Source organism: Cnephaeus nilssonii (genome assembly GCF_951640355.1).
Source record: "Cnephaeus nilssonii genome assembly, chromosome: 13".
NCBI classification, from domain to species: Eukaryota; Metazoa; Chordata; class Mammalia; order Chiroptera; family Vespertilionidae; genus Cnephaeus; species Cnephaeus nilssonii.
The window spans coordinates 37,073,608-37,217,786 of record NC_137084.1 but is presented as its reverse complement, the minus strand read 5'-3'; the positions used below and the strand labels follow the sequence as shown (position 1 = coordinate 37,217,786).

At 39.6% G+C, this 144,179-nt stretch overlaps 2 protein-coding genes and 1 pseudogene across 8 annotated transcripts; 2 read left to right on the top strand and 1 right to left on the bottom strand.

Annotated features, from left to right (window-relative positions):
• The first annotated feature begins 38,533 nt into the window (after positions 1 to 38,533).
• On the top strand, positions 38,534 to 100,142 carry IPO7 (importin 7). The gene is made up of 25 exons (XM_079787109.1): positions 38,534 to 38,781; positions 56,839 to 56,920; positions 63,200 to 63,353; positions 63,792 to 63,950; positions 67,101 to 67,257; positions 68,677 to 68,766; positions 70,646 to 70,740; positions 70,846 to 70,930; positions 73,160 to 73,294; positions 73,891 to 73,990; positions 75,790 to 75,866; positions 76,254 to 76,370; positions 80,063 to 80,152; positions 81,207 to 81,372; positions 81,552 to 81,712; positions 85,362 to 85,490; positions 88,424 to 88,490; positions 88,574 to 88,699; positions 89,181 to 89,278; positions 90,618 to 90,713; positions 91,401 to 91,621; positions 91,715 to 91,920; positions 92,616 to 92,822; positions 95,127 to 95,243; positions 95,938 to 100,142. Exons 1-25 carry the CDS (start codon positions 38,698 to 38,700, stop codon positions 96,033 to 96,035), a joined length of 3,117 nt encoding a protein of 1,038 aa, XP_079643235.1. The 5' UTR covers positions 38,534 to 38,697; the 3' UTR covers positions 96,036 to 100,142.
• On the bottom strand, positions 80,164 to 81,186 carry LOC307108861 (large ribosomal subunit protein uL22-like; annotated as a pseudogene). The gene has a single exon. The product of its transcript is annotated as a large ribosomal subunit protein uL22-like (transcript).
• Positions 100,143 to 111,972: 11,830 nt separating the features above from the next.
• ZNF143 (zinc finger protein 143) lies at positions 111,973 to 143,968 on the top strand (the record flags this gene model as incomplete). 6 transcript variants are annotated; one of them, XM_079789129.1, is made up of 17 exons in its annotated part: positions 115,162 to 115,809; positions 116,430 to 116,520; positions 119,410 to 119,528; positions 119,854 to 119,946; positions 120,876 to 120,959; positions 121,484 to 121,567; positions 123,432 to 123,628; positions 124,173 to 124,247; positions 125,525 to 125,644; positions 126,843 to 126,918; positions 127,772 to 127,897; positions 130,695 to 130,874; positions 132,833 to 133,060; positions 135,158 to 135,306; positions 137,173 to 137,334; positions 141,553 to 141,699; positions 142,980 to 143,968. In XM_079789129.1, the coding sequence occupies 15 exons, from the start codon at positions 119,417 to 119,419 to the stop codon at positions 143,061 to 143,063; spliced, it is 1,917 nt and encodes a 638-aa protein (XP_079645255.1). In that variant the 3' UTR covers positions 143,064 to 143,968. The 6 variants fall into 6 exon arrangements, with proteins under 6 accessions (XP_079645257.1, XP_079645256.1, XP_079645252.1 ...); XM_079789127.1 differs by adding an exon at positions 116,996 to 117,063 and having other exon boundaries at positions 115,162 to 116,520; XM_079789131.1 differs by lacking the exons at positions 115,162 to 115,809; positions 116,430 to 116,520 and adding an exon at positions 111,973 to 112,099 and having other exon boundaries at positions 119,427 to 119,528.
• Between the last annotated feature and the right edge of the window lie 211 nt (positions 143,969 to 144,179).

Here is a 144,179-nt window from a genome sequence, read left to right as displayed (position 1 = left end):
AGTAAATTTATACCAGTGTAGAGGTCTTCTAGATATATATTTACTACACACAAAAAATTAAGTATGAGGAAAAACACCAAAAAAAAAAAATCAGCACTCTACAAACTCTAAAACTAAGACTAGACTGAGAAAAAAATATTGGTTGCATAAATAGGAATTTCTACAAATCAATAAGAAAATCACAACTCAACAGAAAAGTGGTCAAAATATAAATCGTCAATTCCCAGGAGAAAAAACTAGCCAAAAACGGATGAACAATCTCATTTATACAGTGTGATAACACTAATAGGTGCATGGATTGCAATAGCAGAAAGAAGCATATTTAAATTAGAATGGGGCTGCAGTGAAGGTCTAGCAAGAATTATTAAATTGACTTACAGGATGAGTGGAAATTTTTTTTCAATATCTTTTTTAAAAATTGATTTTAGAGAGAAAGAGAGAGGGAGAGAAAGAGAAACATCAATTTGTTATTCCACTTACTTATGCATTCATTGGTTGATTCTTGTGTGAGCCCTGACAAGGGATTGAACCTGCAACCTTGGTGAGATTGTGTTCTAACTAACTGAGATTCCCAGCCTTGGCAGAATTGAGTAGGAATTAACAAAAGGAAGGAAGGAAAGAAGGAAGGAAGGAAGGAAGGAAGGAAGGAAGGAAGGAAGGAAGGAAGGAAGGAAGGAAGGGAGGAAGGAAGGAAGGGAGGGAGGGAGGAAAGGAGGAAGGAAGGAAGGGCAAGGGAAGGAGGGAGGGAGGGAAAAAAAGCAAGTTACTGCTTATTTTTTAAAAAGCTGCAAGTAAGGAGAAGAAGAATGGAAATAAATGAGATGAAAGAGATAAGACCAAGGACCTTATGACAAAGTGCTAGAAGTTTGAACTAAGCCCTCCCAACATCCAAAGCCACTGAAGAACTTTTTTTCTGAGTGCCTTCTCAGAGCTAATTTATTTATTTGTTTGTTTGTTTATTTTACTTTTCAATGACAGTTTACATTCAATATTTTTTGGTATTAGTTTCAGATGTATAGATAGTGGTTAGACAATTACATACTTTACAAAGTATTACCCCTGATATTTCCAGTACACACCAGATATCATACGTAATTATTACAATACTAGTGGCCTGGTGCATGAAATTCGTACTGGTGAAGGGGGGTTCCCTCAGCCCAGCCTGCACCCTCTCCAATCGGGACCCATTTGGGGATGTCTGACTGCCGGTTTAGGTATCGGGCCTAAACCGGCAGTCGGACATCCCTCTGGGACCTCTGCCTGAACTGAGAATGGAAACACTTTAGAAACAGAAAAGAAGTCCTAACCAGTTTGGCTCAGTGGATAGAGCATCAGCCTGAGGACTGAAGGGTCCTGGGTTTGATTCCAGCCAAGGGCACATGCCCAGGTTGCAGGCTTGATCCCCAATGGGGAGCATGCAGGAGGCAGCTGATCAATGATTCTCTCTCATAATTGATGTTTCTATCTCTCTCTCCCTTCCTCTCTGAAATCAATAAAAATATATTGAAAGGTAGGAAGGAAGGATAGAAGGAGGGAAGGAAAGAAGGAAGGAAAGATGAAAGGAGGAAAGGAAAGAAGGAAGGAAGGAAAGAAGGAGGAAGGAAGGAAGGAAGGAAGGAAGGAAGGAAGGAAGGAAGGAAGGGAGGGAGGGAGGGAGGGAGGGAGGGAGGGAGGGAGGAAAGAGAAAGAAAGAAAGAAAGAAAGAAAGAAAGAAAGAAAGAAAGAAAGAAAGAAAGAAAGAGAAAACAGAAAAAGAAGAGCAGGTTCTCAGGAAGCCAAAGAAGAAGGATGTCGTTCTAAAAATAGATTGGAATGTGATGACTGGACTCAGGCATTTCAGAACCAATTTTTAAGTCCCAGTGTTCAGGCAACTGTCAGACAAAGGCTGGCGGAAGCCAGTGTGACCAGGTCCCTGGAAACCAGCTGGTGAAGCTGGAAAGAAGAAGCTGGCTACGCATGTGGGATAGGCAGGGTCAGCACCTTCAAATACTGACAAGCAGTGAATTCCGTACCCATACTAAGAGGGGAAAGGCCTGGACTCTGGTCAAAAGCAACGAGCCAGGTCACTCTCTGGATTGACATCACTCTCGTGCCAAAAGAACACAGGCAGCTCAGACTGCCTTTTCATTTGTGCTGGGTGGAAAGAGTGCTGGACAAGAATCCAAATAGTTCAAAGCTTTGAGGCTTGGCCCTCTGGCCCATTTCTCTCTGTGCTGCTCTCTGCCCAGGCCAGTGAAGAACCCTGGTCTCTACAGAGTCAAGATGGTCTGGACAAATCAGAATATCCTAACTTTTTTAAATGAACACTTTGATTTTTTTATTATTTTCCCCCCCATAGAATATGTCATCAATCATCATTCTATTGTGTGGAATATTCGTTTGGATTTTGTGTTGCCTCCTCAATAGGAATGGAAGCTCCATGAGGACAGGGAGCTTTTTCTGCTCCATTCACTGCTGTTTTCTCAAAGCTCAGAAGACAGCCTGACACAAACAATTGCTCAGAAGGTGCTTGTTGAGTTACAAAAAAAAAAAAAAATATTGCCAAAAAATTGTTACAAAGTATTCAAATAGTAAAGATAAAAAGGGTATGAATTGAGTTTTCCCATATCTGCATCGAATTCTACTCCCCCAACATAACCATTATAACATTTTTATGTGTACAATATTAATCCTAAAACAACTTTCTGTCTTGTCTATTCCTGTATATCTTAAGCAGCCCACAGTGCCTGGCATAGAAATACTTGATAAGAACTAGTTGAAAATTTGATGAATTAGTTGTAAAAAGTCTCAGGGTAGGGGTGGGAGGGCTAAAAATAAAAAAATGGTTAGCAGTTATTTCCCAAAGAAGTTAGGGTAAGTTCCTTGAGTTAGGCATTCATCTATATATCACAAGTATCACGGAGAGTGCCTGAACACTGCCAATTATTTATTCAGCACTTCCTCAATGACCCAACCATATAATGAGGGGAGAAATTTGATTCTCCAGCCTGCTACACGACATCTGGCTTCCTTGCATAAGAACTCCCTGCCCTATTAAACTGGCCCAGTGCCTTCCTACCATACATAGCCTGCTGGCCAAGACAAAATTCCCATCCCAAGAGGCTCTCTATGCCTCTTTGCTGCTTGCAAGATAGAATGAGAGGACCCTCCCCTAGGCCACAAATACCCATGTTCGTGCCCAGCACGTCTGGATGGAACTCTGCCAAGTTAGAACCCCTGAGAGACAGAGATCTGTCAGCATCTCTTTGTGACGATGTCACAGGAGATTTGCCTGAGTGCCAGCTTTTCTGTGGAAAAGGTAGGTAAAGCCAGAAAAGGCAGTGATTCAGTCACACTGAAAATACAATATTGAAGCAGTAAGCTGGAATGTGGCAATTTACAGCTGTCACACCACACTCACTAAGTGAAATAACATTTTGTGCCAGACTTCCAAAGACATAATCACATGAAAACTATTTTTATTGCCTAGATGCATGGTTAAAAGTAGTTCACCACAAATGTAAGCAAGTCTACTACAGGATCTCCACTGCGAAGCATAAATTCAGAGAGCAAAGTGGTTGTTTCCAATTTTACTTCAGAAAGCATTTAGGTATAAATAAAGTGATGCACTAAGCATAGAAATATGACTCAGGGTAGAATCCTTGCTAGTTAATAACTTTATTGAGTCAACAAAACTAAACCAACTTTCCTAGAATTCACTTTTTTTAAAAAAAATATATTTTATTGATTTTTTACAGAGAAGAAGGGAGAGGGATATAGAGAGTTAGAAACATCCATCAGCTGCCCCCCTGCACGCCCCCTACTGGGGATGTGCCCGCAACCAAGGTACATGCCCTTGACCAGAATCGAACCCGGGACCCCTCAGACCGCAGGCCGACGCTCTATCCACTGAGCCAAACCGGCTAGGGCCTAGAATTCACTTTTATGATAGAAAAACTTAGTAGGCCTGGTACACTTTTAGGTTCCAATTCACTTTTATTTTCTTCTTGACTTCTGCTTATTGCCATACCAGGTCCTTTAACTTCCAGAAGTTAAGCAAAATCTTTCCATCTTGCACTGTACTTACTGCTGGGTTCTCTTAGTGAAGGTGGGGGCCATGAAGAGAGGACTATATTATCAGTGTCCAAAGCATTCAAGGTTGCCAAATAAGTCCTTGGGCCCTTGCAGCTGCTAGCCCCTTGGTTTGAGGACCTCTTTTTCCAAATCTTTGAGTGGCTGCTTCCTCATCATTCAGGTTTCAGCCAAAGGCCAGTCCTTCCTGACTATCCTATTTAATATTGCCCTCCTCCCATCCTTCAGTTTCATGACACTTAGTCTTATTTTTCTCACATCACATCATCTGAAATTATTTATTTTATTATTGTCTGTCTCATTAGATAAGACCTAAGCACCATGTTTGCCTTGGGGATTACAGTATCCCAGCACCTTGAACATTGCCTGGGGAAGAACTATTTGGCAAGGCTGGAAGGAGGATGAATATTGGGATAAGGCAGGATTTACAAAAAAAGAATGGGAGCAAGGCTAATGTAGGAATGAGGGCAAGGCTAATGTACCAATATAGGAGCCTAGGACGCAGGAGACGATTAGGAAAGGAAGGCTACAGAGTGGGTAACGACTACAGAGAGTATGGCTTGCAAGAGAGGTTCAATGTGGGAGGTATTGGTGGTTGAGGTTAGAAAATTTGAGACGATTAGGAATAAATTCCGTTTGGGACATTTTGCAGTGTTTGCAGACTATCTAGGCGGGTTAAACATCAGGAGAGTATAAATTAGGACCTAAAGCTCAGCAAACTTTATGGCTATGAATAATAAATAAGGAAGTCATCAGCCTACGTGTGAGAAAGAAAATTGTGGTAGCAGACAGACTTATTCAGCAAAGAGGGTAGAAGAAGATGAGGAGATGGCCAAGAACGGAATATTAGAGGTCACCTGTGTAGGGCAAATGGGGAAGGATACCGAGAAAGAACTGTCAGAGAAGTAAAAGGAGAACCCATGGAGGGGGGAATCACAGAGACTCAAGAAGGCAAGGTCAGTAACCATGGTTAAAAACAAATGAAAACTGAGTAAAAGTCGCTGGGTTTGGCTATTAGAAATCGGTGACCTTTGAGTGGGAAGTTTCAGTATAGGGGAGGTGTTTTCCTTATATTTTGCGGAAAGTACACAGCAAAGGTTATCACTAATTTTCTTAATTATCTCAGTCATTGTCTTAGCTCTGGTTGCTGTAACAAAATACCCACAGACAACGTGGCTTCAGTAACAGATATTTGTTTCTGACAATTTGGGAGGCTGGGAAGTTCAAGATCAAGATGCCTGCTGATTCAGTTCCTGGTGAGAAATCTCTTCCTGGCTTGCAGATAGCTACCTTCTTGCTGTGTCCTCATATAAGGGAAAGAGAGTTCTGGTATCTCTTCCTTTTCTTTGAAAGGCACTAATCCCATCCTGGGGCCTCTACCTTCATCATCTCATTTAAATACCTCACAGGTAGCCAGGATACAAAGGGAAAGGAAACAGGATCTGGAAAACCATCAGGAATCGTGATCCTGGTAGTCTTCCAATCTTCTCTCATCTCTATTTCTCTGGGCACTGTTTTGGTATCCTCTGTCTTGGAAGACTAACTTATAATGTTTTGACATGCATATGGCCAAACAGAGGCACTCCATAAGTTCTGAGCATGCATCTCCTCCAGTCAACCAGCATGCACATGGTAGAATTTCTCAAATCCAGTCACAGTTCCTGATGGATTTGTATCCCTGAAGCCAAGTCCACCATTGTCAGGCTTTAGAGGAGTGAAACTATAGCTTTTTCTTTTTCACCCAAGATTGTCTGAGTTGCATTTCTGTTATAGGCAATGGAAAGAGTTCAGAATTTCTGATTGTAGAAGCTTCTAAACCCAGAATGGTTTCCAAGAAAGGTTTTCTTTCTTTCTTTCTTTCTTTCTTTCTTTCTTTCTTTCTTTCTTTCTTTCTTTCTTCCTTCCTTCCTTCCTTCCTTCCTTCCTTCCTTCCTTCCTTCCTTTCTTTCTAGTTATATCTTGCCTTTTATTTATTTTTAAATTCTTTATTGTTGAAAGTATTAAATATGTCTTCTTTTTCCCCCATTGACCTCTCCCCGCCCACTCCCCCCCACCCCAGCACATGTCCCCACCCCTCTAATGTCTGTGTCCTTTGGTTATGCTTATATGCAGGCATACAAGTCCTTTGGTTGATCTCTTACATCCCCCCCTACCCCCACCCTCCCTGCCCCTGCTCAACGGTCTGTTCAATGCTTCTATGTCTCTCTTTCTAAAGAAACTCCTCAAGGCCTGGCCAGCATAGTTCAGTGGTTGAGCAGCAACCTATAAACCAGGAGGTCATGGTTCGATTCCTGGTCAGGCACATGCCTGGGTTGTGATCCCCAGTTGATATTTCTTTCTCTTCCTTCTTCTCTAATATATATATATATATATATATATATATATATATATATATATATATATATTTTTAGGAAGCTCTCCAAGAATTGCCAAGAAAAAACAATTCTTTCCTTTAAAATATCTTAAGTCTAGATTTTTTTTCTATGATTTCAAAAGCAAGCAATGGAAAAAAAATCACTCAATTGCTTCATCATCTCCCTGGGTAGGCAGGCAGGTATAATTATCACAATCTTATACCAGGTATGTACATGTGGGCACAAAACTACTGACTTATTTCTTGTTGTTTTCCACCATGTCATGAGGCCTGCTATGAATGGAAAACCTTTTCCAGCCTCAGGACAAATTATCTTTTCAAAAGAAAACAGCAAAATGCTAGGCTGGTGTGTCTCAGTGGTTGGGCATTGACCTATGAACCAGGAGTTCACTGTTCGATTTCAGGTCAGGACACATGCCTGGGTTGTGGGCTCAGATTCCCAGTGTGGGGAGTGCAGGAGGCAAGCTGATCAATAACTCTCGCTCATCTTTGAGGTTTCTATCTCTCTCTCCCTCTCCTTTCCCTCTGAAATTAATAAAAATATACTTTTTTAAAAAGAAAGGAAACAACAAAATATGAACAGTTAACCCAGAAGGAAGGTATTCCACTTAAGTAAAAACCAGTCATTGCCCTTCCACCATGTGAGGATGCAGGGAGAAAAAGAAGGCTATCTACGAACAGACTGTCACCATACACCAAATCTTCCAGGACCTTGAACTTCAACTTCCTAACCTCCAGAACTGAAAGAAATAAATTTCTGCTGTTTGGAAAAAAAAAAAAAATACCAGCCATCCACTTAGTCAAGCACCCTGGATAGTTTCAGGCAAATAAACCTCTGAGCAGAAAATATGATTGCGAATTAATCAGCTCCTTTAGCATTTAATCTTTTTCACCCAGTTATTTCTGTTTACCTGTCCTCCTCTGAATAATCTTTCATCATTTTACTCCTCAGGGAATCTGAGCATTGCATTATTTTATTTTTGAAATCGGGTCGTGAGGCATTTCAAGTCCTTCGGTAAGAGCAGATTTCCCACCTTGAGGAAGGTATCTTACTAAGTAACATCTGTTACCCTGGGGAGTAGGAGGTGGAATTGTGCAAGATTTGTACTTCATAAATTAACTATTTCTGAATTGTTAGACATTTTTACAATGAGTATGGCTTGCTTTTGTAATCAGAAAATATATATAAACACATACTTTTTAAAAAAAAAAGTTCAGCCAGGTATGGCTCAGTGGCTGAGCGTCGACATATGAACCAGGAGGAACTGGTTCAATTCACGGTCAGGACACATGCCCGGGTTGCAGGCTCGATCCCCAGTGTGGGATTCTCTCTCATCATTGATGTATCTCTCTCTCTCTCTCCCTCACCCTTCCTCTCTGAACTCAATAAGAATATATATTTAAAATGTCCAATGCTCCCCAAGGCAACCCCACAGGAAAGAAAGGTATTTTACCTATGGAGCTCTCTAAGGAGATGATGGCGTTTTCTCTATATTCTAGTGCATGTTGTCCTCTTTTGCTCTTTTTTCATGATGAAATTCTATGCTTTTCTATAATTTTATTTTTTTAAAATATATATTTTATTGATTTTTTACAGAGAGGAAGGGAGAGGGAGAGATAGTTAGAAACATCGATGGTAGAGAAACATCGATCAGCTGCCTCCTGCACACCCCCTACTGGAGATGTGCCCGCAACCAAGGTACATGCCCTTGACCGGAATTGAACCTGGGACCTTTCAGTCCGCAGGCTGACGCTCTATCCACTGAGCCAAACCTGTTAGGGCATGCTTTTCTATAATTTTAATGTCTTAACTAAACTATTATAATAACCTGAAGGCTCTGCCCCCAGTCTTTCCCTTTTTAAAACATTCCCCACACTGTTACTGGAGTGATCTTTTTAAATATATATATATATATATATATATATATATATATATATATATATATATATATTTCTTTATTGATTTCAGGGAGGAAGGGAGAAGGAGAGAGAGATAGAAACATCAATGATGAGAATCATTGATCGGCTGCCTCCTGCATGCCCCCTACTGGGGATCGAGCCCGCAACCTAGGCATGTGCCCTTGGCCGGAATTGAACCTGGGACCCTTCAGTCCACAGGCTGACACTGTATCCACTGAGCTAAGCCAGATAGAGCTGGAGTGATCTTTTTAAAACACAGATTTGAATTTGTCACATCCCTGCTGCAAATTATGTAAGGCTCCTCCTCCCCTGAACCATCTCCATCTCTGCCTAGATGAGGATGTACAAAGACTTCTCCAACATGCTTGATTTGCTGGGGCTGGATGCAGGTGTGCTCCTGTCAGTAGGATTGAGGTCATAGGGATTGAGACACAAGAGTTGGAGTGTCATCACCTTGCTGATTCACTGTGGACATCTCCTCATTCCTATCTGAAAAACAGCAGAATCACCAGCACATCTCCACATCCCCTTGACACTGGTTTTCTCTGTGACTTTATGGGTTTGACATAACTCTCTGGTGGCTTCTGTGATGTCTGCCAAATGGATTACCTGGCATTTCTAACCTGGAAGCAGCCTCAGAGTGGGTGTCATATAGATCAGAGGCTGCTGTGGCTTAGCTCTGCTGAGCCTCTTGAGTTCCTGTTGTTGCTGAAGGGTCAGGAAGTAAGAGTAGGGAGGGGAGAAGGAGAAAGAGAGGCCACACCAGAGAAGCTCTATGCCCCAAAAAGCTGTATTTTCAAAGGCCAGCAGTTCTTTGACTGCAATTATTGTGCAATAATTGGAAGCACCCCAAGATTTCAGTCCTCTTGGTCATGCACAGTTTATTGAACTGGTGTGCTGTGAGAACATAAAAAGTGTGTGCTAGTGATTGCAGCTGGGGCAAATACTCAGATGGGTGGTCAAGGTCTGGAAAGGAATATGGAAAAATATAAGTTGTGTCAGGTTAGTGGTATTATGGATGACTTTTTCCTTTAAAATTTTTTGATTAGTTCACCTTTTCAATACTTGTTAAGAGAAGAGGGGGTAGAGAAAGAGGATCATGCTGTACTCTTGGGACCTAAATTTCTAGGGCCTAGTATAATGGAATGTGTGTGTGTGTGTATATATATATATATATATACCATCATAGCCCATCATGAGTCACAGCTCATCTGAATACACCCATAGAATTAGAAAGTCATAGAAGTCCCTTCAAAGTACCTTAAAAACAGTATAGTCCAGTTCTTCATTTTATTCATTCACTAGAGGCCTGGTGCATGAATTCATGCACCAGTGGGGTCCCTTGGCCTGGCCTGTGGGATTAGGCCGAAACCAGCTCTCCAACATGCCCTGAGGGATCTCAGATTGCAAGAGGGTGCAAACCAGGCCGAGGAACCCCACTGGTGCACAATTGAGGCCGGGGAGGGACGTGGGAGATTGGCCAGCCAGGAAGGGACCACAGGAGGGCTGCAGGGTGTGTCCGGCCCGTCTTGCTCAGTCCCAATCGATCAGACCCCAGCAGCAAGTTAACCAGCCAGAGCATCTGCCCCCTGGTGGTCAGTGCACGCCACAGCAAGAGGTTGAGCGGCCTTAGCATATCATTAGCATATTACGCTTTGATTGGTTGAACGGCCAACTGGTCGACCAGACAGTTAGCGTATTGGGCTTTTATTATATAGGATTCATTCATTCATTCATTCATTCATTCAATTCTTCCTTTTATAGAAGTAAAAGTGGAGACCTGGAGAGATCCAGCAGTTTTCCACACTAGCACAGTTAATTTGTGGCAGAGTTGAAAGAAGAACTCAGCCTTCTACTGTTTATCCAAAGAAAGGAACAATTTTTATTCCTACTATTGTCTTTCAAGATCACTCTGTTCATTCTCCCTTCCTAACTGCTTAACTGCCTGCATTTGGTCCCTCTGCCAGCCTCTCACCTAGCTCTCAGGTGAGATAAGACATCAGTCTCTCTACCCCACTACTCAGGGAACTCAGGTCAGATTGTCCCAAGAACTCTCTCACCATACTCTGCTCTAGTTCCCAGCCACCTAACAGCATTTCTTCCATTCAGCACACACCCACCTGAAGGTGTCAGTTTGTCTTTCCGCCTGGCAGGTCCCCACTCCTTTACCTTACCTTGACCAAAGAGTGAGAAAACTACAGCACTCTGATAATTATCTTCAAAAAAGAAAAAAGTCCTCACTTTTCAAACCTCCTCTTTGATTCTCTTTTCTTAGGCCAAAAGTGGGTGACAGACTACAGGTTTCAGAATCAATTTGGGGGCCAACTCTTGAGCAAATCTTTCATAAACAAACTGACACATCTCCTTATAATGTGGGGTGCTTGCCTCCAATTATGCTAATCTCTGAAACAGAAAACAGGGATATCTCATTTAAAATCTTATCACAGCCCTGGCCCTGCTATGGCTCAGTTGGTTGGAGTGTAGTCCTGTGCAAATAAAGGTTGCCAGTTCGATTCTCTCTTCCTTCCCCTCTCTCTAAAATCAGTAAAACATATCCTTGGGTTAAGATTTTTTTAAAATCCTGTTACAATTACATCTATTTATTTCCTAGTTCTCTTTGCTTCTTATTATAGTCCAGCTGAAATATTTAGTTTGTTAGACCCTGTTGTGGGACCAACCTCTGTCTCCCATCTTCCTCTTATCTGAGACCATTCAGTAGTTCCTGTAGACTCAGTCATGACTTAGTCACTGGATGTAATCCTGTGCAGAGGCAGGAGGAATTTATGGCACTTTAGTCCCTCACTCTAGAATTTCCTATTAAGGCAGATGTTGGTCTGAAATTATGTTCCAATTTTATCAGATAGCTGACCTTCAGTCTCATTCTTGAGACTCAGTCCTGCCTTGGACTCTAGACTCCATCCATGGATTTCAGCCTAGTGCCTTAGATCCAATCTTGATACCCTGCCCAGTGTCCTGATCCCCTGCACTCTGCTGGGGTTAATAATTTGGTAGACTGTAACCTGGAGCTGCTGGTGGCCATCTTTGTCACCACATAGGGAGAGACTGCTTAGGGATGAAGTCAAATCAGAGGAAAGCAAAACTGAAAGAGAGAGGCAAATGTGTCACAATGTTGACCCATTACTAAAGCCAGCAATCCACCAATGGACTCTGTGGTTTATTAACCAACATATTTACTTTTATTGCGTAAGTCAGCATGAGTTGGATTTCTGTTACTTGAAACTATGCAGCTAGCAAAGAAAGACTGACTGATACTTTCTTCTACTTTACCAGCTGGGTAAACATGTAGGAAGGAAATAAACAACTTGCTTTTGCAAGTTGAAGAAAACGTGCTCAGAAATATAAATTAACATGCCCACTATATGCATACATCTAGAAAAGAGAAGACTAAGATTTTTTAAAAAATATATATATATTTCTTTATTGATTTAATAGAGGAAGGGAGAGAGAGCGAGAGATAGAAACATCAATGATGAGAGAGAATCATTGATCGGTTGCCTCCTGCACAGCCCCTACTGGGGATGGAGCCCTCAACCCAGGCATGTGCCCTTGGCCAGAATCGAACAAACCTGGGACCCTTCAGTCCGCAGGCCAACTCTCTATCCACTGAGCCAAACCACCTAGGGCAAGACTTAAGATTTGAACAGGGCTCTGATAGGCTATGAAGCTGGTGTTTTCATTGCTTTATGCTACTCTTCTTATGTAACAGTTGAATGACTCTGTTTCTCCTTTTGTAAAATGGAAATAACACTCCCTATGTCCTAGTGTTATTATAAGAAATAAATACAATGTAAATGGTACCTGGCACTAAAAGGCATTCAAAAAATGGTAGTTATTTTAATTATCAAACACCTTGACCTACAAGGACCTTGGGCTACTATATTCTAGAGGGATTAAAACAACAAAAATAGCCCTAGCTGGTTTGACTCAGTGGATTGAAGGGTCCAGGGTTCGATTCCAGTCAAGGCTTTGATCCCCAGTGGGGGTTGTGCAGGAGGCAGCCAATCCATGATTCTCTCTCATCAGTGATGTTTCTGTCTCTCTCTCTCTCCCTCTTCCTTCCTCTCTGAAATCAATACAAATATATATTATTTAAAAAACAAAAGCAAAAAATCTTGGTCACCACCTCCAGGGAGTGAAAATCTAAGTACAGGAAGAGACACAATGTTAAAGAGAATGAGGGGCAGTGTAAACTGTCATGTGTTTGTAAAAAACCTTGATAACAGAGGAAGGAGACCATTACTTCTCAGGTGATCCAAAATGACTTCATGAAAGAAGTGAAGCCCAACTGGTGTGGCTCAGTGGTTGAGTGTAGAACTATGAACCAGGAAGTCATGGTTCCATTCCTGGTTAGGGCACATGCTTGGGTTGCAGGCTCGATCCCCAGTAGGGGGCGTGCAGGAGGCAGCTGGTCAATGATTCTCATCATTGATATTTCTATCTCTCCCTTCCTCTCTGAAATCAATAAAAATATTTTTTAAACAAACAAACGAAAAAGAAGTGGAATCTGGGCCCTAGAATAAACACAATTTTTGATAAGCAGAGATTGGGAGGAAGAGCTTCCCAGAAAAAAATGGGTGGAGTGGGGGGCAAAAAAATGCATGGCTATGTCTATGGGATTACAGAACACATCCATGTGGCTGGAGTATAGAATCCATAAAGGAGGAGGAGCTAAAGCTGGAGAAGTTTCCTCCTGCCAGACCTGGGGTGGTGGGTGTGCTGAAGAATATGGCTTCTATTCTCTTTTCAGAGAACAGAATCTTTGAATAGAATCAGGCGATGAGAACCTTTGAAACATTTTTGGACAAGTGTTTGTACAGTATGAAAGTTATGATTGATCAGAAAATTACTTGGATCCTCTTTCAAAATGCACACTGACCAATTGTCCCTCGTACAGCAAAACTACTGTAACTAAGCAGGGCCTTCTCTAACCCTCAGCCTTACATAGAAACATAAAAATGATTGGAAAACATCAGCCCTGACGCAGAAACACTATTTCAGAGATTATTGTCTCTGAGTCAAAAGGGCCCCAGGATTTGTAAAGCTGTACACACACACACACACACACACACACACACACACACACACACTCGCATGGGGGAGGACCTGTATTCATCATCCCTCCTGTAGACTTCTACAATCATTTCCTTCTAGATGCTCTCTCTGCCTCCAGTCATCTCCATTCAAACTATTTTATGTTTTATGACCATATTAATCTTTCTGTTCTGATCCTTTCATCCCAACTCCAAAACCTTTAATGATAAGCCACTATCTACAGACCAGACTGAAATTCTTTGGTGTGTGTTTTTTTTATGAGATTGTAACTACCTTTCAGATCTTGCTTCCTGATATTTGTCATCAGGAATCTCCTGGTCCAGCTAAGTTGAACAACTCAAGAGTCCCTTGCTTTCCTGTCTCCATGCCTCCTTCATGCTGCACACTCTGCCTGGAAAACCACTCCACATTTCTCTTCTCATCTATCTTCATCTTCTCCATCCTTGAAGGCTCAGTTCAAATGCCTTTCCTGACCCCCTCTCTCTCCCACACTGCCTTTGAAAATGTCTCTCCATTCTGAACTCCCATAGAACTTTACCTATATCTTTATGTGTGCCTCATTGGCTTTACTCATCAGTTGTTTATTTCTTTAAAATCAAAATTTAAAATACAAAATCGTGTAATAAATGAAATAATAATCACACATGTTCCCATCACTCAGGACTACCAATTATTAAGTTTCATATTTGCTTCCATATTTTTAAAAGAAGTGAAACATTATAGGTAAAATTGAGTCTCCTTTAACCACACGCTCTCCCACTCAGTTCCATTTCCCCTCTCAATGTTCAGTGGCAACTGCCACCATGAGTTTGGTGTGTATCTTTCCATTCCATTCCATTCCTTATCATTTTATTTGTATACATATATGTATCTGTCACCAATATATTGTGATGTTCTGTGTGTTCTTAAATTTATATTCACGGTATAAATGGTATATGTATCATTTTGCTATTATTACTCCCAAATTTTTTGAGACCAATTCAGGTTGATATATGCATAAACTACATTTTATTTATCCACTCTTCTTGGATAAAAACTTAGGCTGCTTCCACCTTTTTGCTACTATAAATAACTAGTAGCCCGTTTGCACGAAGATTCGTGCAATAGACCTTCATTCACCTGGCTGCCTGCACCAGTTTTCTGCCGGCACCGGGGACCCAGGCCTTGGCTGTGGCCACCGCCTTCTGCCTTCTTTCAGGGTCGGAGCTTGGCCCGGGGCGGTGGCCTTGGGCTCTGCTGCACCCCAGCGTCCCTGCTACCGATCACAGGAGCCAACCCCCAGTGGTTGCCTGCGATCCGTGCAGGCTCCCCGCTGGTGCCCAAGGCCGGGAAAGCCTCGGGCGGCTTTCCCGGCCTTGGGCTCGGCCGCACCCAGCGTTCCTGCTACAGAACACAGGAGCCGACCCCCTGGTCGTTGCCTGCGATCCCTGCAGGCTCCCCGCTGGTGCCCAAAGCTGGAAAAGCCTCCGCCCGAGGCTTTCCCGGCCTTGGGCTCCGCCACACCCCAACGTCCCTGCAACGGTTTCCTGGTGGGCGTGGCTTGGTTGGTGGGCGTGGCTTGGGCATAGCAAAGGTGCGGTCAATTTGCATATTTGTCTATTATAAGGTAAGATGCTGCAGAGGACATTATCACACTTGTTTCTTTGTACACAGGAGTGGGAGTTCTTTGGGATACATACCCCCAACTGTAATTGCTAAGTTATAATATATGTACATTTAAAGATTTTTAAAGTTGTGGTAAAATACACATAACAAAATTTACCATCTTAACCATCTTAAAGTGTATAATTCAGTACTGTTAAATACATTCATTGTTGTGCAACCAATCTTCAGAACTCTTTTCATCTTTCAAAACTGAAACTCTAAGGGTATATACATTTTTAACATATTATTACATGCATGGCATTTCATCTGCTAAACTGTGAACTTTATAAATGTATGACCAACATCTCATTAATTTCTACATCTAGCCAAGTGCATTTCACCATAGTTTAACACATAGATGCAAACTAATGTTTGTTAAGTGAATGAAAGAATCAATGAATCAAGAGGAATAATATACTTTTCACAATTATAGTGAGATGAGATTTCCTCATTAAACAGATGAAGTATTGGAACTCAGCTCTGGCAACCTCATCTATTTGGAACATAGCCTGCAAGCCAAAAAAGGACAGCAATGACTTCTGAACAGATAAAATAGTAGACCCCTCTCCCCAAATAATTCATGCTCTAAAGTATATGTACTTTACCGTAGGAGATACCTTCTGGGCTTTTATTTGGAGTGTACTTATTATTTACTTGTTTGTTTATTGTTAATCCTTACCCGAGGATATTTTTCCATTGATTTTTAGAGAGCGTGGAAGAGAGAGGGAAAGACAGAGAGAAACATCGATGTGAGAGAAACACATCAATTGGTTGCCTCCTGCACGAGACTCAACCAGGGCCCCGAGCCGGGGAGGAGCCTGCAACTAAGGTACATGCCCTTGACCGGAATCTAACCTGGGACACTCTGGTCCGCAGGCTGATGCTCTGTCCACTGAGCTAAACCAGCTAGGGCTGAAGTGTACTTATTATTTAAAATTTTTATTATAAAACATGGCATATTTGGTGTAAAATTAGATTACAAAAAGATACAAAACATATATTTTAAAAATCACCTTTTGTTGTAGATAGAAATGCACTGGTCAGATTCCCCTTCAGGAAAGAACTTACTGTCCAGCTGCAGGGAGTATGGCCAGCTGACAACCTTCCACACTTAATCTCTCGGCCATCCTCAGCTTTTCAGCCAAAGTCACTCTCTTCTCAGAGTGGGCCCAAGGCAATAACTGTGGAAATTGGTACAAAGGCCTGGCTATTTCCATCCATATGATAGCCAATCTTTGCTCCAAAACTCCCTGTTGAGATAGCAGAAATTTTGTATCGTGTCTGACCATACCATCTGCCCGATCCAGCTTCCTCCCCTTTCTTTTCAAAGGTGTAACTTCCCAACAAACTTTTTTTTTTATTCCTAACTCCAATTCAGCATTTGCTTCCTAGAGAACCCAACAGGCACTCTTAACTCTATCATCCTAATTCCTAGAAGTAAACACCATAGCCATTCTGAAGTACTTCCTTCCAGTCTGTTTATTATGAATATATGTACTTTGGTACTGTTTTTATTTTCACTCATTTTAAAATTAGCATTGTAATATGAAATGAAATAATTCTTAAAAATATGATTTTAAAAAGCATCATGTGGATGCACCACAGTTTTTAAAAATTGTTGCATTATTAGACATTTACTTCGTTGCCTGCTTTTGCTTCTAAATAAATAATCCTGCAATTACTATTGTATATAAATCTTTGTCCACATCTGTAATTATCATCTTAGACTGTACACATAGAAATGAAATTACTAGGCAACGGGTTTGTATGTTTTTTACTTATTTATTTTAACTTTTGTGAGTTTATTTGAGCCAAAATGTCAACAATTATCAGGAAGCAAAATCTCAAGGGATTGAGATAATGCCCCTGTATGCTTTTATTTTTTGCCATATAAAAATGAATGAAGTTTTAAAATATTTCATTGAAAATATTTCTTAAAATATTGAAAAATACTTTAATACTTCAATATCACTACAAAATGTATAATGGAAAACAGTAGTCTTCTGCCTCGTTCCTCTGCATAGCCCAAAGACAACCATTTTCCGTTTTTCACTGTTGCTTTGGATATTTGCCTTCATATTTCAAAATAATGTGTTTGTTTTTATGTCCTCGTGTATCTGCGCTAAACATGCTCCATTGCCGCCGAAACCGGTTTGGCTCAGTGGATAGAGCGTCGGTCTGCGGACTGGAAGGTCCCAGGTTCGATTCCGGTCAAGGGCATGTACATTGGTTGCGGGCACATTCCCCGGTGGGGGGTGTGCAGGAGGCGGCTGGTCGATGTCTCTCTCTCATCGATGTTTCTGGCTCTCTATCCCTCTCCCTTCCTCTCTGTGAAAAATCAATAAAATATAAAAAAAATAAAAATTAAAAAAAAATAAACATGCTCCATTGCCTTCCTGCTGTGGTAGATGAATGTACCACATTCCCAACCCATTTCTCCTCGCCCATCCTCCCAAAGTAGTTAAGCCATAATTTTGGCTTATATCAATAACCAATATTTGTGAACAATATGAATAATTTTCACCGGTGAGTCGAAAAGTGTGATCTGACTCCTTTCTTGTAAAACTCTAGTGAATAAGAAGCCCATTTTACTTCATCTGCACTGACCCTGGGTAGTGGCTTTTAAAAAGTGTTTCCTTTTCTGATATTAAAAGTAAGACATGATCACAATGGAAAATCAATTTAATTCAGAAACATAAAAAGAAAGACATTGACAGGAACTGTAATCACAGTCCTTGTTTGAACTGCTGCTCTTGCCACTTCTCTGATCCCTTGTCCTCTCTTCAGATACCCATGCCAATGCTACCTGGGCCGTCTGCAGAGTGACCCTGAGAAGTCCTTGACCTCTTGGAGCATTTGCTCCCTGCTACTGCTACTTTGAATCTGTCCCTGCCAACTTGCAGACCTCCACTACCCGTCTCTCTCTAGTCAGTAGGCATGTTCCTTTCTCATGCACAATTCTTTTTAGTAGGGACCCTGCAGCAGTGTGTGCTGGGTTCATAATAATTCAGTTCTTTCAGCATACCACCCAGAAGAGTACCTGGGCCCCTGGTGAGTCAGTGTTTTCATTTTAGTACACAGCCTTCTCTTTTCCAGACTGGGCAGGTTCAAATGCAGCTTTATTGAATCCGCACAAACATTATTTTCTCTAACACTCAGATCCTGTGGCCGATGGAAATTTCTTCCTCAGTGAGGGACTTTCCCCTTTAGGAATCCATTATTCCTTCCTACAATCTGTGTTTCATCATGTTCATTTTTTAAAAGTATATATATATGTTTTTATTGATTTCAGAGAGGGAGAGAGATAGAAACATCAATGATGAGAGAGACTCATTGATTGGCTGCCTCGTGCACCCCCCCCCCCCACTGGGGATCGAGCCTGCAACCTGGGCATGTGCCCTTGACTGGAATTGAACCCGGGACCCTTCAGTCCGCAGGCCGAGGCTCTATCCACTGAGCCAAACCCATCAGGGCTCATGTTCATTTTTAAATCCGAATTTTATCTCCCATAGTACTTCTGGACCCAAAAAAAAAATCAAGGGAAAGGAAAGATGTTTCAGCAATAGTCCAGAGCCCACATGACCTCGGGGTTCTCCACTAACCAGAACACTGAACTATATACACCATCTATGAGAGTGCTGGTAAACTCCTACTCATCTATCAAGCCACGCACCCTCCTTTCCTCTTCCCCCTCTATTCACTTAATTGTTCCCTCTCCTGTTCATACTTAGATCAGAGCATGTATTACACAGTATTATAATTATGTGCTTATGAGTTAATCTCTTTGGCATCTCCCCACCCCGCCCCCAGCTCCCAGAGGGCAGAAAGCTATGTACCACAATGTAAGACGAAGAATAGGCCTAAAATACTTATGGGAGGGATGGTGGTGTGGATGAGCCGGACTGTGCTGAAGTGCTTTAAATGCCAGCAAAAGAACTCAAACCAAAAGACAAGAGGGAGGTGTTACATGTTCTTGAGCAGCACGAAGGCTTGAAGAACACAGTGTACAGTAAAAAACGTACCAGGTCATTGTGTGAGAGTTGGATGGGAATGCGGCTAAACCAGTTAGGAACTCACCGCGGTGACCTGCACTGGTGTTAGGAAGTGCACGCTGGTGGCAGTGGCATGGAGAGGAAGAACTGCCCCTAAACGGTCTTTCAAAGGAAGTAATAAAAACTGCGATTTGCTGTGTTCCTTGATTTCCCAGGCTGTGCCAACACCACCAAGGTGGGTATGGAATTACCCCCATTTCACCCATGGGCAGAGTGAGACTTGGCCAGATTAAGAGACTCGCTGGGAGTCTCAGACCTGGCAAGTGGCAGGTACTGAGTTTCCAACATAAATCTCTCAAGACCCCAGGCCGCCCCAGGCCTCAGCTGTCTATCCGCACTCTCGGCACTGCGATGAGGACTATTTCCCCCCCCCCCCCCCCCCCCCCCCCCAGCTCAGGCCTCAATCCAATTGAAGGTGAAGGGCCTCGCAGGGCCTTCGGGTTCGGGACTCTTTAGGAAGCTTTCAAGCCCTTCCAAGGACCTTCCGGAGGCGCGTCGCGGTGGCGGCGGTAGCTCCGCGGCCCCGAGCGAGCGGAAGCCGCAGAGTCACCGCGGGGCAGGAACACAGCCTATTAGGGAGCCGTGACGCTCGCCGTCCGCACCTTCCCGGCGGGCGGGAGCCACCGCCGCCGGTGACCGGAAGGCTGAGTCAGCGCCGGCGACGCTGCGAAGGCGGACGGGGAGGGCAGACGCATCCGGCCCCCTGCGCCGCGCCCCACCCGTCAGCGTGGAGGCTGCGCGCAGGCATCGGGCAGCTCAGCCGCGATTAGGCGCGCAGGTTTGCAGGGATCCCCGCTGGGGAACTGGAACCTGAGATTGCAATTTGAAAACTTGAAGTGGCCGCAAGCAACAGGTACTATCAAGCAGGTGTCAGTGGAAGCTGCTGCTCTTGTGAAAGGAGACATGCTATGTCCCAAAGACTGGGTAGATTTTGAAGATCAAAGGGACTTGCCCTAGAGACCAAACTTTATTTGCCTGACTCAGTTCCAAAATGCAGTAAATAATAATTAAAACACTCACACATAGCCCTGGCAGGTGTGTATAGTGGTTAGAGCACCATCCCACGCATGTGGGAGGCAATCAGTGGATGTGTCTCTCTCACATAGATGACTCTCTCTCTCTATCTCTCTCCCCCCCCCCTCTCTCTCCTTCCCTTGCTCCCTCCCATTCTCTCTGTAAAAGCAATCCTACCTTCGCTATGCCTGCGATTGGCCAGGAGGCGGGAGGTGGGGGGGTGGGGGGGTGGCCTGGGTGGCCGATTGGGCCTATGGGACGCTGACCTCGCATCGCCAGCGGCAACTGGAGCTCAGCGTCTGCACCATGGCTGTGCTGCGGCACAGAAGGGGCCTCTGGGGCAGCGAGCTCACGTCCCACCGCAGACCATCAAAAGCGGAGGAGCTGGGTGCCTGTCCACTCAGGCACCAGGCCTTTCAGAAGCGCGCTGGAGGCTTCTGAAAGGCGTGGTGCACCAGCGGACAGGCACCCAGCTCCCCCGTGATCAAAAGCAAAAGCGTGTAGGGGGCCTTACACCTGCATGATTCAATCATGCACTGGGCCTCTAGTGTAAAAATAATATGCTCAGGTGAGGATTAACAAAAACAAATAAACAAAACACTTATACATAACTAGAGGCCCAGTGCATGAAATTCGTGCACTGGGGTGGGGGGGGGTCCCCTCAGCCCAGGCTGCACCCTCTCCAATCCGGGACCCCTTGGGGGATGTCCGACTGCCAGTTTAGGCCCAGGGATTGGGCTTAAACCGGCAGGCGGACATCCCTCTCACAAACCTGGACTGCTGGCTCCTAACTCCTTACCTGCCTGCCTGCCTGATCATCCCTTACTGCCCCCCTACTGGCCTGATCGCCCCCAACTGCCCCACCCCCACTGGCCTGGTCGTCCCTAACTGTCCCCCTCCCCGCCAGCCTGGTCACCTCACGCAGCCTGCTGTTCAGTCGTTTGGTTGTCCCTCACTAACCCCCCTGCCGGCCTGGTCGTAGGCAGCCATCTTATGAGGGTGTGAGGGTCAATTTGCATACTACCTTTTTAGTATATAGGATTATTTTTTAACTAGAGGCCCGATGCACGAAATTAGTGCAAGAGTAGGCCTTCGGGCCTAACTGGTTTGGTTCAGTGGATAGAGCTTCGGCCTGCGGACTGAAGGGTCCCAGTCAAGGGCATGTACCTAGGTTCCGGGCACATCCCCAGTAGGGGGTGTTCAGGCGGCAGCTGATCAATGTTTCTCTCTCATCGATGTTTCTAACTCTCTATCCCTCTCCCTTCCTCTCTGTAAAAAAATCAATAAAATACTTTAAAAAAAAAAAAAAAAAAGAGGAGGCCTTCGCAGCCGCAGCGGCTGCTTGGATCTGTCCCTGGCAGCCCTGGCTTCCTCGGGAAGGACGTCCGGCCTAATTAGCATATTGCACTTTTATTATTATAGATGCAAGAGCATAACTTCCAGAATTCCAAAAGAAAATAAACCTCGGTTCTAAGATAAAGTTCTAACAAGATGGGAGCATTGCAGAGGGACTTTCTAGAGATTCTGGATTAACTTCATTCAAAGGTGTTCTCCGGTTCTCCCCACTCCTACACTATTGAGACCAGAACCCATTTTTATATAGTGATGCTTTGTTGGTTCTGCTCAAGTTTCTTTTTTAGTCAAAAGAAATTTAGGGGGAGGGAGAGGACTATCACCTAATTATAGTCCCTAAACCAGAAACCACGATTTCTTTTGCTTCTCTCATTACAGTTTTGTTCACAAGAACTTTTCATATAAATTTTTTATATTTCAGAGCTATAGTTTTCTATTTCACTGTTTTCAGGAATGTCATATAAGCATTTGCGCATGTGTCAGAGATCTACAGGATCATGATTTTAAATAACTGCATTATGCTCACCATATAAGCTACTAAAATATCCTACTGTTGCTGTGCTCATAGGTTGTTTATTGTTTGGAGTTGCTCTTTACTTGTTTCTAATTGCCAGCCTTTGCCCTCCATCGGGAGAGGTTCTCACTGGGCAAAATGGTGGAACCTTATGAGGAAAAGTGGCTGCCAACCGTGGTACTACAGGAAAGCTTCTTTTCTTTTTAAGAGTTGTCATCATTTCCCCAGATATTCTTTTTTTTAAAAAATATTTTTATTGATTTTAGAGAGGAAGGGAGAGGAAGAGAGATAGAAACATCAATGATCAGCTGCCTCCTGCACACCCACACTGGGAATGGAGCCTGCAACCCAGGCATGTGCCCTGACTGGGAATCGACCCATGACCTCCGAGTTCATAGGTCGACATTTAACCACTGAGCCACGCTAGCCAGGCTCCCCAGATATTCTTTTGATATTTTATCCCACTTGGATAACCACAGTCTTTTTTTTTTATGCTATAACTGATCGTGGTAGTACACATTGAAAAGGACTAGACCTCTGTCAGGAGTCTGACAGAAGTGGCATTCAGAGTTGTGTCTGAAACATTTTCAGATTTTCGTCAAGCAGTTTGTTTTCAAGTAACACTGTGTACTGTCTTCTATGTGACTCAGAATAAGTTACTTAAACTAGCTCAGTTTCAGTTTTCTCATATGAAAAATGGAAATGATAATAATAGGCCACATTTAATAAATTGTGGCAAATCGAGGTCATATTTGTAAAGTGAGTGCTTAGAATGATTGCACATAGTGCTCAGTAAATGTTTACTTATAAATAAACATTATGGTATTTTTGCTATTAAAGAGAACATTAGCTCTGTACAAAATAATGATACCCACATCTGCCATGGCCACCAGGGCTTAACCCTTTGCACTCGCTTGCTTTTTTCTCGATTCCTTTATTCTACTCGGGATTTAATTTTTTAAATACCCCAGATTTTACAAAGCGCGGCAGTAGAATAAAAAAATGGAGTTTCTTTTCATACAAACTTATTTATTTGGATTTTTTTATATTTCAAATTATTGATACATTCAAAGAGTAATTTTAATCTCGACATCTGAGTGCAAAAGGTTAAACAGTAGAAGTATTTCCTTATAAACTCTCCCCATTTGAAAATTAACTTAATGTGTAAGTCTGCTTACCCAGGTCAGTAATTTTATAGTTAGAGAAAAGGGATAAAGCTGAAAATAAATACAATGTCACAAGATCTTTTTTAAAAAGTATATTTTTTATTGATTTAGAGAAGCAAGGAGAGGGAGAGAGAGATAGAAACATCAATGATGAGAGAGAATCATTGATCAGCCGCCTTCTGCACGACCCTTATTGGGGATTGAGCCCATAATCTGGGTAGGTGCCCTGAGTGGGAATCAAACCCTGACTTTCTGGCTCATAGGGTGACACTCAACCTCTGAGCCACACCAGCCGGGCAAATGTCATAAGATCTTTTGGAAAAGGTTTTATATTTGGAAACTTGGACCTATCTGGGGCAATGGGAGTGAAGGTGGGGGGAGAAGAAGATCAAGAAATGGTTGCTTTTCAATTTAAGCTCTTTTGCACTACTTTGTAACTATGCACACATAGTCTTTACTTTTGTTTTGTTTGTTGTTGTTTGTTTGTTTGATTGTTATTTTGGATGTGTGGCCTGAGTAATTGCTTTTGAGTCAGCTTGCTTGACGATTCTTCAAATTGAAAGCAGTCCCAGATCTGGTTCTGGTGTAATACAAACTAGAAAATTGCTTTTTCATTTTTCTGTCTTAGGCACTGTTTTCGACTGCTACTATTCATCCAATTCAACACATATGTGTTAAGTGGTTATTGCGTGCTAGGCATTATGCTAGGTACTGAAGACATTCTTCAAACAGCCAACCCAAATTTGAAACATGGTGTGTACCAGCTACATAGAATGGACTTTTGTTATAGACTTCTGTGATTATGGGTCTGTGGGCATGTTAGCAAATCTTGAGATGATGTAATAGAATGCAGTTTTCTTTGCGACAGAGCTGGACCTAGAAGATTCTATTTCAAATTCCAGAGTCCAGCACATGTGAAAATAAAGATAGGGCTGACTTTGGGCCCTATGGTAAGGAAGTCTCTTTCACTAAATACTGCTTTTCTGGAGCTCTGCCTGAAGATAATGTTATACCAAAGGGCCCTGTGGGCACTTTGCTGCAGAAATTATTTGATTCAAATCAATTCAATTCAAAATTATATATTGAGTGTCTACTACTTATAAGCACTGAGGTAGGAGTGGGAGATGAGCCAAAGATGAAAACAATCCAGACCTTGAAACTCGTCATCTCTTAGGAGACTTAAAATTTGTTCTAATCCAGACACTTGTCTTTTTAAAATCTTTAATGGGTCTCTTTTGTTTTCAGATTTTTTTTTCATCTAAAAAAACCCCCCACTAAATTTAAATATGTACTATGCTAGGGATTGAGGATACCATTTCAAAGAATTACATTACTGATTGAAATGTCATTGATGGCATCTGAGTCATCAACACAACACGCTTGTATTAGTCTGCATTTGTGGCTGTAACATTTATAATTTTGCTATGTATAGTTGCAAGCATCTAACTGCTTTATAGCCTCTAGTATAGTTGTCCATGAGCAATTGCATATTGAAATACATATTATTATAAATAATTTCCTTTTATTTTTTCCTTGGGTTACATTTAAACACTATATTGATTTTTTAAAAAATATGTATATGTATTTAGACTATAGTGTCTATGGAACTCATCTAAGAATAGTAGAGAGGCCCTGGCTGATGTTTCTCAGTGGTTAGAGCATTGGCCTGCATACCTAAGGGTCGTGGGTTCGATTCCCATTCAAGGGCACGTATCTGGGTTGCAGGTTCCATCTCTAGCCCCAACCAGGGCCATATGCAGGAGGCGATCAACTGATGTGTCTCTTTCACATTGATGTTTCTCTCCCTCTCTCCCCATCCCTCCCTTCCACTGTCTCTAAAAATCAATGGGAAAATATCCTTTGGTGAGGATTAATTAAAAAAAAAAAAACAAACACAGTAGAGAGGCAAAAAGAAAAGGAAATAAAAAGAATAACAGAGAGGCCCTGGCTGGTATGGTTCAGTTAGTTGGAGTGTTGTCCCATACACCAAAGGTGGTGGGTTCAATTCCTGGTCAGGGCACATAGCCAGGTTTTGGGTTCAATCCCCAGTCGAGGTGTATATGGGAGGCAACTGATGATACTTGTCTCTCACATCGATGTTTCTCTCGTTTCTCCCTCTCTCTCTCTCTCTTCCTTCCTCTCTTTAAGAACAATTTAAAAAAGAAGAAGAGCCCTGCCCATGTGGCTCAGTGGTTGAGTGTTGATCAGTGAACCAGGTGGTCATGGTATGATTCCTGATCAGGGCACATGCTGGGGTTGCGTGAAGGAGGCAGCCGAGCAATGATTCTCTCTCATCATTGATGTTTCTATTTCTCTCTCCCTCTCCCTTCCTCTCTGAAATCAATAAAAACATATTTTAAAAAAAGGTATTTGGCTTAAAAAAAAAAAAAAAGAATAGTAGAGAGGGCATTACAAAAAGAGGTCTGATAGGGTTGAGAACAACTAGCCTAGTCAAAGAAACCAAAATGACTTATCCCGGCATTTATGGCCATCATTGTCTTGTCTCTGGTTTATTTCTCTTTGCTATACCTAAGGTTAGGCCAAGTTGTTTACTAGCTATTCCCAGTATTTGGAGCAGTGCTTTCCACTCCCACAACTCTGAGGTCACCTTGTTCTATACCATAGGACTCTGTCACCTGTGACACATCTAATTGACCCATCTATTCAGAGTCTGCCGAATTGCCCAAGAGAATTGTTCAATAGGAATGATAATAATTAACCAGGTCAATCAAATTTTCTCTTGCAAAGATTGAATTTGAGACCTAGACAGTAAAATTGTTAATAGCAGAGTCAGAAGCACACAGAGAAATGTAACTAGAAGTTATGACACAACAGAAGCCAGGAGTCTTGAGTATGCAGACACATACGAAGTGGTAGTAGCATGCGCAGTAAATGCAGAAAGAGCTTCCCTGTTTAGTGATAAACCATAGAAAAGGGTCCAGACAAAATACCTAATCCTTAAAAGCTGCCTCATATACAGTATCGCCTCCCAGTTCCCAAAATGAATTTAATCCCCCATGAGACTTCAGCTCTACATGATTGAGATTCTTTGTCTTCATTTTCCCACATAGCCTTGGAAGAAATCTTTATCACTTCAAGTAATGTGATCTTTGCAACCGAAGATCCTAACTACCACATTCTTCAAACCATGCTCTCTCATTTCTGTGCCTTTGGCATCTCCTCTACTTGCAGTGTTCTGCCTTCATAGTCTTGGAATTATCTAGAGTCGGGTTCAGACGCCACCTCCTCCATCCACCCACCCTGATATTTCAGCTGCAATTTATGACTCCCTATCTCCGCAAAGTTCATATTTCTATTTCTTTTTCTTTAAAATATATTTTATTGATTTTTTACAGAGAGGAAGAGAGAGAGGGATAGAGAGTTAGAAACATCGATGAGAGAGAAACATCGATCAGCTGCCTCTTGCACACCCCCAATGAGGATGTGCCCGCAACCAAGGTACATGCCCTTGACCGGAATCGAACCCGGGACCCTTCAGTCCACAGGCCAACGCTCTATCCACTGAGCCAAACCGGTTTCGGCATATTTCTATTTCTTTTAAGAATGTGTCTCACTTACAACTCTGTGTAATATAAAAAGATAATCACTACTAGAGTATTAGTATCTTAAAGTAAATACAATGACTGTTTCATGTTTCTTTTTTAAAAATCTTTATTGTTAAAAGTATTACATATGTCTCCCTTTCTTCCCCCTATCCTCTGCCCAGGCCCTCACCACCTCACTGTCTGCATCCATGTGTTATGCTTATATGCTGTACAACATCTTTGGTTGATTACCTCCCACCCACCTACCCTCCTCCCTCTTCCCTCTGAGATTCCGCACTGGGGCTATGAACAGAATAGGTGCTTAATTATTTACTGCTACTTCTATTGATATGTTGCCTATCTTCCCCCATTTCTCAGGTATTAATTTTTTCACGGTGCCAATTATCTTTAAGAGCATGGCATTGAGGCACTCCCCCTCCAGGGAGCACACCTGTGCCATTCCCTTTCCCTTCTCCTTTCCCCACAGGCACTAACCCCCCCTAACCTCTAAGGGACCCCATGAGACCTGCAACCATGGGAGCAATGGTCCTTGTTTCACTGTCCTAAGTATGTTTTTGCTGCAGTCAATAAATTTTTGCTTCTTTTTGTAGCCCCCCTTCAAAAAAAAGAACATGGCATCGAACCAAAACTGATTTGCACACAGAAGGATTTGTACTTTTTGTACTTTGTTAGTCCTTTTCTTGCAGGGATTACAGCCTTACACTATCATTTTCTTTTCCTTTACCTGAAAATGGATACTTCATATATTTTGTCCAGTTTTATAGTTGTTTACAGTGAGGGGGTTTTCTTGTAGTTACTCCATTATGGCCAGAAGTGGCATGTGTATGGGTTTGTAATTTACATCAATGTCATTATGCTATAAATTTAATTAAGGTGATTCCGTTTTCACACAACATTGTTTTCTAGATCTGTTCATATTGTTATAGGTATGTAAGGATTGTTGCTTTTAATTGCAGCACAATGTTCCAACGTTGGAATTTGCTACTTTTACATTTCCACTAGAGGCCTAGTGCACAAAATTCATGCAGTGGTAGGGTCCCTAGCAACTGCCAGCTGCCAGCTGCCAGCTGGAGACTCCCTCCCTTCCCCTAGCCGCCCACCCCCTGGTCAAACTCCTGGACAACTCCAGTAGAGGGGACAATTTGCAAACTACACTTTTATTATATAGGATTGCCCTAAAAATAGATATCTGGGTTGCTTCCTACTTTCCTCTACAAGGACTTCCATCTCAGTGGAGAGAGCATCGGCCCATGGACTAAAGGGTCCTGGGGTTGATACCAGTCAAGAGCATGTACCTCAGTTGCAGGCTTGATTCCTGACCCTGGTTGGGACACATGTGGGAGGCAATCAAATGATGTGTCTCTCTCACATCGATATTTCTCTCTCTGTCTCTCCCTCTCCCTTCCACTCTCTCTCTGAAAATCAATGGAAAAATATTCTCTGGTGAAGATTAACAACAACAACAAAAAAGCTATAAAGAATATACACTGAGCCCTAACCGGTTTGGCTCAGTAGATAGAGTGTCGGCCTGCGGACTGAAGGGTCCCAGGTTTGATTCCGGTCAAGGGCATGTACCTCCTAGTAGGGAGTGTGCAGGAGGCAGCTGATCGATGTTTCTCTCTCATTGATGTTTCTAGCTCTCTATCCCTCTCCCTTCCTCTCTGTAAAAAATCAATAAAATATATTAAAATTAAAAAAAAGAATATACACTGAGTGGCCAGATTATTATGATCTCTGAATGCATAATAATCTGGCCACTCAGTGTATATCCTATATAATAAAAGGCTAATATGCAAATTGTCCCCTCGACCAGGAGTTCGACCAGCAGGCAGGCTGGCCAACTGCCCCTGTCCCCTCCCCCTGGCCAGGCTGGCTGGACCCTACCCATGCATGAATTCATGCACCGGGCTGGGCCATACATATATATATATATATATATATATATATATATATATATATACTGAGTGGCCAGATTATTATGCGTTCAGAGATCATAATAATATGGCCACTCAGTGTACTCTGTAATACAGACCTAAAACTGGGAGTACTGTGTTACAGTGTGTAAGCATTATTTGGTTTTGCTAAGTACTTCAGATCATTTTTCAAAATACTTGAATCAGTTTATACTCTTGTGAACAGTGCACAAGGGTGCCAATATTTCCAAATACTTGTAAATACATGGTATTTTGCAACTTTATCTTTTTTGTTACTCTAATGAAATAAAAATGGTGTCTTATTATTTTATGCTTCATAAATTATTCATTTCATTATGTCCCATTTAGTAATTCAAGTTTTCCTTTCTATGGATGCAGTCTAATAACATATTTCCATTTTTATTTGGAATCTTATTTATACTGATTTGCAGAAATTCCATGTATATACTTGATAATAACCCTCTGTGGTTTTTAGGTGTGGTAAACATATTTACAGAGTCTGTGTCTGTTCATTAACTTCATCTGTGTTATCTTTTATTGAACAGAAACTTTTTTGGTTTTGAGCTTTAAAAGCCTTTCCCTTTCTCTAAGTAAAAACAAATAAAACCTCTCTTACACTTCTTCTATTTCACAACTATTTTATAGTTGATCTTTTTAAAATGATATATTTTAAAAAATATATATTTTATTGATTTGTTTACAGAGAGGAAGGGAGAGGGATAGAGAGTTAGAAACATCGATCAGCTGCCTCCTGCACACCACCCACTGGGGATGTGCCCTCAACTAAGCTACATGCCCTTGACCGGAATCGAACCTGGGACCCTTCAGTTCGCAGGCCGACACTCTGTCCACTGAGCCAAACTGGTTAGGGCTCAAAATTATATCTTTAATCTATCTGGAATCTACTTTTGTACATAGTGTGAAGTCGGATCCAGTCTTATTTTTCTAGTTATAAAGAGCCAGTTTTTCCAAAACTATCCACTAAATAACCTGCATTCTCCCCATTATTTTTGGGTGTCACCTTTGTCATATATGAAATTCCCATTTATATGAGGGTCCACTGTAGGGAGCGGCTATAGGGTTAAGCCTCAGACTGACCTATTGGCAAAGCCACAAACAAGTCCCAGCTTAGAGGGCACAGCCCTCTTAGCATAATTAAGCTTGACCTTATGACACTCCCTAGATCCTTCCTGGGTAGCTAATGGGCTGTGGGAGGTGCAGCAAGTGCTGCCAAAACAAGTGAAACTCACAAGAACATTGTAACTATGGTGACCACTACCTTGTTTACCTCTGGCTCTAAAATAAAGCATCAGCTTGCTGTCTGGATCTTTTCTCTATGGCCTCAGCCAGGCACAGGAAGATCCACCTAGACCCAGCTTATTCTCTTTGTCTGTTTTTTCTTTAATCTTTCGCTACTCCCCCCTCCCCCCCAGGCTCGCTGAACCCTTGGCTGAACTGGTCCGGCACATGTGGCGCCCAACTCGGGGCCTGAGTTCAGGGGATGCAGTTGTCAAATGAAAGGACACTCCAGTGAAGCACCTGCAGAAAGCAAAAAGGAAGGTAAGGAGCAAAGTTTAGTAATAGCTAGGTGTAAAACATGGGAAATTCAGGATCTCAGGAAAAGAATTTCTATGTATCCATGCTTAAGGCTCTACTCCAAGCATGGAGCTGTTGTGTGAGGTATCAACAGCTTTTTGATTTATTGGATTTTTAAAGTAAAACCTTCCCGGGGTTTCCTGAGGAAGGAAAGGTAAATGTAGAGGCATGGGAGAAGGTAGGAAAACAACTTAGAGATCGTTATATAGCTGAAGGTTCAGGGAGAATTCCTGTCTCTACTTTTAGTCTGTGGTCCCTGATTCGGGACCGCCTAGAGCCCACTCCTGAAAGGGAATGGATGAATGTGGCAGGGGAACTAAGATGCATAGTGGAAGGTTACCAGAGGCTTAATATTGTCGCAAAGGCTTGTTTCTCACCTGGAGACTACTTATTATGCAAGTATTTTATTCGTGTTTGTGCTGACATTGGACCAGCCTATGTTCGGGGAATAGTATTAGCTGCCACATTAAAGGAGATGTTACTCACTGGTCAGCAGAAAAAGAAAGGAGGCTGCTTTAAGGGCATTTTGATAAAAACTGTAATGCTAGAAATGGAAGTCAACAGGCTACAGGGTGTAGAAACAAGCAGCCTGGACTATGTTCAGGATGCAGGAGAGGAAAGCATTGGGTAAATGACTGCTGCTCCAAGACTGATGTTGATGATAATCCAATGCTCCCTAGGCAGGGAAACTTCAAGCGGGGCCAGCCCTGGTCCCACCAGACAGTAGGGTCCTTATCCTTGACCCCACTGCAGCCTTTCCAGCCAGCTCAGTAAACCTTTATCATGCCACCCTGGGAAGCGTAGGATTGGCAAGCTCTCCCTGGGGTGATAGATCAGGACTCAGGCAATAGCGGAAAGAGCCAATTCTACTCTTAAAAAGCAACTATAAAAACAAAAAATGGGGGAGAAGGATGTTATGTGTTACATTTTTTGAATTACAATGCAGAGAGTTGTACAGCGGCTGAAAGGCATCAGGCCTCTTGTACAATAGCCTCTGCTGGGTTAGCCCAGTGGAAGGATGCACAAACCAGACAAGAGTTTTACCAGATTCAGTAATGATGTGGGGAAGAGGTTGTGTTTTGTATCTTTCCAGAAGGAGCAGAGCAGCCAATTTGGGTGCCAGAGCGTTACGTGCATCACCACAATGGACCCAAAGAAGCTCCTTGTCCGTTTGTTCAAAAGACTGAGAGTTGCCCCAATGACAGCAAAGTGGAAAAAGAAGAAACGAAGTCTACGCAAGGGACTGAGGTGCCAACATGGGTTCAGCTGAAGAAGTTAACAACTGAGGCCCAGCAGATGGTAGGAAAGCAAGAAGTGGAAGCTCCTTCCTCAACAATGTTTCTGGCCATGCTAGCATTGGTTAGCTGCCAGTCTTCTGTAAAGTCTTGCACAGCCAAGTCCGAGGACTCTGAGTAAATCAGCAAAAGAAACTTTCATTTAGTAGAAAAATGTTACTGTCGTTTGATCTGTCTCTTATTGCTGTGTTGCATTGGCATTGTTTTGTTAATAGCCATGTTTGGATTTTGCATTGTCATTGTTTTGTCATTGTTTTAGTAGCCAGAGTTTTGTTCTTGATGTTTAAGTTTTAAAATGTTAACATTTCTGTAGTTTGGGTTTTGCATTGGCATTGTTTTGTTATTGTTTTAATAGTCAGAGCTTTGTCCTTGATGTTTAAGTTTTACTTGCATTATAGTAGCTTAAAAATAAAAGGGTGAGATGTAGGGAGCGGCTATAGGGTTAAGCCTCAGACTGACCTATTGGCAAAGCCACAAACAAGTCCCAGCTTAGAGGGCACAGCCCTCTTAGCATAATTAAGCTTGACCTTATGACATTCCCTAGATCCTTCCTGGGTAGCTAATGGGCTATGGGAGGTGCAGCAAGTGCTGCCAAAACAAGTGAAACTCACAAGAACATTGTAACTATGGTGACCACTACCTTGCTTACCTCTGACTATAAAATAAAGCATCAGCTTGCTGTCTGGATCTTTTCTCTGTGGCCTCAGCCAGGCACAAGAGATCCACTTAGACACAGCTTATTCTCTTTGTCTGTCTTTTCTTGAATCCTTCGCCGCCCCTCCCTCAGGCTCACCAAACCCTTGGCTGAGCTGGCCCAGCACATTCCACTCTATAACTTTTGGTTCTGTTCCATTTCCAGAATTGTCTGTTTCTGAGCGAGTGAAAAACATGCATGCTTTTAATTACTATGTCTTTTATGGTATGTCAACATGGTGTTCTTATGAATTGTATCTTATTTTCTGTTATCTTTTCTAGTTGTTTATGGTTGACATCGGTGCATTCTATAGGTTATGTTTTTCTTTAAAAAGTTTTTTATTGAAGTATAACACATATATTAGAGTGCACAGATCTTAAATGAAGAGCTAGCTAATTTTTGCATGTGTATATAACTATTGTAAATACTATCCAAGCCAATACATAGAACAGTTCCATCATCCCAGAAGGTACCCATTCTTTCTCCCTACCAGTATCCCCTCCAGGGGTAACTAGTATTCTGACTTCTACAACCATTGGTTAGTTTAGTCTGTTTTTAAATTTAATATAAGTGGAGTCAAACATTAATCAGTCATAATGTATAATGTTTTTATGTGTGACTTCTTTCTTTAACTATTGTCAGGGAGATTCATCCATGTTGTGTGTGAATCAATAGTTTGTCCTTTTTCATTGCAGTGTGGCATGCCAGTGTATGAATTTATCTATTCTATTAATGGATATTTGAGTCATTTCCAGTTTTGACCAATTACAAACAAAATTGCTACAAACATTTCTTGTGCATGTCTTTTGATGGACATAAGCATTAATTTCTTTAGGGTGTATATCCAGGGTCATATGTATGATTAGTTGTAGTTGGCACTGCCAGACATTTTTCCAAAGTGATTGTGCCAAGTTACACTCTATCTGCAATGCATGAGAGATCTACTTGATCTACATCTTAACCAACATTTTTTATTGTCAATTATTTAAATTTTAGACGTCTTTTGGATGATCATGCTACTTATGGTAGTTTTAGTTAGCATTTCTTGATAACAAATGATGTTGAGCACATTTTCATATGTTTATTGTCCATTTTGTTTTTATGTCTGGTGGAGATGTCTATTTAAGTCATTTTTTATATTTTTAAATTGAGTTGTCTGGTTGGTTTTATTTTTGTTTTACTGATTTGTAGGAATTCTTTATGTATTCTGGACATAAATCCTTACATATTTACTTGGATTAATTATCTTAATAGTTTGCCACTTTTTAAAAAAATATTTTTACTGATTTTTTTTTAAGAGGAAGAGAGAGAGGAGGAGAGAAAGGGAGAAAAAAAAATCAATGTGGGAGAGAAACATCTATTGGCTACCTCCTGCATGCCCCCTACCTGGGATTGAGCCCACAACCCAGGCATGAGACCTGACTGGGAATCAAACACCTTTTGATGCACAGGACAAGGCCCAATGAATTGAGAGCTACCAGGCTAGGGCTATTTATTTATTTTTAAACTAGAGGCCCAGTGCACGAATTTGTGCACTGGTGGGGGGCGTGGCCTGCAGGGATCAACAGCTGTGGGAGAATCACTCATCCTGGTCAACGGAGCTGCACTCCCACTGTGGGAGCGCACTGACCACCAGGGGGCAGCTCCTGTATTGAGCGTCTGCCCCTCGGTGGTCAGTGCGTATCATAGCAACTGTTCAACCGGTCGTTCTGGTCATTCTGCCATTCGGTCACTGGGCTTTTATATATATAAATAAACTTTTTTGTTTTAGAATAGCTTTAAATTTCAAATTTATTGCAAAGGTAATGCAGTGTTTCCTTATATCCCAAATCTAGTTGTCCCTATTTAACATCTTACATTAGTATGGTGCATTTGTCATAATTGAACCACTACATTATTATTAACTAAAGTCTACTTTATTCACATGTCCTGTTTTCCCCTAACATCCTTTTTCTCTTCTAGGACCTCACCCAGGATATGACAAGACATTAACATTTATATCTTAGATTCCTCTTGATTACAACATGTATTTTTTAAAAACTTCATTATTATGCAATTATAGATTCACAGGAAGTTGCAAACAGTACAGAGAAGTCATGTGTACTCTTCACTCAGTTTCCTTATTATATCTTATATTAGTACAATGTAAAAATAAAGAAATTGTCATTGGTATAACATGTGTGTATAGTTATATGTCTTATTATCAAATGTGTAGATTTGTGTAACTGCCACTGCATTTAAGATACAGAGCTATTCCATCCCCACATCTCTCTTTTGCTACCCTTTTATAATCACACCACTTCTTTACCCCCTTCTCCACTACCATCTCTAACCCTTGATAACTGCTAATTTGTTCTCCACTAAATAATATTATCATTTTGCCACTGTTGATTTTTTAATTGACTTTATTTTATTTATTTATTTTTATTTATTTATTTATTTATTTAAATATATTTTATTGATTTTTTACAGAGAGGAAGAGAGAGGGATAGAGAGTTAGAAACATCGATGAGAGAGAAACATCGATCAGCTGCCTCTTGCACACCCCCTACTGGGGATGTGCCTGCAACCAAGGTACATGCCCTTGACCGGAATCGAACCTGGGACCCTTGAGTCCGCAGGCCAACGCTCTATCCACTGAGCCAAACCGGTTTCGGCTATTTTATTTTTTTAATCCTCACCTGAGGATATGTTTTTTATTTATTTTTTAGAAAGAGAGGAAGGGGGAGACAGAGAAACATCAATGTGAGAGAGAAACATTAATCAGCTGGTTAGAGCATGGTCCTAATAGGCCAAGGTTGCGGGTTTGATCCCCAGTCAGGGCACAGACAAGAATCAATCAATGAATCCATAAATCCATCTTTATCCATCTTTCTCTCTCTCTGCCTTCCTGTTTCTAAAATCAATCAATCAATCAATAAAAATTTTAAGCTGAGCAGAAAGTATATAGAGTTTCCATATAGCCCTTCCCTCCCCACACAGTTTTCGCTATTATTAACATCTTGCATTAGTGTGGTAAATTTGTTATCATTGATGAGCCAATAATGATATATTATTATTTTTTTGTTAATCCTCACCCAAGAATATTTTTCCATTGATTTTTAGAGAGGGTGGAAGGGAAGGGGGGGGGGGAGAGAGAGAGAGAGAGAGAGAGAGAGAGAGAGAGAGAGAGAGAAACATCAATGTGAGAGAGACAAATTGATTGGTTGCCCCCTGCATGCGCCCCGATCAGGGCTGGGGATTGAGCCTGCAACTGAGGTATGTGCCTTTGACTGGAATTGAACCCAGGACCCTTTAGTTTGCAGGCTGATGCTCTATCACTGAGTCAAACCGGCTAGGTCAATAACGCTATATTATTAACTGAAGTCCATAGTCTACATTACAGATTACTCTTTGTGTTGTACATTATATGGGTTTTGATAAAAGTATAATGACATATAGCCCTTATTACAGTATCCTGTGGAATAGTTTCATGACCTAAAAATTCTGTGTTCCTTTCATAATGGCTTTTTTCACTTAGTAATATGCACTTAAGGTTCCCAGGTTTTTGTGGTTTGATAGCTCATTTCTTTTTTTGTTGTTGTTAATCCTCAATTGAGGATATTTTTCATTGATTTCTAGAGAGAGAGGAAAGGAGAGAGGGGAAGAGAGAGAGTGAGCAAACAAGAGAGAAACATCGATCTGAGAGAGACACATTGCTTGGTTGCCTCCTGCACTTGCTCTGACGGGGGCCAGGAGATCAGGTAAATGCCCTTGACCAGGAATCGAACCTGAGACCTTTCAGTGTGTGGGCTGACACTCTAACCACTTAGCAACACCAGCCAGGGCTCATTTATTTTTATTGCTGAGTAACATTCCATAGTGTGGATGTACCATGGTTTGTTTATACATTTAGCTACTGAAAGCATATTAGTTGCTTCCAAGTTTTGTCAATTATGAATAAAGCTGCAGTAACATCCATGTATAGATTTTAGTATGGACATTAGTTTTTAAATAATTTGGGTAAATAAATACCAAAGAGTGCAATTGCTGGATCATATGGTAAGAATTGTTTAGTTCTGTAAGAAATTGCCAAACTGACTTCCAAAATAGCTGTACCATTTTGCATTGTCACCAGCAGTGAGTGAGAGTTTCTGTTGCTCCACATTTTTGTGAACATTTGGTATCAGTGTTTTGGGTTTTAGCCATTCATAATGGTATCTCATTGATTTGTGTAAATTTGTAATCCCCTAAGGACACATGATGTGGAGCATTTTTTCATATGCTTATTTGCCATCTGTGCATCTTCTTTGGTGAAGTGTCTGTTCAAATGACCATTTATTGAGTTAACTGTACTCTGGGTACTATGTATGCAGGGCTTGCTTGATATATATGATTTTACATAAACTTCATCATAGAATTGCTGTTGTTCCTATTATATAGAAGAGAAAATGGAGGCCCTCAGTCATGTCAAGGCTAGGAAGTTATGGAGTCAAGATTCAGTCCACATCTGTTTGAATTTGAGGCTAATGCTCCTTCTACTAAACCATTATGGTATTGGGGATCTGTGTGTTTCTAAGTCAGCTCTCAATTAGATTGCCTTCCTAGAAAAATGAAGACTACCAAATATCCACAGACCTCCTTCCTGGGAAATGGGGTCATCAGACAGATCTCAGGTTAGAGTTTTGGGGGTATTGTGGCCTAAAGCTACCTCATATATATTCTGACTTTTTATTCCTTTCAGATTCTGTTGCACTGACTCTGCGTATTAAAAAAACTATTAAATATATCTGAAAGATTAAAGGACAAAGTAAGTAGCATATCTCCTCCACATTATGAGTGGGCAGATAAAAGGAAACTTTTCTGTTGTGAGTTAAAATAATAATTCTGATATGTGATTTCTTTTTTGATCCTCATGGCTACCCTGAATACTTTAGTTGATAAAAAGAGTATCCACCTGTGCATAGTACCTAAAAATTTCACAGAGTATCTTTTGCTTCCACCCATGGTAGAGTAACAGTGAACACCCATGTTGTAAACAAGTAGAACTTAATATGTGAAACAACTGTTTTCAGACTTCAAATAAGAAGCAGATTAGAATTGTGGTCCCTGAGAGAAAGAAAACAAGTAAAGTAAGCCAAATAGTTTCCTCAGTTTTGTGTCTGAAGGCACTATCTGGACCATACGGCAAGAAGGGGTTCCCATAAAAAGCTCTGTGGTCTCACTGCGTCAAGGAGACAGAGTTTAGAGAGTTTAGGGAGACCAAAATGGATGGAAATAGCAAAGTAGGGTTCCTGTATTGTCTGACATTTCTCTCTTTTTTAAAAAAAATTCAATGTATTTTATTTTTTATATTATTTTTTATTGATTTCAGGGAGGGAGGGAGAGGGAGAGAGATAGAAACATAAATGAGAGAGAATCATTGATCAGCTGCCTTCTGAACACCCCACACTGGGGATCGAGCCCACAACCTGGGCATGTGCCCTGACCTGGAATCCAACCATCCAACCGTGACCTCCTGGACATGACCTCCTGGTTCATAGGTCGACACTCAATCACTGAGCCACGCAGGCCAGGCCTACATTTATCTGGAGAGGCAGAGTAATTCAATGGAATGAAAACTTTGAAAACAGAAATGTCCTAGTTTTGAAATCCTAGGTGAACCTCTTAATATCTAAGTGAACTTGGGCAAGTTATTTAACCTTTCTGAAACCATTTAACTGTTTTAAAGAAGGTGGGTTTTAATAGGGATTATGCTTTTGTTCTGAATTTAGATGTGATTTATATAACGTTCCTGACAAAATTTGGATGCTCAATAAAAAGCCATAATTTTAGTATTTGGTAATTATAATAAATGTACAATGTGATAAATACCTCTCACACGTAAGGCTCATTTAATTTTTTTGTGTTATTTCTTAGGAAAGTCTCATAAATGGGATTACTTGGGTCAAATATTTTTTTTTAACTTGGGTATAAACATTTTTATGGCATATAGAGACACTGTCTCAAAACGCTTTTGAAAAGGTTTCCTTCAATTACACAGCTACTAACAATGGATTGCATCACTTATTGTATCAGATACATCTTATAGTCACCATAAGTATACCATAATGTGAAATATTTTTAATTGATTGTTTTAAATTTCTTTCTGTGCAGTCTGAACATTTTTCCTTTTTGATTTGTATGAGCGACAGCTCAGGACCACGTGGGTTGCGGACTGCACACGCGGACTACACATCCCAAGGTGCTCCGCGGTCTGCTGACAGGAAATCTCCGGAACATCTCCCGCCTCCACGCCGAGGCGAAGAGGTTCTATCCGGGGCTTTGGCGCTTCTCTTTCCTTTCGCGCCGGTTGCCGCTGCGGAGCGCGGCGGGTCCATGTGCGCAGTGAGCGGTGCTGTTCCTGGCTCAGAAGCACCCGAGCCTTGGGGTTTTAGCAAGTCCGCGCTGCGATGGACCCCAACACCATTATCGAGGCCCTGCGGGGCACCATGGATCCTGCCCTGCGTGAGGCCGCGGAGCGCCAGCTTAATGAAGTAAGGACGCCGGGCTGGCGGCAGCGGGCGGTCGGGCGGACGGTGGCAGGCCGATCCCTCCGGGCCTGGCTAGGGACGCGGACAGCGTCGCTTAGAGGCTCCACTGGGGAGGTGGGGCGGGGACCTGACGGCGAGTGCCACGCCGGGACGCCTCGGGCTGCTGCGGTGGTGGCGGCGGCCCAGACAGCCTTTGCGTCGGGTCCCGAGCTGGGCCTCTGGCTGCGGTCGAGGCACGAGGAACCGGCTGGGGCGAGGCGGGCGTGACGGGCTGGACACATGGCTGGGTCGGGTGGCCGGCCCGTCCTCTGCTCATTCCCCGGTCGTTCCTCACGCCCAGGAGGGGGCGAAACTCACTGGGAGGTTTTTCAGACGTTTCCGGGAGCCGTCTCGCCGGCGCCAGGTTTGGAGGGGCTCCTGGGAACGCAGAACTGTTCCTTTGGGAGCTGCGCCTGTCAACATGTCACTTCACTGGGCTGATCGGTGACCTGCCCAACTTTCTCCCTTAGGTTGACCGGCTACCGAAAGCTTTCCCCCGCCTCTTGAGCCGATTGAGGGTAGTGCGGGCGTCTGATTCACTCTACCTCCGGCGGCAGGGGAGGCAGGGCGATGTAGTGGAAAGTGTCAGGTGAAGTGCACCCTTCTAGGTAGAGCTGCAACACTTAACTTCTTGACTGACCTTGGACAAGGCGCGCCTTTTGATGCAGAGTTTTTTCCATTCATAAAATTAGGCCACAAGTGAGAGTGCTTGAAACTTGCCAAACTCCCTGTCAACTCGCAGCGGATGGTGTTCCTTTCCCCCATACTTTTTGGGGACCACTCCTTGGAAAACAGACTTAGATGGATATTTTATTGTTCTATCTTTAGTTTCATTCTTTGTTTTTAAATTTCATATATTTTATATATGTGTGTGTATGTATGTATATATTTATCCTCACTAGAGGATATATGTTTATTGATTTTAGAGAGGGAGGGAGGGAGAAAGAAACATGAGGGATTGATTGCCTTTCGTACTCACCGAACTAGGGATCAAATCCGTAACCTAGGTATGTGCCCTGATCGGAATGGAACTCTTAAAAAAATATGAACATTGACTTTAATAGAAGCTTCAGGAGTATTTCTAATTGAACATCTTCAGTGTACAATGCTGTTTTAGAGATCCTTGCCCTTAAGGGACTTCTATTTTAAGAAGAGCACCCACAGAGTTAGACAAATTAAGTCTAAAATTGTTTTTTTTTTAATTACATATATTTTTTTAATCCTCACCCGAGGACATGTTTTTTTATTGATTATTAGAAAGTGAAGAAGCGAGGATGCTGCAACCAATTGAGCCACCAGGCGAGGTCAAACTAAAATTATTTTACAAGTGAGACCAGCATTAGATCATACTGAGAGTGATACATACCCTAATTCTTAGGCTTAAAGTAACCTTGAATTACTTAGATTTCTTTTGGGTACAAAATAATGAGCTGAAACAAATTCCCAATTTGGACCACTAGTAAACCAAAGGTGGAGTTATGGATCACTTTATTTTATTAATATATTTTTACTGATTTCAGAGAGGAAGGGAGATGGAGAGAGATAGAAACATCAATGATACAAGTCATTGATTAGCTGCCTCCTGCACACTCCCTACTGGGGATGGAGCCTGCAACCTAGGCATGTGCCCTGACCAGGAATCAAACATGACCTCCTGGTTCATAGGCAACCACTGAGCCATACTGCAGGGGCTGGATCACTTTATTTTGATTTGTTTTGTGATAGGTTAAGATGAACATTTTGTTTATGATAATGTATTTATAAGCCTACACCAGTGATGGGCAACCTTTTGAGCTTGGTGTGTCAAACTTCGCCAAAAAACTGAGCATAATTCGGGTAGTGTGTCACTTTGAGGAAAAAACATTATTTCGCAAATGTTTCATCCTCAGGAGCAGCAAATGTTTCATCCTCGGCATGCGGCCGCTGAGCCGCGTGTCATCAGAAATGGCTATGCGTGTCAGTGCTGACACGCGTGTCACAGGTTCGCCATCACTGGCCTACACACACTAAAAGTTGTCATAGTTATATCTACCATGACCTTGCTCTAATAACATTATCTTAACATACTTGCATGTAATTTTTAATTTAATTTTTCTTTTTTTAAATATATTTTTATTGATTTCAGAGAGGAAGATAGAAACATCAGTGATAAGAGGGAATCATTGATTGGCTGCCTCCTGCATGCCCCCTTCTAGGGACTGAGCCCCCAACCCGGGCATGTGCCCTTGACCGGAATCAAACCCAGGACCCTTGAGTCCGCAGGCCGACACTACACTAAGCCAAACTGGCTAGGGCTAATTATTAATTTTAAAAAGTATTATTTGGAAGAAAAAGTTGGTTCCCTTGTAGAAAATTGGATAAATACTACTTCCTGCAAATTTGAAATTTATTTATACCTCAAACAGGTATTGAATGTCTAGTTCTATGTACTAATATCTTGTAATAGAGACCTGGGTTAAGTATTTTATAGCTAGTTTTTGGAAAATAAATAATCAAAGCTTTTTTTTTTTTTTTTTTTTTTAATTTAACTGCTAAGTTGCTGTTAGGGTTTTGGAATACTGTGGAACAGCCAATTCTGCTTATCTATTCTGTCAAAGAAAATTTGGTATCTGGCCTGCATTTCTGTGATAGTTAGCTATTTGTGTTTTGTACATTTCTTTCAGTTATTACGCCTAGATTTTCTAGAATTTTCCTAAGATAACTTCTCTCAGAATATTTATTCTCCTCTCCAATCTTCATTTTAATGAAGTGATTTCATTTGAATACTTTTTTGATTAATTTTCTGTGGCAGAACTTTGATTTAGGAAATAGATTCCAGATAAATCTTGAAGAAGCTTGACTAGTAAAAATGAGGAAGTCATATTTTATTTCTGGCAGGCTCTTCTTGCTGGGCTAAGATAGGATGAACCAATCATTCCATGATGTCTCAACTAAAGCTATATTTTGGTTCGTTTAGTTAAAAAAAAAAGATCATTGACATTTGAATGAATCTCTTCAGCTAAGTGAAGTAATCACTAACTAAAAATTATAAATGTTATCAAAGTATTATAGTGCAAATAGTTATTTTTAAAAAGTGCTCCTGCCTCAGAAAGATTGCACTTCATGATTCCATCTGCTTGGAGCCCCTATTACTCAGTTATCTCCTAGACTGGTTCTCTCAATTCTCTTTATCACTGTTCAACTGTCTCCATATCACTAAAGAGTTCCCAGACTACCATACTCCCTATCTTCCTTCGCCTGCTTATTTTCTCTATAGCACTGATTTATCATATATCATAAAATTTTTTTAGTTTCATGAGGTCTGAAATTTTTATTTTGTTACTGCAGTTCTTTGTTAATGTTAAGCTTTATTGACTTATTATAATAACAACATAGGCTTTAGTATGTTAACCACCTCTACAGAAAGGATTTTTGAGATATTTATTTATTTATTTTATATTACATATAGATTAAATTAAGAAAGCCATTAGACTGTTAGAGGCCACAGTAAGGATTGTTTGGTAGATATTTTTAAGATATTTAGTATTCCCCACTGACTTACTCTACAGTATGTTATGAAATTTTTTTGAGCTGCTATTATAATTATAACAAACTTGGCCTCAAAGATTGGAGAAAATCATTTGTACAAATAGTATTGTAAATATAATTAAAAACCACCTTATCTTTAAAAATAAAACCTGAAGAATTCTATACTAGTTGGGATTCTGGGAAAGCTATTTAATCTCAAAGTGTCGTTTTCCCAGTTTATGAAATGAAAGAAGTTATAGTATGTATGCCATTGTGTTATGTGAGTTGAGTGAGATGATGGCATGTAAAAAATTGCAGAAAGTGTTTGGCATTTACTAAGTTCTCCAGATTATTTGAACTGCCAGTTGATTAACCAATCCAACATATCATACATTTTATTTCCTATTTAACTCTTAACTAAGTAATACACCTCATTGGAAAATCATCAGCACTAATCTCAAAAGAACACAAGTACATGTTCTTTGGACACTGAGATCACTAAGTAGCTAGCATTACTGTAACATGAAAATTGGCACAATTATAAGCACAGTGTCCTGGCACATACATTATAGTCTCTCAGTAAATATTTCTCTTGCATTCAGCAAATAAGAACTTGAATAATAGTCAGAAATGTTAAGAGCACTCATCTTTGAATCTTTAAAGTAGATTTGTGTTACAGGAACCTGTCACTTCTCACTTAAATTCTATACTTTGAGGGCAACCTGCTTGGGTCCCCTCCCTGTAGGGAGCTTTTCTGTAATAAAATTTTGCTTTCGCTCAAAAAAAACACACAGAAAACCTACACTTTGAGATTAATTGATTTCTATATACCTAGAAGTGCAACATTATAAACTTGTTTTGTTTAGGTAATCTAAAATATGACATTTGATACTCATTCAGCATTGTTTATTATGTTCCAGAGACTATTTGCTCTGGGTGATAGAGAGACTCTTCTTTATGTACATACATACATACATACATACATACAGGCACTGAAAAACTTGGTTCTTCACTTATGAGACAGATGAAACATGTCTGAAGGTTTTTGACAGATTATTTTAATAGATAGCACTCTCTTTGCTCTCTTCCTCCCAGTGTTCTTTAGTGAAAGCCTTTCTAAGCCTTTACTCATGCTGCTCATCCCTCCTGTTAAGTTCTTATCACCCAAAACTGAAGTGTTTCCCATCCATAAGTCTGATGAATCTCATTTTAAATGCCATTTTCCCCCACTCTGATCTTTTGTGCTAGTGTAAACTAGAAATTTGTCTTTGTTTAAACATCTAATCTTATGTATTCTCCCTTATATTTTAATTTTACTTGAACTAATTTAATTTTATTTAAACTAGGCGATGGCTGTCGCTTCTACTATAAAGTTCATTGGTTTTTAAAAATTTATCTCCAGTAGGAATTAAATCTTTAGGTAAAAAAATAATTTTTTTAGACCCTGAAGTATTAGATGATAGTAGACATTCTACAAATAATTATTTCTGTTATTTAAAATATATTTGAGTGCCTGTCATGTGGCAAATACTGTCTTTGGTGTTGGTGATCCAATAATGTACATAAAGTCCTGGTTGTCATGTAGCTCACATTTGAACTGAAGTGTTTGTTTTTTTAAATATATTTTTATTGATTTCAGAGAGGAAGGAAGTGTGAGAGAGAGAAACATCAATGATGAGAGAGAATCATTGATTGGCTGCCTCCTGCATACCTCCCTCACCCCCAGGGATTGAGCCCGCAACCCAGGCATGTGCCCTTGACCGGAATAGGCTGACGCTCTATCCACTGAGCCAAACAGGCTAGGGCTGAACTGAAGTTTTTAAAAAATATATTTTTATTGATTTCAGAGAGGAAGGGAGAGGGAGAGATAGAAACATCAATGATGCTCTAGCTGGTTTGTCTCAGTGGTAGAGAGTCAGCCTGCAGACTGAAAGGTCCCAGGTTTGATTCCAGTCAAGGGCACATGCCCAGGTTTTGGGCTGATCCCCAGTAGGGGGCCTGCAGGAGGCAGCCAATCAGTGATTCTCTCTCATCATTGATGTTTCTATCTCTTTCATTTCCTCTCTGAAATTTTATATATATATATATATATATATATATATATATATATATATATATATATATATATATATATTAAAAAAAGAAAAGAAACATTAATGAGAGAATCATTGATTGGCTACCTCCTGCACACCCAACACTGGGGATCGAGCCCACAACCTGAGCATATTCCTTGACGGAATCAAACTGGACCTCCTGGTTCATAAGGCAACTCTCAATACTGAGCCACACCAGCTGGGCTGAACTGAAGTTTTAAATGTAATGTTAGGAAACAATTTTTTGAAATAATTATTTTGAATGACAATTTCCCGTCTGGTTCATTTAATAGCAATGTCTCTGTACTAAGTAAGCACTGAACTAAGTTGTAGATATAAAGAAATTCATGAGTCCTGCCTTTTTGGAGCTCCATAGTCAACACAGCCCTCATATGTGGTCAGGCTTATAATAGAGCTATGTATAAGTTTTAGATGAGGAAGATATTAAATTTGACTTTGGTTAGGCAGATATGATCTTAGCATCAATATTCTCTCATACTTGCAGCCAAGAAAAATGCCCTAAGTGGAATTAGAAGGCTTACCTAGGAGCCTTTTAAACCCTCTATTTCTAAGCTTAGTGTGCTAAAAAAAATGGTTATGTAGGCAGAAATGCTTCTTTTTTTTTTTCACATTCTTTATGTGAAAAAGTAAGTGGCTTAGCTTTGATTAGTTTCTTGGTATTTTATGTTTATTATTAAATTTATAAACTACCCTGAGTCACTTCTGGGATCTTCACAGATGGTGACTATTATTACTGTAAATTATATATTTTATTTATAAATGCTTAACTTGATTTTATTAAAGAATTTATGCATTGTTTAATGGGAATTTTAGGTCTGAAAAAGTGTATATAATTTTGAAGACAGTATGTAGTCTGAGCAGGTAACATTCTTTAATTAAGAATATTGCTAAGACACTAGCCAGGTGGCTCAGTGAGTTGGAGCATCCTCCTGTACACCAAAAGGTGGCAGGTTTGATTCCTGGTCAGGACACATATCCAGGTTGCGGGGTTTGATCCCTGGTTGGGAAGCAACCAATTGATGTTTCTCTCTCCCCTCCCTCTCTCTCTCTGTCTCTTTCTCTCTCAAAATCAATAAACATATCGTTGGGTGAAGATTTAAACAAGAAGAAGAAGAATGTTGCTAAGTAGATACTGTTTTGAATTTGGGAGAGAAAATGTCCCTGGATACTTTGGCTGTTGGCCTGGAAGTTATTCAATGACACAGCACATTAAAGTTCTAAAAGAAGAAAGCACTATATTAACATTTGTAAGAAAACAATTTTATTTTTCAGATATATTGTTGTATATATAATTTTACTTATTGTTTGTTCCTGTCAGAGGACATTAATGATAAGTTTGATTTAAAGTGGGATTTTCTTTTGGTCACTAAGTAATGTAAAAGTTTTTAAAAACTCTTTAGTTGGAAAGCATTTAAGTATCACTATTTAATGAAAGACAGGAGGACACAATAAAGAGCTTTAGTCTTGATTTACCACTATGATGATTTAACCTCACTGTCACATATTTCATCTAGGCAAGATAAAGTATTTGTCTTTATCAAATTCTTTAGTAAAACAGAAAGGTTAGAAATCCCCGCACTCTTGAAATTATCTGGTTGTATTTATTTTATGTAAATTCTGATGTCACAGTACCCTTAAAGCCCCTCTCTCTTCTACATTAAAGCCGCTCTCTCTCTTATACACGGGTGTTAAAGTATGTATAGTAGCTAATCGAAGGCCTGTTTGATTGCATTCCAATGGAGAGAAATAATTAAAAGTAATCGCTTCAAGAGTAAGCATTAAAAGAGGGACAGTCCTGGCCAGTGTGGCTCAGTCGGTTGGGCATTGTCCCGTGCACAGAGAGGTTGTTCTGCTGCCAGTTGAATTCTGGCCAGGGCACATGCCTGGGTTTTGGGCTCAATCCTCAGTAGGGGGCGTGCAGGAGGCAGCTGATCCATGTTTTAATATCACATTGATGTTTCTCTCCCTTCCTCTCTTTAAAATTCAATTAAAATATTTTTTTAAAAGATAGCGGCATTAGGTGTGCATTGGAAAATGTGGGTCTAGAAGGGAAACTGATATTGGAGAGAACACGATTTAATTTTTAAATCTGGTTTGATGTGCTGGTAATCATCCAGGAGAAAATGTCTGGTAGGTAGTTAGAAATGTGGGATTGAAGTTTAGGCGAGAAAGCATCAGTGGAAAATTAAATTTTTTTCTGCAGGTGAATTGAGAGAAAGGAAGTATGATCCAGAGATGTGGGGTGGACTAAAGGGCTACACTTTGGGCCATGCCCATTTTGGGGACTTTGAGAAACAAGAAAAAGGAGACTGGAGAATTGTGCATAAAAGTAGAAGAAAGCCAAAAAAGGAATTTTAAGTAAGAAGGTTGGTTGTGGGCAATTTAGTTTCCTTTTTCCTTAAATGAATTTCATAATTTTTCTGCCAGTAACCATGAATTACTTTAGTAATAAGTAAAAGGCTATTAGGGGGAGGAAAGGGTTGTTGATATTTCAAACTGAGAGAGGTTAAAGTAAAATGACTTTTGAGGGAGAAAGCTTTTAAAATATTGTAAACTTGGAAAAGCAAGTAACCCTGAATAGAATGCTTGCAAGGGAGTAGGGAAAAGATTGTAGGTTAAAAGGGTTGCAGGGTCAGGGGAGTGATTATGTGGATAGATGTGTTTTTCCATATGTTTTTTTCTTTTGTCAAGTGAGACTTTATTTGGGGAGGGGGAGCAGGAAAAGCTGTCTGGAGTAGTTTTTCAGGCCTATTATGGCCTGTTGTAACAATAGTTTCCTAACTGTAATGTTTTATAGTCACCTGGCCTAGAATTACATCCTTTATTCTGCTTCAAGACCTTCTCTTCCTATGGGCAACGGACCTAAATAGAATCTTTTCGAAAGAAGACAGAAGGAAGGCCAAGAGACACATGAAAACATGCTCAAAGTCACTAATTATCCGAGAGATGCAAATCAAAACGACAAGTGTTGGCGAGGATGTGGAGAAAAAGGAACACTGGTGCACTGCTGGTGGGAATGCAGACTGGTGCAGCCACTGTGGAGAACAGTATGGAGTTTCCTCAAAAAACTGAAAATGGAACTACCATTTAACCCAGTAATCCCACTCCTAGGAATATATCCTAAGAAACTAGAAACACCAATCTGAAAGGATATATGCACCCCTATGTTCATTGCAGCACAATTTACAATAGCTAAGATTTGGAAACAGCCTAGGTGCCCGTCAGCAAATGACTGGATCAGAAAACTATGGTACATCTACACAATGGAATACTATACTGCCATAAAAAAGAAGGAATTCTTACCATTTGCAGCAACCTGGATGTAATTAGAGAGCATTATGCTAAGTGAAAAAGCCAGTCAATGAAAGAAAAATACCACATGATCTCACTCATTTATGGATAATAAAGAACATTATAAACCGATGAACAAAAAGATAGATACAGAGACAGTAAAGCATCAAACAGACTGTCAAATTACAGCGGAAAGGTTAGGGAGAGGTGGGGGAGATAAGAGATCAACTGAAGGACTTGAATGCATGCATATAAGCATAACCAGTGGACGCAAAACGCTGGGGGGTGAGGGCATGTATGGGAGTGGGGGGGGGGGCAATGGTAAGATTGTACACATATAATACCTTAAATGGGAGGTTTAGTAGCTATAGCATGAGGGGAAAAAAAGACCTTCCTATAGCATAGATCTGATCATGTAAAAACTTTGCAAAAAAAGTTCACACTTATTAGATCTTGATGTGGGTATAATTTGCCTATTCATTTTTGCCTTTCACTATTCTCTTTCCTCCTCCTAATAACCTCTTTAACACAACCCATACTTCTTTTCCTTTTAAAAATCCTTCTGCCTGTTTCTGTGGGTTTAAGTCCTTTAGCGTCTAACTCAAAATTTTACCTGGTAGTCCAATTAGAATTTATTTCCCAACCTACCTTATAGTGAACTTTTATCTCTGTGGTGTCTTGCACTTAAGTACTAGTAAATGGAGTGGAGTTAAAAGAGATGGAGTTGGACCTAACTGGTTTGACTCAGTGGATAGAGTGTCGGCCTATGGACTGAAGGGTCCCAGGTTTGATTCCGGTCAAGGGCATGTACCTTGGTTGCGGGCACATCCCCAGGAGGGGGTGTGCAGGAGGCAGCTCATCCATGTTTCTCTCTCAGTTTCTCTCTCATTGATGTTTCTAACTCTCTATCTTTCTCCCTTCCTTTCCTCTGTAAAAAATCAATAAACCATATTAAAAATAAAATACTTAAAAAAAAAAGAGAGAGAGATGGAGTTGGAACCCTTGAAGAATTTTGATTAGATGAATTGAGGGTGAATGTTGAATTATCTGGGCTGATGATAAATAATGACAAGATGAGAAATTGTCTAGAAAGGTTTTTGTGTTATGATTAGTAGCTTTTAAGCTTGAGTATTGGTAGTTTTAGCTCTGTTTAATGATGTTTAATGGCCGATTTGTTTCTATAGTTCTGGGGTCTGTAATTAGTGCCAGCACTCAGAAGTTACATTTATACATTGACACAATATATTTATTGGAGCATTTTCTGAGGACTATATTAAAGTGTGCCAAGCAGTTGAGAATAATACCATAATTATTCAAATTTTAAAGAGTTTTGTGTGTGTGTGTGATATTGATGCAAGTGATATTTTGCTTATTTTTTTTAATTACCATAAAAATATAAAGATCTTTTAATATCCTATCTAATAAAGATGGAATATGCTAATTGACTGTCACTCCGTCACAAAGATGGCTGCACCCACAGCTGAGGCCAAGTTCCCATAAGGAGCCTTAACGAGCAATCAGCAGGGACCTGAGGCTACACCCTTCCCCGCCCCTGTGGGGCTTGACAGGGGACCTCAGGCCACGCCCCTCACCCTGGCGTCAGGCTAGGGGACCTCAGGCTGCACCCCCTACCCCAGTGCCAGGCCAGGGGACCTGAGGCCATGCCCCCACCTGGCGGGGCTTGACGGGGGACCTCAAGGTGTGCTTCCTGTCCTGGTGCTGGGCTAGGGGACCTCAGGCTACTCCCCCCCGCCCCAGCGCCAGGCTGGGGGACCTCAGACCGCACCCCCCGCCCGGCGGGGCTTGACAGGGGACTTCAGGCCGCGCCCCCCCCCCCCCCCCCCCCAACCCCGGCACCAGGCTGAGGGAACTCAGACCGCACCACCCGCCTGATGGGGCTTGACAGGGGACCTCAGGCCGGGCCCCTTACCCAGCGGGGCTTGATAGGGGACCTCAAGGTGCACCCCCAGTGCTGGGTCAGGGGAACTCAGGCCGTGCCCCCTGCCGATGGGGCTTGGTGGGGGACCTGAGGCTGCACACCCCCCCACCCCCCACACACACACACACACCTGGCAGGGCTTGACGGGGGACCTCAAGGCACGCCCCCCGCCCCAGTCTGAACTGGGGACCTCAGGCCACGCCCCCTGTCCAGGGGATCTGAGGCTACACCCCCTGCCCAGCAGGGCTTGACAAGGGTGGGACTGGTCGGGTCTGGATCTAGCCCAATGGTGGGGGGGGGGCGGCTGGGTCTGGGTCTCACGCAATTTTGAGGCGTATGTTGGTGGGCGGGGACTTGACTCTGGGTTCCGTGGTGTGCCCCAGACTCTGACAGGAGGAAGGATTTCATATACATTTTACTAATTTTCTTTCATCTCTGACACTTCTATTATAGAGAAAGGGCAAGTAGCAATATTAAATTATTTCCTCTAATTAATCACCTTTTAATGTGCACGCATTTCGTGCACTGGGCCATTAGTATGATAATAAATATAGTAGTTAATATGTGATAGAAATTCTTTTAAATATGTTATAGTTCGCTATACCCAATAATGCCAGAAAGTTGTTGATCATCCAGTGACTCGAAAAATGATTTTTCTAAATTTGAACATTTAATGTATGACTTATTTGATTTGTGTTTTATAATGGTCTTTTTATTTTTTAAGCTTTATTGAGGTATAATTTACATTCCATAATTTACCTGTTTTAAGTGTTGAAAATCAGTGATTTTAGTAGACTTACAACTATTAACCACAATCAAGTTTTGGAACATTTTCATTACCCCAATAATTACTTCTTCCAGTTTACACTTAATCTCTTATCCCAGCCCCAGTTACTATCTACTTTATGTCTCAATTTTCTTGGAAATCTGGTGTCTGATATTCAGTATTACATTAAGTACATTTGTTATCTTCTTGGGAGAATTACAAGACTTTCCTGCATTAGGGATTTCAACAGCATGGAAATGAGTATGTGACAGGTAAGTAGATGTCCCAGATTGAGTTTGCTAACTTGTGCCATTCTCGCTGACTGAAATAATCCTTTCTTTCTTAACCTTAGTCTATCTAAGCTCAGTTGTCTGAAAGAAATACTTTTTGTCAGTTTCACTTTTAAATTTATCCTGTATTTTGTTGTTGTTGTTGTTTTTAATATATTTTATTGATTTTTTTACAGAGAGGAAGGGAAAGGAATAGAGAGTTAGAAACATCGATGAGAGAGAAACATCGATCAGCTGCCTCCTGCACACCCCCTACTGGGGATGTGCCCGCAACCAAGGTACATGCCCTTGACTGGAATCGAACCTGGGACCCTTCAGTCTGCAGGCTGACGCTCTATTCACTGAGCCAAACCAGCTAGGGCTATTCTGTATTTTGAAGGCAAAGTGACAAAAACAAAATAATTAAATTATTAAATTATTTTCATAGTTTAGTTTTTAAAAAATAATTTTATTGAGTTCAGCCACATAAAATATCCAATTTAGTGGGTTTTAATATATTCAGAGTTATGCAGTCATCACCACAAACTTCAAAACTGTTTCCCCTATACCTCCTGTTTTGGGCTATTTTCTGTCTATATAGATTTGTCTTTTCTATACATTTCATATAAATGAAATCAGATGATATGTCTTGTGACTGGCTTCCTTCATATAGCATAATGGTTTTAAGGTTCATACATGTTGTTTCATGTATCAGTATCTCATTCTTCTTATTGCCAAATGATATTCCATTCTATACAAATGTATGCCATATTTTGCTTAATTATTCATCAGTTGATGAACATGTGGGTTGTTTCCATTTTGGGGCTATTATGAATAATACTGCTGTAAATGTTCAGGCAAAGGCAGTTCTGTTGAATTTTTTTTTTTAATGATGGGTAATTTACATGTAATACAAAGCTCAAAAATATATTCAGCTCTATCAATTTTTAGCTAGATAACCACCATCCAGATCAAGATACACACACACACACACACACACACACACACACACACACACACACACGAGGCCTGGTGCATGAAAATTCATGCACTGGAGGGGGAGTCCCTCAGGGGCAGGAGGCGACCCGGCAATCAGGGGAAGGCAGCACCCCCATCACACCTCTGCTGCTGCCACTGCCAGCAGTGCAAGCCTTGGCTGGCCCTGGGCGGCTAGGGGGCTGAGGGCAGTCCCACCTCACTGTGCACCTGCTGCCCCCCTCCCTGGCTGGTCTGAAAGGACTGGGGGACTCTGGCAGGGCTGAGGGGCCTGGGCACCACCATCTTGTGGCTATGGGCGCTGCCATCTTTGTCATGGCATATTCCCTCTTTATTAGATAGGATACACACACACACACATTCCGATATAATAAAAGGCTAATATGCAAATTGTCTCCTCCACCAGGAGTTTAACAGGGAGTTTGACCCGAAGTTCTACCAGGGGCTGGGGCGGCCCACGGCCCTTCTCCCCAGCTGGCCCCCACCCGTGCACGAATTCGTGCACCAGGCCTCTAGTATTAAAATAAAAAATAAAATGAAAAGAAAGACAAAGATGTGTGTGTGTGTGTGTGTGTGTGAGTGAGTGAGAGAGAGAGAGATATTTCTATTTCCTTTAGACTCTTACCAGTCAATACCTTTCCTCCTTCAGGTTACCATTATTCTGACTTCTGTTAGCTATAGATTAGATTTGTCTGTCACTGAACTTCATGTACATATAAGAGAATCCCATTGTACCCAGGGAGATTGGCTTCATAATATGTTTTTTGTTTTTGTTTTAGAACTGTATTGCTTGATTCTGTAGGTTGATTTTATTTTTTTAAGTTGTATAGTATTTTCTTCTATGGATTGTGCCACAGTTTGTTTATAAATTCACTTGTCAATGGACAGGTATTATTGTGGGCATAAGCACTTATTTCTCTTGGATACATAAAGTTGAAATTGCTTGGTTATAAAGTCCATGCTTGTTAGAAACTGCCAGTTTTGCAGTATGTTTGTACCATTTTATACATCTACCAACACTATGAGTTCCATTTTTTTTTTTACATCCTCATTAGCACTTTGGTGTATTGCATATATTGTTTTCAGGTAGGGCTTTCCTGTCCACTTGTATTAAATCTTTTGTAATTTGCTTGTATATATTTGCTTAATCTTTTTTTCTTTTTGGAGTGATTAACCCTTGCTCTGATGTTCCAGATGTTTTCATTTCCTTTTACATTGTTTACACTTATGGGGGAGGGGCATATGGCTCAGTTGGTGGCATGGTCCCTTACACCAAAGGCTTGTGGGTTCAATCCCTGGTCGGGGCATATATGGGAGGCAATGGATCGATGTTTCTCTCTCTCTCTCTCTCTCTCTCTCTCTCTCTCTCTCTCTCTCTCCCTCTCTCCCTCCCTCCCTCCCTCCCCTCCCCCACCCCGTCCTCTTAAAACAAAGTTTTACTTGATACTAAAACTCTTCTATGGCTTTCAGCTTTCATCATGATTAGGTTTTACCCACTAAGATGATAAAAATAGATACTATGGCCATGGCTGGGTAGCTCAATTGATTAGAGCATCGTCCCAATACACCAAGGTTGTGGGGTTTGATCTCCAGTTAGGGCACATACAAGAAGCAACCAATGAATGCATAAATAAGTAGAACAAGTCGATGTTTCTCTCTCTCTTCCTCTCTATCTAAAATCAATACATTTAAAAAAAGATAGATACCGTGGTTCCCTTTAATTACTCTTGCAGTTTTATTTTTTTATACTTAAACTTGACGTTAGAAATTGGTAGAGGTCCTTTGTTAATGTAGCACTTTGGAGTACCTGTTGTGCTGTAGGAAGATATGGTGAGTGGAATATGCTCACTTATGCGTAGCTATCCACCCAACAAAAACTGGTGGTTGTGGTCGTTTTGTTGTTTTAGCATGACTTCTAAGCATAAACCAATAACTTCATTGGAGGTTCCAATCATTGAAAGCAGTCTTTTTCAACTCAGAAGGAAAAATGCAAAATTGGGACCTCAAGAGAGTGTTGTATATACAAAACCATATATGTATGCTGTATTTTATGGGGATTTAAAGAGCTAAAGATTAATTTGGCAATATTTATGCTTTAGTACATACACTCTGAGAAAGATGAGATTCTACTGTATATGGATATAGAAACCACATTTGTTATGTTTTGATATTTGCTAAATGTTTTCCATATTTAAGACTTATATTTACTAGTCCAGCCGGCATGGTTCAGTGGTTGAGCGTCATCCTATGAACCAGGAGGTCATGGTTCGATTCTGGTCAGGGCACATGCCCAGGTTGCAGGCTTAGCCCCCAGTGGTGGCATGCAGGAGGCAACTGATTAATAATTCTCTCTCACCCTTGTTGTTTCTATCTCTCTCCCCCTCTCCATTCCTCTCTGCAATCAATAAAATATAATTTTTAAAAAATTAAAGAGGACTTAGATTTACTGAATTAACTTGCTCAAGAGTTAAAAATGTAGAAAGTGACATCACCTGTACAGGGTGGGATAAAAGTAGGCTTATAATTGTTTACATGGAAAATAATACAATAATTAATACATAATAATACAGGAATACACTGTTTCAGGTACTCACAAATGTAAATCTACTTTTGCCCCATCCTGTATTTATAGCGAAGACTATCTGATCTCAGCAGTCCATAATTTGATGCAACAGATAAGATATATTCTGTAATATAAGTGGCCTTAAAAGTGCCATAGTCATAATATGGATAGTAGTGTCCTTTGTGGGCTAATTGTCTACCCCTTAAATATAAATACCCTTTTTCACTCTACAATGCCCCTGGATGATCACAACTGCTTCCACGGCATTTTTTGTTTGTTTGTTAATTCATTCAATAATTTTAAAAAATATTTTAAATGCCAACCCTCATGAGGTACTGGGTAAACAAACAGAATAGTCCCTACTGTCACTGAAGCTTAAAGTCTAATTAATAGGAAAAGGGGGTATAAAGCCAGGACAAGGTTGGTGTTGATGGGAATGGAGAAAGTGGATATATTAATTATATAAGCATTTTGGGTATTGGGTTGATAGGGCCTGATGTATTGAAAAGGGAAGTATTAAAGATGACATTCAGGTTTCAGGCATGAATGACTGAGGATAGTGATGAGGTAGTGCAAGGAAAGAGTCACAGCTTTTAGGGGAAAAGATAGTTTGAACATAATAAATGTGAGCAACTTGGGAGAATGAAGATAGGGTATTATTAAATAGATCTGTTAGAATGATTTGGGCTGGATATAACATATTTGACATTTTGTTTAAAGATGGGTTGGATAAATCGCCTGGGAGTGGAAAAGACATCCAATGACTGAGTCCTGGCACCAGGTTCTAGCATTTATATATTAAACTAGAGGCCCGGTGCACGAAATTCGTACATGGGGGTCCCTCAGCCCAACCTGCACCCTCTACAATCCAGGAGCTCTCAGGGGATGTCTTACTGATGGCTTAGGCCCACTCCCCATGGTTCTCTGCTCTCTGCGGGGCCTGGGGGTTTCGCTGCAGCCATGGAGATGAAGCCCCCATGCCCTGCTGTCCGCTCTTTGCCTGCTGCTGCCATGCGCCATGCAAAGGAAGCCCCAATGCCCTGCAGTGTGCTCTGCCAGGCCTGGGGGCTTCGCCGACACAGACACACTAAGGAAGCCTCCATGCCCTGTTGTCCGGGCTCTGTCTGCGGGGCCTCAGGGTGTTACCGCCGCCACCTTGCTAAGGAAGCCCCCAAGCCCTGCTGTCTGGGCTCTGTCTGCCATGTCTGGGGACTTCCCTGCTGCCGCGCTAAGGAAGCTGCCATGCCCTGCTCTCCGGGCTCTGTTTGCTGGTCGGACAGGCCAGACGCTCCAGCAGCGCGGCTGAGGTGACTGGGCGCCGCCATCTTGTGGCTATGGGGCCGCCATTTTGTCGCGGAGTGATGGTTAATTTGCATATTACTCTTATTAGATAGGATAGAATGAGAAACTAGCAAAAGAGTCTGAGAAAGGGCCAGGAAAAGTGGTGTATGAATTGCATAGATTAAGGGTGTTTCAAGAAACTAATAGTCGTTTAACTGTGTTCAGATCTATTTATAGAGCACTGAAAGGGGCAAATACCTCCCCTTCATGCACTTAATTACTCCTGTTCAGATCTTGAATTTAAGCATTACTTCTCTGAATTAGGAGATTCTCCTTTTGATTCTTCCATTATGTCCTCGACTTCTTTATTGCAGTTACCTGTTTACCTTGTTTTTCTTCATTAAAGTCTTAAATTTCCATGAGGTCAGGGAGCCTCATTTGTTCTGTTCAAACCTATATTTACAGCTCCTGGCAATGGTGTCTTGCACCAAGAACACCTACATAAATAAATTTTGGCCCGACCAGCGTGGCTCAGTGGTTGAGTGTCGACCTATAAACCAGAAGGTCATGGTTTGATTCCTGGTCAGAGCACATGCCCAGATTGCCAGCTCAATCCCCAGTGTGGGGCATGCAGGAGGCAGCCAATCAGTGATGCTCTCTCATCATTGATGTTTCTATCTCCCAGTCTCTCTCTCTGAAATCAATAAAAACATGTGTTGTGTTTGTTTTTTTTAAAAAGAATAGCTCCTCTATAATCCCACTATCCCAGAGATAATTAGCATTTTCGATGTATTTTGTTTCTATATATGTTGCAATGCATATGCTTATAAAAGTATTTATTAAATTATTGTCATAGTTTGTATCCTACTTTTATTGAATGTTCAAAATATTGCTTTTTAATTTTTCTATTGAAATATAACATGCATATAGAAAAGTGATCAGTAGGATACAGTTGATTGATTTTTACAAACTGAACACACAACGTTTCTATGGAGAAATTATTACTGAATTGGGGAAATAGGTGTCACAGAATATTGATTTTGTGCTACTGATACCAGTGTAGGTTAAGAATGCTAACTGGGGTAAATGGGAAATGCAGTAGAATGCAGGCAAATGCAAACATCCCAAATGTTTTAGGAGTTAGGATATTAAATTTTTTTGAGTTATTATAGGTGAGTGACAGAAAATAAGGCTGGGACCAATTTACAGAGAGCCTTTTGTGACAGCCAAACCGTGAAATAGAATACTGAGAATATTTGTTTGCTGAAATTTAAAATGTATGTTTTTGTTTATAGGCACACAAGTCTCTGAATTTTGTTTCGACACTGCTTCAGATTACTATGTCAGAACAACTGGATTTACCTGTGAGACAAGCAGGCAAGTTTCCTGAATTATTTTCTTGAGTGTATGTAAATAACTTGTTTAAAAGGTTTACAGTTGAATAACAGAAATATCCTGGATGGCCCTTCAGTGATTTTCTTCCCTGAAAATCATTTTACCCATATGTGTTTACTACAAATGGCAGGTGCCTTGATATTTGGTGACAGAGTTTAATTTAAAGGAATGTAGTATTTCATTGGATTAGAAGAGAAGCGGGAAAGAGAAATTGATGGGGTTTATTAAGACTCTTTGCTGTCCTAGCTGGTTTGGCTCAGTGGGTAGAGCATCAGCCTGTGGACTAAATAAAGGGTTCCGGGTTTGATTCTGGTCAAGGACACCTTGGTTGCAGGCTCCATCCCCAACCAATTGATGTGTCTCTCTTACATTGTTATTTCTCTTTGTCTCTCCCCGTGCGTGCCCCCTCCCCCCGCTTCCAGTCTCTCTAAAAACACCAATGGAGAAAAAATCCTCAGGTGAGGATTAACAACAACACAAAAAGATTCTTTGTTTATGTGATTGTTCCTTATAGTTATTTGCTTTTACTGTTTAGTACAACATTTTAAAAAGTACTATTTCTTAGTTCAGATTTTAACGAGATATTGAGCAATTACTTCAGTATCAAAGTCTGAAAATGTGGCACACTACTTCTAATATCTGTTAGTCTGCAAAATAATGGACTTCATATGTTCATGTTTTATTTTTATTTACTTGAAGATATGTAAATTTCATAGGAAATATAAAATACTAATAATTTCATCATTCTAGAAAAACAATTTATAATTTATATTCTGGTGTTATTTTTTACCGTTACACCAATTTTGTTCTTTAAAAAAAACAAGGGTGCTCTTTTTCTTTCTTTAGTGCAGGGGTGGGAAACCTTTTTTCTGCCAAGGGCCATTTGGATATTTATAACATCATTCACACAGGCTATACAGAATTACCAACTTAAAAATTAGCCTGCTATATTTGGTCAAACATTTAATTAACTCACCGCAGGACCAGACCAAATGATTTCTCGGGCCTTATATGGCTCGATGGCCAGACATCCCACACCCCTGCTTAAGTGTATATTAAGCATTTGCCTTTTCTTTACATAATGTTAGTCTTTGCCCAGCCGGGCATGGCTCAGGGATTGAGCATCAACCTATGAACCAGGAGGTCACGGTTCGATTCCTGGTCAGGGCACATGCCCGGGTTGAGGGCTCGATCCCCAGTGTGGGGGTGTGGGAGGCAGCTGATCCATGATTCTCTCTCATCATGGATGTTTCCATATCTCTCTCTCCCTCTCCCTTCCTCTCTGAAATCATTAAAAATATAATTAAAAAATAAAAGTTATATTCACCATAAAGTGCCATATGCGGTAAACTATTTCTCAGTTGTTAGGATTTAATCTCAGGTCTGAACATTAACAGTATTTCCAGTGCCTAAAATATTGCCTGACACATTGAGGATACTCAGGAAATAAATGACTGAATATAATGTAATTGCTTTATGCTTTATGGTTTTTTAAAAAATAAATTGGTATATAAGTTACACAATAATGGAACCTTTTTAAAAATATATATATTTGTATTGATTTCAAAGAGGAAGGGGGAGAGAGAGAGAGAGAGAAACATCAATGATGAGAGATAATCATTGCTTGGCTGCCTCCTGCGTGCCCCCTACGGGAGATTGAGCCTGCAACCCAGGTATGTGCCCTTGACTAGAATCAAACCTGGGACCCTTCAGTCTGCAGGCCGACGCTCTAGCCACTGAGCCAAACCAGCTAGGGCAATGGAACCTTTTTTGTGCCTAGAAAATGTAGTAATTAACTGGGTCCTGATCAGCAGTGAATCTTTATTTTTTTTTTTAATGTTTTTTATTGATTTCAGAGAGGAAGAGAGTAATATAAATATCAATGATGACAGAGAATTATTGATTGGCTGCCTCCTGCACACCCCTCCACTGGGGATCCAACCTGCAACCTGGGCATGTGTCCTGATCAGGAATCAAACCAGAGACCTCCTGGTTCATAGGTCGATGCTCAACCATTGAGCCACACCAGCTGGGCCAGTGAATCTTTTTATAAATTTCTAATTAAATAGAAAAATGTTGCTTTGATTATTTTAACTGTCATTTCTTTGTTTTACTAACGAAGTTGACATTTTCCCATTTGGTTATTTTTTTATATAAAAATCTTTGCCTTCAAATCTCAGTTTTTACTAATATGTTGGAAGTGTTTGGCATTTAGAGGGACCTTAACACATTTTAGAGACTTCATTATGTTAGTGTGTGTTATGTGGCTCTGATTCCTGGTTACCCTATGAACAAGGGAGGTACACAATATTCCATCCTCAACAGCCCTTGCACAGTTCATATAGAATTGTGCCTATGTCTTCTTTAATGGAGTAAATCCATTTCATATTTATTCTTCCTGTTTTCTTGGTGCCTCATATTTTCCCCAGTATTATTGTCTTTTCCAAAGAACCATGCCTTCTTATGATGTGCCAAAAGTAGAACAGCTTCAGTTTTGTCATTTTTGTCTCCAGTGATGTTTCAGGCTTAATTTGCTCTAGGATTCACTTGTTCGTCTTTCTGGTAGTCCAGGGTATCCGTAGAATAAAATTAAATGTTACTAGGAAGGTTTTTGTTTAGTATTACAAAAAAACAGAAGCAACCAAACTATGGAATTGGTAAAATACTTTAAAAAATCATTCTTTTTTGTTTACAGTATTACATATGTCTCCTTTTCCCCATTGATACCCCCCAGCCACTCCCACCCATGAGGGCAAGCCCCTACTGCTCCAGTGTCTGTGTCCATTGGTTATGCTAATATGCATGCATACAAGTCCTTTGGTTGATCTCTAAACGGCCCCTTCCCCTGCCCCTTGTCTCTGGATCTATTTTTGTTCATCAGTTTATATTGTTCATTATATCTCACATATGAGTGAGATCACGTGATATTTATCTCTCTCCGACTGGCTTATTTCACTTAGCATAATGCTCTCCAGTTCCATCTATGCTGTCGCAGATGGTAAAAGTTCCTTCTTTTTTATAGCAGCGTAGTATTCCATTGTGGCGATGTACCACAGTTTTTTAATCCATTCATCTGCTGATGGGCACTTAGGCTGTTTCCAAATCTTAGCTATTGTAAATTGTGCTGCTATGAACATAGTGGTGCAAATATCTTTTCTGATTGGTGTTTCTGGTTTCTTGGGATGTAGTCCTAAAGTGGGATTACTGGGTCAAATGGGAGTTCCAGTAATCCCACTTTTTGAGGAAACGCCATACTGTTTTCCACAGTGGCTGCACCAGTCTGCATTCCCACCAGCAGTGCACGAGGGTTCCTTTTTTCTACATCCTGGCCAGCACTTGTCGTTTGTTGATCTGTTGATGATAGCCATTCTGACAGGTGTGAGATGGTACCTCATTGTTGTTTTGATTAGCATCTCTCGGATGATTAGTGACTTTGAGCATGTTTTCATATGTCTCGGCCTTCTGTATGTCCTCTTTCAAAAAGTGTCTATTTGAGTCCTTTGCCCATTTTTTTATTGGATTGTTCATAATCATTCTTTTAAAAGTTACATCCTTGTAATAATTGAATGATACTCTGTAGTGTGTGGTGCTCTGTAGTTTCATCTACTAGACTTTGAAAGATTCTGTCTTTATAGTTGTAGTGGAATTCCTACATTCTGGATGGAGTAGACTGAATCATGAGATTTCTTGCAGTGCAGTTCTCACTTGTTGGACCAGTCAACTTTTAAAATACCAAATCAACGTTTTACAAATAAGTATCTATACCCCATTTCTTTGTGCATAACAGTAGAAGGAAATATTGTATCAAGTCTTATTTTGGTTTATGTTCTGTTTTGGAGCTAAAGAATCAAAATTCTAGTAGTTTTAATCTGAAATATATCAGTCCCAAATACTGACTGAGTCAGTGTTTACTGTAGATGTATTTTACCTTAAAACTTTAGTTGAAGGGTATTTTAATATGTAGTCTTAATCTTTTTTTTTTTTTTTGAGATGTGGTAAAAGGCTTTATTTGCATGGAGTTACATTCCTCCGGTTGTAAAGTCCCATGCCCCTTAACCCAGTCCTGAAAGAAGGGCCACAGGGATCCAGCAGAGCCAAAAGGAGGGCCAGTGTCCAGAGCTTCTGTTCTATGTTGAAGCCAGATCTAGTTCAGCATCAGTTACAGGTCCATTAGTACATTGTGTGGAGCCCAAATGGCTGTGAGTTGCGTGGGTGTAGGGGAGTGTGTCCCCTGCAACAGGAGTCCTAAGAAAAACAATGGGCCAGAAATGGGTACATTCTATTAAACAAAATATCTGTAGGGCCAAAGGCTAAGAGAGTGTGCTCCTTTGTCCGGGATTTTAAATATTCGGGTTTTAAGCTCTTGCAGTGGCCACCCTATTCTTGCCCTGACTCGCTCCCAGGTGTGACTGAAAAACAGGTAGGCACTTTCCACATCATTCAGACCTTACTGGGCATGTGTCCAAACTGCTTTTTTTTTCCCCCCATAGTCTTAATCTTTTTTGAAATATTATAAGGTGGGGTATTTTAATTTAACTTCCTTTTCCTATACATTTGTGATTGAGGGTTCCCTCTCCCTGTTCATCCCACTCTACCCCCTTCATTTGGGGGGAGAGTGCTGGATAAAAAGCATTGTTAGTGATCTAGTTTAATTCAAGTTAATTAGCAGTGAACATTATACCAGTTTGCTAGCTGACAGAAAATAATATGTAATTTTGAACACAGCAAATTCTCCCATAAAAATAACATGAATTTGAAGCAGTGTAATTGTGGTGTATGATTGAAGTGCTTAGATTTGTAGACTAAGATTCTTTACATGCTATAATTTTTCTATGATAAAAATAACCTTTGTGTGTGTCTTAGTTGGGCTGCTGTAACAGAATACCATACACAGGGTGGCTTATAAACAATTTCTTTATCACATTTCTGCAGGCTGAGAAGTCCAAGATCAAGGCACTGGCAGATTTGGTATCTGCTGAGGATCCACTTTCTGGTTCATAGAACCTCAGATAGTAGGAGCAGTGAGCAAGTTCTCTAAGGTCTCTATTATTAAGAGCATTAATCTCATTCATGAGGACAGAGTGCCCAGTCACGTACCAAAGGCCTTAATGGCATCACATTGGGGATTTAGGATTTCAATCTGAATTTTGGGGACCACAAACATTAACTCTGTAGCAGTGATACTAGTTGTAGAAGTGCTATTGGTGTGTGTAGGTGGTTTTGTCTTTAGAGGCTTCATTTAGAAAACTAATTTGTTTAAATTAATCTTTAAATAGCTTTCCTACAGAAAATAGGATAAAAATTGTTATGAATAAATGTGATATAAAAGGTCTTAACAGTTTAATTTATAGTGTGTTTACTTGCAGTTATCTTAGTCTCTGTTTAATAAAAACGTTTTAGATGACTACTGTAGCTAATTATTAAATTTGTGTTTGATTATCAACTTTTAAAATAAATGTGTTTTATTTTAAAAAGGATAGTGTTACAACAATGGTTGGTCTGAAAGAAAGAAATATAAGTGTGGACATTTATAAGGGGTATTCTCACTGCTTTCATAGTAAATACTCCTTTGTCAAATTAATCTCTACCCATGGCTAGATAACTCGGTTGATTAGAGCATTGTCCTGATACACCAAGATTGTGGGTTCAGTCTCTGGCCAGGGAACATACAAGAATTAACCAATTAATGCACAGATAAGTGGGACAAGAAATCAATGTTTTTCTCTCTCTTCCTCTCTCTCACAAATCATTTTTATTATTTTTGTTGTTGTTAATCCTCACCTAAGGATTTCTATTGAATTTTTAGAGAGTGGAACAGAGAGGGAAAGACAGAGAGAAACATCAGTTTGAGAGAAATACATTGATTAGTTGCCTCCTGCACACACCCTGACCAGGTCCCGGGCCAGGGAGGAGCCTGCAACCTAGGTACATGCCCTTGACCGGAATCGAACCCGGGCTCCTTTGGTCTGCAGCGCTCTATCCACTGAGCCAAACCGGCTAGGACTCAAATCATTTTTAAAAATTAATCTATAGCCGAAACCGGTTTGGCTCAGTGGATAGAGCGTCGGCCTGCGGACTCAAGGGTCCCAGGTTCGATTCCGGTCAAGGGCATGTACCTTGGTTGCGGGCACATCCCCAGTAGGGGGTGTGCAAGAGGTAGCTGATCGATGTTTCTAACTCTCTATCCCTCTCTCTTCCTTTCTGTAAAAAATCAATAAAATATATTTTAAAAAAATAAAAATAAATTAATCTATATTTTAGGTGTTATCTATTTGAAGAATATGATAACGCAGTATTGGCCAGATCGCGAGACAGCACCACGGGATATATCCCCTTATACTATTCCAGAAGAAGATCGACATTGTATTCGAGAAAATATTGTAGAGGCCATTATCCACTCTCCTGAGCTCATCAGGTATATATATATACACATACATACATATGTATTTTTTAAGCTTATCCATTTTTGCAGGTATATAATTTGTGGGTGTTTTGGGAGGGGGAATAAGGTAGGGGAGTCATTTCAGAAAACTTAACAAATGCTATTACAGGAGAATTTGTTTTATTTTCGTACTGCAATTAAATTTTACATTTATAAAACCAATAGCTTAAACTTCATGTAAAACTTGTGAAACACACTGTGATCAGATGAAAGGAGGTAAAGAAAACTAGAATGTTGTCATGTAATTTATATCGTAGTCTTTTGATCTTTGAAATAGTAGGAACTGGTAAGTTTTTGCTCAGTAACTAATTTTTGTCTAAACAGACATTAAGAAAAATATTTTTTTTAGTTAATAAAATTTTTTCTAGGTAGCATTTCTTCCTTCTTATTGTTTATTTTTTTTACTTTCAGGGTACAGCTTACTACATGCATTCATCATATCATCAAACATGATTACCCAAGCCGCTGGACTGCCATTGTGGACAAAATTGGCTTTTATCTTCAGTCTGATAACAGTGCTTGTTGGCTAGGAATTCTTCTTTGCCTTTATCAGCTTGTGAAAAATTATGAGTAAGTGTCTCTTTCAGTTCCTATACAGTTTTGAGAAGTAGGAAAGTTTGGAAATCTTATACATTAAAATTAGTGAATTATGTTATTTGAATTCAGTGTTTTCTTTCTGAAATAGTATTCTTATTTTACTTCTGTAGTGTCCTCTGTTCATTCAACTAATAAACTACTTGTGCCCTTTTTTCTTAATCATATGTTTCCCTATTCATTTTAAGGGAGAGGGAGAGAGAGAAATATCAATGATGAGAGAGAATCATTGATCGGCTGCCTCCTGCATGCCCCCTAGTGGGGATCGAGCCTGCAACCTGGGCATGTGCCCTGGCTGGGAATTGAACTGGGATGGGACCACCTGGCTCATAGGTTGATGCTCAACCACTGAGCGAAGCCGGGCAGGCTTGTTTCCCTATTCAAAAACTGAGTTATCTCTAACTCTTCAATATGGGCTAATAAAGGCTTTTTTTTTAAAAAAATGTGAAGGGAATCAGAATATATTGAGCATTAGAGCTCTGTTCTGGCTTTCTGTGAATCTTTATCTTAATTTGGGATCTTGATAACATATAAGAACCTACTTCTAATTCTTTAAGAAGAATATGTTGGAATTTCATATGACTAGTTTTAATTATTGTTTTTTGAGGGAATCACAATCACCTATTTCAGTGTTTGCATATTTGAGCAAATTAGAGTTCATATCAGTATCAGTAAGACATTGTTTTAGACCAAGGAATCATCTTAGATCTGGATTTAGGGATCAGGGAAAAAAAGTCTAACCTTGGAAGTTGAGGTATATAGCACTAAAAGTAGTAAGTCAAATGTAAAAGGGGTTTTCTCTAGTGGTGTGGTGAAAATAATGAAATTGATAGGCACATTAAAGTTTCGACATTAGAAAATTATGAGGAAGGATTGAGGAATGCTTACACCATGACGGTGACTTTATTTCCAGTCCTAATAGCTACACAGATGCCATTGTGAGCCCTCTAATCTGGGGCTTGTAGTTAGACTACGATACCCTTTTGGGTCCCAATTCAAAGTAGCTCATGAACTGCTGCTTTTGTTCTGAGCAGGAGAGAAATATACCATTTACAGCATTGGTACTGGTGTTTTCTTGTGTTTCCACCAGCTACCCATCTTTCTGCTAAGGAATGTTCCAGCTGTTGCTCCAACCTCTGTCAGAGTGCCAGTTGTAGTTCTGGTAAGTGAGTGACTAAAATGAGAGAGAATAACAATAATAAGCTGTCGTTGTCTGAGGAAGTTCAAGTCTCTCCTATCCTATAATCTTAGCAGGAGAGAATTTGACAGGGATTTTTTTAAAATGGGAGACAGGAGGCTGCTACCATATTGGATTTCCAGTTCATTTTCAGCCAGTGTTTGATTGTGGAGCACAAGGTGTTCACAAGGGATCTGTGTGGACTGAAGCAGTTCTAAGAAAATTCATGGAGAAATTGGAAGTTGTGGTGGCCTTCAGGAGCATAGATCCTCAGGAAATACTTGTCAGTTGAAGGAGCACAGAAGGAGCATTTGAAGAGGAAGGCATGTCACACTATATGGAATAGTGTGAACAAAAAGAAAGGTACAGAGGTGGAAATGAGATACTGTCTTTAGTGGGTAGTTAGGAGACTACTGTGGTATGGATACTTTCTGTTGAGAATTTGGGGGTAGTTTTGGAACTGTGTTAAAGAGGGTTTTTAATGTCATGATGGGAAATTTATATGTGATATTTTAGATACTGATGAACCATTGAAGGTTTTTGTGTTGTTGTTGTAGTTGTTTTTTGTTTTTGTTTTTTTTTAAACACAAGTTATGGGCTAGTATTTAAGGATTTTTCTATCAACATGGCTCACCAGATGGACACACCATAACCTTGTAGTCAGCTTTAATTGGTGTCACATTTTCACAGGAACTTTTAGGTCTTATGGGGAGTGCAAATGGCTTCCTTTTATGTAAATTGTTATATTGACTCAGAAATGGAGGGATAACCTTTTCAATTGTGTTCTCAGCAGATAATTGGTCAGTTTTATTGTTTAACAGTCTCAGGCATTATTTGTGTGAACATTTCTTTTGGTATTTTTTATTCTTGGCAATTGACCTCAGTTCTCATTTTCCCCAATAGCTAAAAAGAATCTAGCCTTTTAAGAGTGTCTACCTTTACCTTTTAAAAAGGTGCTCAACATATGCAATTCTTAAATACATTTCCCCTCTTCAGAAAGTCTACCTGTAGATAAAACTGGATTCTGGTAAAAGAAAGCCAATTTAAATCCTTTTAAACAACCTAATTTAAAAATTTGAAGTTTAAAGTTTCTTTTTTGAAATAAGGCATCAAACTTTTTAACAATACAGTTAAAATGCTAAAGAATCTGAATGTGAAAATATCTTAGGTCAGCAATGCTTTATACATAATCTTGGAGCAAAATGTGATTCAGAATTCAGGATATTTTTTTATTTTAGAAAGATTCACATAATAAATGTTATGTAATGTTCCTATTGAAATCTGTATCAGCACTCAATAGTATTATTATTGTATTGGCTATAAAGTATGTGAATATTCTCTCCAAATGGAATAAATGAAATCATAAATAGCCTGTTGAGGTCAGTTTTTGTTGCCAGATGAGTTATTTAAAAAAACTTTTGGTTTATGATGCTTTTAGAGTATTTTTGTTTTATAGATGCCACTCTGTTAATTAATACTCTTGGTATATAAATTACTTAAGGATGATAAAAATATAATTGCTTTTATATCCATCAGCTGCTAAGTTTAAAAGCCAAACCATTGTACCTCCTGTTATACAGTATTCAGAATTAGAAATAGCATAGTGAAGTGGTTAACAGTACAGACCCTGGTTCTTGACTGTTAAGATTCATACCTACATGTGTATACTGGGAAAGATATCTAACTTGTCTATGCCTCAGTTTCCTCAGCTATAGAAAAGAGGATACTAACGGGACCTTGAAGGTTAGACCTCATGATAATGTTGAGTAAATTTTAGATATCCTATTATTATTTGAGGTTTTTCTAAAGTTGCTTTTGGTTGCATAGAAGGCTTTTCTTCTATTTTCTTATATTTGTGTGAACAAACAAGTAGTTTAAATTGATATGTTATCTATAAATAAAATTGTAAAATAAATTCTTACAGAAATAGTTTGTATTCTTACCTAAAGGTACAAGAAACCAGAGGAACGGACTCCCTTGGTAGCAGCAATGCAGCATTTCCTGCCAGTGCTAAAGGACCGTTTTATTCAGCTTCTTTCTGATCAGTCTGATCAGTCTGTTCTCATTCAGAAACAAATTTTCAAGATCTTCTATGCTCTTGTTCAGGTAATCTTTATAAAGCAGTTTTTAAGTATAAAAAATCAGTGTATCTAGATTAAGGGAATGATTTGCTAGTCAAATATAAGTTGCCAAAATTATAAATATGTTAAAAGTCTAACCAAGCATTCTTACCCAAATATACAAACAAAGCTAATAAATCTTAAATTATAAGTGATCACTCTTAAGTTCTCTTAAACCATCAACACTATTTACAAAATTAGTAAATTTTTCTTGTACCTTTTACAAGTCTGAAAATCAGTTACTTGATTATAGTTTATATCTAAGAAGTACTCTGATATGCCAAATATACATAGATTGTCCCAATAACTACAAAACCTATTCCTAAACTTAGGTTACACAAAAATACTAATACTGTGGGTTTGACTGGCACATAATGAGCCTCATTATTTTTGTATTTTGTCCTAATAAATCATTTTGGGACAAATGTTATAGGCTAAGGAAATGGTTGTGTCTGTATTCTCAGTGGCATGTATTTAGTTAAAAAGAATTTTTTATCAGGATTAAAACATAAAAGGATTCATTTCATCTACCAGGACTTTTGGTTCAATTCATGCCTTTCTTTTTAAATTGCATTTAAATATACCTTCACTGAAACTGTAACTGACTCATTCTATTGTTTGGTTGGATTTTGCATGTCTTTGCTAGATCTTTAAAGACAATCTCCAAGTCTTAACCTAAGGGCACTTTACTTTAATACCACCATTCCATTTGGCTCCTTATGCAATTTTTTAAAAGTGATTTCAATAGGCAATGTTAGTACTGCTTCTATTCTCTCCCCCCCCCCCCCCCCCCCCGCCCTTACTGGTAGTAACCCCATCTTTTAGATTAAAAATAAGGTTTTTTTGTTAATTATTTTAGGGTATAGGACAAAATGTTTATCATTGCAATGAATTTTTTTGAGATTAGCATACCCTGATATAAAAGTTTGGCCTCTTGTTAAAATGTCATAAAATCCTAAATAGGATATTGATTTTATAAGCCTATTAAGAGATAGGATTTATTGCAGGAGTTGAAGAATGGATCAACAGTAAGAAATCAGTTTTGTGGTTAAAATTCTTATATGGAAAGAGGATGTCATTCCTGGTTTAAGTAAAATTCTAAGAATCCTGGAATCGAAATTTCCTTAACATGATAAAAAAAAAATGTTCACTAGAAATCCACAATAAATATCATACCTTATGGTGAAAATGGAATATATTCCCAGTAATTTGGCAATAAGACAAGGATTCCACTGTCATTGCCACAATTCCCCAGTGAAGGTAACTAATCAAATTTGCCTATGTACGAAAAACAAGAAATATATATTGAAGGAAATACTTTTTGTAGGTTTTGTGAATAATAAAAAGGAAGTGGAATTCTCTTTTGTAAGGATTTTTAATATAATTAATTCTGATTTTAATTTAGTATACACTACCACTGGAGCTGATAAACCAACAGAACCTGACAGAATGGATAGAAATTTTAAAGACTGTTGTGAACAGAGATGTACCTAACGTAAGTCTCTTTATGTTCTCTTATATTACTAAACATAAATATTTAGTTATCTTTTGAGAATTTTAACTGCCATTTCCTGTAACATTCTTTATAAACTTACATAATTGACTATGCAAATTTTTCGAGATAGACAAAATTCAGTTGTTTACATATGTGCATATACAAAGTATGTAAAGGGTTATTTTATATATTGTTTAAATGCTTATATGTCTGTTAATTTTATCCTAATTCTTCTGTTTCTTCTCAGTTTTTAATTAAGAGCTTATAACATGTATCACCACACAGAGTTATACATTTTTTTCTTATGTGAATTTTTAAGATCTCCTCTCTTAGCAACCTTCACATATATAATACAACATTGTTAACTACAATCATCATGCTATACGTTACATTTCCAGAACTTATAACTAACTGGAAATTTGTGCCTTTTGACCACCTTTCTAATGATTACTGTGGTGCTCGTTTCACAATATGTACATACAGGGTATCCCCCCAAAAATGTATGTACACTGAATGATTATAAAATCAGTGTTTATTAACATACAGTTCATTTTCAAATTTTAAAAGAATCTACAGAAATGGATAATTTTTTTGGTTCATACCTCTTTTCAAACTGATGACCATTCATTGGTCCAGGCACTGGTAATACTGTGAAGCAGTGGAATCTCAGACTTTAAGAAACCTTTAGTTCGGCATTTGTGCACCCTTAATTTTTTAATTATTGCCAGTTTTGTACCATAAACTTTACCTTTTATGTATCCCCTTAAAAGTCTAGTGGGCTTGAGGATAAAATTTCTTTGTTCAAAGCTTAGTCTGGCTTCACCCATTATTTCAAATCAGTTAAACCTGAGAAGGAATGAAAATTGAGTTATCAGCTGTTATAGGGTGTATATATATTTTTTGGAACAAACTATATATATCAAATCATTATGTTGTATACCTTAAACTAATACAATGTTACATATAAATTATGTATTTTTTAAAAGTCCATAGCTAAATTTTTAGCCTAATAATTTGCAGACATCTGTGAACGGGGAAGAACTTATAAGCTGAAAGTAATTGTTTTATATGTACCTTTTTTGGCTTAATTTATTTATCAGATGTGTTATGTTGTGTTGTGGTAATTTGTTCCTTTTTATTGCCAAGTAGTATTCCATTATATGGATGTACTACCATTTATATGCAAATTGGATATACTAGTTGATGGACATCTTAGTGGTTTCCGAATTTTAGTATTAGTTAAAGCTGCTATGAATGTTCTTACACAAGTCTTTGCAATCGTATATATTTGTGTATTTATACTAATATTTCTGAAACTAGAGGTCTGAAATGGATTTTCTCGTGCCTTTTGATTTGAACTTTGCAGGTTTTGATTAAGCTACTTGGCATGACCTTGACTTTAATTTGGGTCTTGACTAAAATGGGTTTAAGCTTTAAAAAAAGTTTTTGCCCCCCCAATTTATGAGAGAAAGTTATGGAGGTAGTAGAAGTGAGCCATCTGGGCTGGGTAGGCTCAGAAAACAAGTTACAGAAACAGAAGAAGGTCTCTTGGAGCTTAAGAGAGGGAAAGGCAAAGGTGATGCCTCGGTGGGAAGGGTGGGGGCGAGAGGTGGAGAAAGAGGTGGGCATGATCTCAAGAGGCAGGGCACCTAACAAGAATTTTAAAAAGCATATCCTTCATAAATAGGTAGTTGAAGCACTGGAAGTGCCTCTTATATTTAAATAAGGGTTAGTACTTTTTCAAATCTACCTTTTTAATATGAAAGGCCAACATTAGAGGAGCATTCATGTTTTTGAGAATCTGTTTTCACCTCTTATTCTCTTAAATTCGATCATCTCTTACTATATCTATCATTAAATAAATGTCTCTTTAAATAAGGAAACACTTCAAGTTGAAGAAGATGATAGACCTGAGTTACCATGGTGGAAATGTAAGAAATGGGCTTTACATATTTTAGCAAGGCTTTTTGAAAGGTAAGCTCCCAGATACATGATGATTTATTTTTTCAGTCTTTTGGTTTTATAAGTGTTGACATAAAGCATTATAAAGAAACAATCAACATTTTAATGTTCTTTTAGATATGGAAGCCCTGGCAATGTTTCCAAGGAGTATAATGAATTTGCTGAAGTATTTCTGAAAGCTTTTGCTGTTGGTGTCCAGCAAGTAAGTCTAAGATAACTTTTCTAAGTAGAAACATGTCATTATTAGATTAATTTCAGTCATGCTTATTTTATTAGAAAATAAAATAAAATTATAAAGCCCTGGCCAATGTGGCTCAGTTGATTGGAGCATTGTCCCTTGCACCGAAGGGTTGAAGGTTCAGTTCTGGTCAGGGCATGTATGGGAGGGAACCGATCAGTGTCTCACATTGATGTTTCTCTCTCCCCCTCTCCCTTCCTATCTAAAATCAATTAAAAAACAAAAACAAAAAACATGTCCTCGGGTAAGGCTTTAAAAAAGAGTAAAAAAGTTCTAGCTGGTTTGGCTCAGTGGATAGAGCGTCAGCATGCAGACTGAAGGGTCCTGGGTTTGATTCCGGTCAAGAGCACATGCCCAGGTTGCAGCTCGATCCCCAATGTGGGGCGTGCAGGAGGCAGCCGATCAGTGATTCTCAACATTGATATTTCTATCTCTCTCTCCCTCTCCCTTCCTCTCTGAAATCAATGAAAAAATATTTTTTAAAGAGTAAAAATAATAATAAAATAATAAACCTATTACTTTTTTTGTTGTTTTGTTAATCCTCACCCAATGATATTTTTCCCATTGATTTTTAGAGAGAGTGGAAAGGAAGGAGGGAAAGAGAGAAAAAAAACATTGATGTGAGAGAGACCCATTGATTGGTTGCCTTGCATGAGTCCCAACCAGAGCTAGGGATCAAAACTGCAAACGAGGTACATGTCCTGGACCGGAATTGAACCTGTGACCCTTTAGTTGCGGGCCAGTGCTCTCTCCACTGAGCCAAACTGGCTAGGACCCAAAGGTGTAGTTTCTTTTTTTCTATATTTTTATTGATTTGAGAGAGAGAGAGAGAGAGAAACATGAATGATAAAAGAGAAACATTGATAAGCTGCCTCCTACATCCCCCATACTGGGGATCGAGCCTGCAACCCAGGCATATGCCCTGACCAGGAATTGAACCGTGACCTCCTGGTTCATAGGTCAATGCTCAGCCACTGAGCCATGGTGGCTGGACTGTTTTGTTCTTTTTTTTTGAGAAAAAAAGAATGCCATACACTCAGGTCTAAATAACCATATTTGGTTTATTAGTTTTCTTTCAAGTATATGATAGTATTTGATGGAAGAAGCCACTATTTCAGCTTTTCTTCTAACAATTGTTCTTCAGTATATAGCAGAAGTGCTGTATGTATACTTCCTATTTAGTGATATTAATACTTCTTGTTCATTAAGAACTTTTTTTTAAAAGGACATTCTTATGGAAAGCTTGTTCTGTAATTATATGGCTGTAAAGAATATGATGACTGCTAATATACTTCAGGCCACTTCCTTTATTCATGTTAGGTACAGAAAGTTTTGCTGCCAATACTTTGTGCCATCCATGCCTTTTTTAACACAGTAAAAAGGGCATATAATGATTTAGCTTTTTAAAAAAATCCTCACTCAAGAATATGTTTTCCATTGATTCTCAAATGGAGTGGAAGAGAGGGAGGAGAGGTGGGGGAAGAGAGAAACATTGATTTGAGAGTGACACAAAAATTAGTTGCCTCTCACGCGGGCCCCAAAGTGGGAGGGGGGTTGAACCTGAGACCCTTGGGTCTGCAGGCCGATTCTCCAATCACTGAGCCAAATCAGTCAGGGCTTGCATTCTTCCCCTTTGAGAGGTTTGTGACCCAGATTTTGACAATCCCTGTTCTGAAATGTGAAGTAGAATAAAAGCTGTTGCCAGACATTAAATAGGTACGTGAATAGTTTTGGTAAAGTTTTTCTAGAAGGTGATTTTAGCAATATGGGGATGTTTCAGAATATTGTGGTATGTTTAATAAGTAGCATATAATTTTCTCTTCTTTTTATATTTAATCAGAAACTAATCCTTTGACATTGTATTACTTCAGTTTGTTTATTTAAATGCCAATAAATGTGGTTCTCCAATATATAATTAAAAATTTTTTTTTCTTCGCCTTGGCTGGTGTGGCTCAGTTGGTTGGAGTATCATCCCATATACCAAAAGGTGGCAGGTTTGATTCTTGGTCAGGGCACATACCCAGGTTGCTGGTTTAGTTAAAAAAATAAAAATTACTTTCTTTAAATTATATGCTTATGATTTTATGATGGTGACCTAGATATTAAGGTAAGTGTCAGGTCTTTTTGCTGGCTTGTAACTTGTTAATTTTCTATTTAAATTTTGTTTTTTGTTAAAAATATTTTTTCCCAAAGGTTTTATTGAAGGTGTTATATCAATACAAGGAGAAGCAATATATGGCTCCTCGAGTTTTGCAACAGACATTAAATTATATAAATCAAGGAGTTTCTCATGCTCTCACCTGGAAGAACCTGAAGCCTCATATACAAGTAATCATTTTCTATCTGAAATATTTTCTAGAAAATATAACATTAATTACCATAAAGGTTTAACATGCATGTGTTGCTTATTGTAATTCTGGTCATTGTTTTGAGAGTAGATTAGGAAAACAAGGTAAAACACCTTGCATAAACTTATTCTAGTAAAAGGAATTTTGTGAATATTCATATTATGTTTTCATCTAAAACTTTTTACTGTTGGATTATGATTAGTTAGTATTTTATATATGTAATTTGGAATAAGCAAAGAACTATTTTGCCAGGTTAGTTGTGAGGATAATTGGCTTATTCTTATGAGTAATTTTTTGCTTTATTTAGAACTGTAGGACTTCATGAACTAAAATTTCATGTTGTATTGACTCAGAATACTTAATTGCTATCTTCATGTTTTCATAATTATTTGTTGCATAGAAGGAAGAATGTGTACATTGATAGTTGATCTGAGAATGTAAAGTTTTATATTAAGCTTTTAAAAACACATATTATAGATTATAGGGTTACTTTTGTTTTACCACTTAACAGAAATTTGAAGGTTTAAATTTCAATACTGACTCAAGGTTGTTACTTTCTTAACTTTTAAATTGCAGGGCATTATCCAAGATGTTATTTTTCCATTGATGTGCTATACAGATGCTGATGAAGAACTTTGGCAAGAAGACCCTTATGAATATATACGCATGAAGTTTGGTAAGGAATTTTTACTTTAAGAAATAAAATGTCAGTTAAGGTTGTGTATAATAAAGTATCAAGGCTTCTTACCTTTGGCACTAAAATATCTTTGGTGTTTCAATGTAATTTATTCATTGGTTAGACCAGAGATTTTCAGCTTTTTTCATCTCATGACACACATAAACTAATTACTAAAATACTGCGGCACTCCAAAATATATATTTTTTGCCTATCTCCCCAAAAAACAGGTATAATTTTGATTCATTCACACTAGATGCCTATTGTTGTATTGGCTACTGTCATTTTTTTATTTGACAACATAAGGGAAAAGAGTTCGGGTATTTAATGTTTTAAAAATTATTGCAGCACCGAGGTTACAAATCACTGCTTTAGACCTTTGAGAGGGGGGCTATTCATTAATTACGGCATTTGATCATTTTTAGCAGACAAATACAGTAGTGTTATTAAGTTATTAGATGTGCTTCTGGTACATTCCAAAACTATTAAAAAGTCAAGATTATACCTTAACACTGAGTGGTCTGTGAGGTCTGAAAAGTTTGCGACCGCTGGTCTAAACTATACTTTTGGATCCCATGTCAGTCAGTTATATATGTGCGAATTGAGAAGATGCATACTGGAAGCTAGAGTCACAGGGAGTCTCCATGGAACTAAAGATTGTAATTTGACTAATTTGAGTATTAGTCCTTCTTCCTAGCAAAGTCTTATTTTTTGTGTTATTGTGGTTTTTTATTGGCTTAAAATAACACATTAATTATCTGTTTCTGGGAATCAGGAATCTGGGCATGGCTTAGCAGAATTCTCTGCTTTAAGATCTCTTATGAAGTTTCAATCAAAGAATCTTATATACTTTTAGTAGTTTGTATTTTTGTGACCCTATTGTGAATTCTCATAGTAGTAGTGTTTTGTATGAAGGAAAATAATCATTAGGATAAATTGATGGATTATTAACATTTATCTTGTACAGAAAAGACATGGAATTAGGCTTTCACAAAATTATATGGATAACTAGTAGCCCAGTGCACAAAATTTGTGCATGGAGGGGGGACATCCCTCTCACAATCTGGGACTGCTGGCTCCTAACCACTTGCCTGCCTGTCTGCCTGATTGCCCCTAACTTCCTCTGCCTACCTGCCTGATCGCCCCCAACTGCCCTTCCCTGCCGGCCTGATTGACCCTAACTGCCTCTGCCTGCCTGATTGATTATCCCTAACTGCACTCCCCTGCACTCCTGATCTCGCCCCCAATTGCCCTCCTCTGCCGGCCAATTTAGTTCTGATTGGTCGGTTTCTATGCCAGTCAGCGTCTCTGGGCCTATCAAAGGGGCCTGATTAGAAAGGTGGGGCTGATCAGCAACCCTGGTGGAGGCCTGGAGAGAAATGGAGGCATGGCTGCTGGCCCGGCCCGGAGAGAGAGAGGGAGAGGCAAGTGCTGATCAACAGCTGCCACACAGGCTATGGATCAGACCCTGCTTCTCTCTTCAGGCCTCTCTCCAGGTCTGATTCGCAGCCCCCTCAGTAGTCAGTGCTGGGTCACCGCACCAGCTGCCGTAGCAGTCAGTGCTGGGTCACCACGGCAACCCAGTGGTGACTGCAGTACTGACTTCTGGTTGGTCGAGCCTCTGGTCGTGACGGACCCAGGATTGGGTTCATTTTCAAATTCACCTTGCATCAAAATATAGCAAAATTTTAAGGTTCTCCCTCCTCCCCCCCCTTTTTTTTTAACCAACATAAATTACGTGGCAGTGTTTGTTGAAGTAATTGAAATTACTCTTTTCTGTATTTAAATTTATTCTCTAGATGTGTTTGAAGATTTCATTTCTCCTACCACTGCTGCCCAGACACTTTTGTTTACTGCCTGTAGTAAGAGGAAAGAGGTAGGTTATTTAATGTGTGGAATACTTTTGCTTTTATGAATTTTAATATTTAAAATTTGTTCAGATACACTGCTTTTTTTCTTTTAATGTGTTTTGTTTTTTAATATGTTTAGTTGGTTTTTAGAGAGGAAGGGGGAGAGAGAGAGAAACATCAATGATAAGAATCATTGATTGGCTGCCTCCTGCACCCCCTCCACACTGGGATCCAGCCGGCAACCCAGGCATGTGCCCTGGCCGGGAATTGAACTGTGTGACATTCTGGTTCATAGGTTGATGCTCAACCACTGAGCCATGCTGGCCGGGCCAGATACCCTGCTTTTAATGTTAGCCGTATGTAAGTCATTTTTGTCATTAATGTTTTTTAAGGATTTCCTCTTTTTAATATAGGTACTGCAAAAGACTATGGGATTTTGCTACCAGATTCTTACAGAACCAAATGCTGATCCTCGAAAAAAAGATGGAGCCCTGCATATGATTGGCTCTTTAGCTGAAATACTTCTAAAGGTATTTCTTTTTGTGGGTGTGCACAGTTTGATAACAGTTTTATTGATATGCAATTCACACACCATAAAATTGGCCCATTTAAAGTTTACAGTTCATTGGTTTTTCTTATATTCACAGAATTCCAAAAAGGAATCTTATTTATTAGCAGTTACTCTCCATTTTCTCTGAGACCTTCCAACCCTAAGATATGGCTAACCTATTTTTTGTCTTCTCTATGAATTTTGCCTACTCTGGACATTCATGTAAATGAAGTGATACAACATTTGGTCTTTATGGGTGGCTTTTTAAACTTAGCATAAATATGTTCAAAGTTCATCATAATGTGACAGGTCACAGTACTTCTATTCCTTTTTATTGCCAAATAATATCCCAGGAGTTCTATTGATATACCCCATTTTACTTATTTGCTTATCATTTAACGGACCTTTGCATTGTTTCCACTTTTGACTATATGAACAATGGAGCTATAAACATTTGTTTACTTTACTCATTTGTGTGTGTGTGTGTGTGTGTGTGTGGCGTATTTTTTTATTTCATTTGGGTAATACAAACTTAGAAGTCAAATTGCAGGTAATTTTTGAGAAATTACCACTTTTCCAAAGTGTCTGGCTGTATTTTGTATTTTCACCAGCAGTGTATGAAGGTTCTAGTTGCTAAGTCCTCACCAATACTTATTATCTGTCCTTTTTTTTTAATATAGCCATCCTAGTTGGTGTCAGATGTTTTCTCGTTATGCTTTTAATTTACAACACCCTGATGATTAATCTATAATAATAAAAGCGTAATATGCTAATTAGATTGGACGTCCTTCACGATGAAGCTGGGGCTGCCTCGGCCCTTGGAGCCCCTTGTACTAATTTCGTGCATTGGGCTGCTAGTGAATGATAATTGAGAATCTTTAAATATATTTTTATTGATTTCAGAGAGGAAGTGAGAGGGAGAGAGAAAGGGAAATATCAATGATGAGAATCATTGATTGGCGGCCTTCTGCACACCCCATACTGGGGATCGAGCCTACAACCTGGGCATGTACTCTTGACCAGAATCGAACCTGGGACCCTTCAGTCCGCATGCCGACGCTCTACCTACTGAGCCAAACCAGCTAGGGCATAATTGAGAATCTTTATATGCTTATTGGCCATTGTATATCCTTGGGGAAATGTCTATGTAGTCCTAACCAGTTTGGCTCAGTGGATAGAGCATCGGCCTGCGGACTGAAGGGTCCCGGGTTCGATTCTGGTCAAGAGCATGTACGTTGGTTGTGGACATATATCCAGTAGGGAGTGTGCAGGAGGCAGCTGTTCAATGTTTCTCTCTCATCGATGTTTCTAACTCTCTATCCCTCCCCCTTCCTCTCTGTAAAAAAAATCAATAAAATTATTTATAAAAAGAAAAGAAACGTCTATGTAAATCTTTTGTCTAATTTTAATTACGTTGTTGTTGAATTGTAGAGTTCTGTACCTTTTTCATATATGTGATTTGTAAATATTTTCTGCCATTCTGTGGGTTACCTTTTCATTTTCTTGATGGTATCCTTTGAAGGTATACATTCTGATATGATTTTGAAATGATGTCCAGTTTATATTTTCTTTTGTTGCAGGAGCTAAAAGTGCTTCTTTTAATGTGAGTTGTTTTTTTAATGCTGCAAGATAATTGTAAAATAGTGGGCTTTTTTCTTCTCAAATAATTGACCTTCAAGGAAATTTATATACATGAATGCATTTGCAGTCGAAGAATATCTTGCTTCTGTGACAAATTTTTTTAGGAAAGAATGAATGACTGGATTAGATTTATCTTTAGAATCCTCAACTTAATTGTACTGACTTCTTCATAAATATGATCTGAATTTGTTTGTCTGACTTCTTCATAAATATGATCTGAATTTGTTTTCATTTTAAAGTTAATAAATGAGACCTATTCAAATTGTAAGTAAATATTTGTTCACAATACACCCAACTCCTAGTAGCCTTGTTCCATATGGTGCTGTATTGAATTGGTTACCGTTAATTTGTGGGTATATTTGTATATCTTTCAGCTTTACTATACCTGTCCAGCCATCCTTTTCTTAGTTCATAAAGTAATTATTTGTGTAAAAGGCTGAATTCTCTTGGATCAAATTTTTTGTTTTAACTATTATTAACCCTTTGCACTCGGATGTCGAGTGTGACTCGACACGGTTAGCAGTAGAATAAAGGAATCGAGAAAAAAGCAAGCGAGTGCAAAGGGTTAAACGTGTGCACGAGATTTGTGCATGGGTAGGATCCCTAAGCCTGGCCAGCGTACAGGGCCGATCTGTGGAGTGACCGGTGGGGTGATCAGGGGACCCCTGCTGACACCTGCCTTGGCTGGCATGGGGCCTGTGGGCTGGGGGCAGCTCCTGTGTTGGCATCTGCCCCCTGGTGGTCAGTGTGCGTCATAGCTACCTGACATCCTGCTATTCGGTTGATTTGCATATTAGGCTTTTATTATATAGGATAATTTTAGATTACAGAAAAATTGTAAAAATAGTTCTCATTACTCTTCACCCAGCTTCCACTAATGTTAACATCTTTATTTTTAATTGATTTTTTTTTTTTTAAAGAGAATAAGGTGGAGGGATAGAGAGTTAGAAACATCAATGAGAGAGAAACATTGATCAGCTACCTCCTGCACACCTCCTACTGGGGATGTGCCTGCAACCAAGATACATGCCCTTGACCAGAATCGAACCTGGGACCTTTCAGTCCGCAGGCCAACACTCTATCCACCGAGCCATACTGGTTAGGGTACTAATGTTAACATCTTAGATAGCTATGCCATAATTCTCAAAACCAGGAAATTAATATTGATATTATAAACTAATCTATAGCCCTGGCCAGTTTGGCTCAGTGGATAGAGCGTCAGCCTGCAGACTGATGGGTCCCAGGTTCGATTCCAGTCAAGGGCATGTACCTTGGTTGTGGGCACATCCCCAGTGGGGGGTGTGCAAAAGGTAGCTGATCAATATTTCTCTCTCATCGATGTTTCTAGCTCTCTATCCCTCTCCCTTCTTCTCTGTAAAAAAATCAATAAAAATATATTTTTAAAGGAAACAAACTAATCTATAGACCCATTTCATATTTTATAAGATTTCTCACTAATGTCCTTTCTGGTCCATCAATCATTCCAGGATCCCATATTGCATTTAGTTCTCATGTCTCATTAGTCTTCATAGCTTTATTAGTATTTATCAGTTTTTAATGTTAATATGCAATTCCATGAACTTTTCTTTAAAACATCTTACTCTTTAGAAAATACAGATATCTTTTTAGATATTCAGATTATTACCTTGAAAGCAGGGTGTTTCTCAGTCTATGTTAAGTTCATTTAGAATCTTTACAGGGATTTTAAAAAATTATAATAGTTTTATAAGAAAAAAGTTTTATAAGGTAAGGAATAAAATTAACCACACACCATTACTCAAACACCATTGCTGCTAAGACTTGGTGCGATTGCTTTCTTAACAAATAATACAAAAAGGTTAAAAAAAGTATTCTGTGTGTTTTTTATGGTAGTGTGAAAATAAAAAAATTGGATGTGGATCTTGGGGTTCAAAGAACCAGAGTAAATATATGTTTTAGCATCAATAGTCATTTTTAACACTGGGTGTATCAGGCATTTGAGATTATTATATTTGGAACTCTTTCAAAAATAATTTTTGTTTATATTTACAGAAAAAAATATATAAAGATCAGATGGAATACATGTTGCAGAATCATGTATTCCCTCTCTTCAGCAGTGAACTAGGCTACATGAGAGCAAGAGTAAGTTTTAATGCTGTATTAATTTATTTAGTTATGTCTTATAATGCTTATAATGAATGGCTGCTTCTGTGGACTTTTAAATGAAAACTTTATAATGTTCATTTTTAAAGCCATATTTTATTTTTGACTTCTATATTATGTAAATTTTTTTCTTTCTGCTTTTACTTTTATTCATATTTATTTTATGCTGAATTTACTCTTGGACCATGAGTTTTTGTTTCTTTAGTTTCTTCTGGGATATTTTTTTCTTCTGTGCAACCTCCTCTTCTGGTTTGGGAACAATCTGCTCTTTTTCAGTGAAGATCACTCTATGTGGCAGGGAGAGCTCATGTATGGGTTAATCCACCCATGAGCTCTGTAAATTCTACACCCCATATTAGAGCTTTGTTCACCTGGATGTGCTCAATGACTAGAGAATCTGCATCTAAACCCTTAAAGTTCAGCATTGCTCTCTGCATTTTTAAGCATTTGCAACAAAAATTCAGCCCTCTTTTTGGGCCACCACCCTGTGTTCAATCCCACTGTTTTGCCTGGGTACATCTACCAATTTCACCATTGTAACGATGGAATGGTACACACTGCTTCTTTAAAGTGACATCTTTAATATACTTGGTGGTTTTCAAATATATATACCTTTGACCTGGGTGGTTTCATGAATGTTCTTAAAGTAAACACAAAGATTTAAGCCTCTTGATTTGCATGATATTGTGGGGTTTTCTGATTCAAGTGAATAGCGAACCATTTTCAGAGGTCACCTCTGGCCACTTTGGGGAAGAGCTTATGTAAATGGCTGATGTACTGTGTGCATAGTTTTCATCTGTGTCTGATAGCAGTGTCTGTCTGTGTTTTGCATTCAGATCTTGCTATCCACACAAACATCATGCAGCCAAAGATTAAGTTGGGATCATAGTACTGGTCTAGTGTTGTCTCATTGGACATAATTTACCACTGGCCAGCCTCCAAATTCCCATACAGAATTTTGTGAATAGAGATACTATATAGCTTTTGGAAATTTAAAATATCTATAATAACTTACTGCATTTTTTTTTTAAAGGCTTGCTGGGTCCTTCACTATTTTTGTGAAGTTAAGTTCAAAAGTGATCAGAACCTGCAAACAGCCTTAGAGCTGACACGAAGATGTCTAATTGATGATAGGGAAATGCCTGTGAAAGTGGAAGCTGCCATTGCACTTCAGGTGTTAATCAGCAATCAAGAAAAAGGTAAAGGGTTTATATCTCAAATAGTGTAGCATTTTTCCCCCATAACTGTACAAGGTATAATCCTAGATACCTGACACATAATCTTCCTTTTTATATGAAAGTATGCCTTTTTTACCATTTGGTGCATGTTGTATCAGGTTTAAGGAGTTTTAGCCTAATTTTTTTTTCAACTCTTACAGCTAAAGAATACATCACACCATTCATCAGACCTGTAATGCAAGCTCTTCTTCATATTATAAGAGAAACAGAAAACGATGATCTTACCAATGTAATTCAGAAAATGATCTGCGAGTATAGTGAAGAAGTTACTCCTATTGCAGTAGAAATGACACAGCATTTGGTATGTTATTTGAACCAATCATTCATGCATTACTTATCTTATAGAAAGCATTTTCACAGAGCTTATTGTATGCCAGATAACACTGTAAGCCCTTGATAAATATATGGATATATATCTTTAACTTGTTTAATTCTTATCCAATCCTGTGTGAAGTATAAAAAGGTTAAGTAGCTTGCCCATAGTTAGAATGGGTGGGGCTAGAATTCACATTTGAGCTGTATGTCTTTACAGTGCATATCTCTTTAAAAAATAAATTTTTATTGATTTCAGAGAGGAAGGGGGAGAGGGAGAGAGATAGAGAAACATCAATGATGAGAGAGAATCATTGATTGGCTGCTTCTTGCACACCCCCTACTGGGGATCTATCCCACAACCCAGGCATGTGCCCTTGACCAAAATTGAACCCGGGACCCTTCAGTCCACAGGCTGACACTCTAGTTTTTATGTTTTTTATTGATTTTAGAGGGAGAGAACGGGCGAGGGATAGGAAGATAGAAACATCTATCAACTACCTCCTCCATGCCCCACACTGGGGATCGAACCCAAAACCCAGGCATGTGACCTGACTGGGAATTGAACCATGACCTTCTGGTTCCTAGGTCGATGCTCAACCAATAAGCCACGCCAGCTAGGCACGATTCACATTCTTAACTGCTATCTCACACTGCATTATGATTGCCTGTTTTACTGGAATATTTTAGAACAACTTAAAGATGAAGTAGACATACTAGTTTTAGATGTTGTTAAAATGAAATTTGTTTAAACACTTATTTTATACATGGTCTGTTTACTGTACATAGACCCAATCTTCTGAGATCCAAGTAAATTATTTAAAGGTAATAGAAAGTACAATTACCCATCCCTTTTCCCTAGACAAAGGTTTATTTTATACAGTTTATATTTCTAAGTATTAAGGTTTCAAGATTCTACTAGTAACTCATGATATTCATTGTGGATTTAAGTAAAGGCAAAGAGTGTTGTGAATCCAGCACCCATTTATGCTTAAAATAAAATAAATTCAGCAATGTGGAAATAGAGGGAAGATAACTCAACATAATAAAGGCCATATATGACAAACCCACAACCAACATCATGCTCAATGGACAAGACTTAAAACCATTTCCCTAAAAATCAGGAACAAGACAGGGATGTCTGCTTTCACCACTCTTATTCAACATAGTACTAGAATTCCTGGCCACAGTGATCAGACAAGAAGAAGAAATAAAAGGCATCCAAAATGGAAAGGAAGAAGTAAAATTATCATTATTTGCAGATGACATGTTACTGTATATTGAGAACCCTAAATATTCAGCCAAAAAAACGAGAACTGATAAATGAATTCAGTAAAGTAGCAGGATGCAAAATGTCCAGAAATTGGTTTTATTTTTATATACTAACTACAGGCCCGATGCATGAAATTCGTGCACTGGTGGTGGTGTTGGGGGGGGGGGGTGTGCCTCAGCCCAGCCTGCACCCCTCAGGGGATATCCAACTGCTGGATCAGGTAAAAGGGACCCCTGCGGGATCAGGCCTAAACTGGCATTCGGACATTCCTCTCACAATCTGGGACTACTAGCTCCTAACCGCTTGCCTGTCTGATTGCCCCTAACCACTTCTGTCTGCCAGCCTGATCACCCCCTAACTCAGGGGTCCTCAAACTTTTTAAACAGGGGGCCAGTTCACTGTCCCTCAGACCGTTGGAGGGCCGGACTATAGTTTAAAAAAAAACTATGAACAAATTCCTATGCACACTGCACATATCTTATTTTGAAGTAAAAAAACAAAACAGCAAAAACACCCGCATGTGGCCCGCGGGCCGTAGTTTGAGGACGCCTGCCCTTACTGCTCCCCTGCAGGCCCAGTCGCCCACAACTGTCCTCCCTTGCCGGCCTGATCACCCACAACTTCCCTCCCCTTTAGGTCCAGTCCCCCCCAACTGCCCTCCTCTGCTGTCCCGATCGCCCATAACTGCCTTCCCCTGCCGGCCATCTTGTGGTGGCCATCTTGTGACAACATGGGGGCGGCCATCTTGTGATGACACGAGGTCGAGACACCACCTAGGCTTTTATTAGTATAGATAATGAACTATCAGAAAGGGAAATTAAGAAAACAATCCCATTTACAATTGCACAAAGAAAAAAAACCAACCTAGGAGTAAATATAACCAAGGATGTAAATGGACCTGTCCTTTGAAAATTATTATACACCGAAGAAAGAAATTGTAGAAGATAACAAATAAATGGAAGCATATGCTGTGTTCATGGGTAGGAAGAATTAACTTCATTAAAATGTCCATATTACCGAAAGCATTCTATAGATTCAATGCAATTCCTATCAAGATACCAATGGCATATTTCACAGAACTAGAACAAATATCCCAAAAATTTATATGGAATCATAAAAGACCCTGAATAGCAACAGCAGTCTTGAGAAAGAACAAAGAAATCATGCTACCTGATATCAAACTATACTATAAGGCCATAGTAATCAAAATAGGATAGTACTGGCATAAAGTCACACATATAGAGCAATAGAACAGACTAGAGAGCCCAAAAATAAACCCATGTCTTTATGGTCAATTAGTATATGACAAAGGAGGCAAGAACATACAGTGGGGTAAAGATAAGTCTATTCAATAAAATATACACCAGTATAATCAATACCCCTGGAACAGGGAGGTACCTTTCACAGGGCAGATTGATTTCCGACTTTCAGGGAGACGTGGCAGATCACAATGCCTTTGCATTGGCTATTTTTCAGGTAACTTTAGTTCAAAATAGTCGATGTGCCAAAGTGGCGTGTTTTGGGATGGCATATTTTACTCCCCTTCGCTATTCAATGGAAGGTCATACATCGCCTGCATCTTCAGTAGAAAGTAATGTTTGCTTTTTCCCTGAGAAGTGTTTTAAAACAGCTTCCCTTTTCTCAATGTGGTATAGGAAACAATCTTAGATCAGCAATTCTCAATCTTTTTCATCTCATGGCGCACATAAACCAATTATTAAAATTCTGCAGCACACCAAAAAAATATATTTTTGGCCGATCTGACAAAAAAGTAGGTATACTTTTGATTAATTCATACCAGATGGCTATTGTTGTATTGACTGTTGTCATTTTTTTTTTTTTTTCAAATTTGACTATCTAAGGAAAAAGAGATCAGTATCCTTGACTAAATAGTCAGGTATTGCATGTTTTAACAATTCTTGTGGCGCACGGGTTGAAAATCTCTACCTTGGATGAAAGGGATGCAATGGAAGGGAAACGTTCGAACCAGATGTAACCACCCTCCTTAACAAGTCAGATAGAAGATAGTCATTTTTTCAAGAGCAGCTCGAGAAAAAAGCAAGCGAGTGCAAAAGGTTAAACCGTTTCTGTTCCTTGCCTCATTTAATTTTCAGTTTCTCTGTGAAGTTCCCAAATGAGATGTCAGGAAACAGAGGTCAAGTAAGTTTGTTTAAGGTCCCCCCAGAAATTCACAGAGAAGTACCATTTGATTATAGTGTCCAAGCTCTTAATTATTACTGATCAGTTTGGAAACATTGATTGCTTGTGTTGTCCCAGTGAGAACATTTTAAAATTAAAAGTTTCAGACCAAAAAATGTTTATGCTGTTTTAACGGCAAACCTAAATTATATTCTTTTTAATCTAGGCAATGACATTTAATCAAGTAATCCAGACTGGGCCTGATGAAGAAGGAAGTGATGACAAAGCTGTTACTGCTATGGGGATCTTGAATACGATTGACACACTTCTTAGTGTAGTTGAAGATCATAAAGAGGTAAGAAATTGATCTAGTGTTGTAAAGGTTTTAGGTTATTTCAAGCCATTCCTTACCAACTATTCTATGTTTTTTGGATGGCTCTTACATATAATTTTGGTCATTTTCTCATGCACCTTGATTCTGCCATCTTTTAAATAGTTCCCTATTGTAAGGATAAGAGTAGTACCTTGTTTTAGGTTCCTTACTATTAGAAGGAACACAATATTTATATTACCACTAGAGGCCCAGTGCACGAAATTCATGCATTCAGAGTGTCTGCCCTGTGGTGGTCAGTGCACATCATAGTGACTGGTCGACTGTCTGCCCCCTGGTGGTCAGTGCGAGTGGTTGAACAGCCTTTAGCATATCATTAGCATACTACGCTTTGATCGGTTGAACAGATGACTGGATGACCAGACAATGCGCATATTAGGCTTTTATTATACTAGCGGCCCGGTGCACAAAATTTGTGCACGGCGGGAGGGGGGGTGTGGTGGTAGTGTCTCTCAGGCTGGCCTGCACCCTCTCCAATCTGGCACCCCTCGGGATAACCAGCAGTTGGACATTCCTCTCACAATCCAGAACTGCTGGCTCCTAACCGCTCGCCTGCCTGCCTGATTGCCCCTAACTGCTTCTGCCTGCCAGCCTGATTGTCCCTAATTGCTCCCCTGCTAGCTTGATTGCCCCTAACCACATCTGCCTCAGCCCCGCATCCGGGACCCAGGATTCCCTCCTCCAGCCGACCATAGGCACCCAGGATCCAGGCTTCCCTCCCTCTGGTCAGCCATAGGTGCCCAGGTTGGCTGCAGCCACAGGGGATGGTGGGCAGGTGGCTTCGCCTGGGATGCAGCCGCAAGTGCTGGCGCCCGGGACTGCGGGGTGGGAGGCTTCTTCGTCTACCAGGCTGTAGCCAGCTGCAGGTGCTGGCGCCTGGACCGCAGGCGAGCGGCTTTTCCGTCTTCCCTGGGATGCAGTATGGGTGACTTCTCCGGTTGGCTGCAGCCTGGGATCACGGGGCAGGCGGCTTCTTTTCCCGGGCTGCAGCCAACCTCCGGCGCTGGGGCCTGGTTTCTCTGTCTTCCCCAGGACGTGGGGCAGGCAGACGTGAGGCTTCTGCTGCTGGCTGCGGCCTGGGATCACGGGGCAGGCGGCTTCTTGGTCTCCCTGGCTGCAGCCAGCCTCAGGCGCTGGCGCTGGACTTCTCCGACTCCCACAGGCCCAGAGCGGCTGGGGGGCGGGGCTGCCGCCATCTTTTCAAGTTAATTTGCATACTCACTCTGATTGGCTGTTGGGCATAGCGGAGTCATGGTAATTTGCATGTTTGTCTTTTATTAGTGTAGATAGGCTATCTTTGCCCCAAGGCTGAGGATTTTTTACTCCCTCTTAGGTTACCTTTCCCAGATCCAAAAGTGTGGTGATTCCTAGGAAAATATAATCTACTTGGTGTTTCTTATCAATAAAAAAAATTTTTTTAACTATGGTTGAATACACATAAGATAAAATGACCATCTTAACTATTTTTACATGTATAGTTAATTAGTGTTAGGTACATTCACATTGTTGTGCAACCATCATCATCATCTTTCTAGTTTTCTTTTATTGTTATCTTTTAGAAAGGTGTGAATGTAAATGAATTTTTCAAATGGAATTATTCGAAATCACTAATAAAAGAGAAAGATGCAAATTGACTGTACCTTTGCGATGCCCACCAGTCAATCAGGAGTATGCAAATTAACCCAACAATGATGGTGGGTTAATTTGCATATGCAGGCACCTAGTGGCAGGGGCGGGGCAGGACACAGGCGTTCCACACAGCCCCAGCCGCTCAGGGCCTCTGGGCAGCGTGGGAAGGTGGGGCCGGAACAGAAAGAGGCGGCTCTACGGCTGGAGCGGAAAGGCGGTGCCAGCAGGCAGGGAAAGGAGGGCCCATTCTGCACAAATCTTCGTGCATTGGGCTTCTAGTATATACAGAAAAGAAATATACAGAGAAAAACTATACCCAATATCCTTTAACCACCACCTAAATGTATTAGATTTTAACATTTTACAGTATATCCTTTAGACTTTATTTCCAGTAAGAAAAGCAATTTCAGATTTATGTAAAGTTCTTGGGTTACCACTTCCTAATCCCATTTCTCTATTTCCTTCCCTTAGAAGTAATCAAGGGAACTTGCTGTTTTAATTCCAATGTAGATATTTATATCCACAAATTATGTTTTCAGATTATCTACAAATTGCCTTTTGCAACATCAGATTTTAATAAACTATTTTTTATTCTTGAAAATAGTAGATAGGCAGAAGCCATATAGTTAAGCTAATTTATGGTTAGCAAGTCAATTGTTTACTATAGTTGAAGAAAATGTATTAAGCATAATATGTATTTGAGATGGATGTTCTTTTTTTTATATCTGATTAGTAAATTTTTATCTTATTTCCCCTTTCGCTTTTATAAACATTCTGATGTATTTCAGGTATTTGGGATCCAATTGAAGACCACACTAACAATTAAAAAGAACTTGCATTTTCTGTCTTATATGATTGGGGGCCTGGTTCTCTATATCTACTATAATTATATAAGTGGAGATGATTTAAGAATTATTGAAAGTGGTTAGAATAATGTTTTCTTTCAAATAATTGTTCTGTAAGTCACTGACAGTGACTTTTCAGTTATATCTGGGTTGAATTAATACTTACACACAAAAGGATTTAAAGTCTGTGTACAGAATGTGGCTCCTTTTTTGGGTAAACTACATGTTATTCCTTGTGTTTGTCTCATTGTTATGGTTCACAACATTGTCATATTATGAGTGAATCATTTCAGCGCAGAGACCTAAAATGATTTCTTAACAATACTGATTTTATATTTTAATACACTGAATTACATTATACATTGCTCAGTAATTCAGTGTGCTGTGATTCCTCCATGTAATTTTTTTTCCCTTTTCTTTTAGATAACTCAGCAGCTTGAGGGAATCTGCTTACAGGTCATTGGAACTGTTTTACAACAGCATGTCTTAGGTATATACCTCTAGTTGTGGTAAGAATTTACTGCTATTTCACATCAGCAAGCATTATACTAATGTCTCCATGTTCTCTTTTAGAATTCTATGAGGAGATCTTCTCTTTAGCACATAGTTTAACATGTCAACAAGTGTCTCCACAGATGTGGCAGCTTCTACCTCTGGTATTTGAGGTTTTTCAACAAGATGGCTTTGATTACTTTACAGGTAAGTTAAATCATCATAGAAATACTTAAAGATTTTTTTCCATTTCAATGTATATCAATTGAACATGCACTTTTGAATATTCTAAGTGCACAATTTGTTTGGATAAATTATCAATACCAGTTAATGCTCAAGGATTCATAGCGTTGTATATTTTGATTTAGTTATTTAGTGTTTTGGTGGTGTGTTTTTGTGTGTGTGTGTGTGTGTGTGTGTGTGTGTGTTTTCCTTTTAACACATATTCTCACCCACTGGCTCCCTGTCCATATTCTTTATATAATCTTTGTGTTTTAACTACTAACTATAAAGGAATTCACTTTAATAATGGTTCATTCCTACATCTAATTATAAATAAATATACCTTAATTAAAAGCAAATGTTACAGAAAAAACAACCTCAGATTTGCTTTCTTTTTCTAAGGAGATTTTTCCAAACCAAAGTATTTATATTAGTAAAGGTAATTAACTGGTGCTTTTTAATACAGATATGATGCCTCTGCTTCATAATTATGTGACAGTTGATACAGACACACTTCTATCTGATACCAAGTATCTTGAAATGATATACAGTATGTGCAAAAAGGTAGGTCATTTTTAATTAATAGAAGAACGTATGTCATGAAGCTGGTGCTATAAAAAGTATAAAATTGTTAAGCTACATGATACCACATTATGGCAAACAGATTATATGGGTCTAACAGAATAAGGCCTTTAAAAGTTTAAACTAAATAGGACCTTGATTCCTTAGATGCCATAGTACTTAATGGCTTTGATAATTATTTGCCTTCCGTCTGTCCACTGACATTTAATTAGAGTTATAAATGTTTCTGATTTTTCAGAGTGCTTGGAGCTTAACTTTAGCCTAGTCCTTTTCTAGGCTTTGAATCCAAAGAAGGAGAGTATCTAAAACTTGAGATATTTTTGAAAGGATCAGGAATCATTACAGATATTTTATAAAGAAAATTTCTGGGGTCAGTGGGTTTATGGAGGCTATACACTAATTATTTAGTAAATAGCAAGATTGTAATATGTGAGGGTTTGTTATAAAGTCAAAAGTACTGTGTCATTTCTTGGAAAAAGTATAAGCTAAATTTATGATGAATGTTTTTTTAAAAAAATGTTTTTCTTCAGTTAGAGGGAATAAAATACTTGAATTGGGGTTCTTTAATATCAAAGTCACTATAATTGATAGCATTTAATTTTCTAAAAGTGCTTGTTAAGAGGCAGCAGGCTGTTTAACATTAGGCATTTAAAAAATCATTTTGCTCCATGAAGTTTTTAGATGTGCTTGTCCTCATTTCCTTTCCGACAATTTAGTCACAAAATAATCATCTACTTGTTATTTAATATTTATTGCCAGTAGTACTATTATCATGTTAATATTCTGGGAATAGATATCTACGCCATCATATTCCAGAACACAGTCATTAACATTTTCAGCCCTTTAGTACTAACGAGCACACCTACTCCATGGTTTTTATTTCTTGTCTGGGGACATTTCTTGTCTGCCTCTTGCTTCTTCCTGTCCCACACAGTACTTTTTATTTTTGAGTCTTGTGTAGAGAAAAGATTTTCTTAACAATATCAGCTTAGTTTTTTTGTAGTTCTTTATATAACAGCCAGATATCCCTGAGAAAGGTAGGGTCCTTTGGCATGTTCCTATGAAAAGTAGTGGTTGTCAATGTGCTACTGTTTGGAATGGCACTATGGGGAGGAGCTTCGATTATGTAGACCAAGATCCATATTACTAGAATATGACAAAAAAACTGCACATCCTCCCAGGTGCTTTAGATTACAGTCTGAATATTGCAATCATTCATATTTAGAGTATTTTAAATACTCCAGAGACTGAAGACAGGACAGAAATTCTCAGATTGTAAAGTTTCATGACGCCTTACTTCAATTTATATTGTGTTGATCAGGTTCTTACAGGGGTTGCAGGAGAAGATGCAGAGTGTCATGCAGCAAAATTATTAGAGGTCATCATTCTACAGTGCAAAGGGCGTGGCATTGACCAGGTCAGTAAGGCTAACTATTAATGATTTGGATGTGAGGCTTCAGAGAGGAAATCTTTCCCTCCACTTTTTCTTTTTGGCCATTTGTTACATATTCTGTACATTGTTGTTTATTATGACACCTAGATAAATTGGTTTAAAATTTAACAAATATATAATGATCATGTTTAATACATATATGTGTTCAATATGACTGGCAAGTTTTATGGCTACTTATTATCATGCAAGGTAAGTTTTGACTAGATTTTCTTATAGTATGTTGTGATAGTATTGCTTGCTATGTTATTACTTTTCAATAAAATACATTTAGTCATTAAATTTCCACAGTCAGTTTCAATAAGAATTTTCCCCCAGCTTTATTGAGATATAATTGAAATATAACATTGTGTAAGTTGAAGATATACAATGTGATGAGTTGATACATGTATATATTGCAGAAATTATTGCCATGGTAAGGTTAGCCAGTTGGAGTATTGTGAATCCATAATAGCTATTGCTGGTGAGACTCTAATTCGGTGATGACTTAGCTCTCTCTAAAATTAGATTTCCCAGTGAAATGCCTCAACAAAAAAACGATTGTAACATTTAATGGGGAAAGGGGGTGTAATGGGGGAACAAGTAAGTTAATATGGGTAGGATAATTAGATTGCTGTTAGTTTGTAATTTTGGAATATTTTCCTTTCTTAATAGTGCATTCCCTTATTCGTGGAAGCAGCGTTAGAGAGACTGACAAGAGAAGTGAAGACAAGTGAACTTCGAACAATGTGCCTGCAAGTTGCCATTGCAGCTTTGTATTATAATCCACACCTCCTTCTTAATACCTTAGAAAATCTTCGCTTCCCTAATAACGTTGAACCAGTTACAAATCATTTTATTACACAGTGGCTTAATGATGTTGATTGTTTCTTGGGGTGAGTGGTATATAATGGATATTTACTTACTTAACTTTGTAAGGAACTCTACTTATTAAGAAAAAAAGAAAATATCCTTATTTTATTTTTTAGGCTACATGACAGAAAGATGTGTGTTCTGGGCCTGTGTGCTCTTATTGATATGGAACAGATACCACAAGTTTTAAACCAGGTTTCTGGACAGATTTTGCCAGCTTTTATCCTTTTATTTAATGGATTAAAAAGAGCATATGCTTGCCATGCAGAACATGAAAATGACAGTGATGACGATGATGAAGCTGATGATGATGATGAAACGGGTAAGAGATTTGGGACAGAGGAAGCCAAACTTACCTAATTAGAAATATCACTAGACTTAACTTGTTTTATTAACCCTTCTTCTAAAGAAATGTGAAATCATAGCCAAATTTTTTCATTTCCATTATTCATAGAAAAACAGTCTTACCTTCCCACTAAGGTATAATGTAAGAAGGCAGGAACTCAGCTATATCTTCAGCACATAAAGGACTTCTAGGCATTTATGGTTCTCAGTAAATTAATAGAATGTTGGTTAAGAGAAATTATAAGGAAAAAAAAAGAGAAATTATAAGGTTCCAAAATAACGTAACAATTGCCATTTTTGTCTTTTATTATTTAGTAATTTAGCCATTAAAAAGTCTTGCAAAACGTTTTCTGTGGATGTAATATAAACTACATGACTATTAGTGTTTGGTTTGGTATATCGTCTTTTGGCTCAGGGTATACCAAGTGCTGAATCTCATTATGCAGTCATTTTTCAAATCTCTAATATTACTAAGAGTTGTGGTTAGGTTTCTTGTATTCCTGTGAGAGTTTTTTTCCTATTTATTGCTGAACACATACCTAAACACCAATTCCTGGAACTCTTCCCTGAATTTATTCAATTAGGATTTGCAGTTTACTGTTATCACTGTCAGTTCGCTGAGTAACAAAATATTGCAATATTAACAAAAGGGCCTATTTTATGGCTTGGCAGAAGAACTGGGGAGTGATGAAGATGACATTGATGAAGATGGTCAAGAATACTTAGAGATTCTGGCTAAGCAAGCAGGTGAAGATGGAGATGATGACGAATGGGAAGAAAACGATGCTGAGGAGACTGCTCTGGAAGGTTATTCCACAATCATTGATGATGAAGATAACCCTGTTGATGAGTATCAAATATTTAAAGCTATATTTCAAAGTAAGCTATGTCTTATGTAATTTATATACTTCTAATATTAATTTCCGTGAACCCATCCGTTCTTAGACCTGTCCCTTAAAGGGATTTGACTACAGGCAGTCCTCGGGTTACGTCGGATTCAACGTTCATGGTTATATCGCCATCTCCCATTTATTTATAAAAAAAAGTTCCATCATTTCAACATACGTACATATGTGCTTTGTTTTTTATTATTTATTTACCACAAGTAAAGGTCAGGAATTGTTATCTTTTAAATTTTTTTTACTGTTTCACTTCATTACTGCTGTGTATGTGCTCCATGTGAATGGTGTAGGTGGGTTCTGACTTATGGCGAAAACCGTATTAGTAGTGCCGTAGGAACTGATCGCTGACGTAACCTGAGGACCTACTGTATATCAAACCCAATAGAATATGATTTAGGATTGTTAGGCAAAGTAACCAAAGTTATTTCTACTGTTGCTGTAGTTTGAGAACGTTTTCTTTATCTTATTATTTTTATTTAGATTATAATTTTGAAACATGAATATTAAAGGAAAATAGTGCAGTTCAAAAAGTTTATACGATGATACTTCCTCTTTCCCACTTCTGATTTCTAGCCTCCCAGCTTACCCCAGAAGTATTCACTCTTGTGTTTGTGTATCTTCCCAGCCAAATCCACACTTAGCTGTCTGAGAATTGGACAGTTTATAAATAACTAGAGGCCAGATGCATGAAATTCGTGCAAGGGGCTCGGCCTCGCCTCCCCCACACACAGTGGCTGCGGGCCTCTGCTGTGGCCCCGCCCACCGCAGCTTCATCCGTAAGGAAGGATGTCTGGTCTAATTAGCATATTACGCTTTTATTATTTTAGATGGCATTGGCATCCCTTTTCCTTTTTTCCTGTGTCACAGTATGGATGGCTACAGATTATTTGGTGCCCCCCTTTTTTTTCCTTATTTATCATCATGTACTTGGATTTCAACAAAATATAATATCTGTGTCCCATCATTCAGCTTAGAAGTTAAAATTGGCATGTTTGAAATACCCTTTTCTCCCAGAGTTAACTATTGCGCTATGTATCATTCCTGTGCATTATGAACTTTGACGTAGAATAAGTTTTCTCATAACCAAGGCATTAGTTTTTTAAGCCCATGACAAAGTAATTTTGATACAAGGTTGCAGAAACAGGCAGCAAAAATGGATTGAGGTACCAAGAACTACTTGCTTGCTTTTTATCCATGGTTTTATACTTTATAGAATTAAACACATGTTAATCCCTAAAGTATTAAGGGATTATACTACCTCTAGTGCACAGTAAATGCTCTAAAGTAGAAATATAAATTTGTGTGATGGAATGACAGATTTTCCCCACAAAATTCCTGGCACAACTAGTATATGAGAGAATCTATTTTCATTCTTGAAATTACTCCATAAAAAAATAATCTTTAAAAATCTTTATAGAGAACATTTTCTCTTATTTTATGTCTCACCACGCACATGCCTCTTGTATAGCTATTTAATTGAAATAGGGAAATACATGGTCAGATTTGCTACCATTATATATCAACTTATCTAATGCCTGTTTTCTTCAAGCATTGTGAGGTTTTTATACCTGGTCTTGTGACATGATGGGAAAATTCATTCTCCCTTTGTCACAGATTGAGTTTGACCATTATTTAGACAATAATATTAAAAGTGTGAACATCGCCGAAACCGGTTTGGCTCAGTGGATAGAGCGTCGGTCTGCGGACTGAAGGGTCCCAGGTTCGATTCCGGTCAGGGGCATGTGCATTGGTTGCGGGCACATCCCCGGTGGGGGGTGTGCAGGAGGCAGCTGGTCGATGTAAGTGTGAACATCGATTTTTACTTAAATCCTATAGAGCTTTCTATTGAAAGACACTAGATGTGTTTAAGAGAGGTTTTTGAATAGGCAATAAAGAAAGAAATGATGTATTTATTTTGTACCATTCACCCTCTATATGCATCTACTTAATGTTTCTTGTTTTGTTTTTAAGTGGGTTGTGTTAATTTTATCTCTAAACTTTTCCTAATTTGTTACTTATTGTATGAGAACTGGTTTAGGTTCTGAGTCCTTATTTGCTAGAGATGAATTATGAGAATGATTAGGTTTTTTAAGGCATAAATGCTAAACCAGAATTTTTTCTCCCTATATCATTTGTTTCACAAGTAATTTAAAATTACTGTTGAGGGAATATAAAATAGATCAGAATTTTAGTACTGGAGGTGGAGTTCAGGGGACAAACTAGAAAGGAACTACCAGGTCTCTTACTATTTCCATTTCCCCGTTTTGTTTCTTTTTGATAGCTATACAAAATCGTAATCCTGTGTGGTATCAGGCTCTGACTCATGGTCTTAATGAAGAACAAAGAAAACAGTTACAGGATATAGCAACTCTGGCTGATCAAAGAAGGGCTGCCCATGGTATGTTAATTTGACCATAACCCCTCTTGAATGCAGTTCATGACTTGATATAGGTTTGAAATTTTATATTAAATTATTTTCAGCTATGTAAATGCTCCAGTTGTTGGTGAAAGGAATCCACTCTAAGCGGAAGGAATGAAATTAAATGAAATGAATTTTGTGTTTGGCTACTTTATTGATTTTAAGTGTAGTTGAAGACTACTTTCAGTGTGCAGAAGCTTTACGTTTGCTCAAGCACATAGTGATGGCTTGTAGTTGAAAATCTTATTAAAAGTGTAAAAAAATTTAAAAGTTATGGAAACAACTCTTTAGACATTACCTTATCTCTTTATCTTTAAACATTCTAGCACGTATGCATTTCAAAAAAGGACACTTTCGCCTGGCCAGCATGGCTCAGTGGTTGAGTGTTGACCTGTGAACAAGAAGGTCACGGTTCGATTCACCACCAGGGCATATGCCTGGGTTGTGGACTCCATCCGTAGTGTGGGGCTTGCAGGAGGCAGTTGATCAATGATTCTCATCATTGATGTTTCTATCTCTCTCCCCCTCTCCTTTCCTCTCTGAAATCTATATATACATATTTTTTTAAAAAATTTAAGGACATTTTAGAGGATACTCTAAATTTGGAACTTTGTTCTCCAAAGTAGTAAGATGATCACATGTTCTATTAAATTACCACTTATTTGTTTTCTAGAATCCAAAATGATTGAGAAGCATGGAGGATACAAATTCAGTGCTCCAGTTGTGCCAAGTTCTTTCAATTTTGGAGGCCCGGCACCAGGGATGAACTGAGTTACCACTTTCTTTCCTGCTGTGTGATTGTAGTGATGAGCTTGTGTTCCTCCTAGTAGCGGTTTCAGAACTGGTTCATGTTATCCACTCTAAACTAATTGATCAATAGATGGACAAAAAAAAAACCACCCAAAAAAATACACAAAAAAACAACAGGAGGTCAGACCTGATCATGGAACTTGGCACTGAAAAGGAAACCAGAGGGATTTTGTGGGGGGAGGGAGGCAACTTGGAGGGGGGTATTTCCTTTATTTTTTGAAGAAAGTAAGATTCTGACTGAAAATTCAAGTGACACTGTGGAAATATGAAACAAGAGGGGATGTCATGAAGGCAGCTTTTCTTTTTCTGAGGAAAAAATAGGCATGGGCTACAGGACTATTTAAACTGTCTCATTTACAGTATAAGCTCAAAAGGTAGATGTAATTTCTACGCCTATGAGTATTTGTCCGATTTCTGTCTCTTCCTCATCGCCGGGTATCTATTCTCCATATATAAGGTAATTGACAACCTTATTCCATTTTCATCTTTTCACTCATCAAAGATTGTTCCTATGTAGATTATTGGACATTTATTGTAGCACTACATAACTGATTTTTAAAAATCTGTAAATGAATTAGCACTTTCATATTGAAACAAGCCTGCTAGCCTATGTATAAAATAGCAAAATGTTTGCTGTTTATAAAAAGAAGGGATATAATGGGGTGGGGGGGCAGGGGTAATTTCAAGTTATTAATTTAAAAATGAACTAGCAATTTTGTACCTGGTGACTTTGTGGTGCACTCACCTCTGATAGTGACTTGAATTCGGTATGTTAAAAGGGGATAATGATATTTCATTGCTGCTAAAAAAATGGCAATTCCCTCTGTGTCCTGCTTTTCTTAAAGCTCTCAGTGTACAAGTGGATATTTGGATACAAGACCTTACTGTAATAAGAAAGGTAATACTTGAAGCATGTAAATTGGATATAAAGTTCTACTCTTAAAGAGTTATCAAGAGTTATGGCTAACCATCGATATATGCAATCTATTAAAAGGACTTAATTCGGCTATTATGTCTTGATTTGATTGCAGTGTTTTCCTCATTATAAGAACTTTTTCCTCATTGGCCTGTTTTTATCCTATACCTAGAAAGAGTGCAAAATGCACACTTTTAAAATTTGACATTCAATACATATCCTCCCCCCTTACCCCTTTTTGAGGTATCTGATCTCAAATAGATAGGCTGATGGCACATGGTTCCCTCCAAAACCACTATTGATACCACTGCAAAAGTAAGCCAGCAACAAGACAATGTAGAGAGGTTGGCTTGCTTCCCTCTCTCCTAACTGCATGTTAAAAAATAAGCCTTTATTGATCTTAAACATCTGTCAGATGGGTCATACATTGGGTTATTTTTTATATACATGTATACAACAATATTTCAAATTGAAAGCAACATCTCAATGAATTCAAACTACTAAATGCTGTTATCTATAACAGATTAGAAAATTTATTGATATTTAAAATGCATAATGAAGAAAACTCATTGGTGTTGTGTTTTTCTTGTATGCCAATAATTAAGCCATTAATGTTGGCACTGTTTGGTTTTCTATTTTAACACTGAAAGGAGTGAAAGTATTTCCTATATTTATGAATTTACTATGAAAATCTTGCAAAAAAAAAAAAAAAAGAAAAGAATTGTCTGTCTAAAGTGTGTGAGTGAAAACTGTTAATCAAGTGTTTCTTTTCCCCAAAATTGGACACCATCTGTATACCCTAAGCAACTTAAGGGGATTTCACTATTAGATAAAATCAATAAAATGGAGTAGTTGTATATATGAAACATTGTGTACAGAGGGGAGATATTGAATAGTATTAAACATTTTCGTCTTCCTTTATCTTTTATCCCCTACCTAATATTTAGTCTACTTTTTAAAATTCTAGACTTCACTGCTCTTTGAACTGATAATTCCAGTTTTCACATTGTTATTGGAAAATCATATCTAATAAAAGTTTTAGTTATTCCAGTGCATAGTATGAAAATTCTCATTTGCTGAGCTTATGTTTCAAGAAAATGTATTGGTATGTCTCTGAGAACAAGTTTTATTGTTTCTTTTGTCAGACAATCCAAACTAATTTCCACTTAGGGATTTTAACTGAAATTAAAGGCCTTAAAATTAAACTACATTTAATATTAAATAGTGTTCAAATGGTAGTTTCTAATGCATCTAATATATGCCTCGATTATTTTTCTTACGCATTGAATTATAGTTTCTTAATAGATTATGAATCTTGATTTAGGTAAGGTTGTAGGACTTTTGAAGATTTTTAGAGTATTTACAAACATGTAATTAGTTGCATGTAGATTTTATTTAACATAGTCTTTCCCACAATTTCACTAACCTATAATTTATTTTTTAATTTATAGAAATCTGATTTTGTATGGATTTCAGTATTTGTTTTTTTAGAGGTTGACAGCGTATAGTCTTTTTTGTAAACATAAGCTTTTAAAAACTTATTAATTTATCAGTATTAAATAAAGGAAGTTTATTTGTTTCTCTGCAGGTTATCAAATGGTGACTGCTATGTTCACCTCCAGAAAAGACTAGAGTATAGAGCAGGGTTGATCTACCTTGGCCACTGTGGCTCAGCTGGGGGTTGTCCTGTGCATGGAAAGGTCGCTGGTTGGATTTCTGGGTCAGGGCACATGCCTGGGTTTCAAGTTTGATTGCTGTTTGAGGCACGTGCAGAAGGCCAATTGATATTTTGCTCTCATGTCAATGTTTCTCCTCTCAAAAACAACAAAAAACAGGATTGATCAAACCACAGCCCTATCCTATATAATAAAAGGGTAATATGCAAATAGACCTAACAGCAGAACAACCAAAGTATAATCCTATATAATAAAGAAGTAATATATAAATTGACCCTCAAACCCTCGCACAAGATGGCCGGCAGGGGAGTGGTTAGGGGTAATCAGGCTGGCAGAGTGAAGCGGTTAGGGGCAATCAGGCAGGCAAGCAGTTGGGAGCCAGCAGTCCCAGATTGTGAGAAGGATGTCTCCCAAGGGGTCCCAGATTGGAGAGGGTGCAGGCTGGGCTGAGGGACTTTCCTCACCCCTAGTACACGAATTTTGTGCACCGGACCTTCTAGTATGCTAATAATATGCTAAGGATGCTCAACTGCTCACTGTGATGTGTACTGACCACCAGGGGGCAGATGCTCTGGCCGGTAGGTTAGCTTGCTGCTGGGGTCCAGCCAATCGGGACTGAGCAAGATGGGCTGGACGTGCCCTGGAGCCTTCCCGCAGTCTCTCCCTGGCCTGATCATGCACTGGTAGGGTCCCTCAGCCTGGCCTGCACCCTCTCGCAATCAGGGGATGTTGGAGAACCAGTTTCAGCCTAATCCCGCAGGCCACTCCCCTTGGGACACAGGGCTCATGGCTGGCAAGCGCTGCTGCAGCAGCATGAGCCTCTCATAATAGGGACTGTTTGGGCACGAACCTGCGGCAAGCACAGTGGGACAGGGATGAGTGGAAGCAGCAGGTGGCGTTGGACTGCAGGTTTCAACCCAATCCCTGCAGGCCGCCCAGAGGGATCCCACCAGTGCATGCCTCTAGTCCTATATAATCCTATATAATAAAAGCCTAATACGTTAAATGGCCAGTTGTCCATTCAACCAAAGCGTGATATGCTAAGGCTGCTCAACTGCTCACTATAAGGTGCACTAGCCACCAGGGGGCAGACGCTCTGCCCAGTAGGTTAGCTTGCTGCTGGGGTCCGGCCGATTAGACTGAGTAAGATGGGCTGGACATGCCATGGGTCCTTGGTCTGGCCTACGCCCTCTCGCAATCCAGGCTGAGGGATACCACCACCACCACCTCTCTCCCATCTCCCCCACGTACGAATTTCATGAACCAGGCCCTCTAGTTGGTTATATGCTACTATTCACCCCCAGATATAGTCCCTGAGGCAAGCATAAAGAAAAATTTATTGAGAATTGTATTAATATGACTCTGGGAAGATCTAGCATAATGCTTTAAGCAAATGGTCAGCAAACTCATTAGTCAACAGAGCCAAATATCAACAGTACAACGATTGAAATTTCTTTTGAGAGTCCATTTTTTTTTTTTAAACAAACTTCTTCTAATGCCACTTCTTCAAAATAGACTTGCCCAGGCCGTGGTATTTTGTGGAAGAGCCACACTCAAGGGGCCAAAGAGCCGCGTGTGGCTCGCAAGCCTCAGTTTGCCGACCACGGCTTTAAGCATATACAGTAGGTCCTCAGGTTATGTTGGAGATCTGTTCCACGGGCGCGACAACGCGATTTTCACCGTAAGTCGGAACCCACCTACATAAGCAACTACGTCACTCACATGGAGCACATACACAGCAGTAATGAAGTGAAACTAAAAAAAATTAAAATAAGGTAACAATTCCTGACCTTTACTTGTGGTAAATAAATAATAAAAGACATAAAGCACATATGTACATATGTTGAAATGGCGAACTTTTTTTATAAATAAATGGGAGATGGTCAACGTAACCACAAAATGATGTACGTCGAGTCCGAGGTAACCCGAGGACTGCCTGTAGTAGGCATTCCAGTTTGTAAGACAAATGACCTAAAACTACATTAAAACATCAGTCATAAAAATGTCAGCTCTGTTCTGCATAGTTTTGTTGATTACCTGTGACTATTAGTATCCCATCTGAACTTTAGGTTTTGCAAAACCTTGATGAAGTTAGCCACCCTTGCAATAATGCTTTGGTACATGTATTTCTTACAAAGGGAAACTAGGTCCTAGCTAGATTTTTATCACTACGGGAGGAATAGATATCTTTTAAGTAATTTTATTTTTTTGTCTGAGGGAATTCCCCTCCAGATTTCATTAAAGTATACATGTTAATTCTTTTATATATTCTTAGATCTTACATGTATAGATTGAAAGTCATGTTACATTCTATTTGAATTCTGTATTGAAATGCTTCCTATCAGTCTTTTAATATTTCTTTCAAAATCCTTTTAATAAACTCAAACCAAAATTACAGGGGAACTTTCTCAACCTGAAAAATGGCATCTATCCCAAACCTAAAAAGTTAAAAACCACCCGGCCGATGTGGCTGGTGGTTGAGCTTCAACGTATGAACCAGGAGGTCGAGGTTTAATTCCAGATCAGGGCACATGCCCCAGGTTGTGGGCTCCATCCCCAGTGTGGGGCATGCAGGAGGCAGCCGATCAATGATTCTCATTATTGTTTCTATTTCTCCTCCTTTCTTTGAAATCAATTAAAAAAACAACAACTTAAAAACCTTCCCCCTAAGATCAAGAACCAGACCTAGCCAGTTTGGCTCTGTGGTTAGAGCTTCAGCAGCTCATGGACTGAAGGGTTTCAGGTTTGATTCTGGTCAGGGACACGTACCTCAACTGTAGCTTGATCCCCAGTTGGGGCAAGTGCAGGAGGCAACCAATCGATGTTTCTGTCTCTCCCCTTCTCTTCCACTCTAAAAATCACTTGCGGGGCGGGGGAGGGGGGGATTACACACACACACACACACACATACACATATATACATATACATACATACATATGTATATATATACACTAGAGGCCTGGTGCACGAAATTCATGCACTGGAGGAGGGGGTCCCTCAGCTCGGCCCACACCCTCTCATAGTCTGGGACCCCTCACTCCTTACTACCCGCCTGCTCGCTGCTCCTCAGTGCTGCCGTGGAGGCAGGAGAGGCTCCCGCTACTGCTGCTGCACTCACCAGTTGTGAGCCCAGCTTCTGGCTGAGTGGTGCTCCATCTGTGGGAGCACACTGACCACCAGGGGGCAGCTCCTGCATTGAGCATCTTTCCCGCTGGTGGTCAGTGTGCATCATAGTGACCAGTCATTCTGGTTGTTCCGCCGTAAGGGTCGCTTAGGCTTTTATTATATAGATACATATATATATATATATATATATATATATATATATATACACACACACACACACACATACATATATATATGTCCTCCAGTGAAGATTAACAACAAAAGAACCAGATGAGTATGCCCCCCTGTTGCTACTTTCATTCAACATTTGCATGAGGTTCTAGCCAGGGCAATTACGCTAAAGGAGGAATAAGACATCTAGATGGAAAAGGCAGAAGTGAGTTCACAGATGACAAATCTTACAGAAGACCCTAAGAAATCCATACAAAAAGAACTAATGACCATCAAGGTTGTAGGACAAGATCAATATACAAATATCAGTTGTTCCCTGGCCAGTGTGGCTTGGTTTGAGCATTGTCCTGTGCAGGGGAAGGCTGCCAGTTCAATTCCCAGTCAGGGCACATGCCCAGGTTGTGCGCTGGATTTCTGGTGGGGTACCTGCAGGAGGCAGCCAATACAAATCTTCATCAGTTGTACTATATAGCAATGAAATAAGGAAACTCCATATACAATAGCATGAAAGTGTACTTATGGATAAATTTAACAAAATGAAAAACATATAAAAACTGTTGAAAGAAGACCTATAAAATGAAATCCCATGTTCAAATATTCCCAAAGTTTACCTACAGATTCAGTGTAGTTCTTATAAAATCCCAGCTACCATTTTTGCAAGATTGACAAATGGATCCTAAAATGTATATGGAAATACAAGGGATTTAGAATAGCCAAAACAATCCCCCCCCCTTTTTTTTTCTTTTGCCAAAACAATCTTAAATGGGAACATGATTTAGTAACTGACAGTGGTACTGGCATAAGAACAGATATGCTGACCAATGGAATAAAATTGAGTCCAGATATAAACTTAAAATTTGTAGTCAATTGGTTTTCAACAAGGGTAAGAATCTTTTCAACAAATGGCTCTACGACAGCTGGGTATTTACATGCTAAAGCCTGAAGTTGGATGGTTACCTCACACAAAAATTAAAGTGTTTCAAAGATTTAATAAGATCTCAAAGTATAAAACTCAAGAGGGAAAATGTAGGCAACAGTCTATGAATTAGGCAATGCAATGGTTTCTTGGATATAAGAGCAAAGCAGATGCAAATCCTAAGTATATAGGAACTCATAATTCAATAGCAAAATATTTTGATGGGAAATAATCCAAGTAGACATTTCTCCAAAAATAGCCAATATCATTGGAAAGGTGCTCAACATCACTAGTCATTAGGGAAATGCAAATTGGAATACAAATATTTCACACCTAGTTTGTCTATAATCAAGAATGTGGGCAATTTACAAGTATTGGTGAAGATGTAGAAAAATTAGGAACCTCATACACCACTAATACGTGAAATGGTTACCTGTTGTGTTGTGGAAAAGTTTGAAGTTTGGCAGTTCCTCAGAACATTCCACTCCTAGATACACATATTCAAGAGAAATGGAAGCCATGTCCACATAAGAACTTGTATATGATTAATACTAGCATTATAACCAAATATGGATATAACCCAAGTAGCTGTCAATTGAAGAATAAAAGTGTGTGTGTAAAATCAGATATTTAGCAATAAAAAGGAATGGAGTACTGTTACATACAACGTGTATAAGCCTTGAAAACAAAGTGAAAAAAGTAAGACAAAAGATTGCAGAATTGGCAAATCCATAGAAGCCAAAAGTAGATTAGTGGTTGCCAGGGGAAGAAACGAAGTGATTATTAGCCATTTGTATGCCATAAGCATCTATAGACTCAGGGGGCGGACCTTTTTTAATTAAATTCAAAATATCATGGCAGTTAACTGGTTAATGGGTACAGGGTCTTTTGGGAATGAAAATATTTTTTATCATATATTAATAGTTCCATGGCCTTGTAACTATACTAGAAACTAAGTGCACACTTAAGATGGTAAATTTTATGGTATATGATTATCTCAATTTTTAGTTTTGTTTAGAGCAAGTCTCAAATTTGGTTCAAGTTCTCTAAAATGTAATATGAACTGTTTTATACAAATTAAGAATAGTTTTATTCATGGTTATTTATCTGTCACCATATTAGGGGGAGAATAGTCTTGTTTTTTAGTTCTCGTTACCCTATCAAACATATTTTTATTGATTTCTGAGAGGAAAGGAGAAGCAGAGATAGAAACATCAATGAGAGAGGCTGCCTCCTGCAAGCCCCACACTAGGGATTGGGCACGTGCCCTGACCCTGAATCGAACTGTGATCTCCTGGTTCATAGGTCAATGTTCAACCACTGAGCCGCTGGCCGGGCCTGTTGTCTTTCAATGTAATACAAATCTTCCCCTTTCCCCCCAATTACAGCACTTAGTGTTTTTCTATAAAACAATATCAGTCTTGCCGAAACCGGTTTGGCTCAGTGGATAGAGCGTTGGCCTGCGGACTGAAGGGTCCCAGGTTCGATTCTGGTCAAGGGCATGTACCTTGGTTGCGGGCACATCCCCAGTAGGGGGTGTGCAGGAGGCAGCTGATCGATGTTTCTCTCTCATCGATGTTTCTAACTCTCTATCCCTCTCCCTTCCTCTCTGTAAAAAATCAATAAAATATATTTTAAAAAATTAATAAATAAAACAATATCAGTCATTGCTTATTTGGAGACATGAGCTTCAGCACAAAAGCAAAAATGTTCTTTGTTTCAAGAGTATGAGAAAAATAAAATGTTAAAAACAGTGGCTTCATTCATGTATTATGCACTATTTAACTCTACTGCTTAAATACTGCAGACTTATTGTGTGTATTAATGAAACTTGGTTTTCCTTATTTGGGATGCTCTACTTTAAATTTAAATAAATGTAATTAGAAGCCAAAATGAAGGTAGAATTTTGTGGAGGTAGCCAGTTTCAAAGGGACATCTGGAATCTTCAGGGGCTTCACAAGATTTACCACAATTTGTAAATTAAGAGTATATTTCCCTTATTTTGCCACTAAAACCAATACACATTAACCACAATTGGTAAACTTGGAGAACACTACTGAGTGATTTTTCAAAGGTAGAATGAATGGGAGGGTTAACAAGTGGTCCAAGGGTAGAGTTGGTAAATGGAAAACTTGCATTCTGAAATTACATCAGCTTGAAATGAGGGGAATCATTCAATTAGCCACTAACAAAACATCACCAGTTGTAGTATAGCAATGCTTATGTCATCATATATAAAGAAAGAACCATTTATCTGAGATAGAAAAGAAACATTTTAACCTAATCATACACTTCCAAAATATACCGTATTTTCTGGTGTATAAGACAACTGGGCGTATAAGATTTTCCTGGGTTAAAAGTCGTCTTAGACGCTGGAAAATACGGTATATTTTGGAAGTGTATGATTAGGTTAAAGTGTTCCTTTTCTATATGCCGGAAAATACGGTATTCTAATTTTAATTAAGCCCTGATTAATGCTTTCAGTATAGAAGCTGGTTGAGATTAACTGAATGAATTTAGTCTACTGGCCAAGGATTCCCAGGAGCCCCATGAAACTATAAACTTTTTAGCGTATTTTTCATCAGAATCTCAAAGAGGCTGTATATCAAAGTGCTTAAGAATGGCTATAGAGGCCATTAAAATGAAAAATGAAGAAAAATGGGCTAACATTTATTAAGTACAGTCAAACTTAGTTTCTTGATAATTAAATACAGTCAAACCTGGTTTCTCAAATGCTTTCCATCTGGAACAATTCCATTCTTGACCAAGTTGTTCACAGAAAAAATGTCTCCATTGTCAACGAAAACTTGTTTTCAACTTAATCTTTTCATGCTGATACCTCAGCATGACAAGCGTGGTCTCCAGGCAACAAAGAGATGCTTTTGTTGCTGATGAGATTGATGATTAGCACAATTTTAAAACATAAAGAGTGCTAATGTTGACTTGGGTGCTTGCATATGAGCCTAACCAGTGATCACGGACAACAGGGGGAGGGGGGCATGCGTGTGGGGGGGTTTGGGAAGGGAACGGGGGGGAGGGGGTTGATGACAAATATGTGATACCTTAATCAATAAAGTAATTAAAATAAAAAGAGTGCTAATGTTGCTAAGGGTGTGAAAGTGCTCACAAAACAACAATCACAGGCAGTTTAATAGGTAGCAAAACTGTTGTTGATTGGATAAATGAAAAGCGGTTAGCTGGGGATAATATTTTGGAAGCAGTGATATATGAAGATTTTGTTTAAGGCAAGTAGGGAGTGGTTTGATACATTTAAGAAAAGTGTTTATGGATTAAACAGTACATAAGAAAGGTTAAAACAAGGAATCATTTGGAGGTCTTGAAAGGATTAATTCAATTTACATTATTTCTAATGGGGAAAAATGATTCCGTTTTCAAATAAATCGCTTCTTGAACAGCCTTCCCAAACAAATTCAGTTTGAAAACTGAAGTTCCATTGTACTCGAATTCATCTCTGATAGGCACTGAGCTACATTTGTTCACTTGCATTCTCAGATATCCTGCCAATCACACCACACCTAAGTGGTTTTCCCTTACAGATGAGGCAACAGGTTCTGAAACAAGTGATACAGCCACATCTACCAATGCAAAGCTACTAGTTTGGTTTAAAATTCTTGACTGTTCACTCATATGTGGAACCTAATTAACAAAATAAACTGATGAACAGAGTGGATTCAGAAACATGGAAGCATGGGACAGAGTGGGGAATCTCGGAGGGAAGGCAGGGGAGGGTGGGTGGGTGGGAGGTGATCAACCAAAGAACTTGTATGCATATATGAATAGCCCATGGACACAGACAATATCGTGGTGAAGGCCTAAGGTGGGGGTGGGCTGAAGGGGATCAATGGGGAAAATAGGGGACATATGTAATACTTTCAAAAATAAAGATATTTTAATTGAAATAAAATTCTTGAGTGTTTAAAAATCTACAAATCCATGATTTAAAAATATTCAAATTTATTGCAAAAATAATTTAATAAATCCAAGTCATCTCTATAACACTTTCTCCCAGAGATACTTTTAAGGATTTAATGCATCATTTCTATCTTTTTTGTACACATACTAGAAGCCCAGTGCATGAAATTCGTGCACAGGTAGGGTCCCTAGGCCTGTCCAGCAATCTGAGCCTTCATTCCCAGCTGCTGGCTGCCAGCCAGGGCTTTCCTTCGCTCGGTGCCGCCTCCTAGTGGTCAGGGCACGTCATAGCAAACAATCAAACTCCAGAGGGGACACTGCATATTAGCCTTTTATATAGATAACTAGTGACCCGGTGCACGAAATTCATGCACATTAAAAGGGGATTAATTAGAGGAAATAATTTAATATTGCTATTTGCCCTTTCTCTATAATAGAAGTGTCAGAGATGAAAGAAAATTAGTAAAATGTATATGAAAACCTTCCTCCTGTCAGCGTCTGGGGCACAACACGGGACCCAGAGTCAAGTCCCCACACACCCACATGCGCCTCAAAATCATGTAAGACCGCCGAAACCGGTTTGGCTCAGTGGATAGAGCATCGGTCTGCGGACTAAAGGGTCCCAGGTTCGATTCCGGTCAAGGGCATGTACCTTGGTTGCGGGCACATCCCCGGTGTGGGATGTACAGGAGGCAGCTGATCGATGTTTCTCTCTCATCGATGTTTCTAGCTCTCTATCCCTCTCCCTTCCTCTCTGTAAAAAATCAATAAAATATATTAAAAAAAAAATCATGTAAGACCCAGACCTGGCCGGCCCCCCCATTGGGCTAGATCCAAATCCGGCCAGTCCCACCCTTGTCAAGCCCTGCCAGGCAGGGGGCATAGCTTCAGGCCCCCTGGCCCAGCGCCAGGACGGGGGGCGTGGCCTGTGGTCCCCCAGCCCAGACCGGGCGAGGGGGGTGTGCCTTGAGGTCCCCTGTCAAGCCCCGCTGGGTGGGAAGCACTGCCTGAGGTCCCCTGTCAAGCCCAGCCAGGCAGAGGGGCGCAGCCTCAGATCCCCTGGCCCGGTGCTGGGGCGGGGGGGTGCAGCCTGAGGTCCCCCGGCCTGGTGCCGGGGTGGGGGGCGCAGACTGAAGTCCCCTGTCAAGCCCCACCTGGTGGGGGGCACGCCCTGAGGTCCCCTGGCCTGGCGCTGGGGCGGGGGGAGCAGCCTGAGGTCCCCTAGCCCAGCACCAGGACGGGAAGCGCACCTTGAGGTCCCCCATCAAGCCCTGCTGGGCGGGGGGACGTGGCACTGGGGGAGGAGGTGTGGCCTGAGGTCCCCCACCCTGATGCCAAGGCGGGGGGCATAGCCTGAGGTCCCCTGTCAAGCCCCATGGGGGCAGGGAAGGGCGTAGCCTCAGGTCCCTGTTGATTGCTCGTTAAGGCTCCTTATGGGAACTTGGCCTCAGCTGTGGGTGCAGCCATCTTTGTGACAGAGTGATGGTCAATTCGCATATTCCCTCTTTATTAGATAGGACTAGAGGCCCAGTGCACACAATTAGTGAACTGAGGAGGGGGTGTCTCTCAGCCCAGCCTGTGCCCTCTTGCAGTCTGGGAGCCCTCGGGGAATGTCCGACTGCAGCGGAGGTGGGAGAGGCTCCCACCGCCACTGACCTCACCAGCTGTGAGTCTGGCTTCTGGCTGAGCAGCACTCCCCCTGTGGGAGTGTACTGACCTGCAGGGGGGCAGCTCCTGCACTGAGCACCTGCCTCCTGGTGGTCAATGCACATCATAGCGACCGGTTGTTCAGCTGTTTGGTCAATCTGCATATTATCCTTTTATTATATAGGATAATACTTTAATGGTTATCATGGTATAAATATGCCAAATTCAACCAATTCTCCAGAAAGTTTTGTTACTGAAATGTTCTTAAAAACATGACGGTAATAGTGTTTAAAGTAGTGATAAATTAGCCTACTGAGAAAATTGGCCAAATGGTCCAGCTTTATTTAAGAGCCTGGACTCTCATTGGTTGGAAGTGAAATATTTCCAAGCCATTAAATCAAGGTATAAGGGACAGGAAGTGATTTGGAGAAAATATGAATACTTTGTACATCTGAACTCTATAGTCACTGGTAAGTACTGTTAACACAAAGTTCCATTACCTGTGACAAAATCAGAATTAAGATTTCTCTCTGAATCAGATTAGAATTACAGCATCTTATCCACCACCACCATTTAATTTTTACAACTACTCAGTTCTGGGGATACAAAGATGTCCTATAAGAAACAGACTCATAGCCTGGCTGCAGTGGCTCAGTGGTTGAGCATCAGCCTATGAACCAGAATGTGACGGTTCAATTCCTGGTCAGGGCACACACCCAGGTTGTGGACTTGATCCCCCTGTGTGGGGCATGCAGAAGGCAGCCGATCAATGATTCTCTCTTATCAATGATGTTTCTCTCTCTCTCCCTCTCTGAAATAAAAAAAGAAAAAAGAAACAGACTCATAGAAGTACAACAGATTCATGTTGCCAGAAGGGAACAGGGTTGAGGGATGCTGTAAAAGGTGGAAGGGATTGAGTACAGACTGGTAGTTACATAATAGTCATGAGGATGTTAAATACAGCATAGCAAATATAGTCAATAATATTGCAATAACTATGCATGCTGCCAGTTGGGTAATGTAAATATCAGGAGGAACACTTTGTAAAGTATGATTGGCTAACCACTATGCTGTACACCTGAAACTAACACAAAATAATATTTTATGTAAAATAATTTTAAATTTTTTGAAAAGGGGGACTAAAAGAAAAGAAAACAAAACAAAACAAAAAGATGCCCTGTGGCTGCAATCTGCAATTAACGGGTAATTTAAAAATTATTAGTGTTTTAAGGAATAGTCTACAGGCATGGGACTTAGTAATAAGTAGCTGAACTGCATAAAAGTATTCTGATTCTTCTAATAACATTTCTTTCTTTTATAACATTGATTTGTTGCTCCACACTTAGTTATGCATTCATTGGTAGCTTCTTGTACTAGTATGTGCCCTGATGGGGGATGGAACAGGCAATCTTAGCGTTATCAGAACACTAACCAACTGACCTCCCCCCGCCCCCAACCAGGGTTTAGTAACATTTCTGATTACCAAACACAGTTACAACACCTGGAAGGTTAAGAAAATATAAATTTAAACACTTTTTTATAAAGATACACCTTGTTTTTTCTTTTTTTATATATATATTTCTTTATTGATTTCAGAGAGGAAGAAGGAGAGATAGAAACATCAGTGATGAGAGAGAATCACTGATTGGCTGCCTCCTGCACGCCCCCCACTGGGGATCGAGCCCACAACCCAGGGATGTGCCCTTGGCCCGAATCAAACCAGGGACCCTTCAGTCCGCAGGCTGATGCTCTCTATCCACTGAGTCAAGCCGGCTAGGGCTACACCTTGTTTTTTCATTTGAATTCTTATACTGTACTCCCGTATGACAAAAGGAATCTATGCATTGGGTATGAAGCTGTTTTAAATGAGCCAATTCCTCCAATTTAAATAACCTAATCCAATTTTTGTCACATTTTTCATTTTTATAAGGGAGTAAAAAAAAAAAATAACTTCTTTCAATGTCTAAGTAATAGTATTCAAATGAAACTCAAAATCCCTATTTTCCTCCGAATGGCATTTGGGCATCAATTATGCCCCCCATGCTCCACCAAGAAATACGGTATCAGTTAAAAATCTCAAACTAGACTCAACCGTCAATCAAGACATTTAAGTAATCCTCACTTAGCTATTTTTAACTTCCTTTAGATTTACCCCTTTGGCCACTTCATAACCATCTGAAATGCCAGACACTAAGTCTAACATCATCCGGCTCTCTCCAATCTTTGCAAGCAGAACGCGCACCTCCGGTAACAACGGAGGCCTTCTCATTCTCATAACCAATTCTACACCTGAACGCCCGATTTAACAAACCTTGAGTCTGTGCACTTTTATCTCATAACTCAGCCTGGCTGCCAAAGCAAATGAACTTGCTCAATACTCCTAAAATGGCTAGTATTTTCAGTAGTTTTTGGTTTTTATTTAGATCCTCACCCGAGGATAAGTTTTAGAGAGAGGGAGGGAGACGGAGGGAAACAACTGATCGGTTGCCTCCGGTTAGGCGCCCGACTGTGACCCACCAAAACCTAGGTGGGTGTACTGACCGGGAATCAAACCCGCAACCTTTTGGTGAGCCGGCAGGACGCTCCAACCAACCGAGCCACTCGGGCAGCTTACATTGGGGTCGAGACCTACAAATTATTACCTAAATCTAACAATGAATATGTATTCATTCTTACTACGTTCAGGGAACCCGAGGGTATGTTTTCCCTACCCCTTTTGGCTTTCCTTTAATTCGCGATACATACAAAAGATAAAGTGAAAAAGGACCATTACAGACGACTTCAAATTCTGAACCTGATAAAAAGATCCGCAGTATCTCCCAACAAAGTCCCAAACCATCCCCGGTTGCCAAGCTCCTCCGACGCTTCGGCAGGGGTAGGAGGCTCACCCTCCCGCCGGATTGTCGATGCCCCGGAGACTGGACCGGCGCGGAGAGGGTTGGCAGTCGCGGACCGACATACAGCAGCTCTCAGGAAAGCAAAGCCCTCATCCAGGACCAGAGGCCTCAGCTGACACCGAGAGCCCCCAGGGAGCTGCTAGGCGTCCCCTCCTGTCCTAGCCCTCCCAACCATTTCCCTCCCAACAGGGCGATGCTCGGAAATCGCTAGGCAAAGCCCATCCAGTCTCCAGAACGTGTTCCAATAAGCCCACCGGGAGAGCCCAAATCACCTCCTAGCCCCTGTGGGGAAAATGGCGCCCGTCACCCCTTCTCCCTCCCGGCTAGTCACAAGGACCAGCCTCCCTCCCTCGCTACAAAATGGCGTCTCCCGCTGGGGCCCCGGAATCTGCATAATTCACTTGCCAGCGAGGCGGTGCCGATCTGGGATGAGCGGTTCTGCCAACCACTCAAACACAGAAACTTCGATTCCGCATTTTAGGCAAGCCACTCCGGCGCGGCTCTTACGTCCTGACGTCACGAAAATGGGGCGTGGCTAAGCTGGTCTCTCGCGTCGCCTAAATTCGAGCCAATGGCAAGCAGGAGCTGCCTAATGAGTGATGCAGTGACAGCCCAATGGAAGCTGGGGGCGGGCTTCAGACTGGGTATGCGGGTTGCGGGGCTTGGGGGCCGGGCGGCTGTTTCCTGTCCTGGTGCATGGTGGTCGGACGAAGGAATTGTTGGAAAATTTTCTCGGAGGTTCGTATATAAATGTGTTTTTACCCAGTGTGCATTATTCTCCGCCCGGCCGCCGCCCTTAGCGCAGTGGCGCGGGCCCGCTCGGGCCCCGGCCCTGACTCCGGCTGCTCAGCGTCTGCCGAAGGCCCTTCTGATTTTACGGCCGGCCGCGGCAGCGGCGCCCGGGCAGAAGCGGAGTTTATTAATAACCCGCGGCCGCCACTCTGAGGCGGCGGACCTTTTCTCACCGAGAACACCACCCCTCCCCCCCGTTGTTTTTGCGCGCCGAGCCCCGCCTGTTCCCCTCGGGGGACCGCCGCGGAGAGGGACGGGAGGGCGGAGACCTCTGGAGCCTGGCGGCGCCTTTCGGCTAGACCTCCACGCGGAGCGAGTCCCCAGGCGCTCCCGCGGCGAGGCTCCGCCAGCTGGGACGGCGGGCCGCGGGCCGCACCGGGCCCCAGCTGTGGGGCCGGCGGCGGGGCCGGCCGTGGGCCCGCTCGGACCCCGCCTGAACAGCGCACCTAGAATTTCCTCCCACCTAGATCGTGCGCAGATTATTTGTTTTCCTCAGTTAAATAAATATTTAGGTCACTGAGGCCTAACACCGAGTATTAGAAATTGTCAATTTTATCATTTCTCCTTTTTGTCGGTTTTGGCCAAAGAGGGAACGAATCTTTCGGTTGCTTTGTAACATGTTATTGTGGAACGTGAACCAATTTATTCCCTCTTACAATATTTTAAACGTCCCCGTCCTGTTCCCCCCCCCCCCTCCCGTCCCTGTCCCCGTCCCCGGAATTAACGAAGTTAAGCAAAGAAATAGGGGAAAAATACTATTGCTAAACCCATTGTATGTTTAAAGTGAATTTAAGTTTTTGCTTTGGAAGTGTCTAATCAGCTGGTATAATCATTGTGGGATGTGAAAAACTGTAGGTTCGAGGTTGTGGTCAGCTTTGTCCTGCATCTTACTAAAAGATAAGTGGTTTTGCTGTAGTTGACAAAAATCTGTGCAGTACTTAGTATTTCATTATGTGTTTAGATGATCATCCAAAACCTGATGAGATTATAAGATTTGCAATTAATTCAGGTGTATGTTGGAAATTACCTAGCCTCTCCCACTTTTATTAATAGCTTTATATAATTTTTTATATAATAGCTTTATATAATTCACATACCTTACAATTCACCCATTTAAAGTATAATTAAGTTGGTTTGGTATATTGAGAGTTGTGCCAACCCATCACCACCATCAATTTTATAACATGTTACTCCAAAAAGAAACTAACCCATTAAGTTACTCCCCATTCCCTTTAATCCTCCCACCCACCCCTTCCCCCAACTACTAATCTACAGATTTGCCTATTTTGAACATTTCATATTATTTCCAGTATGTGAGCCTTTTTGATTGACTTTAACTTAGCATAGTATTTGCAAGTTTCCTTCATGTTCTCTTGCCATTTCTTTCATGTATGGGCATATGTTCTATTTACCCATCATCTGTTGATGGCCATATAGATTGTTTCCACAATTTGTCTCTTATGTGTAATGTTGCTATGAACATTGTGTACAAGTTTTTGTGTGGACATGTTTTCATTTTTCTTGGGGAGATATATAATTTCTTGGTCATGTAGTTGGTAACGACTAGTATATTTAACTTTTTGAGAAACTGTCAAATTGTTTTCCAAAGTATGAGAGTTCCCATTTCTTCATATCCTTGCCAGCACTTGTTATTATCAGTCTTTTTGATAATAACAAAAGACTGGGAATGAAGTGGTATGTCTTAGGGATTTTGTTGGGAATGAAGTGGTATGTCTTAGGGATTTTGATTTGCATTTCCCAATGGCTAATGGTATTGAGCATTTTTTTCATGTGTTGATTGGCCATTTGTATATCTTCTTTAGAGAAATGTTGATTTTGCTACTTTCCCCTTTTTTAAAATCGGATTGTCTGTCTATTACTGAGTTGTAAGAGGTTTTTATATAAAAGTCCTTTATCAGGTACATGATCTGCAAAATGTTCATAGCCTTGGCTGCCAGTGGAGATATTGCTGTGAATAAGGATTCCTTGTGTTCCTCATGGAAGGATGACCTACCTGGCTTGGGGAATTGTACCTCTACTATTACTTCAGCTGATATTAATTATTTATAATGTACATGCAGTTTATGATCACATGAGGAGAATTTTCTGAGTCCTGAGGTTTTCATCATTACTCATTTTTGACATTTTAAATCTAATTTTTGCTTTTTTGTTTTAACCTGAGGTTTCACCTAGTTCTGAGTCTTTTTGCTCCTTGCTTTATTTCAGGACAGAGATTTTTTAAGATTTGGGTTACATGTGTCATTGCTCCTTTCTATGCTTAATTTGTGAGACAGTATTTTAAACTTTATTGTGGTCCTGCCTGGGTAGCTCAGTTGGTTAGAGCTTCTTCCCCATACGTTAAGGTTGTGGTTTCAATCCCCAATCATACAAGAAGGGCACATACAAGAAGCAACCATTAAATGCATAAAGAAATGGAACAACAAATCAATGTGTTTCTCTCACTCGCTCTCCCTTTTCTTTCTCAAATCAAAATTTTAAAAAAATTAAAAACATAAACTTTCTTATACTGTTAATCAAAATTATTTTATTTTTAAGATGGATTTAGACTGAGAAATCTCCCTCATAGAAAAGAAAATTTTGAAAACAATAATAAACTTTTCTCCATATTTTTCCATGGATCTAATCCCATTTTAAAATTGTGCTGTAGTGGGAACTCTGCACCCTGTGGAAATCATTTGTCCATTAATGTGTAGACATGGGCATTTAACTCCAAACTATGTTTGTTGTACTTAAAATACCACTTTACTCAGTACTTAACTTTGACTAGGCACTGAATTGAATGATTTATTGAGTGGTTTACATATGTACATAAACGTATTACCTTCACTATAAACTTAAGTACTGGAGTTATCCCTATTTTGCAAGTGAGTCAACTGAAGTTAGAGTAACTTGTCCAACTATGACACAGCAAAGCTGTGACTTGAAGAAAGTCCAGTCTGTCAACCTACCAGGTACCCACCTCTTTAACTTTTAAAATACAATCTGTAGTCCCTTAGAATGATACGGTATTTTGAGTACTATACTTAATATGCCATAGCATATATGTTAATGTGCTATTTGTACACATTTCTAAGTTATATAATAATGAAAGCATTTGGCCTATTATTGTAAACACAGAGATTTATAAAATATGAAGTAATGGTCACAAGAAATTGGAGTCATTAAAATGAATGACACTTTATACATGCTATATACACATAATACAGTAGCATATTGTGAAAAGTGAGACACAATGAAAAGAGTATTGGGATAAAAGAAGGCCTAATTTTTAATCCCATCGGTTAACTAGCCATGATGTCATACAAATTGTATTCATTTATTCAACAAATATTTAGTAAGCATGTACCATGTGCCAGGCATTCCAAGAATTCAGGAGTGAATAGGACAGATAGGGGTCTTGGCATCATGGAACTTAGAGTTCAGTTAGAAATTCTGATAAATGAAATTCTCCTTTGAAGAAGATAGAGTTCTGTGATAGAGAATAAGGAGGTGGTGGTAGAATGGATATTTCAGATAAGAGTTAACACTGAACAATATGTGCAAAAGCAGGAAGAGTTAGGTGTATTACTAAAAACTAGAAGGTCAGCATGGCTGGGTGTATATAATAGAGGACAATTTTAAAGCACTCTGCAACATGAGGTACGTTAAACTCATTAGATATTTATTGAACATAATAGAGGCCCGGTGCACGAAATTCGTGCATGGCGCGGGGGGGGGGGGGAGGGTGTCCCTCAGCCCAGCCTGCACCCTCCCCAATCTGGGACCCCTCGAGGGTCCAGGACTGCTGACTCCCAACTGCTCGCCTGCCTGCCTTCCTGATTGCCTCTAACAGCTTCTGCCTGCCAGCCTGATCACCCCCTAACCACTCCCCTGCCAGCCTGATTGGTGCCTAACTGCTCCCCTGCCAGCCTGTTTGCCCCTAACAGCCCTCCCTTGCAGGCCTGGTCACTCCTAACTGCCCTTCCCTGAAGGCCTGGTCACCCCTAACTGCCCTCCCCTGCAGGCCTGGTCCCCTCCAACTGCTCTCCCCTGCAGGCCTGGGTCCCCCCTAACTGCCCTTCCCTGCAGACCCAGTCACCCCCAACTTCTCTCCTCTGCAGCCTGGTCACCCCTAACTGCCCTCCCCTGCAGGCCTGGCCCCTCCCAACTGCCCTCCCCTGCTGGTCATCTTATGGTGGCTTATCTTGTGTCCACATGGGGGCAGCCATCTTGTGAGTTGGAGTGATGGTCAATCTGCATATTACTCTTTTATTACATAGGATAATCTTAGGAGTAAAAATTCCAGAGACCCAGCCCTAATCAGTTTGGCTCAGTGGATAGAGCATCGGTCTGTGGACTGAAGGATCCCAGGTTCGATTCCGGTCAAGGGCATGACCTTGGTTGCAGGCACATCCCAGGAGGGGGTGTGCAGGAGGCAGCTGATTGATGTTTCTCTCTCATCGATGTTTCAAATTCTCTATGGCTCTCCCTTACTCTCTATTAAAAAAATCAATAAAATATATATTTTTTTAAATTCCAGAGATCCAGTGGACACAGCACATATTTAGAAGGATATAGTCTAATGGGAAGACTGGATCAGGCAGTGAGGGGCCAGTGACAGTTAAAGGCTGTTCCCTGTGTTTGGACCGCCCTTTATACTCTTCTACCCCTAGGAAATGCTTATTTATCTTTTTATGCCCAAACATATATGTCCTAGTCTTTGTATCCTTGAGGCAAAGCTAGGTGCTGCTTTCTCTATTAATGCTTTTTACTGTTTATATTAACTACTTTTAGTTTTTAAAATCATAGACATAATCATGGTGAATTTTTTTTTTTTAACTTACAGAAGATATACAGTAAAAATTGAGTCCCTTCCCCACTCCACCCTCAGTCTCCTGGTCCCATTTCTGGGAGGTAACCACTTGAATTTTTAAATGTAGATATTTATATGTATTTTTAAAAAACATGAATTCCCGCCCTAACCGGTTTGGCTCAGTGGATAGAGCGTTGGCCTTCGGACTCAAGGGTCCCAGGTTCGATTCCGGCCAAGGGCATGTACCTTGGTTGCAGGCACATCCCCAGTAGGAGGTGTGCAAGAGGCAGCTGATTGATGTTTCTCTCTCATCGATGTTTCTAACTCTCTATCCCTCTCCCTTCCTCTCTGTAAAAAATCAATAAAATATATTAAAACAAAACACACACAAAAATACATGAATTCCCAATGATGGGGAAATCACAAACTTGCCTCTATCCTCAAAGTTCTTTGGGCTGGTCGAATAATCAAACAGACACGATACAGATTAGCAAGAGGAAAATAACCAAATTTAATACAGACCCCCACATGATAGTGGTTCAGAGATAGGAAGGGGGATTGAGGTATATAAGATATCCTGAGCTAGGAATGAGATCATGCACCTTGGGGGCTTCAAAGAGTTATTGCAGAATGATGAGAACAGACGTGTATTTTATAGAAGTTTGTATTTGCCATCAATTGGTGTCCAGGAAATAGTTGTTTTTTCATCTTTTAGTTGGTGTAGATTTTTTTCCATTAGGATCGAAACTATAGGTACTAAAGCCTTTCTGAAAAAATTTAATAGTTGACCAGCTTTCAGACAAGAGAGAACTTTTATTTCAGATATGTGAGCTACTTATTGATGTTATATATTAGAGTTATTTGGAGATTTATAAATAATTGAATGAAAAGGACAAGTGCTTGTGTTATCAAAACTTAAATATTTCTTTTTTCTTTTCTTTTTTTTCTTTTGAGAGTACATTCATTAAAGCCGAGGACAGTGAAACAAAGGAAGGGCTTAAGGTAGAAGAAACAACAGGAGAGGGCGTGGTTCACAGATCAACGCTCTACCACTGAGTTACATCGGCCAGGCCATATTGTGCTTTTAAATATTGACATTGAAAATCAGATCTTTAGATCTGGAAAGGTCCTCAACAGATACTGTTGTCCAGTTCCCTGGCCCAGGGCAGCTAAATTGTCCCAACTCCTGTTTGAAACCACTTAGAGTCCACATAGGTAAAGGGACCTAGAGATAGGAGAAGGAAGGAAGGGGGTTGTGATGGTGATTGGTACAAGAGCCATTCATTTGGTTGTAAAAAAGAAAGACAAAGATTCTTAAATAAAACTCTGTAGACTGAAAATTATTCTGGAAAAAAAAAAGAGCCATTCATTCATCTATTTATTCTGCACCTATTGTGTATCTTCTAAGTGCCAACTATTTATTAGGTACTTGAGTCAGCAGTAATCAAACAGATAAAAATTCCTACCTGTTCTAATGGAGGGGGAAATAGACAAGAAACAATAAATAAGTAAATGCATGTAATATGTCAATAATACTATGCAGAAATATGAAGGAGGGCAGAGGGATAGGGATGTCATGGTTAGGGGTAGGAGGTGCAGTTTGAAATGAAATGAACAAGGAAGCTCTCACTGAAGTGGTATTGAACAAAGACTTGAAGAAGATTAGGAAATAATAATGAAAATACTGGAAAGAATGTTTCAGGCAGAAGGAACATCAAATGTAAATGTCCTGAGGCAGCAGAACATCAAGTATGTTTGAGGAAAATCAAGGACACCAGAGAGGCTGAAATCGAAGGAATGAGATGAAGAGCAGCAGGAAATGAGGGGCAAGATCATTGGCCTTATAGGCTAGAATAAGGACTTTGGCTTTACTTTGAGAAGTGTTCAGAAGATTTTGAGCCTTCTGTATTGAGAGGAGACTATGGGGAGGTCACAGCAGAAGCAGGGAGATAGGATGCTTTTGCAGTAATATTGGTGATAGATGGCAGTGGCTTGGATCAGGGAAGTAATGGTGAAAATTGTGAGAAGTGGCCAGGTTCAGGATAGATTTCTGAAGACTGAGTCAACAAGATTGCTAGTGGGTTATAAGTGGGAATCTTCAATCATGTTAAACCCAAAGAACTCTAGTTATGGGAATTTTAAACATGGTACAAAACTGATAGGCAAGACTTGTCAGTGTGTTCAATAATTCACTGGTGAATTATGAAAAGCATGCCTTGGACTTTGGGTTCATACTCTTACCCTGCATATTCAGCGAAATTTCAGCTTATTTCAAACATTGTTTACTACTTAGCATTTTTTAAAGATTCTTAGCATTTTTAAATGTTCTTTTTAGCACTTATTTCCTATGCATTTTTTAAGATTTCTTAGCATTTTTAAATGTTCTTTTTAGCATTTATTTCCTATGCATTGTTCTTTGTTCTCAAGTGTCTATATTTTTCTTCAAGGTAAAAAATGTTGTTAGCCCAAATCAATCGAGATTCTCAGGGAATGACAGAGTTTCCTGGAGGAGGAATGGAGGCTCAGCACGTTACCCTGTGCCTGACAGAGGCAGTAACTGTGGCAGGTGAGCAGTCTTGTTTGAAGGGATCATGTGGGCTTGGAAATATCATTTATCTTAAGAGAAAATGAAAAATCACAACACTGTTTACTTCCCTCTTCTTGTTTATCTAAAGACAACCCAAAGCTAAGCCTTTGGATGGCATTTTTATCTTGATGTGGATGCTGGGTATGGCAGGGCAGGGAAACGTTTTTGTAAGTACTAGAAAAAGTTCCATTTGAGTCTAAATTAAGCAGTCTGCCTTTTGCCTAATTTTCATTAAAAAAAATAACTTAAATAGCGTGTACATATGATGTTATCTAAAGAAAATAACTATCTTTTTTTATGATAGATGCTGACAATTTAGAAAATATGGAAGGTGTAAGCTTGCAAGCAGTAACACTTGCAGATGGTTCTACCGCTTATATACAACACAATTCTAAAGGTATGTGCCTCATACATAACCCGTTGGTTAATATCAGCAATGTATAGTAATTTCAGAGTTGAGCACTTAGCAACTATACATTATCTTAACTTAGCAACTATACCCCTTCCTAATCCCTCCTAAAGATGCTGTATTGCATATGGTGATTTCCAACAGTTTCAGTTTAACTTATTTTTTTTTAATGAATATGTTTTTATGGATTTTTAGAGAGAGAGAGAGAAACATTGATTGACTACCTCCTGCATGTCCTCCACTGAGGACTGAGCCCGCAACCTGAGCACATGCCTCAACCTCAAATCGAACCAGTGACCTCTTTTGTGCATGGGAGGACACTCAACCAACTGAGCCACACTGACTGGGCTCAGTTTAACTTAAATATTGTTTTAATAATTTGGGGACACCCTTTGAGATATTCAGAAGATACTGTGGAGTATCAAAATTAGTGAGGGAGGAAGGAGTGTCCCCAACCTAATTCTAGTAAGACCTTTCTTGCTTTTTTAGTTCAAATTATTATTTAATATTTTAAAGAAATATATTCATGGATGAGAATGACAGCTGGCCTCACATACACTGACATATTGTATTTTTCCCAGCTTCAGCTTCCCCCTAGTCAGAGTACTGTTCCTAGGTGGCTCTGAAAGGCATATAGAGGATATACTCATATAGCCTGCTAAAATGAGCCACTCTTCCTCTTGAACTTGTCTAATTGAAAATTGGAGGGGAGGAAGGATGGCTGAGGGAGGATTTTCTGCTTTCTGTAGGATCACTGGATGTGTTATTGAATTGCCTCAGAACGTTGAGGGAAGAATCAAGATGAACATGATCTTAAGTAGTGTATGTTTTTATAGTTGATAATCATTTTGAAATTGTATAAAATTTAAAATTTTTGTTTGTGCTAATTTATTGGCTTAAATGTTTATTTGTTTCAGATGGAAAACTCATAGATGGCCAGGTCATTCAGTTGGAAGACGGTTCTGCTGCCTATGTTCAACATGTACCCATACCTAAAAGTAGTAAGTATTTGATGCTACTTACCTTCTTGCTTTTTATACTTCAGTATTTGCTACCTCAAGCTCCTCTTACTACTTAAACTTAGTCCTGATCTCTAGTCCTCCTCTGAAAGGGAAGATCAGTAGATGTCACATAGAGCTTATAAAAACCATTTTAACTTAATTGAGACTTTCTTGCAAAATAATAGAAAAGAACTTACTGGACTGCACTCTGAGATAAGTGTGCACCAGTCCTAATATTTCTATTATTTTATCTAAATCCTACATGTCTCTGATTTTTTCCCCCCTTTTTTCTTTTTCTTCTTTCAACTCTTCTTATCCCCTGGTACATATTCCTAATGTAAGTAGGAATATCTTAATATCTTTTTACCATTAAACACTTCTTCAGAGTAGCTTTACTGAAATTACTTAAATGTTTAAGGACCCATAGAGCAAGGGTAGTTTTTATAATGTGTTCAATGATTTATTTTACTCTTTTGTTGAATGATCAGAAAATATGGGATCTAAATGTAAGCATTGTTCTCGAGCAGGGGACAGTTTACGTCTAGAGGATGGTCAAGCCGTGCAGTTAGAAGATGGAACTACAGCCTTTATTCACCATACCTCCAAAGGTAAAATAGTTTTGGAAATGTGAATAAAGTAAGGAAGAAATGGAGACGTGGGAAAAATAAGACCTGCCTTTAGTTACTGAAGTAGTGTCCTATAAAAGAGGAATTATCCTTGTTCTCAAATACAAGATGGCAGATTTTGGCACAATCTAAGGAAAAACTTTCTGATAATTTGAGCTGTCCTATAACAATTCGGGATAACAAGTCCCTGTTCCCTGAAGGACTTCAAATAGAGGCTACTTTTAAAATATGAAATTAGCCCTGGCTGGTCTTTCTCAGTGGTTAGAGCATTGGCCCAAGCACTGAAGGGTCATGGTTTCAATTCCCAGTCAAGGGCACATACCTCGGTTGCAGGTTTGATCCCAGCCCTGGTTGGGGTGTGTGTGGGAGGCAACCAATTGATGTGACTCTTTCACATGGATGTTTTCTCTCTCTCTTTCTCTCTCTCTCTTTCCTTCCCCCTCCATTCCTCCCACTCTCTCTAAAAAGCAATGGAAAAAATATCTTTGGGTGAAGATTATATATATATATATATATATATATATATAAAAACATTTTGAAGTTAAATTGTTGGCTTTTTTCTCTCTTAAATAGAACTTCTTTGCCTATTGTGTTAAAACTAAATAAAAACTAAATTAAAATATCTGAAGCAAATAGAGCAAAATACTAATGTTTATTAACTTCATGTGGCGAGGACCAGGGAGGGGTTTGAAGTGGAATTCATAGGTGTAATGAGCACAGCTCTGCAGCAAGATATCTTGGTTCAAATCTTGGTCAGCTATTCTTTAGCTGTGTGACTTTGAGCAAATTACTTAACCTCCCTGTGCTTCAGTTTCATCACCTATAAAATGAGGATTATAATCAGGATTCACATCACAGGGTTGTTGTGATGAAAGAATGTGCAAACATGTAAAGCACTTCGAACAATACTTGTCACATAGTAAATGCTTAATAAATGCTAGCTATTGTTATTACTTTAAAAAATATTTTCTTATAGAATAATGCAACGTGTTTTAGAAAGACTAGTTGTGAAACCAAAGGCGGAAATTTTTAAAAATTATTTTTGTTTCTTTATATAGATTGTTTCATTTAGGGAAATTTTTTAAATTTTAGAATACTTAAATTTGTAAGTAAATTTGTTTAATTAAAGATGAGAAAAATAAGCTCTGAAATTTTTCTTTAGCTCTGGCTGAGTAGCTCAGTTGGTTAGAGCATCATCCCAAAAAGTCAAGGTTTTGGTTTGATCTCTGGTCAGGGTACATACAAGAATCAACCAATGAATACATGAATGGTTAGAACAACAAACTGATGTTTCTATCTGTCTGTCTATCTATCTATCTATCTATCTATCTATCTATCTATCTATCTCATTTCTCTTTCCCTCTCTTCCTCCCTCTCTCTAAAAATTAATAAATTTTAAAAAATAATCTTTAAAAATATTTTTTTCTTTAGCAGTGGGAGTTAATCATGGGTTCATTTTAGTTGGACAGATTTACTATTTCATAATGCTGTGTATAGCTTTGTGTGGTTATTTAAGGGGAGAAAAACCATGGACTTTGGAGTCGCATTGACATGAATTCAGACCCTTGTTTTTTGACATACTGATTTTGACTATTAATTTTATTTCCTGGTTCCTATGGAAAGTGACTTTACTTCTAAAAACCTCCAACTTCCCATTTGTACAGTGGGGGTGGTAAATGTACCTGCCTCACAGAATCATGAGGATTGACTGAAATAGCACATGTAAAGCACATGAGTGAGGGTTCAGTGTAACTACTCAGTAAAACTTCATTCCCTTCTTCTTTTAAATATGTAACTGTTCATCAGACTACCTTTAATTTAATGCCATTCTCTTCCATTCCCTCAGATAGTTATGACCAGAGCGCATTACAGGCAGTTCAGCTGGAAGATGGCACCACAGCTTACATCCACCATGCAGTGCAAGTCCCACAGTCTGATACCATCCTAGCAATTCAGGCTGATGGTACAGTGGCAGGTCTGCACACTGGGGATGCCACGATTGATCCTGAAACCATCAGTGCTTTGGAACAGTATGCAGCAAAGGTACATGATTTTACATTGTCAAGAACAACCTTCTTTATTTTTCATTAAAAGAAAAGAAAACAAAAAAGTATACTGTATCTGATAAGAAACTGGCAATTCAGAGTCAGAATCAGACAGCATCAAGGAGAAGATCAGCATCTTAAAAGAAGTGTGTAGAAAGAAATATTGGAAGAAAAATAAGGGATGGGATAAGAGCTTATAGAAAACAAGTGGGTGACGGGTAACTCATAAAAGTTATATTCGAGGATGAGTGAGTGCCATAAGAGAAATAATAAAGTATAAGTAGAATTTATGAATTAAGAAGTAGAAATCAGAGATTGGAAAAGGTGAAGGAAAGTCTCAATTAAGTTTTACATGAAAGGGCTTTTTTCCCCCTTTATTGAATATATATTTTTCATACAGTTTAAAAGGTTACTTTCCCAGTTTTTATTATGAAAATTTTCACACACAGAAATAAGCAGTAATGAACCTTCATGTACTTATCACCCTGTCTAAATAATTATCAGAATGTAAAACTTTTTTAAGCTTTATTTTATTCCTATAGGTGTCCATTGATGGAAGTGAAAGTATAACAGGTACTGGAATGATTGGAGAAAATGAGCAAGAGAAAAAAATGCAGGTATGTAAAGCTACTTTTTTATATAAGAATTTCTTTCTCAGCATTATTATGCCCTTTTATGGATGAAAGCAAAAATAGGGAACTTGCCCTGGCCAGTTTTCTCAGTGGTTAGAGTGTTGGCCAGTGGACTAAAGGATTGTGGGTTAGATTCCTGGTCAAGGGTATGTACCTCAGTTGCAGGTTCGATCCCTGGCTTGGTTGGGGTGCGTGCAGGAGGCAACCAATTGATGTGTCTCTCTCACATCGATATTTCTCTCTCTCCCCCCCCTCCTAAAATATATATAAATATAGATATAGATATATCCCTTGAGTATGTCAAGGAATACCTGCATACAATGGAGATGATACTTGGGTATTTTTTTCTAGAGGGGTGACACAGTAGTCCCGCCCTTAATAGTGGTTTCAGTTACCCACAATCAACTGCAGTTTAGAAATATTAAATGGAAAATGTGAACAGTCATAAGTTTTAAATTGTGTGTTATTCTGAGTAGCATGATGAAATCTCACACTGCCCTGCCTAGAATGTGAATTATTTTTTAGTCCAGTGTATCCTCACTGTATATACTACCTGCCTCTTAGTCTCTTAGTAGCTGTCTCAATTATCAAATAGACTGTCATTGTACTATAGTACTTTTGTTCATGCACTTAATCATATTTTCAAACACTTAATAATATTTTACTTAATAATGGCCCCAAAGCACAAAAGCAGTGATACTGACAATTTAGATATGACAAAGAAAAGCCATTAAGTGCTTCCTTTAAGTGAAAGTTGAAAGTTCTCACCTTAATAAGGTACTTTAGCATCTCATAACATCATCATCGTAAGAAGGATGATTACAGTACAATAAGATATTTAGAAAGAGACCACATTCACATAACTTTATTATAGTATATTATACATGTTGTATTATTGTTCATCTCTTACTATGCCTATTTTATAAATTAAACTTTATCATAAGTATGTAGATATAGAAGAAAACATAGTGTATATAGAGTCCCATCCAATCTGTGGTTTCAGATATCCACTGAGAGTCTTGTAATGGATCCCTGTGGATAAGGGGGGACTACTGAAGATCTGTGAGCTCTATCTCCTCCTCCTCATGGATCTCCTTTCGACTTCTTCCGGAGTCACTGACTTCAGCCATGGAATGGAATTAGCCTAACTGGCTCAGCATGATAAAGTCTTCGTACAATGATGACTTAAGTCTGGAAAATAGTAATTTCATCTATTTTATCTCTGTGTAAACAATTTAAGTAATACTTTTTGTTTCATCTAGATTGTCTTACAAGGGCATGCAACAAGAGTAACTGCTAAGTCTCAACAGAGTGGAGAGAAGGCGTTTCGATGTGAATATGATGGATGTGGAAAATTATATACAACAGCTCATCATCTTAAGGTATATATGAAGAAATGCTGGATCTAGTTATGAGAATACCTATGACATTAAATGCCAACATGATAAATTTGTAACATTCAAATGCCATTGTTTTCCCTCACTTATCAAGGTATAGACACACACTCACACTCACACAAAGACACACAAAGACACACAAAAGCCTATGCAGATTTTAGAAAATGTCAACTTTTTGAGGGCTTGGACTATGTTCATCTCTGTCTACATACTGGCACATGGTAAGTAGTCTATGTATTTGAATACATTTTTGTCAAATGTGAAATTTATAAAATTATATGAGCAGTGTGTATAATCACTTTGTTAACAGTGATTTGCTGAAATCTAGCAAAAGTTGGTGTTAGCTTGTCCTGTTGTCCAAATATACAGGCCAAGTACTTTCATTGCAGCTAAACACGATATACCATGACTCAAAAATAATAGCTGACAATTACTGAATAACTTACAATGTGGCAGGAAGTGTGCGTTTAGCATATTTGAAGTAGCAGCCTCAGAGCCCAGCGTTACTACTTAGCAGTGTGTAACCTTAACATGTTACCTGACCTCTTAGTACCTTATTTGCCTTATCTATAAAATTGAATGATAAAGTATATTCCGGTAGAGTAGTTATGAGAATTAAATAAAACTATACATGTAAAGTATGGCCTGTAATGTGGTATAAGTTCAATAAATGTTGGCCACTGTCATGATCATTCATTTGTCACAGCAGCACTCTGTGGTAGATACTGTTTATGTCCCCACTTTACAGAGAGCATTTAAGGCTTAGAATAGGCAAGTGTCGTGGCCACACTACTTGTCAGCGGTGAAGCTTTGCCTCAGATGGAGGCAAGCAGCAGCCTCTGTATCTTAACCTTACATTGGGTAGCCTCTCCCTACACTCTGCTCCTGGCTCTCACCATGCAATGTTCCATACAGACATCTATGAGCACTCTAGAAAAATTCACACCTCCACTCTTCCTATTTCTTATTTAAAATGAGTACTTCTTAACAGAATATTTTGGTCTATATTGAGAATTCCTGGACTGTAGTTTTTGAGAAAAGTTATCTTTTTGTGTGCATGTGGCTTTTCTAAACATACAAAAAAACAAAATAATTCAGCAGTGAAAAAAAATAGGTCTATGTTGAGACCATCTACCTGAGAAATGCCTAAAGGAAATAGAATCATTTTGTGTTTTAATGACAGGTTCACGAGAGGTCACACACAGGAGACCGGCCTTATCAATGTGAGCATCCTGGCTGTGGGAAAGCATTTGCAACAGGTAAAAATATGAACTTGCTTCACTTAGGAGTCAAGCAGAGGCAGACCTGAGGCAGGAACTGACCCCTTGCCTTTGTCTGAATTAGCATACACACAATGACCAGTTTTTCAGTCTGTCCCTTAGCTACCTCTTGTCCTACTCGCTCTATTCTCTCTTTGTTCCCATTTTTCTCCTCAGGCCTATTTTGTTTCTGCCTACTTTGTTCGGTGTTTCACTCCACACCCTGCTTTATTTTAGCAGGAAAAATAAAAGCTAGCATAGAATTTAACATTAGGACAGACCTTAGGGAACCCTGGGGAACTGGGACAGATCCAACAGGGCCAGGATGGGTACCTCATTCCATGTCTCGATTCCACTTCAGGTTTTTGGATTATGAGTTATGAGCATCTACTAAGATGGGAACACTTTTTAAAAAGACACATCCTCTTCTAGACAGAGATGAAACTATTGCATTTCCAGCATGACAATCCTGAGCTATCATACTCTTGTACATTTTATTTTTTATTTTTATTGATTTCAGAGAGGAAGAGAGAGGGAGAGAGAGATAGAAACATCAATGATGAAAGAGAATTATTGATCAGCTGTCTCCTGCACACCCCCACACTGGGGACTGAGCCCACAAACCAGGCATGTGCCCTGACTGGGAAGTGAACCGTGACCTCCTGGTTCATAGGTCCACGCTCAACCACTGAGCCACGCTGGCCAGGCCTCTTGTACATGTTCAGTAGTTATTTTGTTGTGCTTGCCTAGTATTATAGCCTTAGTGTTGACTATATTTTTCAATAACTTAATCTCAACGGGCATGGTTAGAGGGGTCTTGTGTAATTAAATTTCTTTTAAATTTTTCTTAAAGGTTATGGATTAAAAAGTCATGTCAGAACTCATACAGGAGAAAAGCCATATCGGTGTTCAGAAGATAATTGTACTAAATCCTTTAAAACTTCAGGAGATCTACAGAAACATATCAGAACTCATACAGGTACAGTACTGGTGTGAACAAATCTGTCTAGGCCAGCGGTCGCCAACCGGTGGTCCGCGGTCCACTGGTGGTCCGTGAGGTCCGAAAGGTTGGCGACCCTGGTCTAGGCAGTCCTTACCTGCAGAGAGGGGACTTGGGGAAGGAGTCTCTGAAAGAGTTTCAGGGAGTCATCATCAAGGTTTCTTTTGAACTGAAATTCCATGCCATTTGCTGTTTTCACAGGTATGCTTCTTTTCAGGATGAGGACCCATAACTTTGTTAGATTCTCAAATGGGTCCATATCCCAAATAAAGGTTAACAGTGGCCCTAGACCAGCAGTCACCTGGTGGTCCGTGAGGTCCGAAAGGTTCGCAACCGCTGCCCTAGACCACCAACTCTCAGTATCGAAAAGGGATTATCTAAGTAACAGGCTTATTTACCTAGGATTACACATATACTTAGTAGCCCAACTGAGACCAGAACCTAAGGCACCCAGTTGTTTCTCAACGTAGTATTGCTTCTCATAGCAACGTAGTATTGCTAAAAAAAAAAAAAAAAAAAGTGTTTGAGCCCCTAACAGCCCCACAGAAAGAAAGGCTTACTATTTCCTTGTGATCATCTCTCCTCCCCTTAAAATTTTCTTCTCTCCTTTTCTAAAACAGCATTTTCCCCTTATCTTCCCTCTCCTCTGCTCTCTTCCTTGTGTGTAGAATTGGTGTTATAAAGGTAATTATTTGCTTTGGATTAGAGCTGGAAGAATTTCAGAAACTATTGATAAGAGATGCTATTATAAGGTGTTGACTAAGTAACATATCTTAAGAATTTTGTTTGAGATTTACTTCAGATGTTCTAAATAAAGTGTAAGTTTGTCCCCAAATACCTCTAAGCATTCTGAAATAGTTTATCAGATTTTCCTGGAGGATTCTTCCAGCCATTAAAATTTAACTTTTAGTTCAAATATGATCTAAAATTGGCTTTACTTTATAATGTTCAGGAACAAAGCTGTAGGTCTGTGCTTCTAGTTCATTTATGCACTTACTTTTATCCGTTGTACCAGAAGCAAGTGTTTCCAAGCTCCTGCAAATTCTATTTGGATTTGCTATATAATGCCAACTTTTTTAAAAAATATATATTTTATTGATTTTTTACAGAGAGGAAGGGAGAGGGATAGAGAGTTAGAAACGTGGATGAGAGAGAAACATCGATCAGCTGCCTCCTGCACACCCCCTACTGGGGATGTGCCCGCAACCAAGGTACATGCCCTTGACCAGAATCGAACCCGGGACCCTTCAGTCCCCAGACCGACGCTCTATCCACTGAGCCAAACCGGTTTCGGCATAATGCCAACTTTTTATATAAAGTTACATAAAACCATTAAACTAGTTCCATTAATATTTGATCCAAACATCAGAATTGTAATTCCTTTGATAGTATTCATTTAGCACACTACATATTCATGTGGTTTTTAAATTATGAGTATTTTCATTGGTAAAATGTTAGATTGATTAAGGGGTTTCAGGAACTTCCATTATAAACAAGTGATTTCAGAGCGAAAACAAAGAAAGGTGCTACAGAGTTAAAACATTTGAGCTGGGAAAACATTAGCAGTCATTTTTCGATCCAGAGAGGAGAAGAGATTTAACCAAGATAAACTCTTTATTCTCCTTAGGTTAATGTATTGAACAGAACTCTCATTAAAGAAAGGATCAAGGATTCCTGCTCCTTTTTATTATTTTATTTTAAAAATTTTTATGTTTTTAATGATTTTAGGGAGAGGGAGGGAAAAGGAGAAAGAGAGAGAGAAACATTGATGTGAGAAACGTCTATTGGCTGCCTCTCGCATGCCCTGCACTGGGGATCAAGTACCCTGACCAGGAATCAAACCAATGACCTTTTGGTGTGTGGGATGACGCCCAACCAACTGACCAACCTGGCCGAGGCTCTTGCTCCTTTTTGTTTTTAATTTATTTTTATTTATTTTTAATCCTCACTAGAGGATATTTTTTTCCCATTGATTTTTAAAGAGGGTGGAAGTGCGGGGGCAGAGGTGGGGCAGAGGGGTTGCGGGTTGGGGGGGTGGGGGGAGTGAAATATCCACCTGAAAGAGACGAGTGGATTGGTTGCCTCTGGCACTTGCCCTGAGAGGGCAGGGATCCGAACCTGCAAATGAGGTACATGCCCTTGGCTGGGAGTCAAACCCTTCATCTATCTACACACATACACACACACACACACACACACACACACACACACACACACATTTAGAGAGAGAGAGAGATTTTTTTTTTTAATTTCTAGAAGTTGTTTGCTTTATTTGAGCTCATTCAAGAAAAGGGCACATGGGAATAAAAAACAAAGGCTGTTTTCTGATTGACAGTTTAAAGGCCCTTTGGGTTTTGATGTTGTATAAAGCCCATATGAAGAAAGGATTATAGCTGGCAAAGTAGAGTTGTTCTAACTTAATCTAGGGTTGTTCTTAACCCTATTTTGACTCCTCTGTGTGTGTGTTTCTTTATGACATTTCTTTCTTTGCTTTTCTCAACTTATTTTTTAATATGCCCATCTGAATGATTCCATAGGGAGTTATGTAATCAGTGATGAGCTTTGAATACTGTTCAGGTTTTCCTATGTAAATTTAAGTTTAGAGTAGAAAATGCTGTTTGGGGGTGGGTGGGTGTAAAGAAACAATCTGAAAGGGAAGCTCACATACAAGAATTCTAGAACCTTGAGCATGACCCTAAGCAGAATTAAAGAATAAGACATTATAATTTTTTATGTGTTTTTGTATCATTTACTTTATTCCCTTGTGCATTTTCAGGAGAAAGACCCTTTAAATGTAATTTTGAAGGCTGTGGTCGGTCTTTTACAACATCAAATATCAGAAAAGTGCATATTAGGACACACACAGGAGAAAGACCTTATTACTGCACAGAACCAGGATGTGGAAGGGCATTTGCCAGTGCAACCAATTATAAAAACCACGTGAGGATACACACAGGTAACAGTCTCTGAATTTTTGGTCTTCTAACTTTTTCTTTTCAGAATAAACATCTTTCCCAGGCTGGTGTGGCTCAATTGGTTGGGCACCATCCTGTGCACCAAAGGTCACAAGTTCAATTCCCAGTTAGGGCACATTGTCTGGGTTTCTGGCTCCATCCAAGGTGAGGGGCATGTAGGAAGCAGCTGATCTATATTGTGCTCTTTCATCATTGATGTTTCTATCTCTCCCTCTCTCTTCCTCTCTCTAAAAATCAATAAATAAAGAATAAACACCTTTATTACATGAGCTAAGATAGGAGGGAAGAGGATGTGTTTGCCTTTCCAGGCCTTGCCCTCTAGCACATAACCATCTGCTCGGCCACACTGGCCTGTCTGGAGCGATGCAGGCAAGAAGCTTCCCCTGCTGGAACTGCTCCTCTAGAAGACTGCTGGTTTTGACATTTCTTTTTCCTTTCATCATGTTTCTTAATTTTCTCTGATCGTTTTTTGTTTAAAATCTCTTCCTCCTCAGGAGTCAGTTTGGCCCATTTGTAGCACAAATGTTTGTAATTTTGATGCTCCATGTTGTGGATGTATTTTTGGTGGGTGGGAATGGAATGGGAGAGTAGAACAGAATGTGCATTAGTTTTACAAGAAATTTTAAAATATTTTTATTACTGATATTAAGAGTAAATTGTGATAACTCAAAATTAAAAGACATTTTTGCAGACAGGAGCTTCAGTTGCTTAAGTCATTGTTTCTCAGGCTGCATTCCAAGACCCCTGGGTATTTCTGGATATATTTTCAAGGATCAATAGCAATTCCTTTCCTTTGAACAGTGTCATTAACAAGTTTGAATATTGCTATGGGCAGAGTGGAAGCTTTAAGAGAATTTAAAGGAAATTTGCTTTCTTAGAAAACGAAATCACTCAGTCAATAATATAAAAAGAAATTAAAGGGACATGAGACCGTAAGCAAAGAGACTAATCAAGGTCATTTAGAATATTTGAAGTGAGGTATTGAAAGATATTAAAAAACCACTATAATATGTGTTGTGGGTGCATTTTTCTGTGAAAGGAAAAAATATTAAGTTGCATGTGAGTCTCGATGAGAGAACAAACAGTATTCTGGAGTCATATTTCTTTTTGTTTTCTTTTTTCCCCCCTCCCTCTCTGGAGTCATATTTCTGATACAGTTTTATCTTATGCTTGCATTGTATGTTATGTGTTATTGCTATTATTTTCCCTGCATACTTAAGATAATGTGTTTTCTAAGAAAGGGGAAAATTGCCTATAAAACCCTAAGAGACCTAAAAAGGTGACTGTAGGTTAGAAGAAAAATTATATTTTGATCATATAATTTGCATTCCTTTTATAACTTTAATATATTTCATTTTTGCCCCACTGGCGTGGTTCAGTGTTTGAGCATCAATCCATGAACCAGGAGGTCATGGTTCGATTCCCAGTTAGGGCACATGCCTGGGTTGCGGGCTCAATCCCCAGTAGGGGGAGTTCAGGAGACAGCCGGTCTATGATGTTTATAAAATCCTTACAGTAAACTGCATTAGTTATAATAATAATTGTATTTATTGTCATTATTATTGTGATATCATTAATCATATCTAGATTATCTACTTATAGGTAGATTACAGTTTTATCAAAAAAGCTTAGAGTTGAACTGGGCAACATCTTCATCCTTAATTTTCTCATCCCTTGAAATTAAGGGGAAAGTGGTATTCAGACACAGGATGACACTCAAGGTGCAGACTACCTTTTTAACCAAATCAAAAGCATTGTTAGGGAGCCTTTTCTTGTGAGCTGCCTCATGATAGGATAGAAAGGGATTTGGAAACTACTACTTTTTGCCATTATAGGCCCCTTTTTCTCCCCCTCCCCACAAGGTATGGAATGATTATGCCTTCATGTGTAAAAGTTGATTTGTTTTGTTTTGTTTTGTTTTTGGCCCTTCTTTACTTAGGGGAAAAGCCATATGTTTGTACAGTCCCTGGGTGTGACAAAAGGTTTACAGAATATTCCAGTTTGTATAAACATCATGTTGTTCACACTCATTCCAAACCTTACAACTGTAACCACTGTGGGAAGACATACAAGCAGATCTCCACGCTGGCCATGCACAAACGGACCGCCCACAACGACACTGAGCCAATCGAGGAGGAGCAGGAAGCCTTCTTTGAGCCTCCCCCAGGTGAGGGTTTTGTCTAGTGTCTCTGTGTTTGAGAATCAACAGTAACTTATGATTTATAGTATTTTCTCAACTGATAGAGCTTCATTTAAATAATCACACAATCATACAATTTACAATTGTGATAAGTGCTATCAAAGAAAGTACTTCAGGATGTATAAAAAGGGAGCTTCCCTCTAGACTGGACATCAGAGAAAACTTCCCTGAGGAAGTGATTTTTGGAGAGATCTAGAGTATTAACTAGGTGGAGAGGCAGTGGGGGCCGGAGGGGGAAAGGAGCAAAGGCCAAAAGAAACATTTCCAATAGAGGGACTGGCACATGGAAAAAACCCATTGAGAGCAGAGTAAATTGGAGACTGAGAGAAGCCTGGCCAGTGTGGCACTTCTGCCTGGGAAGGTGGCATGAAATGAGGCTGGAGAGCCTGGCAGGGGCAGCTAGATCAGGGGTGTGTTAAGGATGTTGATCTTAATCATAAGAGCAGTGAAGCACTCCCAAATAACTCAGTTGATTCATGTGCTGTTAGGTAGTGTTGTAGGAGACAAAAACGTTCATTTCATTAAGAATAAACTATTTAAAAAATACTTCGGAGAACTACATTCTGTGATTTCAGTTAAATAACAGCTTAGGTAAATAGGGAAAATGAATAGATTTTTCTAAAACAAAAAACAACTTATAGATTATCTTAATGTTTCATTGAATACCTCCTAAGTGAGGTAAATTTGAAATTAAAAAAAAAAAACCACACACACAAAAAAACTTTCCCATTCTTAACAACAGATGAAGCATTGAAAACATTTAGGTGGCCCTACCCGGTTTGGCTCAGTGGCTAGACCATCGGCCTACAGACTGAAGGATCCCCGGTTTGATTCTGCCAAGGGCACATGCCCAGGTTGTGGGCTCGAATCCCCAGTGGGAGGCGTGCAGGAGGCAGCGGATCAATGATTCTCATCATTGATGTTTCTATCTCTCTCTCTCCCTCTCCTTTCCTTTCTAAAATCAATAAAAATATTTTACAAAAACAAACAAACATTTAGGTGAAAATGTTGGTTGGAGAGTAACGGAAAGAACAGATCACTTACTGCTCAAATGATTCTCTGTGGTTCTAATTTGTCTTCTCAGATATCTGTCACATGATAGTAAGAAAATAATAAACCCCTCAGTCTTGAATGCTATATTGTTTTCTAGCCAAAGCACTGTAAGGGTACATGGTTAAATATTACAACTGCTGAATCCTTGCAGTTAGAAAACAGGTTTTCATGGTGTCAAACTTAGGCTTTAGGACTTTTTTTTTTTTTTACGGAGAGAAAGGGAGAGGGATAGAGAGCTAGAAATGTCGATGAGAGAGAAACATTGACCAGCTGCCTCCTGTACAGCCCCTACCGGGGATGTGCCCGCAACCAAGGCACATGCCCTTGAGGTGGAAAAAGATAGGAGGGGTCAGAAATCTTCCTAGTTGCCAAGTATTGCAGTAATGGACTATTGAAATTTCTGTTTACTTGCTGGTTCTTTTTGAAATAAAGAAGTGGATGGTGGTTCCTATTCTGTCATTTATTAAATGATTAACCTTACACCAGATAACATGCCATTACATTGTCTTTACACAATGATGTCATTGTGTACTGATGACTTGCAATCAGTTTAGTATTTGTAGTTTGCATTTACACACCATTCAGATTTGTGGTTAATGTTTATGAAGATTGTCTTATCATTTTTAACAGCTTCTTAAGTGACTAAGAAATTGCCATAGTGGAAGGATTATTTGCCAGTCAAGTCTTCCTGTATAGTTCCCCCACTCACTGCCCCAACATACATGTGTAGTACTGGTAATTACTCCAACTAAGAGAATAAGAGAAGTTTCCCAAAATTAGAACACTTAACTTTGATGTGGAAAGGTTTGGTTCAGTCTGCTTTGATTTGCTTTTACTTTGCAAAAATGGAGTTAGAAGAATTGGAAGGAGGTGCTGGAAACCATTTTTATTATGTAGACTATAATGCATCTACTTTAATTTGTATAAGTTTCTCTATAATATTTAAAATGTCCTCTGTTTTTTAGCATCTTGGTTGATTGGTCAAATAAATGCTTCGTTTGTTTTAAACAGGTCAAGGTGAAGATGTTCTTAAAGGGCCCCAGATCACATATGTCACAGGTGTAGAAGGGGATGATGTTGTGTCTACACAAGTAGCCACTGTTACCCAGTCTGGGTTGAGTCAACAGGTTACACTCATATCCCAGGATGGGACTCAGCATGTAAGTATGCACCAAAAGCCGAACAAGTTTAATAATATTTCTCTGAACCTGGGCTTGAAAGTCAGATTAGGTCCCACTTGAGGAAATCCTTGAATATCAGGACTTGAGTTTGTAGGCAGTGCTAGCTTTCCTAAAGATTTTTCAGTAGCCTGCTGAAAGAGTCTACGTGCAGAGAGATTAGTAGAGAGAAGGTTTATGACTCTAGAACTCAGATGTTGTTACTGGTATAGTTCAAAGGCAAGGTGATGAAGGTCATTACCACAGTGAAATTAAGGGCTTGAAAAGTAATGGATGCATGTGAAACACATGTTGACTAAGTAACATATCATAAGAATTTTGTTTGAGATTTAGGTATCTAAAATAACCCTATGTAATAAAGAGGTAATATGCAAATTGACCATCACTCCAACACATAAGATGGCTGCCCCCATGTGGTCAAAGATGGCCACCACAAGATGGCCGGCAGGGGAGGGCAGTTGTGGGCGATCAGGCCAGCATGGGAGGGCAGTTGGGAGGGACCAAGCCTGAAAGGGAGGGCAGTTGGGGGCAATCAGGCCTGCAGGGGAGGGCAGTTGGGGGCAATCAGGCCTGCAGGGGAGGGCAGTTAGGGGCGACCAGGCCGGCAGGGGAGGGCAGTTGGGGGGGACCAGGCCTGCAGGGGAGGGCAGTTAGGGGCAACCAGGCTGGCAGGGGAGCAGTTAGGCATCAATCAGGCTGGCAGGGGAGTGGTTAGGGGGTGATCAGGCTGGCAGGCAGAAGCAGTTAGGGGCAATCAGGTAGGCAGGCGAGCGGTTGGGAGCCAGCAGTCCTGGATTGTGAGAAGTCCTGGATTGTCGGACATCCCTCAAGGGGTCCCAGATTGGAGAGGGTGCAGGCTGGGCTGAGGGACATACACCTCTGTGCACAAATTTCATGCACGAGGCCTCTAGTCCTATATAATAAAAGGCTAATATGCAAATCGACCTAACGGCAGAACAACTGGTCGCTATGACACACACTGACACCAGAGGGCAGACGCTCAATGCAGGAGCTGCCCCCTAGTGGTCAGTGCACTCCCACAGGGGGAGTGCTGCTCAGCCAGAAGCCAGGCTCACAGCTGGTGAGCGCAGTGGCGGTGGCAGGAGCCTCTTCTGCCTCTGCAGCAGTGCTAAGGATGTCCAACTGATGGCTTAGACCCGCTCCCCCTGAGTGCACGAATCTCATGTACCAGGCCTCTAGAGTCTCATAAAGATGGGTATATAGTTGATTGCTGTGGCAGTCTGGAGGAAGAAGTAAATGATTTTTCCTGAAGGAATCTTGGAGGCCCTTATAGAGAATGGCTATTCAGTTGGATCATGAAAAATATGAGTTTGCAAGGCAGAGATTGAAGGAAAGAGCAAAGTCATGAAGATATGATAGAATATGACACTGTGTGGGACTGCAAATGGTTAGTTGTGGTGGAGGCTGGTTTGGAAGAAGTATCTGGAGAGGCTGTGAAAGGCCAATCATGAAAGGTCACAAATGCCATGTAATGAACTGTAGTGATGGGGAGTCACTGGGCATTTAAGCAGGGAGCATATTGAAATTTGTTTTTGTAGAAAGATGTCAAGGTAGAGGGTGATTAGGGAAGGGTTAGACTGGATACCTGGAAAGAAGCATTTGTGGAAAGTCAGATGAGAGAAAAGTAAGGGTCTAAATTGGCAGTAGAGATGGAGAGGAGAAAATGTATTTAAGAAATACTCAATTTTCTGATGACCTCCTTCTAAAATAGGTGTTTATTTGCTCTCCTCAGAGTAGATTTATACAAGAGTTAGGCCTAGTCCTTCATAAAGATTGTCAAATATAACAAGAAACATTGACTGATTTGTCAAATACATTGTATTGCAGGTCAACATATCTCAAGCTGACATGCAAGCCATTGGCAATACCATCACAATGGTAACGCAGGATGGCACGCCCATCACAGTCCCTGCTCACGATGCAGTCATCTCCTCAGCAGGGACACACTCTGTTGCTATGGTAACTGCCGAGGGTACAGAAGGGCAGCAGGTAATTGCTTTTTTTCTTCCTTTATATCAATCAAAACATGTCAATATCAAAATTGTTAAATAGATGTACAGTGTGATATAGTAGTTAAAAACAGAAACTTTAGATTGATCCCTGTTTTACAGTTTCTAAGTTATATAACCCTCTCAGTCTGTTTTTATCGTCTGTAAAAGAGGAGTGTTGCATCTGGCCCATAAGACTGACATAAGGATTGATTGAGATAGTGCATTTAAACTACTCAGCCCATTAAGTGTTCATTAATGATAGCTCTTCCTACAATCATCAGCATCCTCAGACCCTTAGGGGAAAATTCATTTGCAAAATTTAATTTTTTGAATATATAATATATTCACATAGTTCAAAAATCAGAATGTATGTACAGGCATGCATTGAAAAATCTTCCTTCTGGCACTCTCCCTCCCAGGAGTCCAGGAATACGCCCGTGCCTTCCCCTTTCCCTCACGCCCAAGTTCCAAGGGCCCTTCCTTTGCCTCCATCACTTGTTTCCTGAGCCCATTTCTTCTGGGAATTACCTTTTCTGCCTCTGTGATTTACCCAGTAAATGTTCCCTTACAAAAAAAAAAGTCTTCCCACCCCTGCCTCCATTAACCTAGTTCTTGCCCATAATAATCCATATTTATTAGTTTCTTGTGTATTCTTCAATGATTCATGAAGCATATACAAACAGTCATTTTCCCTATTTCCTTTTTTTATGGTAGTAAACTGTTCTTTACCTTGTTGTTTTTATAATATACTAATATATCTAGAAAGTCTATTTCATTATATAGAGAGCTTCCTCATGATATTGATTAATACATTTAAAAACTGTTCTTGTACAATGCTGAAGGAAATGTTAAGTTTCACTGCAGCTACCTTACCCTGTTCAGTGAAAGTCGGTCAAAATTAGTAGCTCTCATTCTTCGTAAATTCATTTATAGAGTTTATACCATCATAATAAAAATTTCAGCAGCCTTTTTTGATGATAAAGATAATTCAATTCTAAAATTTACCTGAATATGCAGAGGACCTATAAAAGCCATAACAATATTGAAAAAAGAACAAAGTTGAAGTTCTTCTATACCTTGAAATACAAAACTCAGAATCTTAAAGCTTCTGGAAAATTGAGTATTTTTGTAGCCTTAGAGTAAAGATGTCTTAGGATACAGAATGTACTAACAAAAGAGAAAACTGATCAGTTGGACTTCATCAAAATTAATTCTGCTCACCAAAAGATAGCATTAAGAAAAAGTGCCAAACTGGGAAAAAGTTATTCACAGTGTGTGTGTGTGTGTGTGTGTGTGTGTGTGTGTATATAATATATATCTGACAGTGAACTTGTATTGGAAATATATAAGAAATCCTCTACAAATCAATAATAAAAGCATGAACAGTCCATTAAAAATGAGCAGAATAAATAAAGTTTTTTAAAAGAGCACATTTGATTGCTTATTTGAACAGACCCCTTACAAAAGAAGATGACTGGCAATAGCACAAAAAGTACTTAACATCTTTAGTCATTAAAGAAGTGCAGATTAAAATCACAGTGAGATACCTTTTCAGACACAGGTAAATGGCTAAAATAAAAGAAGACTTCAAACCAAATGTTGGCGAAGATGTGAAGTAACTGGAACATTCATATACACTAGTGGGAGTGTAAAATGATACCACCACTTAGAAGAACAGTTTAGCAGTTTCTTACAAAGTCGAACATACCTCTGCTCTTTGACCAGAAATTCCACTAGAATTCATACTGTGTGATTCCACTTATATGAAATCTAAGAGCAGACAAAACAAATCCATGCGATAGAAATCAGAAAGTTCTGCTTGGCTTGGGAAGGACATTGGTGGCATGGAATATGAAGGAACTGTACTATATCTTATTTTAGGTGACGGTTTCACAGATGTATCTGTCAAAATGCATTAGAGCACTTAAGATGGGTACTTATTTATTGTTTGCTAATTATACCTTATGCAAAAAACACACAAAACAACACAATTTTCAGGCTGTCTTATAGAATGGTCTCACCTAATCAGTTTGCAGCCATTTCCATGGCTCTAGAATACTTGGTTGGGTTTATAACTCAGCTTGGGTAAATATACCTTGTACTAATTACAGTTGCAGGTCCAGAAAGATAGTGACCCTAAAGCAAACATTCTTATGCAGCTTATCTGTAGCCTGTGGGCTAGGACAATTCTCTGGAGAGATAGGAACATTCTCAGAAGACAAGGCTTTGAGGGCTGGACTGGAATCAGTCTGCTTCCAGCCACTAGGGATATCACAAGGGTGGGAGGTTCTACGTGAGGACCAGCTGTGGCCATTGCTTCTCTGCTGCAGCTATAGGCCATTGTGCAGATGTTGCTGATCCACTTGGGGTGTTCAGACTCCACCTGTGGATTATCTGAAGGGTAGGCTTTAGCATTATTTGTAGTCCAGCCCCTCTAACGTGGCAGGATTGAAACTAATGTTGTCTCTCCTGTGGTGAGTGTTGCTGAAATCTCCGCTTTTTCAGACTTCCAGCTGCTGCTTTCTACCAGAATTATTGGAACTTCCCGATACACTGGCAGTTCTGGGGTCTTAAGGAGTTGAGAAGAGTTTATACGTAGATTTGGGGGGGGGGGGTTCCCCCTCTGGTTTTCTCCTTTCTAAAATATTCCTCCCAATGTATAGCCATTCTGGTAGCCCTAGACTCCTTTATCTCATATGTTAAGTTGCCCTGTGCTGTTCAGACTGGGTAATGGTCTCAGTGAAAAAGCTATTTCAGCAGAGATGTGACCTAACATGGTTTCCTTTCTTTGAGAATCCCCTGCAGTTTCTGCCTGCTTTTCCTCATTCTTCAGTGCCTTCGACAGTTGCTTTTTCCTATTTTTGTCCACAGTTTATGATAGTTATCTGCAGGATGGGTTAGTCCGATATAAATCACTGCCCTTGCTGGGCCAAATTCTGTTACTAGATTATGAAACATTGCTGGGATTGATCCAACTTAGCATTTTAGTGGATTAGTGGCCAAGAAAAACAGAAATTTTAGTTTTTAATCTATTCTTCTTCTGAGTTTGGCTGAGCAAAATTTTAGAATATCATGCCGAAACCGGTTTGGCTCAGTGGATAGAGCGTCAGCCTGCAGACTGAAAGGTCCCAGGTTCAATTCCGGTCAAGGGCATGTACCTTGGTTGCGGGCACATCCCCAGTAGGGGGTGTGCAGGAGGCAGCTGATCGATGTTTCTCTCTCATCGATGTTTCTAACTCTCTATCTCTCTCCCTTCCTCTCTGTAAAAAATCAATAAAATATATTTTTAAAAAAATTTAGAATATCATATAACAGAAGTAGTTGATGCCATTTTCCATGTTAGCTACATAGAAAGAGCTACATTTGTGGTTTAAGAGCCATGAAAGCACTTTTAACCGCTCTGGATAGATGCTTCAGCAACAATATGGAAAGATTCCATGGCATCTAAAATAGGAAATGAGTGTAACAAGGTATGTTGCTGTTTGTCAGTAATGCTACTGGTCCTTTCGGTTTTCCTGGAGTCTAATTAAAATGTAACAGGTAAACAGGAGAAAATAGTATATTATTGACCATTGCTCCAAATGTGGAAATAAATAGACATTTGATATTTGAATTATTCCACATGTGTAACTTTCCCAGCATCCACTTAGGGGTAATAGAACCCAGGCACAGTCACGTCTCCCCTGAGTAATAGAGTCTGTGATAGGGATCCACTTCTTCAGTATCTTCTACTCTGATTTACCACTGCCTCGCTCCATAATCTTGGCTAAATCCCTTCTTTCTGAGCCTCAGCATCTTCAAAAGAGGAGTCCAGAACAGACAATATATAAGGAAGGTCTCTTCAGCTTCAGGCTTCTGCAGCTCTGTAGTCAGAAGGGAGTTTTCCTTTTGAATTTGAAGACAATCCTTTTCATTGAACGGATTTTAACCTATTTAAATCATAGTTTTTAGCCCCAGCTGGTTTGGCTCAGTGGATAGAGCATTGGCCTGCAGACTGAAGGGTCTCAAGTTCGATTCCAGTCAAGGGCATATGCCCAGGTTGCAGGCTCAATCCTCAGTAAGGGGTGTGCAGGAGGCAGCCAATCTATGATTTTTTCTCATCATGGATGTTTCTATCTCTCTCTCCCTCCCTCTCCTTTCCTCTCTGGAATCAATATATATATATATATATTTTTTAAATTATAGCTTTAATTCTTTTGTGTATTTTTTGGTTTAGGTTGCAATTGTGGCTCAGGACTTGGCAGCATTCCACACTGCATCATCAGAAATGGGGCACCAGCAGCACAGCCATCACTTAGTGACCACAGAAACCAGACCTCTGACCTTAGTGGCAACATCCAATGGTACCCAGATTGCAGTTCAGGTGAGTCCAGAGGCAGCTGTCTTCCATCAACAGCAGCACTACACGTACCTCTCAACCTTGTACACTGTGCTTTATGCATAACCTTTACAGGAGGCGGGACACAGAATAACCTGTGTCACTTAGCCACTTTAAGGAAATTGCTGTGTTCAGGTAGATTCAAAGAGACCAACACTTTGTTCTTTACTAACTTTGCATATTCTATGCCCGTGGTCGGCAAACTGCGGCTCGCGAGCCACATGCGGCTCTTTGGCCCCTTGAGTGTGGCTCTTCCACAAAATACCACGGCCTGGGCGAGTCTATTTTGAAGAAGTGGCGTTAGAAGAAGTTTAAGTTTAACCCTTTGCACTAGCTTGCTTTTTTCTCGATTCCTTTATTCTACTCGGGATTTAATTTTTTAAATACCCCAGATTTTACAAAGCGCGGCAGTAGAATAAAAAACTGGAGTTTCTTTTCATACAAACTTATTTATTTGGATTTTTTTATATTTCAAATTATTGACACATTCAAAGAGTAATTTTAATCTCGACATCCGAGTGCAAAAGGTTAAAAAATTTGACTCAAAAGAAATTTCAGTCGTTGTACTGTTGATATTTGGCTCTGTTGACTAATGAGTTTGCCGACCACTGTTCTAGGGGAATTTTTAGTGAGAAAAATAAAGCTTCTAGTATGTATCCCATATGCATCAAGCCAGCTATCTTAACTATTGGAATAAAAATCTAATTAGGCCCTAGCTGGTTTGGCTCAGTGGATAGAGCTTCAACCTGCAGACTGAAGGGTACTGAGTTCGATTCTGATCTAGGGTATGTACCTGGGTTGCAGGCTCCTCCCCGGCCCTGGCCCTGGTTGGGGCTCGTGCAGGAAGCAACCAATCAATGCATTTCTCTCGGTCTTTCCCTCTTTCTTTAACTCTAAAAATCATTGGAAAAATATCCTCAGTTGAGGATTAAAAAAGAACACACTGATGAAAATTCCAGCCAGTGGTTTTAATTTAGCTTATGGGCATGGAAGCTAAGGGCTCAGGAAGCTCTCTAAATTATCTCCCCTGGAAAAGATGACTATCTTTTGTCCTTTGCATGTTCAAAAGTTTATCAAAATCCTAAATAAAGAAACAGTATTATTCTCCCCTGTAGGAATTGGGTTTGTTTTTGTTTTTATTTTCTCTTACTGATAGAATCAGTGGAGGTTGTTTAACAAGCCCAGGTGCCAGAAATCCCACTTCTGGCATATAAGATTCCTTTGGCATTATCTTGATTGTGGGTTTGTGTATGTTCCTGTTTCAGCTTGGAGAACAGCCATCTCTGGAAGAAGCCATCAGAATAGCATCCAGGATCCAACAAGGAGAAACACCAGGGCTGGATGACTAATCCTGAGAGCAATAAAGCCAGGGAGCCTTTCATCTCCAGGCAGCAGAGCCCGGGAAGCCCGGGGCCCAGGAAAATGATAACTTTTCCATTCCTCAACACTGTACACATTTTTATGCAAGAGTGGAGAACATTTTATTCTTGACACTTTTGTGTATATAACCCTTGAAATAGATTTCCAAATTGATTCATTGTGTACAAGGAAGTATGAAATTAGGGCAATCCAGTAAATTTTCACATTAATCTTTTATCACATTGCAGACTCCTAGAGTCTTTACGTAAGACCAGTGAAGTCTTACGGAGTCTTAGGGTGGATTTTAAACTTACTGTGAAAAAACAAATACAAATAAAGGCTATATCTAAAATGTCAAAGGTTCTATATGTCACACAATCATAATTCCAAAAGCCATCATGGATAATAAAGAATGTAAAGCCTTCAAATATTTCCCCCGGTTAGTAGAGTGTCTGCAGCTTTTGTTCTACTGTATATTTGTCTGTTTTTATTTGTGTCTCATGGTTTGAAGACTGTTCACTAAGGCTTCCATTCCTGTTAATTACCAACTCTTCAAGCTGAAATGCTAATTATATTAGCACTACATTGGATTATGTATAAAATTACAAAGCTTGGTTACTTAAAATTAAAAAGCTAAATCCAGTACTTTGGTTTTGTTAAAGACTTTACTTAGTGTTCATGTTTTTGTTACTGTTTTAAAAAAAAAAATGCACTATCAAAGTTTGACCACAATCTGGAGCCCAGATAACAGTGCTGTAATTGGAAATGGCTTTACTCTGAAAATAAGGTTAGTGGGTTGGTGTAAATTATTTATTTTTTTGCTTATGTACTTTTGTTTTAAAGCTTATTTACCCTAAAGTTTATTATTTTGAATACAGCAATTTTTAAAATGTTACCTTTATATTTGTTTTATTAAATTGGTATGGGGGTGGGGGGAACTGTTACAGAAAATACCACAAATGTAATAGATTATAACCCAACACACGATTGAGAGTATATTGTAGATCAAGCACCGAATAAGTACTATTCTATACATTTTTATGTACTCATAACAGATTTGTGAGATATATGGGATTTACAATCCCATATTTGTACAGGAGGAAACT

Coding starts and splice junctions, on each gene's coding strand:
- IPO7 (XM_079787109.1), top strand. CDS start 38,698: ATGGACCCCAACACCATTATCGAGGCCCTGCGGGGCACCATGGATCCT. Junction 68,767..70,645: donor TGAACAGAGATGTACCTAAC/GTAAGTCTCTTT, acceptor TCTTTAAATAAG/GAAACACTTCAAGTTGAAGA. Junction 91,622..91,714: donor GATGTTGATTGTTTCTTGGG/GTGAGTGGTATA, acceptor TTTATTTTTTAG/GCTACATGACAGAAAGATGT.